The following is a 130,306-nucleotide window of genomic DNA, read 5'->3' on the forward strand; positions in this document are numbered from 1 at the left end:
TGAAGCCGCGACGTGAGGAATGCGAGGTCGCACCATCGTAAGCTAAGGTTGCAGCATTGCGACTCTGAAGTTGCAACGTCACCAACTGGACGTCCCAAAAACACTTCAAAATTTCCTACAAATTCCTTAAAATCATAGCATACATATAACATATTTAAAAACCGCCCAAAAACATGTTTCAAGTTACAATTAAAAATCACAAGATATGATCTTATTTAGCTACAAAAATAGATTAAAGATTTAAGTATAATATATACATATAAACACGAGTTTGAGAAATTTTTTGAAATGACAAGAATACTCTCTATCTATTATATTACTAAGTTGACATTGAAAATAACTTTTTTTTACCTAATATAATTTTGCATTTAACATATTATTGTAATATTATTTATTATTAATTAAAATGATATTAATTGATGTGGTAAATATAAAATATTAGGTTACATATCATGAATAATGTTTTATAAAAATAGTAATAAAGTTTCTTATTTATTTAAGCTATGTTGAATAATAACATATCAAATTTAAAAATGGTTTTATTTTTTTTAATATTAATTAATAAGTATAATTAATAATAGCTAAAGTCATATAAAATAATACAATAAATATAACAATTTTTTATTCATTTAATTGTAGAGTTGAATGATTATAGATAAGATTATATTTATTATATTTATTATTGTAATATTAAATTTGGATTAAATATAAAATTAGTACTCAAATTTGTCCACTTCTCTTAGATTAGTACTTATAATTTCTTTGTCCCAGATTGGTACTCGAACTTTTTTTCGTCAACTAAATCGGTACTCAAGTCTAACGCCATTAAATTTAGGACATATGACAAAATAAACTGTGACATATGACATAAATGACATCATGATGATGTTATAATCTAAAAAAACTTATTTTTCTTTTGACTTTTTTTTCTCCCCCAACTCTATCATTTCTCCTCCTCCTCCTCTTCTTCTTCTATCAATTTTTATTTTATTTTTAAAAAAAAGGGGGGGAAGGAAGGGAAAAAATTGAGGGAGGGTTTTAGGTTCGAAGGGATTTTAGGATGAAAGACCAATTGAATTCAGATATGTTTGACCCGAGAAATGAAATGGACTCGGATTACTCCCGTGGTTCCGCTAGTTTTGGTGGTGATTTCGATTTCTCTTTGAACGATAGTAATTTCTCCAACTGACTTCTTCAAAATGAGATTATGGGAGGGTCATTCGATTGTCTTCCTAATGGAGAAGGTTGTACCAATATCACCGATTAGGCTCGACACTGTAAACGACACCGAGAGGATATGAAGAAGGAAAATGGTTTGTTAATTCCCCCCTCGTTTGCTTATGTTTGGTTAACTGCGAAAATGAAACAATATTTTAAAGAATTAGTAATAAATCAATTGAAGCTTAATTTGTATTTAAGCCTTCTTTGTGAACCCTAATTTGAAAAAGAGAATGAAAATGAAAATTAAGGCTATACTAATTTTGGGAAATTGAAGGAAATTTTGATCAATTATATTCAAAATTGTTTATCCTTCCTATTTTTTTTATGAAAATCAACAACAACAACAAAAACAACAATAACAATTAGTTAAACCCTAAAGAAGCAAAAGATAAGAGACAGCTGCAAGATTAGTATCCTAGGAGAAACTGAAGAAACACTAATCGAATACTAAACCAAAAAGGTTGAGCTTTGAAAGTATTGAAGAAGCAAACTTCCATGGGTAACGTAGATAGCAAAAAATGGGGATTTTGGTGGTGATTGAATGGTGAGAAAGTGGGGGGAAATTTGAGGGTTTGAAGCAAGAAGAAAAAACGAAACAGATAGAAGATAGGTAGAAGACGAAGAGATAAGGTAGAGATGGTGAAAGGAAAAAATGAAAAAAAAAAAAGAAATGATAAAAAGTTGTAGCAGCCAAGAGGTAAAAGAAGACGATGGGGAAAGAAAATTTCTAAAGACAAAAAAATAAATGAAAAGGTTTTTAAAGATATAAAATGAAATGGAAAATAATTAAAAAGGGAACAGCTTTTCAAACCAAGGAGAGTGACACATGGCAGCACGCGAGTGGCCAGTGCTACCACGTCAATAAAATTGTTGGCGCCATTAGGCTCAGGTATCAAACTAGTGGACAGAAATAAAGTTTGGGTATCAATATGGGATAAAAAAATCATAAGTATCAATCTAGGAGAAGTGGACAAATTCGGGTACCAACTTTATATTTAATCTTATTAAATTTTCATTAATAAAAATTATATAAACTAATATGATAAATATAAAAAAAATAGGGGTAAACTATCAAAATAGTCAATTTTGTTTGTTTTAGATTACATTTTATTCACTTATGTTATCGTGTTGTAACATTTTAATCATTGAGCATTAATTGCCATTAACGGTGTAATGGTAAGCTTATGTAGCACGTTAAATCATCATTTCAAACGAAAATTTTAGGTTAAATTATACAATTGGTCCCTATATTTTTTTCGTTTTGAATAATTTAATTTTTTTTATGTTCTTTAAACTATCCTTTTTTTTTCTTTTTTTTCATTCTCTTCTCATTCTCCCTCCTCCTATCTTCATTTCTTTTAACGTAGTTTTTCTAAGTTTTCCATTTGTTAAAACTAGTCCCTATACTTTTTTTTGAACAATTTAATTTTTTTTCTTTTATGTTCTTTAAACTATCCTTTTTTTTCTTTTTTTTTCATTCTCTTCTCATTCTCCCTCAGTTTTCCTCCCATCTTCATTTCTTTTAACGTAGTTTTTATAAGTTTTCCATTTGTTAAAACTAGTCCCTATACTTTTTTTTTGAACAATTTAATTTTTTTTCTTTTGTATTTCTTTATTTTCTTTTTCTTCTTCCCCTTTAATTTTCTCTCCTCTCACATTCTTCAGTGCAGAAACAAAATATTTGCCCACCAAATAAACCAAGTCATTGTTTCTTTCACATGATTCCTAAATTGAAATTCACTTAAAATCGAATATCAATCATTCTTAATCAAATCTCAATTTGAATATAAGCTAATTTTGAAACTGAAATTGGAACTAACCTAATCTCGGGAAACTTTGTTGAGGGTGGACTGCCATAAGTCACGCCTGGAGAGGTCTTCGAGTGAGGCGAGCTTGTAAAATATGTCATTGAGAAATCCAAATTGGTTTGTTAAAGCGATGATAGACAATAGGGAGAGAATATGCGAAACAAATTTTATTTTGGTTTCAGCTTTTGCTTTTTAATTTTTCATAAACTTAAAAAAAGTTTTAACAAATGGAAAAAATAGAAAAATTACGTTAAAAGAGATGGAGAAGGGAGGAAAATAGAGGGAGATGCAGAAGAGAATGGAAAATAAAGAAAAAAAAAGTTAAAAGAACATAAAAGAAAAATTAAATTTCTCAAAACGAAAAAATATGGAGACTAATTGTATAATTTAACCTAAAATTTTTGTTTCAAATGATTATTTAACGTGCCACGTCAGTTTACCGTTACACCGTTAACGAAAATTAACGGCTTAGTGACTAAAATGTTACAACTCGTTAATGTAAGTGACTAAAATGTAATATTTTAAATATAAGTGACTAAAATGTAACCTTAAGTAAACAAAAGTTATTATTTTAATAGTTTACCCAAAAAATAGATTAGATTAATTATTACTTACTAATTAAATTAAGATTTATTAAGTAACATCTTATTATAAAATATTTTAATTATTTTATATTTCATAAAATAAAAAATATTATTAAATAAATAAAATTAATTGATCATTCATTTCAAATAATAAGTATTTATATTAATCAAATAAAATAATATATATAATTAATTTAAGATAAACAAACATGTTTGGGTCAAACTCAACCAAAATTTTAGGCCCGTTTGTTAGGCCAGAGCTTGATCTGAAAAATAAGCCTAAAATTTTGCCCAATCACGAATTAGATAAAACTGCTAAAACCCGGGCCCGATCGAGTCCACTCTTATTAATTTTTTTATATAATTTTTTAAAAAATATAATAAATTAAAAATACTTAAAAAAATTAAAATAAATATTTCCTAACAAATTGAAAATAAATTTAAAATATATATACTTAAATAGCACTAAGATAAATACAACTTAACAAACAAATACCTTTAAAATAGCAATAAAATTAACAATAAAATAATATTTATATAATATCTAAACAATAACAAAAAAATAGTAATATCATAATTATAAAATAATAACAAAATAATGAAAATATAACAAGAAAGTAGAACAAAATAATAAAAAAAGAAAGAAAACAGTAAAAAGAACAACAATTTTATTCAGGTCGAGCTCAAATAAAAAAAGTACTACCTACGACCCAACCCATTTTCTAAACTAACCTTAATTTTTTGTCGAAATTATCTTTCAAATTTATATTTTTACTCAAACCCTCTAAATCCAAACTAACCTTTTAAAAACAAAAAGGAGAAGAAGCGGTCTCAAAATAAGCAAAACCCAAAATGGCGATGACGAGACCGATGGCAAAGGGAGAGATCATTTAGAAAATGTACAGGGCTTTAACCTACAGTCGATCACCCTTGCTTCATCTTCACTTACACTGGTGCAAGATCCGAGGCCTGGAGCACTCTATCAGGTGGTGTGAACGCTTTGGTCGGTCTTGTAACAGCCCGATTTTAGGTTTAGTCGGAATACTGGTTTCGGGCTGAATTGATTTCGAAATCCCAAGTTCCAAATTTGGAAAATCACTAAAAATTGTAAAAAAAACAATTATGGCTTGTAATTTACATGCTTGAATTCCTCATTGAGTCTATTTTTAAGAGAAACAAACAAGAACATCATTTGAATTCTGTACAAAGAGATAAACAATTTTTAGTGAAGAGGGGTCAGAGCAGTTGAGCAGTGAAACAGGAGAGAGTTTAAAGAATAAACTGTACTAATTGGCTAAACCGAAAATTCTGAAACTTTTATGGTAAGAAGATTTGTGAGTCTAGTTTTGGGTAAAATTAACGGAACTTAATTTGGAGCTCTGTAGCTCCGGATAAAAATAATTTAGTGACTGTAACTTGACTAGGCAGCTTTAAATTTAAATATAAGTGGATAGTGAAATTATATATAATGCTATTTAAGCATGTTATATACATAAACGATGTGGAATGGGGAGGAGGAGGACAATAAAATGTATGAATGAATTGTGTATAAATGGACATATGCCCGATTATAATCAGTAAATGTTAAATTGAATAGTAAATACGTGTTGGTACTGAAGGAATTATTCCGATATTGAAAAACAATAGATCAAATGTTTAAGAAATTTAGTCATGATATATAGATGTGATAATTTTTACATATGGATGATTATGTCATTGAGGTTGCATTGATTATTTCGGTTTATGTGATGGGAACGTTAAGAATGTTTGTCCTTAATACATGATGATTATGTAATGCCATGAGAATTAGTTTATTTGTGTGATTTAAAGTGTATCTATATTTTTTTTATATAACTTGTTTTGTAATCTATTTGAGAAATGATAAAAATTAATTCGGTTGCTATGTGAGGTGAATTATGATTTGTGAAGCATATCTATATTCGGCAATAATAGATAAATTATATTTATGTCATAAGTGAATGGTTAAACACTTGGGTTAGTATAAGGTGTATATTTAGTAAGGTTTGTTGGAAATGAAATAACAAGTTTTGGTTTACATCGAAGAGAGAAAATTTGTACTATCTTTGTGGCTAATTTTGATAGTTGTATGGGAGATGAATGGATAATGTATATATGTGACAATTACCTTACGAGATATTGAGCAATTAATATTACAATGGTTAAATAGGAAAAATGTGACGATATGAGAATATGTAATGATACGGATCAATTCAGGTATTCGGGATGAATTCAACAAGTAGTGACAATTTATAAATACATACGACGAGGAAGAGAAAAATTGTAAGTATATTTAGCCACGTAAATCTTAATTAACGACTCAAGAATAACAATTTAAAGGTTTTAATTTAGATGAAATTTTACAACTTGGTTTAATACGGTTAAAAGTGTATGTGTTCTGGTAAAACCTCGTACCCTGTTCCGGCATCGAATACTGGTAAGGGGTGTTACATTTAGTGGTATCAGAGCTACGGCTTAGTCGGTTCTCGGACCGAATGTAGCATATGTAAGTTTAGCTATATATACCATGTTGGTACTCGAGATAGTGTGATGTCTCCAGATTCAAATGGAATTGTTTTGTTAAGACAGAGACGATTTTCCATCAAGCAATTTTTGATAATGCTGAAATGCTATTGAGATAAATGAAATATGCTTACGTTATGTTGGAATTTGAAAAGGTAAGAGTAGAAATTCATAATATGCATGTAATAATGATGAAAAGAGATGATCATAAGATTAAAAAAAATGAATGTGTGTTTATGTACATTTGTTTGAATAAGTGAAATCAGTACATTCATATAGTAGAATCTTATGTTAAATTGTTAAATTAGAAATAATATGATGTTTTGTTTTATGTCTTTATTATTGAACCATGAATATTATAATAGTATGAAAGTTGAATTGAAATATCAAATTGAATAGAACGCAGGAATGAGTACTTTCGTTCCATGATATGTGATGAATTGATGGAAAAGACCATGGTTTGACCATGGCAACATGTGAAAATGTGATTATGTGATTTTCGTGTAAGACCATATCTGATTTATGGCATCAATGTGATATCTGATTACGTGTAGGACCATAGTTGGACTATGGCATCGAGAAAAATGAAGTACTCAATTCCGTAAGACGTTCTTTAACTTGACAAATGTTGGTAAGTACAAATGGAAGCCAAGTATTGGAATTTAAGTAGATAATAATATTAAGCTCGAGTAAGTAAATCTATTGTGTGAAATTGTGAGTGACAGAAAATATTCGTAATAAATAAATATGTTAATTTGCCTAGAATGAACTATGTGGTTATGATGGTATTACATTGATGATGAAAGCTAAGCTATATATATATGTATGTATTTATGAGACTAAGTCAGAGGCTTTACGACCTCACTATCATCCCCTCGTCAGTATTGTTTTATGATGAAAATTATCTTGATGAGACAGATATGTTTTTCAATTGAATTAATTCTGACAATATAGTAGTAAACACTTAAATGTTTGAGTGGAAATGTATTGATTATGAGTTGAAACTCATAAAGGTATGGATTAAAGAGTTTAACATTTTGTTATTGATAAATGCTATAATTATATGAGCACATGAGTTATAATATTTGGATTATGATGCTGTATAGAAATTTCGATTGTGAATTAGTGATTTGAGTTGGCATATGAATTATGTGTTGAGAACCAAAGTGATTAAAAGAAAATGTTTATTAAATGATTTGAGAATGTGAAATTAGTAATGAATTGGCTATTTGTGATAGTATGTGTTATGCACATTTATGTGTAGGATAAATTTGAGGCTTTACTACACTCACCCCCATATCAGTAAAATGTTACAATGAAATTTGTAGAATTTTGATTGAATAAGCTTATGAGTGCAGTGCTACAGAAGTTTGTGTACGGAAGATTAATAATGTGGTCAAAAAAAAAGTGAATGAATTAGCAAATGAAGACAATATAAAAAGAGAGAGGGATATTGGATAGTTCTGAAAACTACTCAGATTATGCAAAGTTACTGTCACAAAAGAAGCTAAATCCAATTAAATGATTTATTCAGGTATGTTAATTAAAGAAAGAGTTAACCGGAAGTTTGTTTGAATCGATTTCAGTTAGTAAAAAGATAATGTGAAAATTCTGATGATAGAATTAGACAATTGAGTAGTGTTTGCATAGTATTGATAGCTGAGTACAGTGGCTATAATCGGGCAGTTACTATGATTTCTTTTGAACATTCTGTGTATACGATTATCCTCAGAAGTATATGTGACTATTTAGTTCAGAAATAATTCTTATTGTATAAGAACATTAGCTAAACATATTAATAGATGAAGGTATTATTGGTCTGTAAGGGTTATGTTCGACATTGCCATGTCTTTTATGGTATTTATTTCCTTGTGTGAATATGAAATCGACAGTAAAGTTTGTATGAGGCTAATATTTTGTTTCTACTGGCTATTGTTCTGTTGAATATACGTAAAGATTATATTGCTTCTGTTACTTTGAATTCCAGTATTTATGAGTGACATTGATCTTTCTAGATTTTTTTTAGGATATCATCGGAATTGATATCATTCTATATGATGATTGTAATTTCTGTATAATGATATGTCTGGGTTAAATGAGTTTGAAAATATCTACTGGATCTGAAATAAACTTCGAGTGTATAGATATATGTGAATTAAGGTTTAGTCTAAAAGAAAATTTTGTATTCTTGAAGACTTGATACAAAATTATATTTATCAGAACAATTCTAATTGAGAAATGTTTGGTAAATTAAAGTTAATCTGATTGTTGAAGCTTTCTTTTGCACGAAGATATTGTCAACTAAAATATCCGTTATCCGTTATGATTCAGCCTGAGTTGAATAAAGAGTTATTGATTATCAACATACGTTAATGAATTGTTTAAAGAGTGTTCTAGTGAAAGAGTGTACAGAAGTATTTTATGATTTCTTATAGTTAAAGCTGCATGAAAAGAGTTATGTGACATATTTGATGACTATAGGGGTTTAAAATGTTTAATATAAGTGAAAAAAAAATCTAAAGTTATGTCTGAATTTGAAATGTACTGTGTGTAAGAAAATCACTAATCTACTTTTGATAAGATTTTCGGGGACGAAAATCCCTAAAGGGGGGAGAGTTATAACAGCCCGATTTTAGATTTAGTCGGAATAGTGGTTTCGGGACCACAAATCTGATGAGGAAAATTTTATTTCTTATTATATTTTTATGGTCTAAAATTTCACAGAAAAATTCCATAAAAATTTCGTTCGAAAATTTTGACGTTTGAGCACTCAATTTAGTCAAAAGGACAAAATTATAAAAAGTGCAAAAGTTGAGTTCTAGAAGCTAGAGGTGTCAAATTGCTATGAAATTTTAAATTGGAGGTCCTTAAATGGTAATTGGACTATTGGTTATGTTATGGATAAAAATAGACATGGTTAGTAAGTAAGCTATTTGAGGGCATTTTGGTAAAATGCCTTAATTAATGAATAAAGACAAAATAACATGAAATAAGTTATCATCTTCTTCAATTCTTTTCTCCATGGCCGAATGTAGCAAGGGAACACCATGGCTAGGGTTTGTTCATCTTCCAAGCTTCATGGTAAGTCCGTTCTATCCCTATTTTTCTTGTTCTTTATATTTTTAGAATCCCGGTAACTTGCTTAATCTAATTCTACTATTAATTCGAGCTAGAATTTATGTTTGAAAAATTACCCATAGATGAAAAGTGTGAATTTTGATGTTTCATGACAGAATATGAAGCTTACAATTATGTTAAACGATTTTTGCTAATCGATTTTCAGCTAAAACGAGTAAAACGACATAATCGGTAAAAATACCTAATGTTTATAAGTGTTAGAGTGGAAATTTGATGTTACCTTAGAAGGGAAAAATGTTCAGTATGTCATAAAACATAAGAATAAGAGATGAAGTTTAATTTCCGAGCTTTGGGGCAAAAGTGTAAATATGTAAAAGTTTAGGGGCAAAATTGTAATTTTTCCAAAGTTTGAGTTAAGTACTGTTTTGATGGATGTGCATGTTACATAAGTCAAATGTGTTATTATAGTTCAAGAAAGAAGTGGAATCGACCTTGATCGGAGAAAAGAAAAGATTAAAGACTAAATTGCTAAATTTCTATATTGTTGCACCAAAGTAAGTATGCATGTGAATTAATGCATTATTTTAATGTTATTCAATATATTGTTGAGATTTGATTGAATATAGAATAAATATTTGATGTAGATCATAAAAATGTGGTTAAGTTTGAGAAATGTGGTAAAATGTTAAAAAACAAGGTTTCTGATTGAACACTTGGAATAGACCGGAATATATTGAATAAAAAGGGGTCGCTAAGTGCAGATTCCCCGAGGGGTTGCTAAGTGCTGATTCCCCAAATTATTGACTCTAAAGGTGGTTGTTAAGTTCAAATTCCACCATATCTTTGATTGTGAAAGGGGTTGCTACGTGCTGATTCCCCGTATCACTGAATATATAGGTGGTTGCTAAGTGTTGATTCCACCGTATCCTTGATTGTGAAAGGGGTTGCTATGTGCTGATTCCCCGTATCACTGAATTTAAAGTGGTTGCTAAGTGCTGAATCCACCGAGTAACAGATAATATTCCAAGTGTTCAACAGGGAAATTGGAAAAATGAATGTATACATATGAAATGGACAAGATTATGTGAGGAATATTGGGTTTGACACTTAATCGACCCATGTGTAAGATGGCATGAAATATCAAAACTACAAAAGAGTAAATTTAGAAATAAAACAGTTTTGATCAACAATAGTTGAGCAACTTTGAAAAATCACCATAAATTTTGGAAATTGAGTTAGAGGCTGAAAAATATATGAAATTGAAGCTTAATGAGTCTATTTTCACATGAAAGAAATAGATCAAGCAAAAGAGCTATATATTTTTAAATATTTGAATTTTAGTGAAATAGGGCTGAATTAATTTTGAAATCCCCTATTCCAACTTTGGAAAATCACTAAAAATTGCACAAAAATAATTATGGATTGTAATTTACATGCTTGAATTCCTCATTAAGTCTATTTTTAATAGAAACAAACAAAACATCATTTGAGTTCTGTACAAAGAGATAAACAATTTTTAGTGAAGAGGGGTCAGAGCAGTTGAGCAGTGAAACAGGGGAGAGTTTAAAGAATAAACTGTACTAATTGGCTAAACCGAAAATTCTAAAACTTTTATGGTAAGAATATTTGTGATGGGATATTGATGATTATTTCATTGAGGTTGCATTGATTATTTCGGTTTATGTGATGGGAACGTCAAGAACGTTTGTCCTTAATACATGATGATTATGTAATGCCATGAGAATTAGTTTATTTGTGTGATTTAAAGTGTATCTATATTTTGTTATATAACTTGTTTTGTAATCTATTTGACAAATGATAAAAATTAATTCGGTTACTATGTGAGGTAAATTATGATTTGTGAAGCATATCTATATTTGGCAATAATAGATAAAATATATTAAACACTTGGGTTAGTATAAGGTGTATATTTAGTAAGGTTTGTTGGAAATGAAATAACAAGTTTTGGTTTACATCGAAGAGAGAAAATTTGTACTATCTTTGTGGCTAATTTTGATAGTTGTATGGGAGATGAATGGATAATGTATATATGTGACAATTACCTTACGAGATATTGAGCAATTAATATTACAATGGTTAAATAGGAGAATGTGACGATATGAGAATATGTAATGATACGGATCAATTCAGGTATTCGGGATGAATTCAACAAGTAGTGAGAATTTATAGATACATACAACGAGGAAGAGAGAAATTGTAAGTATATTTAGCCACGTAAATCTTAATTAACGACTCAAGAATAAAAATTTGAAGGTTTTAATTTAGATGAAATTTTACTACTCGGTTTAATACGGTTAAAGGTGTATGTGTTCTGGTAATACCTCGTACCCTATTCCAGCATCGAATATGGGTAAGGGGTGTTACAGACCTTTCCTCCGCCGTCCCTCATGCGGCCCAATTCTCTGGTTCCACGTCGTCTCTGAAGGAGAAGGAATGGCCGCCACTCCTGTCATTAAATTTTGCTGTCAATGAAGACCTGATGTCAACATTTTGACGACAACGACGAAAGTTTCCGCATTATAAGACGTCGCCTTAAATTTCGGCTTTTTTTATAATTAGTCTGGGGTCTTTTACAAAAATATTACAAAAAATAAAAAAAAATACCAAAATAATATACAACAAAGTTTATTTAGCAAAATAATACAAAAAAACATAACAGCTGAATGGAGGGCCTACCACAAGCGGCACCAATGGTGCCTGTGGCAGAGGCGACACCAACATATTCGTATTTCAGCCCTTTGTTCGTATTTTTTTCCCAAATTTTATTACTTTAAAAAAATATACTATTTTATAATTTATTATTTTACATTATTTTAGTACATTATGCTTGAAATGTATTCATTTAGTGTGTTTTTTTATTGAAAGTAATAAAATCCGGTAAAAAAAATACGAACAACAAAGGGCTGAAATAAGGGTTTTTTTTTAATTTAAATAAAAAAACACACTAAATGAATACATTTCAAACATAATGTACTAAAATAATGTAAAATAATAAAATACGAAAATAATATATTTTTATTAAAAGTAATAAAATCCGAAAAAATACGAATAAATGGTTGAAATAAGGTTTTTTTAAATTTAAATAAAAAACACACTAAATGAATACATTTCAAACATAATGTACTAAAATAATGTAAAATAATAAAATTAGAAAATAATATATTTTTTAAAAGTAATAAAATCCGGAAAAAAAATACGAACAAAGGGCCGAAATAATGGTTTTTTTAAAATTTATTTAAAAAACACAATAAATTAATACATTTCAAATATAATGTACTAAAATAATGTAAACTAATAAAATACGAAAATAATATATTTTTATTGGAAGTAATAAAATCCGGAAAAAAATACTAACAAATGGTCGAAATAAAGGTTTTTTTTAATTTATTTAAAAAACACAGTAAATTAATATATTTCAAAAATAATGTACTAAAATAATGTAAAATAATAAAATACGAAAATAATATATTTTTATTGAAAGTAATAAAATCTGAAAAAAAATACGAATAAAGGGCCGAAATAAGGGTTTTTTTAAATTTAAATAAAAAACACACTAAATGAATACATTTCAAACATAATGTACTAAAATAATTTAAAATAATAAAATTAGAAAATAGTATATTTTTTAAAAGTAATAAAATTTGAGAAAAAATACGAATAAAGAGCCAAAATACAAACAATTGGTGCTGCCTCTGCCACAAGCACCATTCCCTCCTTTCAGGTTTATTTTTTTTAACTGTTTTTTTTTGTATTATTTTAATAAATAAAAAAATTTTATATTATTTTGATTTTTTTTTTTTGTAATATTTTTGTAAAAGACCCCTATTCTGGTTACGAGCGCTTAAGGTTATCTAGTTTAGTTTAAGAGTTTTTTAGTATATTAGGCAATAATTTATTCTAACCGCAATGACTTGTTGCACGGTAACCGTATGTAAAACAAAACCCGACAACCACAACCACGACCACAAGGCTCTTGTTATCGGGACCCACCGGCTTTTGAGTTTGAAGTAGATAAAAGCACAAATTAGCCACACGATAGCTTTGGCTTTGGTTGCAGACTGTTGACAATGGCTACTTCTTCGCTCATTTCCTCCCCATCACTTCTTCCAACTAAGCCCTTAACAATTCATCGCCAAAATCAGTATCATAACACGACAACCTTCAGAAATCGAATAATCTTCAAGGTTCTAGCTGCCAAGCTTCCTGCTGGTGTACGTTCATGGTTTTTTTCCTGGCTTCTTATTGTTTTTATCTTCTATCTATACTGGGTTTTGTTTCTGTAAAAAAAAAAAAGAATTCAGGTTGAAGTGCCAAAAGTAGAGCCAAAATTCAAAGCACCATTTCTGTCTTTATCTTTTAACTATACTGGGTTTTTGTTTACAAAAAATTTGTTTCTGTAAAAGAAAATTCAGGTTGAAGTGCCAAAAGTAGAACCAAATTTCAAAGCACCATTTCTTGGATTTACGAGGACAGCTGAAATATGGAATTCCAGGGCTTGTATGATTGGCATAATTGGTGTTTTCATTGTAGAACTGGTAAGACACCTTTTCTGTATCAGCCATTTGGCAATAGAGTTATATGGTAAAACTTTGGCAATAGAGTTAATTGTGTGGGCTTTTGCGTTTTGCAGATTATAAACAAGGGAATACTTCAGACAATTGGGGTAGATGTCGGCAAAGGTCTTGACATTCCTCTGTAAAGATTCAACCCAAGGAAACAAGCACGATAGCTCTATCTAAATGGCGCTTTATTGTGAACCAAGTAAACATATTTTTGTTGTATTAAAAATCACAACACGTTATGTATTCCATATCTTAATTCTGTAACACTTTTGACTATCATATGAAGTACTTCACGTTTGCCGTGTTCAAGCTTCAAATTCTCAGTTTTGAAAGTACAATCTAATTTTTGAAATCATAAGCTTTTGACATGTTTGTATACCCTACAAGAAAGATAAGGTCATATCGCATTAAATTTAGGTATGGCAGTTTACAGATGTTTCTCTTCTATTGCACACAATCATCATCTGACAATCTGCTGAATATTAACTTATTGCCAAGGATATTCTGACAAAACTAACCAGATGAAGAAACTATAGTGCAATCTAACATTCCTGTTCCAGCATCTCAGAAATTTCGAACACTTATTTGTCAATGCATAACCAAAGCATGATTAATTACTGCATTTGAGAAAGCACAAGATGATCTACAGCACTCGGCTGATTCGTACATCTATAACTGGCACCTTACTTGAAGGCTCTGAGATGTCCAATACATCAGTGAGTGACATTCGACGGTTACTCCATACAGCTTCTGCCCATGTTTTCATTTTCTCACCTTCTGTCTTCCTGTTCTGTTGAACACAAAGTACTTCTGCATACCCACCTGCACAAATCAACCGACTAGATTACTGCAGTGCACAAAGGAATTAAATTTAAACATAAATTTCTTGTTGGCATTGCACCATGCTCAATTTTTAAGATATGCTGCTGTTGTAATTGTGTAAAATGTTAGCCATGTCACACCAAATTTTAGGGCATATCATGCACAGACTGTTAACTCCCCGCACATAATGCAAAACAAGATGTGCAACAATAGGCCATACCTCTTGCAAGGGCTAAAATATCCCCCCTGTCCAGTTTCGTCTCTGCACCTAAGCAATGAAAAGAGAAAATAGTCAAACATTCAATTGCTTAAACACCTGGGAAGACCGAAAGAGAAATATTCTAAAATTCCAAACCTTTAGACTCCAACGGTGGAGCTTTTAGAAATTCTATTGCCCTTCTGTAAAGTCCCTGCCAGCCAGAAATTATCGAATCGATACAAAACGTAAGCTCTTAGATTTAAACGGTGGGCTACAATAAATCTGGGAAAGTACATCACTATCTTATTTTTTTCAACCCAAATTTTAATCCTAAACAATCTAGATCAGCTATAAGACCTTCCTCTACTATGTCTGGTCTATAGCCATCTTAGATACTAATATTCAAGATGGTATACATGCAAACACCAATATTCAAACATAGAACAAGGCAGCTCATGTAGATAGATCAATAATTTTTCAGTAATTGGGATGTACTACATTTACATATTATCCTCTTTAACAGTCAAACCTCTCTTATCAGAATCCATTCTAAATTTTTCTTCTTTTCTTACTGGATTACACAGCGTCCAGTCTCCCCTCTTTTGCAGTTTTCTTTTAACAAATTGAAAGAGAATGGAAACAAAAAAGGCAGCGAGGAGATCTGTGTTCTACAACTGACTATACCAAGCAAGACTTCAAAAACAGATAAATAAATATAGACTAATGAAGCAAAGCCCTTAATCAAATACACAAGGTGGAAGTTCTGACCTCTTGAATTAGAAGAAAGCTTGATCGCTCTTGTCTTGCTTTGTTCCGATACATCAGAGCTATGCAGGTTAAGACAACACCAACCTTCGGATGACTAGATCCTGCATGAAGTCAATAAATCTCAGGGAAGATAAATGATGCAATTAGCAAGCAGAACCACTCAAAGTGTAAAACACTAGATTTTATGCAGATAAATATATATACACATGTATCCAAATTTACACACCAAAGTATTCTTCTGTTTTAGTTAGTGCCTTTGTCAATATCTCCTCTGCAGCACGAAAATTCCTGAACCACAGGTTGTTGCAGACATTGATAAGAAAAAAGTGTTGCAACAGATAAAGAAACAAGGATATTAACAAGTAACCATAAAATCACCCCATGTGTGACTCAAGTTGCCCCAAGGCAAAGGTTGCAGCTAGAAAAACTTCATCTGAAGCCATATTACAAATTGCCAAGGTATTCATGTCACTAAAATCTTCATTTTTGGGCACCCCTTCAATTATGTTTTGGTATAATTCTTTGGCCAGAGAAAACTGTTGTGTAGCATGTAGAAATTCTCCATAAGATAAAACAGCAGTGCCTGAATTGCCCAACAGCAAATATCATACACGACTCTCTTCTATAGTCAATTAGCAACTAAGAAACTGAAAGACCCTCACCATTCCAAGCTTCAATATCTTGGACTCCATGAAAAAATGATTCAGCTGCAAATTGGATGCAGCTCACATTCAGTATTCACACAAATCAAGGAGACGACAAAAAAATGAACCAAAACTTGGGCCATGTCTTTACTTTACCTGACTCAAGGTTACCAGTGACAAGCTCAACTAGCCCCTTCACTGCTTTAGCACGAACAATCAAAGATTCTTTGCTCCCACCATTACTTCTTAAATCATCTTTATGCAAAAAATCTAAGCATTTATCTGCGAGCACTGATGAAGTATCATCCTATATAGGGAGAACCATCTCCATATAAATTGAAATCATATATGCTACATGTCATTAGTCTAAACTAAAAAAGTTAGTAATTGAGGGATTCACCTACCTGGCCCAACTGCAAATAAAGACCAACAAGAGCTTCCGTAGCAGCAACTATACCAAATACCAGATATAGTGAATACCCTTTTATTCCAAACAAGAAATAGAAGGAAGATGTAAATTGAAACAGTAAAATTTTACCTCTAACACCCAAGGAGGAACGCGTTAAACCCTGAACTCGATGCAGCTTTTCAATTGCTTCTTCAAAGCTTCGTCTAAAACCGATCATCATCAGTTCCCAATAAAAATAAATAAATAAATAAAATGGGAAAGAAAAAAAATAGTAAAGAAGCCGAGAAAGAATTACCTTTCATATAACAAATTAGACATTGCAAGTAACACCGTTCCAATAGAATTTTGAGCAAATTGACCTTCACTTTCACTTGACTGAGTAGAAAGACACTGCTCCAATATCAACATGCCTTGAGCATATGATTCATCTACCAAAACCAATCACTCATAATTTAAAAACAAAATATAGATTTAGACAAAGAATGAAAGACCATTAAAAATAAATAATTAAATAAAAACTGTACTCGTTATCAGTTCAGAAATGGGAACACTAGCTAAATGGATGGTAGTATAAACCTGATTTCTGGGACCTGGCATGTGAGAGAGCGTAATTGATCATCTGAACAGCGACTGGGTTGGAACTGGGACTGTTGGTTCCATCGTGGAGGAATCTCAAAGGCTGCGATGAAGTTGCAGCTACTAAGGAAGTTCGAGACAAGGAAATGACCGATTTCGATAGCTTAACTGCTGCATGAATCATCGGTGATGGTTATTTTTATTTGTTGCTAAAACCCTAAATTTTAATGATCAGAAGGGTTTTAGTTTATCCTTATTACTTACGAGTTGCTAGGACACAAAAGAAAATGAAGCTAGAGCCTTTGTCTCCCTTAATTTTCTTACATGTTAACGTGTTCTCATCTAAACGACGTCGTTTCCCTTTTTTTAATTTTATTTTGAGAGTAAACTATACATTTTTTATTCGACTTTTATAAGTTTTCATTTTGGGTATCAAAAATAAAATATTTGCATATGGGCACTACTGTCAACAACTATTTTATTTTTAGTCACTCAACTTTAATAAGTTTTCATTTGATCACTCGTCATTAATTCAATGTTATTGTACACTCACTTTAGTCACCCAATTTTAATAAGTTTTTATTTTGGTAATTCATTTTACCTTTTTAAGAATTAATTTTAATTTTTTCTAAGAAAAAGGAAAAAATAGGGTTTTATTGAGTATTAATTTTAGTTTTTTTGAAAAAAAAACAATAAAATTATTTTTTTTAAAAAGATAAAATGAGTGGTCAAAATGAAAATGTATTAAAGTTGAGTGACTGAAATGAGTGCGCAATAACATTGAATGAACAAGTGACCAAAATAAAAAAATTTTAAATTTTATAACTTATCAAAATTAGGTGACTAAGGGTCAATTTAGCATCGCTTCTTAAAAACACTTTTGGGCCAAAAAGTACTTTTGAGCAAAAACTAATTTTTTTTGCTTATGCTTTTGGCCAAAAAAGTGCTTTTGCAAAACTGTTTTTGTCCCAAAAGCACTTTTGAAAAGCTCAAAAGCATCTTGTTTGGCAATGTTTTTATTTTAAAAGTGTTTTTTGTCCCAAAAGTGCTTCTGAGAAGCAATGCTAAACTGGCCCAAAGCCTTTAAGGTGCCTTCGAAATCCAAGCAATCTTTTCCATTTGAAGACAAAAGCAAAAGGAAAATTACTGTAAAGGAGAGGCAAGAAAAGAAGTATCCCTTGCTTGATTCTAACGTTGCAAGTATGTTGAAAGAATGTCTTAAAAATAAGCTAATTTAATTGCGAAAGTGACCTGAAAAAGATAATAAAGTTGATGATCCAAACGACTGCAAATATCATCACTTGATCAACCACCCTCTTAAGAAGTTCTTCATATTGAAGGATAAATTTTTGTAACTCTATGAAGATGAAAAAATTGAGTTCGAGGAAGAAGTAGTATTGTCACACTTGACGTCAGTCAAAATGGCTCCTCAAACAAATTTGGTGATAAAGTTTGGCTTTTTGGATCCTATCATTTTGACCCTAGTTACGAGTTTGACGAGCAATTTGCAAGAGAATGGGAGCAAGCATCTTCCTAAAAAAGACAAAAATGATGATGCTTGGACACTTGTCACACGTCGAAGAAGTGGAAAGAAGTATCCCCTAAAAATCTTGAAAGTCTTGATATCAGCCAAGGCATTCTCGAAATCAACCAAGTTGTCAAATCCTAGAGTGCCCTAAAGAAAGATGAGGCTAACTAGGTGTGCGAACACAAGAAAGCCCATAACATTGAATAAATTCATGCCACCCTCATTTAGAGATTAAGATTTCATCCAAGTGACTTGTTATCATATTGGTTGTGTAACACCCATACCTGACCTACTCTCCGAGTTCGATTTTCGAACGATACAACTCCTAAATAATTGGCTAACACCTTTGGATTATGTTTTCGACTAATTAACAATACACAATAGTTTAAACTAACATATACATCTTTTTTTTCTCTCTTTTTTTTAAATCGTTGCTTTACATCTTTATTTAATATTTGACTAAAGCTCTGAGGCATAACCTTTAGGAGTGTCCTCTATACGCATGTTATGACTATCCTTTCATTTTCCTTCAGGTTAGAGAAGTCTAGCTCAACCCTCTGCACAATTTTCAAGTGAAAGCTTATTCCTGCAAATAAAGTAAATCGTTGGTAAGTTCGATAGAATTTAGTGAGTTTCTGCGTGACAACCATATAGCAAAATTTAAATTTAAAAAAATAAACACTAAAGGATATTTTTCCACTCCCTGGTCACCTTTGGCCATTAGCAGATTGTATCAATATGTCTTTATCTTCCCCTTTTTTCTTGAAGCCCACTGCTAACTGACTCCTTCTTAATTTGTAACATACATGAATTCTCTCTGAGGTAGAGGTTCACGAGGAATATAAACCTGAAAACACCTCATCCAAGTTTCTTTCTTCCCCCCATTCGCCACCTTGGATGGGAGATTCCCATGTCAGTCATTGGCTAACTAATATTGGCTTAATGGGTTTCAAACCCTTACCCTCCTTTTTTCCTAGCTGACTACCCACTCCAAACAAACCTTGGGCGGGTTCCTTTTCTTGTTAGTCCTAGCATACCAGAGAAGGGAGGTAGAAACTCACCTTGCTTCCTTGTCCTTAACAACTTAGCTTGTCCAAACGTCAAAGCATTTTTCGTCTTGACAGTTAAGCATAACAACCCTTTATCAATTTACTTGTATACAAACAACTTTAGAACCCAAAATTTATATTATACAAAATCTTAGAGGATTCTTACTCTGTAACACCCCCATACCTGACCCGATCACCGAGTCAAGGTATCAGGATGTCACATTCGTTGCCGAAGCAACTACTAAAAATTTCAGAACAATTTATCTTCTAATTTAATTAATGTAGATCATTAACAAATTTTAGTAATAATTGAATTTTTGATAGAACTAATTATGAGTTAAAGGAACTTATTAACATCCACAATTGATCAAAGGCCAAATTGTAAAGTTCATAAAAAAATTTTGAATTGTTGTCGCGACGTTGGGGTTCCACGTCGTGACATGGCGAACTTGTCATCGTGACATCGTCTCCATTTCCCACAAGTTTCACGCTTTATTTTTATTTATTTATTTTATATCATTACCTGAACCGTATTCAGGTGTCATAACCACCACTTCATTTTACATATCATCCACTTACATCTATTTTTAATCTCAAGTCCTCATAAAAACATGAATTCAATTAAATATAACAAAGTTTATAAAATTAACAAAAATATTAAAATTTTGCAAATAAGACCATTGGAGGACTTGCACTTGCAAAATTAGTTTACCCACTTTATGTATATTTCATATTTATTTCTAAATTGAGCTAATCAATTTAATTCTTCATAAAATTTTAACAAATAATTCACATCAATTAACAATTATTCACTTATTATGTTATCAATTCGTTTAAACATACTCATATGTATCAATCATTCCATCACCTACAACCATTTCAAAACATTTCAAATTCATTTACTATATATATATATATTCATATAGTTTTCCTCCTCCTCCTCTCCATTCCACATCCTTTATGTATATATTTGTTAGAATATTTAGCTTTTAGTATATAACATGCTTATATGTAATATTATATATAATTCCACTATTTACTTTTGTGTTCATATCAAAGCTGTCCACTTGAGTCATAGTCACTAAATTATTTATATCTTGAGTTACAGAATTATGAATTAAGACCCTGTTGATGTTTTTGAAACTAGACTCAAATATATTTTTACCATAAAATTTTCAGAATTTATAATTTAGCCAATAAGTACAGTAAAATCTTTAAATTTATCCATGTTCTGTTGTTTGACAGCTTCAACCTTTCTTTACTAAAAAGTAATTATCTCTTAGTATAGGGTTTGGATGATGTTTCCATTTGTTTCTCTTTAAAATAGACTCATTAAGAATTTAAAAATATAAATTTAAACCCATTATTATTTTTTTACAATTTTTTATGATTTTTCAAAGTCAGAATAGGGGAACCTAAATCAATCTGACCTTGTCTCACAAAAATTCATATATCTCATAATATGAAATTCTTTTGCTTACACAATTTCTTCTATGTAAAACTAGACTAAATAGGCTTTAATTCCATAATTTAATTAACCTCTAATTCAATTTCTACAATTTTTGGTGAATTTTCAAAGTCAAACTACTGCAGCTATCCAAAACTGTTTTAGTGTAAAATATTAATAACCAAGTTTATAACACCCTCATTTCCTTTCTCTACAATATTTCCCATCACTTTATCTTATTTCCCTTCACTAACATATCAAGAACATAAAATCTTATATAAGAAAACTCTACTTTAACATCATTTTCATGCTTTTTCAATAATATCAAACTTAAAAATATATTGAAATCTTAATGTTCTTACCTTGTCCTATTGATTTCAATCTTTAACTTGATTTTCTCTCTCCTCCAACTTCTATTTTCTTGAATCCAAGGTGACTTTCTTGTTCTCCATAGTCTGTTTATCACTTTTCTCTCTTGGTGATTATGAAAATTTCTTAAAATTTTTGGTGAAAATGGTGGATTTTTTGTGGAAGGACCAAATTGTAAATACAAAAATTTTTTCTTCTTCTCTCCCCCTCACTCACGTTGGAAAGATGGGAGGATCCTCTCTCTCTCTCTCTCTCTTTTCATCTTCCTCTCATTTTATAATAGCTATTTATAATAAAATATTAGTAAAATATCTCATTAAAATATTAATAAAGTAATATTTATCTAATTAAATAATTATAAAATATCATCAAAATATCTCCAACATCATCATTGCCTTCTAGAGTTCTCTCTCTTTCTAATTAACCATTTTGCCCTTTATAATATTTTAAAATTCCATTATTGAATCATCACTTAATTTGGTAAAACTACGATTTAGTCCCTCATAATTCTTCACTATTCAATTTGGTCCCTACATGTCAATTCCATATCATAGTAAATTGGATTATTTTCACTTTTGGTCCTTCAACTTTCTTATTTTTACACTTTGATCCCCTAAATTTTGAATATTTACACTTGAGCCAAAAACTTTTCACATATTTATGATCTAGTCCTTACTTTAAATCAACATACTAAAACCTACTTCTTAATTATTATTATTATCATTATTACTCCTCAATATTCTCTTTTATCATATTTATATCATTTTCTCATTTTATCGAGAAATCAATTATACATCATGTCATGCTTCTTGATTTAACTCTCTTTTGATATCTTGCAACTTTCATTTCCTTTGATCTTATACCTTATTTCACTAAAATTTTATCTCATATTATTTACGACCAATGGGGTTTTGAGGATGTTACATACTCTACTCATTTTCTTCAATCCATAAGTTCAAAGGAATAAGGAAACTTACCAGTCCCAATCTTTCTACTTCTAGACTCAAAATTAGAATTATGGTTGCAACACGCAAAACTCCCTTCAGCTATATCCTCTTCTTCTTTAGGGCGACTGAAGAAGATGATGCTTAAAGAGAAAGATTTTGGAAGTAAAACCAAGAGGAATTGTATATGTTCCCATACACACACATATATACTCCATTGGCATGGTCTCCACAAACCATTGTGGCCACTCAATCCTAATTATTATGTTTCCCACTATGGAGCTAGTTGGTTTCAATCTAACTATACCAAGTTTGAAATTTAATGATCCCCCAACCAGCCACTCAAGTTTTCTAAATATCTCATTGAAGCCCTCAAATTCCCTTTTTCATCAAATTGGCTCCCGGGCTTTCTTTTTTATGTTCGGATACTCAAGGGGCCAGGTGTGACAACTCTCCACCCTTAAAGAAAATTTCGTCTTCAAAATTTCCTCTCATGGCAGTTAGGAGCAGTCTTCAGGAAACCGATCCTTATTAGGGAATCCTTTTTCTCAATTCAGAGACAAACATCCCCATTCACTTGAGTAATCTAGCTTATCTTTAGGTATTTAAGGGTCTTTAAACAGCCCCAGTGCTAATGGTGGATCCGTAATTTCCACGTATGGCAGTTTCCTGCCTACAGGTGTTGGCGGAGTCTCGGGCTTACATATTGTACCAGATCGTTCCCATGGTAAAAATTAATGACCTGAGCCTATATGAGCGCGTACTAATTCTGGCGAATTTGTGATACACAATTTACTTGGGCATAGTCTTTCGTTTTTCTATTTATCGCGGGGTTGGCGATACCTTTCCCTATATCGACAAGTGTCAAAAAGGGGTTTAGGGATGTGAAACAGTTTAGTACCTTTTTCCAATCAAATCTTTTTTTTCCAGATGTTTGGTTATCTAAACCAATACTTGTAGAACCCCTTTATCCAAATCAATCTTTTTCTTTTCCACCCCAATTTCCTTCTCGTTTGAGTTTGTTCTTAATTGTTGTATTTTTAGCCCCACTTTGCATAGAAAAAATATGTTAAAAGAAATGAAGAAGGAAGAAAAATAAAGGGAGAAGCATAAGAGAATGGAAAATAAAAAAGAAAAAAAGTTAAAAAACATAAAAGAAAAAAATTTAAATTACTCAAAATAAAAAAAATACATGGATCAATTGTAAAATTTAACTTAAAATTTTCATTTAAAATGATGATTTAATATGCCACGTCAGCTTATCGTTACACTGTTAATGGCAATTAACAGCTCAGTAACTAAAATGTTACAATACGATAATGTAAGTGACTAAAATACAATATTTTAAATATAACAGCATGTTTGGTTGCCCCCATTTCGGTAGGCCACCCCCAAACATTAGTTTGGTTGGTTATAATGGTAATACAGCCTGAATCCATTCCAGCGAATAGGCATTCCCTTCCTTCAGTAGTGAATAGCCAATCCATTCCACGGGAGTAATTTTTTTTTCCATTTTCATTTTTTGCCCTCAGCTTCAGCTTCATCTTCTCCTTTCCTTTCCATCTCTGCGTTTCCTTTTTTTTCTTCTTATTTCCCCATCTGCTGCTACTGTTTTATGTTCGCCTTCTTATTGCCATTCAGAGCACGGTAGGAATGCTGAGAGATTACCTTCTTTCTTTTTCATTTTTAGCCTCATTTTTCATCATCATCCTTTCTGCAGTTTGAACTACAGCCTCTACGTTCATTACCTTCTCCATTTATAAATCCCTAAACACCATTGCCCCTCACCAATTTTTTCAATCTTTTCCTCGTAGCAATCGAGATCGTAGAAATTTCCCAATTAAGGGCAAAATCTTCAGCAAGGAAACAATCCAGACTTAATTGAAGAACACATTACATTCTGGTTTTGATTTCAAAGCGATTCAAGATAAGGTTTCCCTTCATTTAAGACCTTGGCATCGTTCATTTCAGTTCTGGGTTCGAGCAGTTGATATTTATGGGCTATAAGTTCTCTTCTTTATCTTCTCCTTCCTTTGATTCTTCTTCTTGTTGTTAATTTGATAGTTTTACATTGTTGGGTAATTGTTGAAATGATAGGTGTTTCAACTTCGAGTAAGTTTTGTGAAGGATCCACAAAAGCAATAAGCAATAAGCAATGTGGGATTTATTATTGGTGACTATTGTTGATTGAATTCAATGTCTAATTTGAAAATTTACTTATATTATTGGCACGATACTTTTTTATGCAAATAAATTTGTTATATTTTGGGATTTTCTGAGAGTTCCTATGTTTCCTGCTTGTTTGCTTTCTCTTTTCAAGTGCATGGTTCTTTGTGTTATTTTTTAATTCAGTTTCTAAATTATGACCTACTATATCTGTAACTAGAGTTTTAGTTTCTACATAATAACTTAATAGTCTAAAAATTTCACGGAACTGCCAAGATACTCGTACTGTCATGGTAAGTTTTGATTATGTGAAATTTTATGTTGTTATTGAGGAATAAATGTAAGCTTTTGCAAGTGATTGATAATTCAAGTAAATTTTTACATGAATCTTTAGGCAGAGCAATCCATCTTTCATTGGTAATTAGGTGAAGCCTGTTTAAACCTGTTTTTGTTGCTTCAAAATTGGTTACTTTTCTGAGTTGCATGTTGTTTCACCATTTAGTATCTGCCGCATTTTGTTAAATTTTGGATTTTCTGCTTAGTGTTCATATGATGTTCTTGTCTACATGCCCCAGAATTGATTATTTGCTTGATAGTTTATACCATGGTTTCATTAAGACTGAAGACACTTTCTTCCTTGTATGCAGATGATGTTGATGTTCCTCAGGTGCAACACTATCGGCTTTTTCTGAAAGAACATGTTGTTTTTAAGGAGGTATTGTATTCTTGAATGTGTCTTAATGAAATGATGGAGGTTTAGACTTGGAAGAAATTTAGATTAGGAAGAAAATCCAGGAACTTTTAGAAAGAGTTCATTTTATGATATTTGATTTTTACAGGCTATTCCAATTAAAAATCCCCTCGCCCTGTCAAAGATACACCAGACATACAGAGTTCATTTTCTTTCTATAAGTATTATCATAGGGATATAATTATTAAGGTTCCAAATGCTTTCATCCTTGTTCCTTGCTGTGGCATCTTTAAACACTATTTGTGCTAATTCTTTTACTGAAAGTTGTTTCCCCTCCTTATATCTATAGATGAGGTTTTTCCATAATTAATTTTGTAGGAATTATTTGTTGCATTTTTTTCATTATTTATTGCATGAGGTTAATGGCTTGCTTGAGTTTTTCCAAGGTTCTTGGTAGTTATATCAATTTTTTGTAATTATTTCTGGTTTGAAGCTGGTTATATATTATTGGATCATGGTGATCCTTATATGTGTGCTTTGACTAATCAAATCTTGGTGGTAATACATTCCACGCTGTGTGTAAGTAGGAATTTTTGTTCATTTCATCAAATCTAGGTGAAATTTGTAAATTATGTGCCCCAACTCTTTTGCAAGTGAGCTGTAAATTTGTCATTGATGTTCTTTTGTATCATTAAATTTCTATAATTTCAGGAATGATGGATTTCATAAGGTAAGTTTTTTATTAAATTTTTGCTTATGTGCCAAGAGTCAAGAGTGGCTCAGATGCCTTGATCAATGGCTGAGCCATAATAATGGTCTCTATACTGTGATGGTATACTGAAAGTGTGACTTCCAAGAACAAGTTCTATTTACTGCATTATTTTCAGGTACTTTGGATTATAAAAGAATTAGACAAATGTGGTTGCTCTTTCAGACCAAAGGAAAATTTACGATGAAGAATGTCTGAATATTGATAACAGTGAAAAGTATACTTTGAATAAGCAGCTATTCGAATCAATATCAAAGTCTCTCAATGAAGCTGAAACGAAGGAAGAGATTGATGGCGTGGATACAAAGTATACTTTGAATAAAGCTGTTATCTGGGTTCAACATAATCTGCACCATCTACGATTTATGTTATTTGGGGATTCATTCGATTGTAGGTGTTGAGTAGGGTATGTATGATGTATCTAGTGTAGGTCTATTCAATATTTTTGAGATTTTTATATACAAAATTCTTAAAAGATCCATGTTTAAATGTTAATAATACTATATGCTATTTGCTCAAAAAAATGAATTTGACAAAATGAAAAAAAAATGGTAGCTCCGTAGTAGAACCACTAGTCCATCTCTCTAGCATGTTATAATTTTGAGAAAGAAAATATTGGTATTGTTATTGTTTTATTTTTGTATTCACATGTACGTATTGATCCAAAGTTTTTAATATTATTCCATACTAAGATTTTTTTTAATAATCTATTTACTTTTTTTATTTTTTTAATGAATTTCTGATAATTTGGTTGAAATATAATTTTGTAAGTTTTATAATTGATTGGATTTAATATATTCCTCATATAGATATTATGCAAAGGTATTCCTTCGAATAAATTTAATTTATATCGTAATAATAAAGTCATGAAGACTTGACTGGTAAATTTGTTATAAAACCTTTTAAATTTTATGAAATCATAAATTAATATAATGATAAAATTATAATTTGATCTCTTATAAATTAATTATTCATTTTTAACCCTTAAATTATGTTTGGTTGGGTGTAATGGTGGTTGGTTGTATTATCCTAATACGGGCTTATTACGTTACTGATTCAATCCTCATTTTCTCTGCATCAACGCCGATTTCTAATCCCTTCCAAAAGCAAGGATTAGCTAATCGTATCTGTTTTACCCTTCCCAGCAGAAATCGATCTCTACCCCACCCTCTCCCTCTCCCTCCCAACATCAACAGAAGTTGCCACCGAACCAAACCTCCACTCGCTCAGATCTTTCGCCGACTTTCATCTTGGCATCTTGGCATCTTTCGCCAACATCAACAAAAGCGGCAAGTGCTTCTTCTCTTTTTTTACTTAATTTGGATTTTTAATTTTCTTCCTCTTGATTGTTTTGTCGACAAAAAAAGATTTGTGTTCTTCAACTATGGTGGGTTTTGTCTGTTGAAATTAGGGTTTTTTTGGGGATAAATTATCAATTCTCTTGCATTATCATTCTATCTTGTATCCTTCAGTTGTCTGTTGAAATAACTCTAGTTTGGAGTAGAAAGTTAAAACTGCGTGGATTAGGCTTCTATTTTTTTTTCCCTTTATTTCGCCATTCAAACTTCATGTGTGGTGAAGCCGTTATATAATGATAAAGTATGATTGAGTTTATAATGTCGTAATTACATGGTGGATTTTAATTTCTAAGCAAGAAGTTCTGTGGCTGAACTTTCTGTTTTGTCGTGGCCAAGCAGGAGTTTTAATTGTGAAATGATCTCTGAGGATACTGTCCATGCATTAAAAATGAACAGCTGATTAATAATCTTGACAACTGCGGAGAACTTCTGATCTATTGCATTCTCATTTTTTGGAGTTTCTGTTTCATTAGATCAATTCATTTTATACAACTTTTCTTGCTTTTGTTTGAATATTTGTTTTCTGCTGTTTCTCTTTTCTTGGATTTTAATTTTGATCTAAAGTCACTTGATTTTTGGATTTTAGTTTTGATCTGAAATTACTTAAAAAGTAGCATCTATAATCTTCAAGATGTTCGATTTTCAGTATTTCTGGGTCTTATTATGCCTTGTTTGTCGAGAAATTCTAATGTGTGGTTTTGGATATAGGTTTAGTTGAGGCAAAAGTACCATGTAACCATTTAGTTTAATGTTTTACATATGGAGTAGTGTATAATCTATCATATGTAACAATGTAAGGCTCTTTTACGATTCTTTGTGGATTGAAGTCTTGTTTTCGTCTGGATAATTTCTCTGATCAATTTTTGGGAGTCTTAAGTTCTAGGAGTTTTCTTTTTTAGGAAACTTGACATGAATGCATTACTTTGATATTTGGTTACAGGCCAGACACACAGACTCCAATTGAGGAGACTGTGAGGGCAATGAATTATGTGATTGATAAGGGTGGGCATTTAATTGGGGGACAAGTGAGTGGTCTGCACAACAGATTACGGAAGCATGGGGAGTAGCTGAGAGGTTGGAGTCCGCTTGCTTCTGGAGTGCTTACTGGAAAATACAACAAAGGAAATATACCACCTGACAGTCGGTTTGCTTTGGAAAATTTCAAAGTAAGAACCACTTCACATTTGATTTGTTACTTTTGATTTTGTATGCTTTATTGATCTTTTTGTCTCAATTTTAAGTGTTGAACATAACCGCTTGTAGTCTTCTAGGTTCCTTTTTCCTCGTAAGGATATATTCTTTTCAATGTGATTGATTTTAGGCTATAGTTCACTATGTTTTGTGCTTCTTACGAATCTAACATCTTGTTTATGCATATGTGCTTGTAATAAATATAATTTCTTGCACGTTTACAGTTGATAAATCTCTGGTGTCTGTATCCGAAAAAAAAAACAAAAAGATCAAAAACTCAACTGTACAGTGGACTAATCTGATAAATCTCTGGTCTCTGTTGTAGCATATGTTAATTATTTCTATGAGACTAATCTGAAAATCCTTCCCTATATGCCATGAGTAAGCAACTAAGCTATGTTGTTTTCTTGTGTAGAATCTTGCTAACCGATCACTAATTGATGATATGTTGAGGAAAGTTAATGGATTGAAACTTGGTATACCATTAGCTCAACTTGCAATTGCATGGTGTGCTGCAAATCCTAACGTATCCTCGGTTATTACTGCTGCTACAAAGGAATCTTAGGTTATTATTTTATGTATCTCTAATCTTTTTGTTTCATATTTTGTTTGGACCACTGTATGGATGCAATGAATTTGCTTGGCTATGATATGCTTCATGGAAGAAAATTTACACATTTTTTAGTAGTGCACTATTATAAAACTGGGCTATTTGCTGCATATGCATGTGCTTGAAGTGTCAATATATGTTTGATATAGGGACAAACCAGCCGATGACAATGAAATATGGGTAATTTAATTAAAGGGTTATAAATTAATCTGGGATTATAGTTGTTTGCATACTTGGCTAAAGGTGACATGATTGGCTGTTTTGGTAGTGCGGTAGTATAAAATTTAGCTGTTTTCTAATTATGCATGCGTTGAAGTGTCAATATATGTTTGATATAGGCATACTGGATGATGACAATGAAATATGGGTAATTTAATGAAAGGATTATAAATTAATTTGGGATTATAGTTGTTTGCAAGCAACAAAGGTTTCAAGTGTATAAGTTTTTTAAACTTAGCTTTTTAAGGGTTGCATTAGGATTTGAATATTTACACTGCTGCTACTCTTAATACTTAAACTAAACTGCAATTTTTTTCTGCCACTTGATGTAATCCCATTACTGACTCCAGATCATCCAACTCAAATGCTAGTTTTTTTTAGTTTACCTTCTGATGTGCGGTTGGAATGAGTTAAAAGATTTCTTGCTAACCATTAAAAATAATGGTTCTGTTGATGATATTTTTGTAACTTTTTCTGTTTGTAATATTTGAGATGGTATGTCACTACAATGTTCAAACTTTTTGATGTTGTAAAACTGTATAACATATGGATTATGATGTAGAATTTCATTTTCATCTAACCTTTTGTTAATTTATGAAAATTATGTTTATACAAAATATAATTCTCAAGTTATTTTATTACTGCTAATTTTTTTTATTGTAGAATAATTAAATTATTTGTTTTACTAATGATATTTTAGCACATTAAATATGTATTGAAGTTTAAAAATAATAAAGTAGATTATAAAAAATATTTAATAATAATTATTTTAAATTATATTTTATAGTATCGTATATTATGATTTTAGTAAATTCATATAAAAATATTTATTATTAAGAATTTTATTAAATTATATATTTTAATTAAAATATATTTAATAATAATTATTTCAAATTATATTTTATAGTATCATATATTATGATTTTAGTAAATTCATATAAGAATATTGATTATTAAGAATTTTATTAAATTATATATTTTAATTAAAATATATTTAATAATAATTATTTCAAATTATATTATATAGTATCATATATTATGATTTTAGTAAATTTATATATTTTATTAAATTATATTTAATAATAATTATGTTAAAATATGATTAAATTATTTATTATTTATATTAATAATCTTATTAAAATTTAATAACAATAACAATAATCATCTACCTAAAAAAATTTCTGCTAAGGGTATTCTAGTCATTTTAGCTTTTTTCCTTATGCTATTACACCTCTATTACATTCAACCAAACACAAGAATACCATTACGCCTCTATTTCATTCCATTCAACCAAACAAAAGAATTACCTATTACGCCTCTATTCCATTACACATCTATTCTATTACAGCGAACCAAACGTGCCCTTAAAATAATTTTTTAACTTTTCCTCTGCTTTTAGCACATTAAATTGTAATGCAGTTTAAAAATAATATATAATTAATAATATTATATATTATGATTTTTTAATTCATATAATAATTATATTAAGAATGTTATTAAATTATATTTAATAATAATTATGTTAAAATATGATTAAATTATTTATTATTATTTTAATAAAAATATATTTAACAATAATTTTATTAAAATTTAATAACAATAACAATAATTATCTACCTAAAAAGAATTCTGCTAAGGGTATTCTAGTCACTTTAGTTTTTTTTCCTTATGCTATTACAACATCATTTCATTCAACCAAACACAAGAATACTATTACAGTTCTATTCCATTCCATTCAACCAAACAATTGAATTACTATTATGCCTCTATTCCATTACAGCTCTATTCCATTACAGCGAACCAAAAATGCCATAAATGACTAAAATAAAATATGAGACAAATAAAAGTGACTATTTTAATAGTTTAAGCCTAATTGTGGAAAGTCGGATGAATATAGAATCGTTTATTTCCATTAAAAAGAAAACAGTTACAAAACTGATAACTTCCTGAATTCCCGACCAAACCCCGAGAAACAAAGGATCAACGATTCACTGTTCCAATTTTTTGCTTACCCCTTTTGATTTCTATCAAAAAGAGAATGACAGATCCCAACAACAAACCTAGAATTGTAATCTGCGTAGGAGACATCCATGTCTACCTCACCAAACTCCTCAATCTTTGGTCCAACCTCCGATCCCAAATCGACCCTGACTCCTTCAACACCGCCACCGTCATCTTCCTAGGCGATTACTGTGACCGTGGACCCGACACGCGCAAAGTGATAGATTTTTTAATCACCTTGCCCAATATTCTAAAACCTACTTCTTAATTATTATTATTATTATTATTATTATTATTACTCCTCAATATTCTCTTTTATCATATTTATATCATTTTCTCATTTTATCAAGAAATCAATTATACATCATGTCATGCTTCTTGATTTAACTCTCTTTTGATATTTTGCAACTTTCATTTCCTTTGATTTTATACCTTATTTCACTAAAATTTTATCTCATATTATTTACGACCAATGGAGTTTTGAGGATGTTACATACTCTACTCATTTTCTTCAATCCATAAGTTCAAAGGAATAAGGAAACTTACCAGTTCCCAATCTTTCTACTTCTAGACTCAAAATTAGCATTATGGTTGCAACACGCAAAACTCCCTTCAGCTATATCCTCTTCTTCTTTAGGGCAACTGAAGAAGATGATGCTTAGAGAGAAAGATTTTGGAAGTAGGACCAAGAGGAATTATGTTCCCATACATACACATATATACTCCATTGGCATGGTCTCTACAAACCATTGTGGCCACTCAATCCTAATTATTATGTTTCCCACTATGGAACTAGTTGGTTTCAATCTAACTATACCAAGTTTGAAATTTAATGATCTCCCAACCAGCCACTCAAGTTTTCTAAATATCTCATTGAAGCCCTCAAATTCCCTTTTTCATCAAATTGGCTCCGGGCTTTCTTTTTTATGTTTGGATACTTAAGGGGCCAGGTGTGACAACTCTCCACCCTTAAAGAAAATTTCGTCTTCAAAATTTCCTCTCGTGGCAGTTAGGAGCAGTCTTCAGGAAACCGATCCTTATTAGGGAATCCTTTTTCTCAATTCAGAGACAAACATCCCCATTCACTTGAGTAATCTAGCTTATCTTTAGGTATTTAAGGGTATTTAAACAGCCCCAGTGCGAATGGCGGATCCGTAATTTCCACGTATGGCAGTTTTCTGCCTACAGGTGTTGGCGGAGTCTCGGGCTTACATATTGTACCAAATCGTTCTCATGGTAAAAATTAATGACCTGAGCCAATATGAGCGCGTACTAATTCTGGCGAATTTGTGATACACAATTTACTTGGGCGGAGTCTTTCGTTTTTCTGTTTATCGAGGGGTTGGTGATACCTTTCCCTATATCGATAAGTGTCAAAAAGGGGTTTAGGGATGTGAAACAGTTTAGTACCTTTTTCCAATCAAATCTTTTTTTCGGATGTTTGGTTATCTAAACCAATACTCGCAGAACCCCTTTATCTAAATCAATCTTTTTCTTTTCCACCCCAATTTCCTTGTCATTTGAGTTTGTTCTTAATTGTTGTATTGTTAGCCCAACTTTGCATAGAAAAAATATGTTAAGAAATGAAGAAGGAAGGAAAATAAAGGGAGAAGCATAAGAGAATGAAAAATAAAAAAGAAAGGAAGTTAAAAAACATAAAAGAAAAAAAAATTAAATTACTCAAAATAAAAAAAATATATGGATCAATTGTAAAATTTAACTTAAAATTTTTGTTTAAAATGATGATGTAATATGTCAAGTCAGCTTACCATTACAAAGTTAATGATAATTAATGGTTTAATGACTAAAATATTATAATATTATAACATAAGTGATTAAAATATAATATTTTAAATATAAATAATTAAAATAAAATATAAAATAAATAAAAGTGACTATTTTAATAGTTTAAGCCTAATTGTTGAAAGTCGGATGAATATAGACTCGTTTATTTCCATTAAAAAGAAAACAGTTACAGAACTGATAACTTCCCGGATTCCCGACCAAACCCCGAGAAACAAAGGATCAACGATTCACTGTTCCAATTTTTTGCTTACCCCTTTTGATTTCTATCAGAAAGAGAATGACAGATCCCAACAACAAACCTAGAACTGTAATCTGCGTAGGGGACATTCATGGCTACCTTACCAAACTCCTCAATCTTTGGTCCAACCTCCGATCCCAAATCGACCCTGACTCCTTCAACACCGCCACCGTCATCTTCCTAGGCGATTACTGTGACCGTGGACCCGACACGCGCAAAGTGATAGATTTTTTAATCACCTTGCCCAAGCGATATTCAAATCAGAAGCATGTTTTTTTGTCGGGAAACCATGACTTCGCTTTCGGCGGGTTTGTGGGGGTGTTGGCGGGTGAGTTTGAAGCGAAGGAGACATGGATGGAGTATGCTGATAATGAGGAAAGAGAAGGGTGGTATAAGGGAGAAGGGTATGAAAAGATGCATTTGCAAGGGAGGAGATGGGGTGGTTGGATAAAGGCTAAGTTTAATGCTGCCAAGGGGATTGATTACAAAGGCTCAATTTATGATGCTGCTCCTACCTTTGAATCTTATGGAGTTGCTCATGGATCTTCTGGTAATGCATGCTTTTTCATTTATTTATTTAATTTTGGGTGTTTGGATTATTCCTTTTTCTTGTATGGATTTAATTCATTGGTTTATAGAGATTAATACTCTTAGGTGTTCATTTTTGAAGTGGTTGTTGCGTTTGGTTCTTAGTCATGCAATTTTAGTTGAGATTTTGGAAGGTATGATCCAAGTATTGGGTTGATTCCTTTTATGTTATGATACTTGGTTGTATGCTTTTGAAGGAAGGAATGATTGTATTAGATTGATGGTTTTCAGTAGTGTATGTTATGTTTGACTGGCAGAATTTTTAGTGGTTTAATCTTCAGTATGGATTTAATTCTTACAAATTTTAGCTAACAGATATTAGTTGTGTTGTTTTAGATTAAAAATATTGATCTTATTCTAACAAAAACCATGATTTATTTTTGATGTCCAAGAGTTGATGAAGGCTGTTCCAGAAGCCCACAAGAAATTTCTAGCAGATATGGTTTGGGTTCATGAAGAAGTATTCCTTCAACTCTACTTCTCATCTATTTGCTCTTCTTGGCATTTAGAATACTGTGTGGTCAGAATGGGCTAAAAATACTTTTAACATTGAATTGCAAAACAAAATTATTAGCAAATATGCAGTCTCCTGTAACAGTGTTATGCAGGTTAGCTATATTGTTATAGTCTTAACTATACAAAGTGAAAGTGGAGACTTAGTGTTTTCAGTGTGCAATTTCTCCAGGATGATGTCTGTATTGAGACACAGGAAGGAGTTAAGCATTGTAAATTAATTGCTGTACATGCTGGTTTAGAGAGAGGCAAAAATGTCCGAGAGCAGTTGGAATTTTTGAAAGCCAAGGATGCTCGTGTGCCCAAGGTCACAGATCTCAGTGGTAGAAAGGATGTTTGGGACATCCCCAAGGTAACGAATGGTTCACAGCCCATCACACAACTCATATTCATCTTTGGTATCCATGCGCTCACTTAATAAAATGATTCTCATGACATGAAGTCAGACTGATGCAAGTGTTGGTGTTGAATATCATGCAGGAGCTAACTGAAACAATTTTGGTGAGTGGTCACCATGGGAAACTTCACATAGAAGGTCTTAGATTGATCATTGACGAAGGCGGAGGATTGGAGGGTAATCCGGTGGCTGCAATTGTGCTTCCTTCAATGAAGATAGTCCGCGACACTGATAATTTTTCTTAGTTTCATGTTTTAGTCATCAATTAGCTCTGCTTTCTGAATTTAAGAAAGCATATAATCCCTTGTTTTGGGGACATAAAGTATGGTCAAGCTAATAGGAGTAAATGTGGATTTGGAGGTACTTATTTGGTAATTTTGGTTGTGATAAGTTTGTTATAACGTCCATTAACAGATTATCTGGGAACCAGTTACTGGTATTTAATTCTTACTGGGTTCTTCTGCTAGCTGTCAAGTATTTTGGGGGCAAATTTAGCGTTGCGGTAGGAAAAAGCTCTAGGTAAAAAGTTTGGGTTGGACAATATTTGCTAAAAAAGTGACTTAATTTTTTTTAAAATGTTTACGTAAACTAATGGCAATGATAATGTGGCGGTTATTAAAATTTATATTATAACAAATTTAGTTCTGTTTAATTTTATTTTTACAAATTAATTAATTCAATACATAATGTGTACTTCATAATTAAACTAGATAATCTTTGATTACATGGCTTTACTTATGCTTCAAATGGTTAAGAGCATGATAGCTCTCAATGACAATTAACTCATTTTTGTTAGCTTTAGCTTGCTGCCATTGATGAAGCAATTCAAAACATAAAAAAATTGAAGCTATTAGACTTGAAATTGGATTGTAACGAAGTGAGTACTTTTTTGTTTTCAAGGAATTGAATTAGTTATTTTTTAAAATTTGAGTCATTTGTTTCTTATTCTTGATTTTTCCATTAAGTCAAATGCAAGGACAACATTATAAAAGGACGAAGTGGCAACATTTTAATTGCTCCTATTTATCAATGAAATTCGTTATTTGATGTTGGCTCTGATGATTGATAATGCGAGTTCATTCATGGCTCAATGTGTAAATGTTGAGGGTTAAATGTTTTTAGAATTAAGACTAAATTGACCCATATATAAATATTGAAGATTAAAATTATTTAATAGTTGGTGACTAGAAAAAAAAATCGAATAGTTAAAAGTGATTGTTTTATAACTTTTTATAGTTATATGATAATAAAAAAAAACTCATAACTAGAACGGGTGTAGTTCACCCAAATGTTTATCATTACTATGAAACAATGAAAAGAATTATCAAAAGGAGTACGCTAGTATAGTGATATTAAAAAATTTATATAGGCATTTAGAAAATGATCATGTTTTTTTATTTATTAGTTTTTCTTTTTCATGTAGTTGGAAAAAAACTTTGTGAAAATTTCAGTTCTTTTAGGTAGGATTGTGAAAACTAATTTGTATAGTGTAAAATAAGATGATTTGTGAAACTTTTGATTTCAAAGGCTTAACAAGCGTAATCTTAATGGCATATGTTCTATATTCAGTGGTTCTTGTGGATTTAGGGTTAGGCATATGCCATAGTGTGTGTGTGTGTGTGTTTATATATTCACTAGTCAAAGCTACTGAACAAAATAGTGAATGGTTTTAAAGATTGTATGAAACAAACAAATAACATTTTAAGTTCATATTAAGATGTGAATTTCTATATCGTGTAATCAATGTTTATAGCAACATCAAAAAAAAAATCCATCCCTTCTGTTCCCACAAAGTGAAAATGAAAAATTAAGAATTTCACTCATTGTCCGAACTTTCAGCAGCAGCAGCAGCACCAGCAGCGGGCACAACTCCATTCCTCTTCGAATCTTTTTCATCCTCTTCATCTTCGCTGTATTCACTCTCATAATCCTCATATTCATCTTCTTCTTCCTGCTCTTCCTCCTCAATCCCCTCTTCCATACCAGCTCCCTCTTCTGACAAGGCACCAGTCCTTGTACCGGCTCGACTTCGTTTCAATATTTTTATCTTTAGGTTTGTCTTCTTATCACAACCGATCCAAGAGTCGCACAAGCAGAATGCAGTCAAGTTGTAATTTCCTTCACCAGGAGCCTGGAACTTGCCCATGACTAACCTTGACCCACTTTTTACTCTTTCAACAGCTTCTCTAACAGCTGCATTTGTCTCCTTCAGACTTGCCCCTGACACTTCCTTCAACTCCTGAATTGCTTTGGACGCTGCAGTTATGGCCACAGCCTCCTCCATGAAGCTCACCTTTTGGGAGATCCACACATCATTAGAGACAGGGTCCGCAAGCAGTAACCAAAAGTTCTCCTCCTTGAAGAAGGGGTAGTAAGGAGCATGGGGAAGAGCAGCAACTAGGCCACTCCCACGCTTGAGTGTGATCCAAACATGCATAGTGACTATGTCACCCTCTTGTATCCCCTCTTCACCTTCTGTTTCACACGTGATATCAACTGTCAAGGAAGGCATCATTTCAAGAACCATCTCCACATCTTTGGTTTCAGTAGAAGATAATCCAGCAACCTGAGTCAGCAGTTCAACCTGGTCTTCTAAGGTCATGTCACGAAGCTCTTGAAACGTTCGCACTTTCTGCAGACATAGTAAGAGAATTTTTCAAACCAAAGAATAATAGGATAGCAGGTGCAAAATGTTCGGTAATGCCATGTCCCATGATTCTTGCATGTTACCACAACATCAAGGCAAACATCTTTTATAGAGCATTTCCCAACCTGTCAACTAAACAATGAAACATTTTCGCTTCATTCTAAGACAATTTAACCATTTCCATGAATGTAAAATTTTCAATCTGAAGTCTCTGAGGCTTCAGCTACTTAACCAGTGTTTTTCTTTCTAATCCACAAATGACTTAATCCAAAAACGTCATCAAATGGTTCACATAGTGTGCCTTGATACATAGATATTAACCAAGCACCAAAGGATACAACCTGAAAAGTAGCCTAAATACAGGTGGCAACATAGAATTCCTGCAGATGCATCACAACTCTTTTAGTGCAGTACAAAACCAATAAAAGAAGTATATGACTACCTTCCGTGCTATCTTTTTAACTATGGCCTCGCTAAAATGCGGCAACTGTAGAAAGGGTGCAACACCTTCACTAGATCCCCCAGCAACCTTTCTAGCACTTAGCGGAACAGCCTGGCTCAATTAATAATTAAAAAATAAAATTATTCATCAATTTGTTGAGAGGGAGAGAGATAATAAAATAAGAAAAATGAAATTTCTAATAAACTAATAGAGAATGACTAGATATAACAGTATTAGAAACAAATCGCAGTGAAGACAACCTGTAGAATTGTTAGAAGAGAAGGTTTACAAATAGGGATTTAGTATGAAATTGAAGTAAGGAAGATATAAAAAAAAAAAAACATATTTTTGGTCAAATGCAATAGGAATAACAAAATGAAAGGATTGCCAATGGTGCCACACACACATATAGACAACTGAGACAGCAGTGTGTGACCAAAAAGTAATATTCCACTCCAATCCCTAAAAGGAAATACAGCTTGCTAAATCTAAAGAAAAAGGAAAGAAAAGAAAAGAAAAAGCCTAAATTGGGTCCATTGAGGAAATTGATCCTTCTTAAACTCACCTTAACGCCAAGCATATGCAAAGCAAACAATCTATTATGCTGCATATTAACATTTTCCTTTTGATATTTTGCAAATGAACACATATATGGAGGTAACATAATATGGCACCATAAAATCATTCACAAGGAAAGCACCAAATTTTTTTTAAAAGATTCCTCCCAAAGAGTTTATAGGCATACCTGAATGATATTCTGAGAAAGCTCAACCACGCCAATAGCAGGTCTCAACCATCCATGCCCTTGAGCAGTACGTGGTAGTAATGCCATCTGTATCCATATAACATAGTGACCATTACAGCTTCCAATGAATGCAGATAGAAAATTTTCACTTGCAAGCATCAGTTTTCCGAAAAAGTATTAAGATAGCATAGCACCTAGAAAATGCACTCACACAACACTGCCTACTATAGAACAAAATGGTTTTGTTGTCTAGGAATTTCAAAATATTAGGGCCTAATACACTAATTATATAGAATATTATGACTAGCAAGAGGGACTGCAACGGACTGTGAGACCAACTTGTTCTTTTTCACTTCTCTACCAAAGAGACTGAGATAGTAAATGCACTTGATTTCTTAGTAAATCTTTCAAAACCTTAGCTGCCACAACAATACCAAAAAGTTTCAAGAATAATATCAATCATCTTCAGAGAAACAATAAAAATCAGGAGCTAATCTTATCAATATGCTCAAATGTGAATGCATGTGCAAGAGAGGATTTTCAAAAATCAAGTGCAACAAATCCATTATTGTGCTAGAAGAACTGAGAAATTTAAATTCACCTTCACTAGTTCCTCAAGAAGGCGGGGTGAAAGCTCTAGCATACGTCTAAAATCACGCAACAAAGCTGGTGTCAGAGCTTTAGACTCACGAGTCAACTGGGCTTGGATCAACAATTCTGCCTGAAAAGTAGAAAGGTAAGTAATATAAAGCAGCAAGAAGAATGAGCCTTAACTTCGGAGTATTTGAAACAATGAGATACTAATGCCTCGTTTGGTTATTGATGTAATAACATGAGGAAAAAGCTTATTTATTACGTATGTATCACAATAGTTAGACATAAAATAAAGAATAGTTAGTACAAATTTAAACTTGAAATTAGAAAGATAAGGAAAAATTTTTGTAAAAAATAAGACCTCTTCAAAATAAACAAAAAATTTCCCTTCTCTTTTCCTAAAACAAGTTAAGTGAGTGGCTAAAAATTACCAATTGAAATTAGCTTATAGCTAACTCATATAATAAAACGTGGTGAATAAATAATACTCCTACCAAACGTAGCATAAAAGAAATAGACGAAAGCAAGGTTGCATGTCAGCCACCTTTACTAAAGCTGGATGCTGCTTCCAAAACTTGGCTTGTTCTTGGCGAATATTCTTAAGGTCCAAGTTTAGCTCACTCCTAACCAACATAAATAATTTCTGAAGGGGTTCCCCATCACTTCGCCGTACTGGAATTTCCATGAATTCTGCAGCTTTTATAAATACACCCAGGACCTTGCTGCAAAATTAGGATGATATTGAGAAACAAAATGAAAAATAAGAGCAAGCCTTGTTGAACACGGTCAATTGAAGTGTAATATATGAAAGCTTTTAGTTTGACACTCTTGACTTCAAGTCTTTATGATGCTAAGCATCAATGCAACGAGGAGTAAGGCGAGAGAAGTCTCTCTCTCATTAGCCTAGTTGAACTGCTGGCTGGTGTGAAAATTTCAAGCCATTACTGAAATTTTCTATATAATTTAGAAATACAAAGTAGTAGTTAACTTTTTATAAGCATTTTTATACAGTAAAAATTTATACCTTGGGGCTAAAGAAGGTTTCATGAAATAGTAGTAGGCAGACAATGTTTGGTGCATCACATAATTTCCAGTATATTTGGCTGATCTTGAAAGATATATAACAGCCAACACCAAAGGAAGAAGGATGCATACTCCAACTATCCCCAAAAGAAGTATTCCACCTGATGCTCCATCAATATTCAACAGGAATGGAGGTAGCGCTATACCCATTTGAAGCCCCTAAATTAAGAATCCAAGAAAATTGGAAAAAGAAAAAATCAAAATCCCTTGTTCATGAAACTAGCAGTGTCTGAAACAAAAGATGAAACAAAGAATCTGTTACCTGCCTGCCATCAGGGTGGCCATACTTTTCAAAATTCTCCCGAGAGACTGGATCTGTCAGGGCCTGATAAGCCTTTGAAATGTATTCAACAAAATAATCATGGGCCTCTGAGATGAGCCGGTCGGAGGAAACGGTAGGTATTAGGTCTTCCAAAAAATCAGTGTACTACGAAAACCAGATATGGAACAAAAAATAAAACCTATAACCTGGATCTGGATTTTTATCAGGATGATACTGTATGGAAAGTCTCCTATATGCTTTCTTTATGTCTGAATCTGAGGCTCCGTGTTCCAAACCAAGAATACTGAATGGCTCAAATACTTTAACCTGCAAACCAAGAAAAATGAAGACAAATCATGTTCTATCATGAGAAACAAGCCAAGGCACATCACACACAGAGTATAAAATGTTGAAGAAACAACCAACTGGTTGCTAGCATTAATATATTAATACATGACCAAGCTGATACTAGTATACGAACATTCAGTCCACATCCAAAAACAAAAACAAATAGGTGAGAACAGATGCCTATACTTTCTCAAACCACACATAAGATATAAATTCTTCACCTAAACCCAAAGTTCCAGCAGAGAGGATGAGGTTTAGCAGCTGACTAATAGATTAAATCATGTTGTCATCAGATATTAAGAACAAATGGATTACCTCATGACTTGTATGCTTGATATAGTATATCAGCACCGCCATGACAATCCAGAGAAGCACAAGGGTCAGATTACTACAAGTTGAGAAGTTCGAGATCTGCAAAAGCAATCCAAAATATCACAAATACTTATCAAATTCAAACAAAGTTCCAGACGATAAATGAAATGCAATCAGAAGCAAATCTACCCGTTTGAAAATTGATTTCCTATACTTCCCAGACCGAGAACACACAGAACACTGGCAATGGATAGTCATTGCCTTCTTCGAGAATGTGTTTAATATCTTAACTATAGTGTATGGCACTAATGGCAGAGCCATTATAGTGAACACAAAGATTGGGAACAAGGCACTGTTCTCCTCCGAAGCACCCATATTCACCTTCTTACTTCAAAAATAAAATTCAAGGAGATCTTTCTTCTTTATATAACTCTGTGACAACAATTTGAGAAACAATCAACCGAGGAAAATACAGATAAAATCTTAATCCGAAATATGCCTGTCCAATTCTCCTTTGGCAGAAAAACAAAATTGAATTATTATACTATAAATTAACTAATTAAAGTTTGGCACCAAAATTACATTTACATTAAAACTCATCAGAAATCAAAATAAAATCATTATTGAAATTATTTCTCAAATAATTAACCTAAAACTGGAACTTCCCGCCCCATGAATATCGAACTTGAATGAATATTCATTCCAGGAAAAAAAAGGGTAAATAAATAAACCCATATGTTAATATGCTTCAATTTATTGATTTAATAAATAAACTAACGGAGAAACAAAAACCTTACTATTAAACTACTAGAGCTGATCGAATTTCTGTCTAGAAACTAGAAAGCAAAGCATTTCAGCAGAAGAAGATTCGATTTTATTACTATTACTATTACTATTACTATTATTCTTCTTTGGTTAATAGAGATCTTACAGCAGAATTTAGCGGGGGGATGCCAGATCTCTATGGTGTGTTAGCTGCTTCACCTTCAGTTCTGGCCCAGGCTTCGGCTTGGCCTCCTTCTAAGTTCAAATTGCGATTTTAGTTCGTGGACCCAAAGCCCAACAACATTCAAAACTCCTAACTGAAAAGGGAAAGCCAGCCCCGGCCCTTTTTCCTCCCCCGTCAACTTCTGCGCGTAGCACAAACTTAGGCTTAGTTTGGATGAGCGGTCTATTTACCTCTAGTGAGATTAAAAACAGCGGTGGCGGTGAAATTAGATACTATAGCAGTGAGATTAGATACTGTAGCAGTGAGATTAGAAATAATGGTGGAGTGTATGTTTGGATTCAAACGCAGCTGTAACAGTGATGTGAAAATAAAAAAATGACTATTAAGTATATCATATTAGAATTGATATATAATAGAATTTTTTTTAAAATTTTTTTACTTTTTTAAAATTATTAAAATATGTGAATTTATTAATTTATTTATTAAATTTATAATAAAATATTTTTTTCTTTAGCAATCAACGTTTTCTATTTTTTCCATCAAAGTTTTTTTTTTACTTTTCTTTATTCAATTTATTAATAAATGAAAGAGTGTCCACGTCAGCGCGATGTCAAGGGACGTGGCAAGAAAACGCTTCCTTAAGGAAGCGCTTTGTCCACGTGGACAAAAAGCGCGCCCTCAAGGACGCGTTTTCCTGCCACGTTAGCGCTCCCTTGGGGACGCGTTTTGCTCACGCGTGAACAGTAGCAACGACTACTTTTTTTTACCGTTGGTGACCCCCCAACAGTAAAAAAAAAACTATAAAAACCCCCTTCATTTTTTTCACAACTAAATCCTTTCTCTCAATTTCTCTCTAATATTCTCTAAATTTCCTCTCAGTTTCCTCTCAATTTCCTATTTAAAATTTTTTTAATTATTTTTAAAAAATTTTAAATTTTATTTTTTTGAAAATTTTTTTAAATCGTAAAAATTTATTCGTGTTAGCAATGGCCGGAGAATTAATTCGTCTTGATGACAAGCACATATCCGTCAAACAAATGAAAATGGTAAGTGTTAAATTTAATTTTTAAATATTATTTAAGATATTTTTTATTTATGCAATTTTAAATAATTATTATTTTATTATTTGTTATAAAAGTCTGTAGATTGGATATTGCAATGATATATCTGTAATATGCATGGTTCTCAATCACCGTTGGTAGAGAATTACTTGCGGGAAGCGAGTTTTTGGCACGTGGTGACGGTAGGCCGGGGATGCAAGTTGGACCTGAAACTCATCAGTGCGTTGATTGAGAGGTGGAGATTCGAGACACGCACATTCCATCTTTCATGTGGAGAGTGTACTATCATTTTGGAAGATGTCAATTTGCATTTGGGATTGCCGGTGGACGGGTACACAGTCATTGGGTCTGTTCAATCTGGTGACTGGGGAGCGGTATGCTACAAGCTTTTGGACGCTATTCCAGAGAATATTAACGGAGGTCGGATCGAGATGGGTTGGTTACGAGACACATTTTCGGAGCCGAATGATGATTTTATCGAACTAGAAAGAATCTGATATGCTCGGGCGTACATTCTTCAGATAATTGGAGGTTATCTAATGCCGAACTTGTCACGGAACCTTGTACATCTAAGATGGCTGCTGAAACTTGTTGATTTTAGAGCAGCTGGTGAATTTAGTTGGGGGTCTGCCGTTTTGGCCACATTGTACCGGGAGATGTGTGGGGCGACGCGATCGAATAAAGCGAAAACAGAGGTTGCCTGTCACTACTGTAGTCATAGGCACGGTTTTGCTTTCCATTTTTACGTCCTCGAGTGGACCACCCATATACATTCCCACTCATAACGAGGTAAATTTTATATTAGATTTTACAATTATTACGTAGATTTAAAATATAATAATATGCTAAAAATTTATTTAATTAGGTGGAACCATTCAACAAGTTATGCTCGATTACCTACCTCTCTTGAAGATATGCGGCTTCTATTAGACCAACAGTCAGAAGCACAAGTAAGTATTAAATAAAATAGATATTTCCATCACGAGCTAGTCGATTGGTATTTAGTATTATGTATTATGTATATAACTAATATTTCCATCATATTCATATAGTTTCAATGGACACCATACGAGGATTCGGCAATTCGGGCAGTAATTCCGGATGAGTACTTCCAAAATCCAAATGCTTGACATGTGAAAGTCGTATTGGTCAACTATGCGACCGTGGAGATGCACCAGTCGGACAGAGTATTACGGCAATTTGGATTCCGACAACCGATCCCCGTGGCACTTGAGGTGTTGGATGATCATCACAAAATCGACCTACGACAATTGCATACGGATTGGCCAAGATTTTGGTCATACTACATCCAAATGTGGGAAGATCGGTATGATTATATACCTACTCGGGAACCGATCATCGTTCCAGAGTTAGCGTGTGTGCCAGAATACATGCCATGGTTTAAGATCTATGGCAAGCCGTATTTACTGTCGACAGAGGAGAGGCAGTGGTAATTGCGTGTCCAAAAGGAATGACGTGGCCCTTTAAATCCAAGAAGAAAGGACGACGACTCAGGTTTATCAACGAGGCCCAAACAATCACCCAACCCATCATCAGCACCAATACAATCATCAGACCCAGCAACAGCACCGACACAGTCACCCAACCCAGCAATTCAACCGACGATACCCACGACACAGCCTTTTCAGATGATGCCAGGTGCGTATCCTAGCCCTTTTATGTATCCTAACCCTTTTATGTTTCCTTTTTCTAGTCCTATGGTAGGTTGGAGTCCATGGACCGGTTCATCTCCATTTTTGATTACGCCGAGTGGACCGCAGATGTATAGGCCAGCGTTGTACGAGGGATCGCAAGAGGGGCTGTCGGGGAACTCTTCTTTTTACCAATCACCATCACTATATGGGTTTCAAACAGCTTCGCCGTTGGTGATGCAAACACCTCCACAGTCATTATTCTATCAAGGTGGCTCATCGTGCCAACACCGACAACTAGATCCCCTACCGGAGGAACCAGAATCCTCGCCGGAGCAACCATAACCCTCGCCAGAAGCTGGACAAAAGAGGAATCAAACGCGTAACCGTCACGGCCGCCATGTGGCACTTAATCTGGCGGGCACAGAGATTTATTTTTATTTTAATATATTTGTACAAATATTTTGAATATTTTGATATTATTTGATGTAATAAAATAGAAATTCTGATTTTTAAAAAAAATTTAATTAAATTACTCAAGTAACCCTAAACCCTAATTTAATTGATTTTTTCTTAAAAAACAATAAACACGAAACCTAATCCAATTTTGAAAAATTTATAATTAATTTAATTGACAAACCTTAAACCCTAATCCTTTATTTATTTAATTTTTTCTCTAAAACCCTAAACTTAAAAACACCAAAACCCTATCCCTAACCCTAAACCAATAACCCAAAACGCTAATCGCAGGACACACGGGCAAAACGCGTCCTTCAGGAAGCGTTTTGCCTACTTGGACATAAAACGCGCCCTTAAAGGAGCGATTTTTGTCCACATAGGCAAAACACTTCCTCAAGGACGCGTTTTCCTGCTTCGTTACCTGACAACGCGCTGACGTGGACTCGCTTTTGGGGAAATAGGGTCATTCCGGTAAATAATTATTTACCAGGCCCATTTCGGCAAATTTTTAAAAAAATGGGCTTTTATATGTAATTTTCCCTTAAAAATTAACTTCACTTTTATAATTAAATTTAAATAAATATTTTTGTAACGATCCAATTTTTAGTGATATCAAAAATACAATTTCAAGTCCGTAAACGAGTTCGTAAATATTAAATAAAGATGTTACGGGATTAGCATATTAATGAATTGAAAATTGGTTAAACGATTTAGCCGAAATTGTGAGTAATTAAGGCTTAGGGACTAAATCGTAAAAATTTAATCGCTATAGATTTTTAATTAGAATAAGACTTGGGGATTCAAATAGCAATTATCCAAATGACTAGCTAATAAACCAATTTTAAATGAATGAGTGTGGGATGTGATGTTAAGTGTCATTAAATTTAATTAATTAAGGATTCAAGTTTAATTAAGCCTGATTAAAGTAATTAATTAAATTAAAACTAAGTACATAAGTTAATTAAGTGGAAAAAAAGATGACAAAGTCACCATCTTCTTCTCCAAAGTTGTCGTCTCCATTTAGAAGAAAAGAGAAAGCTTGGTTTTTGTATTTCAACATTCGACCCTTAATTTTAAGTAAGTCCCTAGTTATTTTTCATTGATTTTTATAGATTTGAGGTCATGGAAGCTTAATTTATCTAGCTTATGTTCCAAAATTTTTTAAAGTTATCATCGTTGAGGATTAAATGAAATTAGTGTGAAATGTAATATCTCATTTTTTCAGTGGTGTCGAAAATAGTGATTTCGGAACCACAATTCTAGTATTTGGGGTTGCATTTTATTATTTAATTAATATTATAGGGTTTCATTAGAGTTATATAAAATTTTGGTGAAGAAATATCAATGTTTGGTTGTTTAATTAATGAGAAAGAACTACATTGTAAAAGTTGCAAAAATTGATTACTATTAGTTAAATGAGTTAAATGGTTTTGGAGATGTAAGTTAAATGGCTTAGGTGGTAAATACCATGCATAAAAGTAGTGGACTTTTATGTACAACGTTATATTAAATTGTATGTTAAAATAAAAAGGAGTAGAATAGTAAATTAATATTAAAACTAAAGTAAAATAATAATAATAAAACATTCTCATCTTCTACATTGAGTGCACCGAAACTTTAGAAGAAAACCACCATTGTTGAGCTTTATATTCGGCCAACATAATCTCTTTGTATGTAAGCTTATTCTAGTTTCGTTTCTTATAATTTTTATGTTTTTGTAATCTAGATCTAACTAACTTATAGCTTCGTTTTTGAAATTATTAAAGATTTTAGATGTTGTCATTATGAATACTTGTTATTTTAGATGTTAAATAATGAAATTGAAGTGTTAGTTGTTGATTTTGAGTAATTTATAAAGTGGTTTTATTAGTTTTTAAGTTAAGGATTAATTTGATAAAATAATAAATTTTACATGGAATTCATGTGAATTTTGAATAAATGTAAATTCGGCTAACTTGAGTATTTGGCAAAGTTTGTTAAATTTGGAGATTTTAAGTTTAGGGACTAAATTGTGAAAAATGTAAAAGTTTAGGGGAAAATATGTAAATAATTAAAAGTTAAGGGTCATGTGTGCTGAATTGAATGTGAAATTAATATATTGTATTTAATTATTATTTACATCAAGAACCAAACAAAAAGACAACAACCAAGGAAAAGGGAAAATTACGGAAGTGATCGTAGGTAAGTTCATGATGACTTATTATGTAAAATAAAATGCTTGTGAATTTATTATTGTTTCTAGTTAGTTGTTGAATGTATAAGAAATTCCATTAATTATTTACATGAGATTGGAATGAAATGGTAGTAGTTTGGTTTGGAGTTATATATTTATATATGAATGTATTAAAGATATAGTATACATACGAAAATGATGAAGTGCCTCTGTATGATGAGAATGTATTAAAGTGATGGTTTTATGTGTATTTCTCGGTTGAACATAGTAATCGCCTATGATACGATTGGCATGCTAATAGGGTCAGTATGCACTCTTGTACGACATTTGCACTTTGGTGCCTCAATATACACTTCGGTGTCCCTGTTTGCACTTCGGTGCCCCTATTATGCATCTATGATGTTTCTGGTGTTGTGTAGTTACCTAAGTATCCAAGTCGAGTTAATTAGTTTGTTGGGCTAAATGTTAATAGATTATACGATTGATTTATGAATCGAAATATGATACATATTCAAGATGCATAAAGATATGAAATGTTCATCAAATTTGCTTGTTGACATGATTATATACTAGTACATCTATGTTAATGAAATGTTGCTTATGGAAATGGAAAGTTAGTTGTACAAGGGATTATCATGATGTATTTATGTTATGAGATCAAAAGTTAATATGAGCAGTGGATATCTATTGGATCAACAGGAATTCTATATTATCTCTTTATATTTTGATGTCAAGTAAGGTAAGATTAAATTTGATGTTTTTAAGCTATGAACTTACTGAGCTTCTTAAGCTTACTCGTTTCAATTATGTTCTTTTTTAGTTACTATAGTTGCAGATTGACTGGACGGATCAACGAGAATCTTACACTATCCAGCCATTTAGTAGTTTTTGTATTTTGGTCTTGGGGTGTGGCATGTATATATGTTTTTGTTTTGAATATGTTAAATGTTAGGTTGATATATTATGCCTAGATGAAATTAGTTTTGGTTGTTTTTAAGTTGGCTTAAAGATTAGATCTTGGTATTAATGCTTATGTATGGCAAGCTATTTTGCATGTGTTTATTATAATCCTTGTGGTTGAATTGAAATATGTTTGGTTAATGTGGTTTATATGATCATATTGGGATAATGATTTACTATGAAATGATTAATTGAATGAATTTGATTGTGGTGCCATTGAATGGCATATTAGTTAGTTATTATAGGATAGTTGAATTGACTTGTTTTGTAGTAAAATGAATGTGTTATTTGACAGTATGTGCAATTGGTGTGTATTAAGTTTTGAACATGTGATTTCAACCATTTAAACTTAGGTATTGATACCTCATCACTTAATATCGGTACTTGGCTTTGGAAAAACTTTTCAGAGAAACAAAATGCTAAAATATTATCGATTTTTAATTAAGTATCGATACTTGTATATAAAGTATTGATACAACAAATTAATTATCAATACCAAAATTAATTATCGATACCACTATTTTTATTTTGAAAATAGTATAGCAATTTGTTATCGCTTTTCAATTAGGTATCATTTTGGTATCGATACATCTGCTAATTTTTATTATCTATTTTTCAACTTTAAAAATTGGGATTTGTTAAGTGTTTGAAGCCACAATTGCATCTTTTAAACTTGAGTTAAGGCATATAAAAGTATTTGTAGGCCATTCTTGATAAGTGTTATAGTATGAATTTGTTTTGGCAAACTTTAAATTTGATTGAAACAGGTCATTCTACTAATATCATCGAAGGTAGTAGTCATATAACAATTGAATACTCATCATTAATAATTAGAATAGTCTTGTTATGTATCCAATTTCTAGCTTTCAAGAGGGAATAAATAGTAATAGTTGTTATATTTGAATGCCAAAGTTTTGAATTATTCTGTAATACCCGTAATTCTAATCTGGCGACGGAGATGGGTATAAGGTGTTACATGGAATTTTTATAAATTAAGCTTAGTTTATGAAAAAGACTAAATTGTAAAGCTTAATTGTTAGTTTCGTACATTAGACACCAAAGTGAATAAAATGCACAATTGTTATAAAATGTTGTTAGGAATAGAAAATAAAAGATCTGTAATGAAATTTGGTGAAATCAGATTTTAATTCGAAGCCCTAATTGAAAGTTATGCTTGTCCAGATTTTAGGGACTAAATTGAATAAATTGCAAAAAAAATATATAATTTGGTATTTGATTCTGAATTGGCTGGAAATTGATAATGTGATATGTTTTGTGACTATTTGTAGCTAAGGTCGAAGCGGAACCTTTCAGAGGGAGAGGAAAAATAGGAGTTATCGATGAGTGATGTGAGATCACAATTTGTACTTTTATGATTCGAGATAGATTTAATTGTTTGCCTATATGTGTTAGTTGAATGATTGAATGTCATTGTGAGTATATGACAATATTATGAATTTCCTAGATGTGATTTTATATGAATTATCGAAATTGATGACTAAAAAGAATAAAACAGAAATTAACATGAATTGCCTTGAGATATGATATGTGTTATAGAATTTAGTAGAAACATGTTGTATGACATGAAATATATGTGATTTGATAATGAAATGGGTTCTATTTGTGAATATGATCAAGAAATGATATATGTATTGAATTGTAAATGAAAGTGAACTTTGGTACATTATTAACTTGTCAGGTTGAGTAAGATATAATTGACATGTCATAGGATTAAATTGTATATGAGTTTATGCACTTATGTGCTAGGATGCACTTCGTGTGCCAAGATGCACTTCATTCGCTAATATGCATTTTGTGCTCCAGTATGCACTTTACGTGCCATGTTACCCTACTTCAATTTATCAGATGATGTACTTCGGTGCCAGTTTGGTTTGTTGGTTGGACGATTCGTGTATTCATCCAAGTTTGAGTCAAGTTAATAGGGGTTATAATTAGTAAGTTTGACAAATGATGCCAAAATGAATGTATATGATGCCATGGAATTGAATATGTTCTTATGTGAACTTTGATAATAAAACATGTATTTTATCATGAAAATTGAATGGAAACGAGCCCTAAAGGCCAAGATGAATGTGAATGAGTCGAAAGACTCTAGAAAAGGAATAGATTGGTAAGTATAAAGGTAAGTATAATAGATTCATTATAAACTTTCATTGAATTAATGCTAATGTTATGTATGCATAGGTATTGAAATATTTATTGAGTATAAGCATTCAATGTTCATTTAAAAGGTAAGTAACAAATGAAGGAATTGGTTAAAAACGATGAATGTTTGAATAGGTTATAATGCCAATTGGTATATGTGTAACTTCATGTGAAAAGATTAGGAAAAAGTTTTGTATTATAAGTCATACATTGATAGACTAAGATTTCATATGAATTATATTATATCAATGTTGTTATGCCCTTATATCTTGAATCAGGAAAGTTCCATTGAGCCTTGTTGCTCAGCGTACAGTTTGTTTTCTTCGTGCATAGGTTTAGGTACTCCTCGAAGCCTCAGGAATTGAAGTCAACATCTAGACCACTGAATTTAACTCAACTATGTTTGTATAATTGATCGCTTCAAGACGTACCAACATCTAGAGTAGAAATCCTGCACAAAAGATGTGAAAAAGCTATATTCGCAAGTATATGGGTCAGGTTGTAATATAGTTACAATGGTGTAGGCGAGTACTCCGAGGATCGTACCCAAGGGAGGTAAGCACTAAAATAATTCAAACCTGAGCATAAATAGATCTAATTAATACTTAATCAAATCATAGTATGAAGAATTAAAATGGAGGTTTTGATGAACTTTACTAAAAATAATAATAAAGTAGACAAAAGAAAAGTGAATATATGAAAAACAAGAAATCAAATAATCAAATATATATCAAATTTGGGCATGGGTGATTAGCTCGCTTTAGTAGTCATAATCAATAGTCATCTCGGGTTTTCTTGTTCAATCAACTAGTCAATACCCTAGTAGGATCTTTCGATACGTCCACTAAAATATCGAGTCGGCAATAACTATTTATCTTCCAACCTCATAGTCTAGACCAATTCAGGGTTAAGGGTTTCACGGATAGGCAATACCAAATTTGGGTTTATTCCAACCTTGATGACTTCTTAGGGTTGTCAGGCCTAGGGTTATTCTTTCTTTCCTGAACAACTGATCCATTAAGAAATCCCTGCAGAATAGTTAATTATTCATTCCTCCACTTACTAATTACCCACAAGAGGATAAGTTCCTCATGGATCTACTAAACAATATAAACTTGAATGAAAGAATGAAAATGAATAATAATTTCAAGAATAAAGTTTAGAAGAAGTCTAATTGTGTTAAATTTAAGCGCAGAATCCTCACAGAGTTTGATAGCAATTCTAGAATCTGACTTCCTCAAAAAAGTAAATAACATGAACAAAAATCTAAAACCTAAGAAAAGAGAAAATCTAAAGACTAAATCTAAAGAGAAAATTATACAAAGTGAAAAGTGTCTTTAACATGTGTTAGCTGAGCCTATTTATAAACATAGAATGGTCATCGTCCTTAACCCTAGGTCAGCTAACGTTCCCAAGCTTAAAGTTGGATTGTGCGGACCAAAACGCCTTTGGCTCATATTAATTTCCCATATAGAGGCGATGTCACATCGAGGGCAGTATGCTGAACTTCAGGGTGTCTTCAAGGGTATGTCGTGACATTCTTAGGCTGTGTCGTGACATTAAATGAAGTCTTGGAATTTTCTTATTTTTCTCCCTATGTTGAGACATCAAATGCTCTGTGTTGCAACCTAACGTCCAGTATTAAGTTAATATGCCTTCTAATGGTCTTCTGCACACTCACAAAGTATATTACCTCACTCGTAGGCCTTATTCACCCCCTAAGGTTAATAAAAGACTCAAATTAAACATTTATTAAACTTAAGTAAACTTATTGAAATGTGATTAAAATGCAACTAAAATGTTTACGTTCAAGCTCCTAAAGTGCAAAAACTAGTGTAATCTGCTACACCAAATTACGACAGATCAAACTCCCCCACACTTAAGTTATTGCTTGCTCCCAAGCAACACAAACAAAAATAATAAATGAAAAGATGACCATTGAGAAAGTATGATAGAAGTGTTAGCTTTGGAGCGCATGAATAAGCATTTCATATTCACATGTAATCTTGGCATGAGATATAATTGACTTACCAATTTTGATATTAAACACCTAACTTTAGTATATTTCAAAGTATACAAGAATTAATGGTATCAAATGTAAGAATCAATCGATAAATTATTCAATTAATTTGATTATCCTAGTAGAATACAAATAATCGTAAATGCACTTATTCAGAATGATGTCGAATTGTGAATAAGTCTACCTAGATCACATAGGGCTTTTCGGCTTGTAACATACTGAGGCTTAAGATAGGTATGGATTTCAAGAATAGTAAGCATCAAATAGTTTCAAGCACGAAAATAGTTTGACACATCATATTGTCCCCTATTCTTCCCATTATAAACCATTTCCCGCTCACCGCCTTATGTCTCCTTCTCTCACCTTCCTTATTTCTCCATATAGGAAGTCATAGCATAATATAACAATCATGGTTAGCTCATGAGTTTTTGTGCACTAATGATTGAGCTTTTCTACATGAGTTTCTCACATTTTTTTCTTTTTCAATACATCTCACTCACAAATGATTTTACTTTTCAAGCACTTTTTCCACTCGTTCTGATTTTCTTCTTGAATTTTTCTTTTGATGCACATATTGGCTGACCTATGATTACTATATCACACCAATCCCTCCTATTTCACTCTATTTTTACAAATCCGCTATAATGTGTCTACTTAACCCTCAATACGTATGGTCAGACGTCTATAGTCGTGTAGTTTAGGACCAGCAGAAAAGGATAAATACAAATTTATATTTTGGCTCGAGTTTTGTATAAAGGTTCATGCAGAAGTGTTTTTTGGTTCAAAAATAGGTACTAAAGATAAATAACAAGGTTAGCTTTTTGGCTCTAGGTGTGTTCCAAATAATGCCTTAGGTCATCCATAGGTGTCCCAATATTGACAACTCTAATCAACCAAACAACCACAAATTGAATAATTTATTATTCATACAAGCATGATCATTTCCTTGTATTCTCTATATCATTTGGTACATTCAATTGCTTTAATTCCTATTTCTAGTTTAATATATAGAACTTACTAGTCCAATAATAAAAAATTTTAAATCACCTATACTCATGCCAAATTTATTGTAAATACAAGCAACCTATGTACATGCTTCTAACCAATCACTTGTATTTCTACAAGCTCAAGCACACAAATGACAAAAAAATCAAAGAAAAACATAAAAATATAAAAAAAATTTCTATGTCACCCCTAGAATTTAGATAACACATTGTCCTCAATGTGTAGCCTCGAAAAAGATAAGGAAAGAAGTTACCCAATTGATCGTGATAGTTTTATCGGTTATTGGTGGGTGCTTCCTCCATTGTTCATTGAAAGCTCTAATTGTTGTGCTTCCTCCATGTTGGGTTCTTACACAAAAAATTTAACACAAAACAACTATTAATATACCATTATTTCTATTCCTAATAAATTTAGAAAAGTCATCTAAAAATAGCACAAGCCCAAAATATAAAAAGAAAAAATTCAGTTTTAATCTGTATCATCCAAATGAGGCAAATGCCCACTTCCATTGGTGCTTTTCCTTTTCCTGTGGCATATCATTGATGGAAGCTTCCACCCGTTGAAGGTACGAGGTAGGTTGGGCTTCGGATGACAGGCCATTTTGGTGTATAAAATTGTGACTGAAATGTCGTCTCGTAGTCGTCCACATCTTCGGGGAGATCGTGTTCATCCCCCCCACCTTCATCCTTTGAAGTCGCCTCCTCTTTTTTGGCTCTATGTTGGGTTCATGTTGGGCCTAACATATTTGGTGGATTGTTTGGAGCTCTCAACACGTTCAGTCAGGTGAATTCTTTTAAAACTAGACCTATCTCCAGCATCCACCTGATCATTCCATTGAGTTTTTCTTCAGTGCTTACACTTACCCTTCTCCAAGTTTTTGATTGTTCTTTCCACTTGAGCGATACTGGGGCATCCATACTTTTCCTTCCCTATTTCTAATCAATAATTTGTTTTCTCTGGAGTTCAACATATTACGTGTATAACAAATCTCCAATTATACTTTTTGTTGGCTTCATGAATTGCCCATTTTCATCCATTGGAACCTCTGCACTTTTGCAAAGTGCTGTCATGAGATGGGGAAAGAAAATCCCAACCTTCTGGCCACTAACACAACGCTTCATGTTTTGATGGATCCGTTCTCCAATGCACATATGCTTTTCTATAAAATTCCATATAACAAAATAGCTCAGAATGTATTAACATTAGAAACATTAAGGGTAGGTGTAATTCTGGTGCAAATAATCTGTTTCCTTATTTTAGCTACTAGAAACATTATAGCTTGATTGAAATTTGTCAGTAGTCCGGTATCTTGTGAAATGTTCCATTCTTCTCGGTTTTCAGTTAAGTATTTTATGATGCTTTCCATATCTACGTCTTTAAATTCCATTAAATCAATATTTTCTAAATAATCAGATTTATAGTATGGAGCATCATAATTATTTGCAAATCTTTTTCAGAGAGAATGGTACATCTTTTCCTCTTAGCATTATTGTTCTCCACATTTGTTCATGAGGACGCCGAGTTTCCTCATATTTAAGAGCGAATAAAATTCTTGTACAAGTGGAATAGCAGTAGTTTCTTTGGAAGTAACACAAAATTGTTCCCATCTATGATACCGTACTAAGGACCATATTTCATTACAAATAACCATTGCTGGTTTGAATCCCCTTTCTTGGATAAAATTTTTGCCTTAAAGTTCAAGATAATACTTCTTGGCATTTCAATTTCAAAATTTTAGAGGATTCGAAACCGTTGATGGTTCTTGCACAACCATCTTTTTAAGCTTTCTAGGTGGCATATTAATTATAATCTATGCTAATACAAATGAAGTATCAAGCAATATTTCTAATGTAACAGTAAAAAGGGGAAGTTTAGAACCCTTAACCTCGATGTTGTCGCTCTCGTTGCCTCGTCTTCAATTTGTTATGGCAATCCTGCTTCCACTAGTGTTCCAAACAGCAAAAGAGGCTTTGTAGATTTAGGGATTTAATGTAAAAGGGTTTTTAGGGTTTGAAAGAGTTTTAAGAGGATTAGAGTGTTAAGAAAAGTAATGTGAATTTAAAGTGTTTTTAAGTTTTTAAAAACAATGATTCTAGGGTTAACAACTAGGTAAAATAGAGTTTAATCCGCCGAGTTGCGAAAAGCAAGTCGGGATAACCCTACAAAAAATTGCAGCAATGTCGCGACATAGGGGTTCCGTGTCGCGACACCTCTGGCAGTTCACCGTTGTTGCGACATCAGGGTTGATGTCGTGACATACTCTGGACTTTTAGTTTTTTGGGGATACTAGCTTTGGTGTCACGACACATAGGGTCCTTGTCGCAACATAGAAATTATTTTTTGCGACACGGGGTTACCGTGTTGTGACACTGGCTTTGTTTTCACCCAAAATTCCAATTTTAAGAGTGCTATAGTTTTTATACAACATAAATTTAATAAAATTTGAAGTCTAAACTAAACAGTTAGCTAAATGTACAATAATTTACATAACGTTAACAATTAATTTAAGTAATTCAAGTTTTACTACTAGATTCATTTAACAACATCATTACTTCATAAAAGGGCGATATTCTGGTTGTGTCAGTATTAGTTCATCGCCCATCATGCCATTCCACCTTTGTTCGCTTATCCCTTTCCTTAAACTTGTTTTTTCAACCTGCATGAATTAAAGGAAATACGTCCATTGGCTCGAGATTATTAGAAATAGATAATTCATTACAATGCTCCATTGAGTCCTTTTTATTTTCCCAACTCTGTTTGTGACCACATTTAAAAATCTCAGTTTCACCATTGATTTCCATAGTTAATTCATTTTTTTTCTAAATCAATAGTGGACCTTGAGGTGGCTAGAAACGGTCTACCTAATAGGATTGGTATTTCTTGATCTTCCACAAAGTCTAGAACTACAAAATCAGTTGGGATGACAAAGCTGCATATCTTAACTAACACATCCTCCAACATTCCTTTCGGATGTACTGAAGATTTGTCGGCCAACTGTAGTGTTATTTGGGCATTCTTAAGGTCCCTTAACCCAAGTTTTCCATATATTTATAAAGGCATTAGGTTGATACTAGCTCCTAAATCACATAAATTTTTATTAAAATGAATGCTCCCTATCTCTCTGGGAATAGTAAAACTTCCCGCGTCTTTCAACTTTTGAGAAACCTGTCTTGAAAAGATAGCACTATAGGAAACTCTTATATTAACTTGTTCGCACCTTAATCTTCATATTCCTAGACATAATTTTCTTTAAAATTTTGGTATAATTAGGAACTTTCTCAATTAATTCGATCAAGGGCAAGTTAACATTTAACGTTTTAAGAAAGTTCAGAAAACTTACAAATTCGTATTCATCCCATTTTTGCTTCTTTTCTAGCATTGAAGGGAATGGTATCTTTGTAATGACAAACTTTTTAGTTGTTTCTTTTTCAGGCTCAACTACCGGTACAACTGCTTCCTCTAGTTTAAGTTAATTATCAACTTCTAAGGGTCTTTCCTAAAGATCATCGGTATTCTCCATATTTATCTCCTGAGTTGAGTTTTCTAGGCTACCGAGTACTTTGCCCTATAGGAGCGCTATTGCTTTCATGTGGTCCTTCCCTTCTCTAAGAGGATTATTTTCGGTATTACTAGGAACACCTATGCCAATTTGTCTTTTTATATCACCCATCATGCTCAACAATTGGCTCATCTAATCTTTCAGTTTAGTCAATGTTCTCGTTGAATTTGTGCACTCAGACTGCACCTATTTCACATGTGTTCTCATTGGCTGCATTTCCCCCCTCTATTCTATCCAAATGTTGACCACATAAAGCATGGTCATTCGGATTGGCTCTTTCTTGAGGTTTCTACAAATAAGGAGGTTGATAGTTAGTGTTTTAAACTTGGTTTCCGCTATTACCTCCTCCTTGGTTTCCTCTCCATCTCAAGTTCGAGTGATCTCTCCATTTGGGATTGTATGTATTGGAATAGGGATTTCCACCCCAATTTTTAATGTAGTTCACATCCTCGGTAGGATTATTAATAAAATGGAAAAGTGGTTTCTGTCTTCCATAAGTAGATGGTGGACTCTTCTCAGCCTCTGTTTAGTTGATTTTGTCCACTAACTATTGATATCAATCATCTTCCTAGATAGCTTTCACTGTAGATGGTCTGTGTCCATATATATATTATTCAGTTGGCCATTGGTAAAAATTCATCGCAATACTTTCTATTAATTCATATGCATCCTCGTACATTTTGTTCATTAAGGCTCCTCCTGCTGCTCCATCTAATCCTGACCTCGAATGCACATCCAACCCATCGTAGAAACTTTGTAGTCATAACCATTCAGGCAATCCATGGTGTGGCCATTTTTGAATTAGTGTCTTAAAACGCTGGCATGCCTCATGAAAGCTTTTCCTTTCTAACTGCTTGAACATTGAAATTTACCTTCTTAGCTGGACCGTCTTGCTAATAGGAAAGAAATTTTGTAGGAATTTCCCTACAAGTTCATCCCACGTCGTGATTGAGCCTAGTGCCTACGGATCTAGCTAAGTAAATTCATTATCGATTAATGAAATGGGGAACAATTAAAGGTGAATAGTGTCATCAGTGACTCGGTTGTATTTGAAGGTATCATAAAGTTAGAGAAACCGTTTTAAATGCTGACTCGGATCCTCTGTCATTTTTCCCCAAAATTGCAAATTATTCTGAATCATTTAGATCTTAGCTGGTTTAATCTCAAAATTATTGGTCATGATGCTCCCTTGAACCATATCGAGATTTGGTAGCTTATACTCTCTCAGAGTCCTCTCGTTACGCACCATGTTTAGATCTACAAGTAGCTGTGGTGGTGGTGGTGGTAGTAGATCTTCTAGATTGTTATTGTTAGCCTCGTCGAACAACGAATTCTCACGTGGTATATTGCCTATAGTAGGTGGTGGATTTTGCATATGCTATTCATGTTGTTGCTATTGAAGATTTCTGCATATTATTCTTTCTAGATCTGTGATTGGCTTTATAGGTGTTCCCCTACTATGAGTCATACACTAAACCCAAAAAGATAAAATTATTATAAAAGAAAATTTAATTCGTAACTATAGCCTAAAAGTTTCCTAATTATTCTATTAGTATGCAAACATTAAGACTAATATACTGAAATTGCTTCCCGGACAACGATGCTAACAACTTGATCACCTTCAGACGTACCAACGTCTAAAGTAGAAATCTTGCACAAAAATTATGAAAAAGTTGTATCTGCAAGTATACGAGTCAGGTTTTAATATATTTACAACAGAGTGAGCAAGTACTCCGAGGATGGTACCTAAGGGAGGCGAGCACTAAATTAATTCTAACATGAACATAAATAGATCTAATTAATACTTTATCAAATTATAGTACGAAGAATTAAAAGGAGGTTTTGATGAACTATACAAAATATAATAATAAAGTAGATAAAGAAAAGTGAATAAATGAAAAGTAAGAAATCAAATAATCAAATATATATCAAATATGGGCATGGGTGATCAACTCACTTTGGTAGTCATAATCAACTGTCATCTCAGGCTTTCTTGTTCAATCAACTAGCCAATACCCTAGTAGGATGTTCCGATACGTCCACTAAAATATCGATTCGATAATAACTATTTATCATTCGACCTAACAGTTTAGACCGATTCAGGGGTAAGGTGTTCACGGATAAGTATTACCAAATATGAGTTAATTCCCACATTGATGACTTCCTAGGGTTGTTAGGCCTATAGTTTAGATTCTTCTTTTCTTGAACAACTAATCCATTAAGAAATCCATACAAAACAAGTTAATTATTCTTGCCTCCACTCGTTAATCCCCTACAGGAGGATTAGTTTCTCATGGATCTACTAAACAATATAAAATTGAATGAAGGAATGAACATGAAGAACAATTTCAGGAATAAAGTTTAGAAGAAGTCTGATTGTGTTGAATTTAAGCGCAGAATCCTCATAGAGTTTGACAGTAATTTTAGAATCTGACTTTCTCACAAAAGTAAATGACAAGAACATAAATCTAAAACCTAAGAAAAGAGAAACTATAAGGACTAAATCTAAAGAGAAAATTATACAAAGTGAAAAGTGTATTTAACATGTGTTAGTTGAGCCTATTTATGGACTTAGAACGGTCGCCATCCTTAACCCTTAGGTCAGCTAACGTTCCCAAGCTTAAAGTTGGATTGTGCAGACCAAAACACCTCGGGCTCGTATTAATTTCCCATAAAGAGGCAATGTCACGACGCATCAAGTCCTGTGTCGCTATATTGAGGGTAGTATGCGCACCTTCAAGGTGTCTTCTAGGGTATGTCACGACATTCTCAGGCTGTGTCGCGACATTAAAGGCAGCCCTGGACTTTTCTTATTCTGCTCATTATGTTGTGACATCACATTCTCCATGCTGCAACCTAGCGGCCAGTATTGAGTTAATACGCCTTCTAATGGTTTCTGCACACTCACAAAGTATATTAGCTCACCCGTAGGCCTTATTCGGCCCCTAAGGTCAAGAAAAGACTCAAATTACATATTCTATTAAACTTAACTAAACTTACTGAAATGTGATTAAAACACAACTAGAATGCTTACGTTTAAGCTTCTTAAGTGCAAAAACTAGTTTAATCTGCTACGTCGAATTACGACAAATCAATAACTCATTTCATTTTGGTCAAATGGCATGTACCTAAGCTTTATTTTGTTCAAATGATGCAAATGGTCAATTTTGAGAATTGGTAGTATAAATTGATGAACTGGTTATTAGTTATGCTTGAAAATGGTGTTGATAATTTGGAAATTGGTTGTTAAACAAATTGAATACATGTTAATTGATCAATTTAGACATTGAAGACATCTATATGTGATATATTCTTGTTAAGCAATGTATAAAATTGATCTTTGTGCAAAATAAGGGTCACTTTGCAATGTTGGATCCTTAACATCACGATAAGACCAAGTCAGTATGTGGCGCTGCGACGAGGAACCCTCGACATCGTGATGTGATCCTAATATTTTGTGAACTTTACGATTTGGTCCTAATTCGACCTCAGGTTAGTAAGAAAAGTTTTTGTAAGCTTGTCTGAGACCCGAAAATGATTCTATAACATATTATTCACACATATCACAATAAATTCAAAATTATATAGGGTTTTTCTATATATTATTACCACATTTTTACTTAATAAATATGTTTATCTTGAGTAATTTTTATTAAAATAAGTGAATTTTACTTAATTAGTAATATTGAGCATGACTTTATAGAGTATGTGAAATTGTGCTTAATTACATGATTTTTGTACTTATTTTATATTATCTCATGTTAATTTATTAATATGTGATTTTTTACTATGTAGGAGGACCATTGAAGATGTGATTAATGTGAATGAAACATGGACATGCACAAATAAATTCATGTGGACGATAAGACCATGCAATTTGGGTCATGTCTGCTAAGTTATTGTACTGAGAAACCATCCAACAAGGGGGAACTGAAGCCCAATTCTGACACAAGTCGATGGCAACCCAAAAGCAAGCTTTGCAGTATTTAATTGAAGGTCTTTACAGTTGGAAAATAATCAAAAATCAGCCCAACTACTTTGTTGTTGAAACCGTCCACCCTATGGCTATTAATAGCCTTGGTTTGAATTCACATTGAGGAGACTAAGTCATCGCCTTCTCCTTGAAATATAGCTGGCCATGCATGGTAGAAAAAGAAGGAATTTTGAATATATTTTTAGCTAACTCTACACCTTACCTTCACCTATAAATACCATGCACCAATCCCTTAATCCATAATTTCTCTTCTCTCATTAGCATTTTCTCCACATTTTATTTCCTTTTCCTTCCCGTACATAGCCGTCTATCTCCTTTCCATTATTTAGCCACAAAAGCTGTGTCAAAAGCATTCGTTGGCCGACCACCTTAGGAACTCCTTAGCAAAAGAAGTATTGAACAGAACGGAGGAGCACATCAGTCAGAATAGATCTGAAAGGCTGCTAAACTGAATAGAGTTACTTTTTCCTCTTGTTATTCATTTTAAGTATGTTTGCTTTGAGTTTATTGTTTTTGACATCAACAAAGATATTTTAAATCCTATTTGCTAGGATGATTATGTTAAGTTCAATAAGATCTATTTTATTCGTGTTTAACATGTTTAGGCCTTAATTAATCATATTTTCAATTAATATCAAGATGCAATTCATTCATACATGATTGGGTGCTCTCAGATTAGCAGAGTGATCCTAACCAGACGACGGCTAGTAGACACATAATTGAAAAGTGCAATACTCAATTTACATTCTTAAATTCGACTAAGTTCAGGTTCGCAATATCTTTAGTTAGCTTTATTGGCTTGCAAATTTTTTAGGTTTATGTATTTAAACTATTGCAAACGTAAATGTCCATGTGACCTTACATAATGCTAAGAAACACTTAGTTAATATGATCAGTGAAATGCATATTTAACTAAGTAAAAGACTCCCAAAGGACTTAATTGGGTTTCAGAACTCATGAAAGATCGAGTTCCGTAGAAGTATTTCCGAACATTGTTAAGTATGATAAAGTAAATTGATTTTATTAATATAACTATCCTAGCCCATTTAATGTTCGTTTTTTTTGCTAAAGCCATTCATTCATATATTTAGGTGAATTACATCTAGATTAGAATTGCATAGGGATCAATCTTTGCATCTAGTTAATTTTACTTAGTTTAATCATCACCATCCAAATTATTGAGTTTTTACATCAAATTGTTAATTATAATTTTTGTAATTAATCGGTTAAGCTTCTACAGTCCCTGTGGAGATGATAAGTCATTTTACTTACTTATTACTTGAACGACTGTGTACACTTGCGCATATTTCTCGTTACAAGTTTTTGGCACCATTGCCGGTGACTGTTGCCTTAATCATTTTTGTGAAATTATTCTTTGCAATTTGGTTTTCATTTTTTTATTTCTAACTTTACTAATTAATTCTTTAATTTTTTCTTTTTCTTTTATTATTAATATTTTATTCTTTAATCTTTATTTTTTTATGATTTTTTAGGTCGTCATGAGCATAAATTGAATCATCGATTTACACCATATAGACCTTAAAATCGAGTGGGAATTTAGACAAACATGATGAGAAAAATTAGCCAAGAGACAAGACAGAGAAATAAACCTTGAGAATCAAAATGATGATCAAGTGAATAGAGCTGCTAATGCTCAAGATCCAATCAGGAATTAGGAGATTGGAGATCGAGGCACCACAGTTTGAATTGAAGGTTGTGATGTTTCAGATGCATCAAACAATAGGCCAATTTAATGGAATACCCATAGAAGATCCACATATTCACCTTTGATTGTTTATGGAGGTGAGCAATTCCTTCAAGATAGCCGATGTAATTGAAAATCACCGAGGTTGAAGCTATTTCCATACTCGTTGTGAGATCAAGCACGAGTATGGCTTAATTCATTGCCATCCAACTCAATTTCTCTACTTGGCAAGAATTAGCTGAATGCTTTTTAGTATAGTATTTCCTACCTAGCAAAAATGCTAAGTTGCGAAATGAGATCACCACTTTTCAACAATTGGATGACTAGTTCTTATACGAGGCATGGGAAAGATTCAAGGAGTTAATACGTAGATGCCCTCATCACTAAATTCCATATTGTATCCAGTTGGAGACATCCTATAATGGTCTCAACACACACACAAGGTTGGTGGTATATGCTTCTGTGAATGATGCTCTCTTGTTGAAGTCTTATAATGAGGCTTATGAAATCATTGAGAGAATAGCAAGTAATAATTACCAGTGGCCAACAAATCAAGTAGCTCCAGGAAGATGAGTGGCTGGAGTTCATGAAATAGACGCGCTTACTTCACTCTCAGCTCAGGTATCATCTATCTCTTCAATGTTGAAATAGTTTACTACTAACGATTTAAATCATGTTGTAGCTCAGCCACCAATCCACTACCAAGGAGGTGGACCGAACAACACTTACATGTAGCATAGATCAAATCAACCTATTGGTTTCAATCAACAAGTTCAAAACCCACTGCAAGTTGAACTTTCAAATAATTTAGAGAATTTGTTGAAGGCATACATTGCTAAAACTGATACCTTGATTCAAGGCCAAGCAACAACATTGGAGAATCTGGAAAATCAAGTGGGACAATTAGCTGATGAGTTTAGAAACGAACCCTAAGGTGCTGTACCAAACAACATAGAAAATCCTCTGTTAGTCGAGTCTTCCAATCTTAAGAACTTATTAAGAGCGTACATGGCGAAGAATGATGAAACTTTGAGAAATTTGGAGAACTAGATGGGGCAGCTAGCCAACGAACTTCGAAATAGATCACAATGAGCTTTGCCAGTGAGATGGAGAACTTAAGAAAACTGAGAAAGGAGAATTGTAAAGTGGTCAATTTACGAAGTGAAAGGACTTTTGAACCCAATAAGGTTGAGATTCAAGATGAACCTCCCCACAAAGAGGAAAATCAACCCACAATTGAAATTAATGCACTAGAGAAGCCAAATTCTGCAAATTCTGAAAAGGTAAAATTTAAACTAGTGAATCCTGATAAGCTAACATCAATAATGATATTTTAAACCCTATTTGCTAGGATGATTATTTTAATTCAATAAGATCTATTTTATTCATGTTTAACATGTTTAGGCCTCAGTCAATCATGTTTTCAATTAATATCAAGATGCATTTTATTCATACGTGATTGGGTGCACTCAGATTAGCTGAGCGATCCTAACTAGACAACGGCTAGTAGACACGTAATGAAAAAGTGTAATACTCAATTTAGATCCTTAAACTCAATTAAGTTGAGGTTCGTAATATATTTTGTTAGCTCTATTGCATTGCATTATTTTTAGATTTATATAATTAAACTGTTGCAAATGTAAATGTCCATGTGACCTTCCATAAATGCTAAGAAACTCCTAGTTAATATGATTAGTAAAATGCACATTTAACTAAGTAAAAGACTCTGAAATAACTTATTTTGGTTTCCAAACTCATGAAAGATCGAGTTGTCGTGGAAGTATTTTCGAACAATGTTAAGCATGATAAAGTAAATTGAATTGATTAATATAATTATCCTAGCCTATTTAATGTTGATTGTTTTTTTTGCTAAAGCTATTCATTCATACATTTAAGTAAATTGCATCGAGATTAGAATTGCATAAGGATCAATCTTTGCATCTAGTTAATTTTACTTAGTTTAATCATTACCATCCAAATTATTGAGTTTTTACATCAAATTGTTAATTATAATTTTGTAATTAATCGGTTAAGCTTATACAATCCTTGTGGAAACGATAACTTATTTTACTTACTTATTAATTGAATGACTGTGTACACTTGTGCATATTCCTCGTTACAGTCACTCGTACTTAAATTTTTATTAGTTTAAATTGAATATTATTGGTCATAGTTGCTCCATCAACGAATGTGGCAATTTGTAATTCAGACTCGTCGATAAGGTCAGGTATGAGATGTTACATTTAATGGTATCAGAGCTATAGGTTTAGCCAATTCTTGGGCTAAATTGAGCTCAAAATCAAGTTTATAGGTACATGCCAAGGTCAAGTCGAGTCCGAGTTGAGAATTGGGCGCTGATTATGAATTTATCTATTACATAACTGATAATGTCAGTTAAATTGAGAAATGTTGCTATTGAAGAAACCACAAGGGCAGTTGCTTGAAAAAGGTTGACCCTTGTTTTTCAATATATGCCCCAAGAACATTGTCTTGTGAGTGTCCGAGAAATGTTAAGGATATTCCTATAGCTACTTAGAAATCTACTCCTTCAGATAGAATCCAAAGAAATAGTCATAGGGGATTGATAGCGAGGAACAGTTAAATAAGGGAAGCTGGCTCTACGGTCAAACAATCTGAAGATAGAGCTCTTGTATGATTCTATATGGTCCAAACCAGGGAAGGGTATGATGATATCGATGTTATAGCAAGAAAATTGAAATTAGAGTTGTTAAGTATAACAAAATTTGTTCTAAGTCCTTTGAAATGAATTGTACTCGTTGATCAATTGTAACACCCTCTACCGAACTTGATCGCCAAGTCTAAGTATCAGATGCTACACAAAAGAGAATGAATTAACCAATTTGTTTTTTCAATTTGAGTACGTACTTAAATGACTTGAATTTGAAAACCTAACTGGAATTACAACTTGCATTAACTGGTAATAAATCTCTAAGACATTAATTCTAACAGACATTTATAGACTTTAGATATATGTTAAATAATATAAATATATAGACAACTTAACCCTGAGGCGAAACCTCTACAAATGCCCTTCTATACACATGCACAGTTGTCGCATTTCACCCAACACCTAACAGAGCCTAGCTTGGCCCCTCTCGATTTTCTAAATCTTTAATTAATCTGAATTGAGTAGAAAACTTATAAGTTCGAGCAAACTTAATGCAATTCACATATAGAATTTAAGAGAAGTGTGAGGTGTTCAGTTCCAATTTTTAACTCCCTGATAATCGCATTTAATATTTCTAGCAGTTAACGCTTACTGACTGCTAAGAGATTTCTACCTCCGCGATTTTTCTTAAAACTCAATTTCCTCACTACCTCAGAGAACCAGGGCTTGTTGGAAATACTCAGTCCCTTGCTTTTGCTAAAATATCCCCAAAGAATACTTCTTAACATATGTTGTTCCTGCCTTGGGAGTCTCCATGGAATCATTTCCCTTCTCCCAGGCTAAATCAAACATCTATTTTCCTCTATCTTTCTACGGACTATGCTGGCCATCCTGCATTGGCATACAGTCCATCTCAATTAGACCTGATTCAACCTATTAAATCATTCGGCTAATCTTTTCCATCATTTTATTATATATATAGGACCTTTTTCTAATGCAAACTTAACTATGCTTGTTTACCTTATATGGAATTTGCAGCTTCCATGGCAGATTAAAAGCCTCTCTTCCTTTCCACTCTATCTAGGGTTGGAACATAACCTTAGTGTTCTTCATGAACCTTGAGCTTTCCAATTACGATTCCCATGTCTTTACATTATGGCAGGATTTCCCATATTACAGTCCCAGCTGCCTACCCCGTGATTAGTGTCTCGATGGACTATCTATGATGCCATAGCATCTTTCAGCTATGGTCTTACATAATGTAACCTTGTGTTTACTATCCCGACGGACTATCAAAAGATTCCACAGTGTCTTTTAGACATGGTGTTAATCTTATTTAGCTAATTTGGTGTACTTTCACATGATTCCATAGCGTCTTTCAGCTATGATCTTACTCATTTCTACCATAATGCCATAGCGTCTTTCAGCTATGGTCGTACTCAGTTTTAGCGTATAGCCTCCGATTGAATCAATGGCCTAGCCATGATCTTTTATTTACTTTCTCCATATCCTTCCATCCATTCCTCTATTCGCCAGCCTAACCTTGATCTTCGAACATCGCAGTGTCCCCTCCACAAGGCCCGAAGCTTCGCACATCGTGGGTGCACACAACAACGCTGTATGGTTGTATCTAACGGAATTCCCCTTTTTCCTATTCCTAACTCTGTTTATCCCCTTGTTAGTTTCCCTTTCATAACATACATACAATACAACATACCATTATGCAATGCATTACACCAAATGTCTATTCAACAATCATCTACTACTATGATCAATAGTTAGCATGGTAACTTCACACTATAACATTCAACAACCAGAAGGTAGAGTGCAAATACTCACCTTATTTCCTTATTCTTGATAGCTTAACTAGTCCAAATGCCAGAGCCATCCTCATCCTGTCAGCTAAGCACGAAAACCATGTTTTGGTTAAACCGAAGGTGGTAAATTATTAGAAACCCAGAACCTTAAATTAAAAAGAAGTTTTGAGAATCTTATTCTACTTCTTTATTTAGTTCTTAAACATAGAGGAAGGTGAAGAAACTTATCAGTTCCTCTATTCTCCATTACTAGTCTTAATCTCACTCATCTGTTGCAACATGTAAAGCTTCCTTTATTCGCACCCCCTTTCTTCTACAGAACGATCGAAATATATGGTGTGATGAATAGGGGAAAAGTGATAATCAGAATTCAAAAAATTATATCTCCATTAACACCTTATATATACACCTCCGGCACAGTCATTATCGACCCTTCTACCATCCATTCTTAATCATTTTGTCTCCCACTTTGAAACCAGCCAGTTTTATCATAATCGAACCATTATTGGAATCCAAAAAATTAAAATTTGGCCACTTAAATTTCTAAATTACCCAGTGAGGTCTTAGAATTCGCTAATCCTCTCCATTTAGTCCTAGCTTTTTAAATTTAGAGTTAATAATGATATTCGAGTGTTACAATTCTCCTACCTTAAAAGAAAATTTCGTCCTTAAAATTTCCTTTCTTACCAAATCCTCTTGAGGCAATGTCTATTTTAATTTCCTTGTCTTAAAAAATTCTCTACACATCCAATGACCATCACTTCCACCGTTCTTAAGGATAGGTTACTGCCTTAGCACACCTTGAGTCTCATCTAGATCTTATCCAGCTCATTGGTGGCTCCACCCTGATTCTTTATAGCGGAACTAGCAGCACGGGGCCACTTTGTTCTTATTCGGTTGGATGTTCACTTACACCATAAGCCAATCATGTCTCAACACAGCACCAACAGACATTTTCAGGGTTAACATGGGTCATGTAGAGGATACTTGATAAACGTTCAGCTTTGGCGGACTCTTTTACATTTTTAGTTATCGAGGGGTTTAAGAAAAACCCCCTTCGATTTGACAAGTATCATTTATAGATTCGGGAATTTGAACCATTTTCTTCTCTCCCAACTCCACTTAGACGTTTCGCTACTTAAATCAAGATGTTGGGGAAAAGATGTTATTTGCCTGAAATAACTCCTCAACTCCTTACTGACTAAGCCTCTTTATAAATCCATATTTTTTTATCCTAGTCCTCTTTATTTTCCCATTTGAGTTCCTCCTTTTTCTCATATCACTTCTCAGCATTTTCCCAAGAAATTTTTTAAACCCTTTATGTTTCTTTCGTCTTTTCCCAAAATAGTCAAATTTAAGCAAAGCCATCATAAGGGACCCTTTATGTTTCTAGTACCATCATAGGGTTGGTAGCAAGAAGAATCGTAGTGGTAACAGGGAAGGCGACGTGGTTGGACCTAATGGCTGTGGGGTAAGTACCCTAGTAGAGTCCCCTATTTTTTACTGCACCACATCCCAAGGGGAAATGGTCTGCTTCTTGGGTGTTAGAGGGATTCAACTTCTTAAATTCCCGACGATTTCAGCCTCGTCCAAGGCGAGTGCTAAGTAAGCTACCTTTCCGACAGTTTCATCCTCCCTCTCTATCTGTTCGAAGTTGGATTCCATTTAACCTTACATCCCTTCTTTTTCTCTGTCTTTTATGAGTATGAAATCGTGCTTGGGCAACTCATCAGTTTATCTTGGTAGACTTTAATGGCCTAGTTTATCGATTGTGGCCTAAGGGGCAAGCCACCCATCCTTTGCGTTTTCCAAAATATTTTCCAATTAAAGATGACTTCTCATGGGTTTCCTACTAGATTGGACCATTTCAGTACTCGCTAGGGATGTGAGCCTATTATTAGGAATTGGGCCTCCAACATTCACTTTGACAAAAAAAAATTCATCTGAGTGAGGTGTAATCTAATGGGTGGATCTGGGTTTCCAACCCAATGATCTATTGCTCCTAGTTCTATCTGTACCCGCAGACAATGGCTAAATAATGAAGTTGCGGAGGATCAGTTCAATCGCTTGCAGTTGAGCCACTCTCTCGCATTGGAAAGCCTTATTACCGTTACAAATGTCTTTCATTTCTGTCTAGAGAACCATAGCTCGAATGGTTACAGGCCCTCGAATTCTAATATTGAGGTTATCTCTTAATTCACACGCATTTCAAATATGATGTGACCCTACAATACTATTGATGGCATAACCACTATTTTGGTTGAGAGGAAAGAGGAACCTCCAAGCTTCTTTTATTCTTATTGGAAGTAATGCGTGCGCCGTTGGTCCACTCTACCGGTAGTGGTTGCTAGTAAGTCTCTTACACAGATTTTATTCCTTGTATAGTTGAGCCCTAACCTCTCTTTTGCAGGTTCTATTCAATCATCCACTTCTTTTGGTGGAGTCTTTTTTCTACCAGTCAGCCTCCCTTCTTCTTGACTAAAATTAGCCAAATTTGGGAGAGGGACCTGCCCCAATAATTGAAGGAATATACTCTTTTCTCTTCCTCTAAAGCTCGAGAACTAACTCTCTTAGATTTTTTGGACTCTTAACAAATCGCGATGGAGGAATCTGGTTTATTTGGCTAGGCCTTCCATGATCTATATCATGAAAGTGAAGCAAAATAGGCTAAATTAGATGTGGCCTTAACCTCTTGAAATCAAAAACTAATTCAAATTCGCTAGGCGCAGGAGGTCACAGCTCGTTAGGCTCAGAAATTCGTAAATCTGCTTCCATTTGGGAGTCTAAGCACAACTCCTTAAAAATGAGCTTAACAGTAGGGTCCGTCAATTGGAAGAACAAATCAAGGCACATGAGGAGCACCACTTGGCGAACTTGGAGAGGATCCAGAAGGAAAACAGTGAAACCCTAGAGCAGTACAAAGCAGAGGTTGTGGCGGGGATTACGGGTTATCTTCCCAAGCTGAAGTCTAATTAAATCCTTCATGCCCATGTTATCGTGGGCCTCTTTGATGTGCACTAAATGGACTTTAGCTGTCTATGCTAGTTTATCAAAGAAAGTTCGAGCTTTAATGAGATGAACCCTTTTGGTGCTGAGTGGGAAGAATTTTAGAAGAAATGGAAAGATTCTGATGGTTTCTTCTTCCCACCTAATCCTGAGCCTTCTACTCCTACTCCAATCGAGGAGACTATTGCTAAGGGGGAGGACAACGTAAGAGAAAATATTGCTCCGCTAGTTGGGGATGGTGCCTAATTACCCTTTTGTATTTGTACTGGGTTCCCATAGCAATGAAAATTCCCATTCTTTTTTTTCCTGCATCATATTTTCCATTATTCTGTCTTTAATTCGCCAATCCTGTACTTATCCTTGTCATACTTACCATCTCCTATCCACCCTAGAGGAAATAAGCCAACTTACTGTAACACATGTATAGGGGCTACTTCTTAACTTTCTATGTTTAGAGGATCGACTAAATTGAAGCTTTGATACCATTTAATTTGTAACACCCTTCGTTTGATTCGATTTCCAAGGTTGGGTATTGAATGCCACATAAATCAGAATAAATTAACCAATTTGTTGTTTCCATTACAATACTTACTTAAACTACTTAAAATTGAAAACCTAGTTGAAATTAAAACTCGCATTAAGTGGTTATAAATCTCTAAGACATTGATTCTGACGGACATTTGCAAACTGGTAATAAATCTTTAAGACATTTATTTTGATGGAAATTTACAAACTTTATATAGAGGTTCAATAATATAAATATATAGACAGCTTAACCATGAGGTTAAGCCTCTACAAATGTCCCTCTATAAACATGCGTAGCTGTCGCGTTTCCCCCAACACCTAGTAGAGTCTGGCTTGGCCCCTCTCGATTTTTTGAGTCTTTACCTAACCTATATTAAGCAGAAAACTTATAAGTTCGGGTGAACTTAGTGAGATCCACATGTAGAATTTAAGATAAGTGTGAGGTGTTCAGCTCTGATTTTTAACTCTATGATAACTGCATTTAATATTTCTGGTGGTCGACGTTTGGTGACTACCCAAGGGATTTCTACCTCCGTGGTCTTTATTAGAACTCAATTTCCTCACTACCTCGAAGAACCAGGTCTCGCTGGAAATATCGAGACCCTTGCTCTTGCTAAAATATCGCCAAAGAAGGCTTCTTAACATAAGCAGTTCCTACCTTGTGAGTCTCTACGAAATCATTTCCCTTATTCGTGGCTAAATCTAACCTCTGCTTTCCCCTATCTTTTGACAAACTTTGTTGGCCATCCTACCTTGGCATACACTCCTTCTCAATTAGACCCGGTTTAGCCTAGCAATCCTTTGGTTGATTTTTTTCGTCATTTTAATATATATACATGATTGCATTCGAATGCAGAATTAAATATGCATGTTTACCTTGTATGGAATCCACAGCTTCCATGGTGGACTGGTGTATATGTATACTACGAATACCTCTTTATTTTAAAAGCCTATATTATTTTCCACCCTTTCTAAGGTTGGAACATAACCTTGGCATTCTTCATAAACCTAATGCTTTCAAATTACAATTCCCATGTCCTTACACCATGACGGGATTTCCCATATTATAGTCCCAGTCGCCTACCCCATGATTAGTGTCCCGGTGGGCTATCCTGTGATTAGTCTCCCAACGGACTATCCCGCGATTAGTGTCTTGGCATACTATACTGTGGTTAGTGTCTAGGTGACCTATCTATGATGCCATAGCATCTTTCAGTTATGGTATTACACAATGTAACCTCGTCTTTACTATCCCGGTTGATTATCATAGGATGCCATAGCGTCTTTCAGCCATGCTCTTAGTCTTATTTAGCCACTATAGCGTGTTTCACATGATGCCATAATGTCTTTTGGCTATGGTCTTACTTATTTCTACCATGATGCCATAGCGTCTGTTGGCTATGGTCTTACTCATTTTTTTCATGATGCCATAACATCTTTCAACTATGGTTCTTACTCATTTTTTTCATGATGCCATAACATCTTTCAACTATGGTCTTACTCATTTTTGCAGTGACACTATAACATCTTTCAGCTATGGTATTTGTAAGAGCCTGATTTTCAGTGGTTTTGAGGTCACAAATCCAATGAGTGAGTCTGTAAGTATTATTATTTAATATTTACGAGTCAAATATAATATATTGAATTTTGATTTGATAATTTTTGGCAAGTGAATGAAAATTTAAGTACAAGTGGTTTGTCCCTAAAGTCAAGTGATTTTGGAAAATAAGGTTTTGGGACCTCGTTTCTATAAACTGAGCCCATAAATATTTTTATTAAATATTTAAGAAGTTACTTTATAGGCATATTGAAGTTCAGTCCAGAAATTTTAGTGATTCGATAGTTAATTAAAGGAAAAGGACTAAATAGTAAAAGTCGTAAAACTTAACTGCTATTGAATTTTTATTAATTAAAAGGCATATATAGTCAAAGTGGGGGGATTAACATGGTAATTTGACCATGATTTAGCATGATAGACGGTTTATGAATTGATATTAATTAAATTACATGTTATTTTTTATTAAAATGTTAAAATAATAATATTAAAAGTAAAACATAATTTAAGGTTGTCTTTCCCATATTTGAAGCTCCCCACCGAAACTCCATGGATTCAAGTTCTTCAAGTTTTTTATTCATGCATATCAAGAAACAGATCAATTGGCTGATAATCACGGGAAAGAAAAAGTCGTAGAGTAGTCGTCGTTGAAGTGTTCGTAGTTATTGTGGTTAGGTAAGTTCGTAACTTGGTTAAATTCATTAGTTATTGTTTTTGTGATATAATATCTATTTATACATGTTGTGATTGAGTTCATTTACTTGATAAATGGTAAATGATGAAATCAACTAAGTTGTAACGCTAATTAAATTAAATGTTATGTTTGAAAATGGGAAACTAAATGGATGAATTCTTGTGATGACATAATGTATATAGGACTAAATGATAAAGATATGAAATAGGCCTCTACAAACTTCATGAATGCTTAAGATACAAATGGCATGTCATTAGGGTTATTACAGTTTTGGGTGCTTGTATTGGATGTCCTACTGATGACTGAGGTCCAAAATTTGTTGCGGATTCTTCACAGCTCGTGTGAGCAGCATCATGTAGCCTAACATCCCGACCCATAGCTCGTGTGAGCATTTACAGTTACAATTACAGTTATAGTCACATTTTGTGTGTGTATTGTTCCTGCATATTAGATGTTATTTCATTTGGTTCATCGGGTGTTAAATGTATAAAATGAAATGGGTATATAACACAGTTACATGGAATGAGACATTGAATGGAGAAATTTATATGAATTATTGAAAACAAATGTGATTTACAATATGATTATGTGTTAAATGTGTAATATGAAATGGTTATATGAGATGGTTATTTGAAATGGTTATATAAATGAATAAATAAAATGATTATATGAATTGGTTATATAGAAATAATTATATTAAGTGTTTATACGAAATGTTTATATAGATAAATATGTAAAAAGGGACATCTGAAATGGAAACGTGAAATGTTAAATGAATATGTAACACCCCTAACCTGTATCCGACGTCGAAACAGGGTTACAGAGCATTACCAAAATTATAGATCAAACAATCATACATTTCATTTTCATTTATCATTCAAATAATAAACCATTCAAATTCATTCATATAGTCCCTAATATGAGCCATCGAGGCCCAAAATAGACATTAAAAGTGGTTCGGGACTAAACCGAGTACTTAAGAAATTTTTAGGAAAACATTGAAATTTTTCAAAATGCAGGGGACACACGCCCGTGTGGCCAGTCTATGCGTCTCACACGGCCAAGAGACACACCTGTGTCTCAAGCCGTATAGGCATTTGAAATGGGGACACACAGCCGTGTCCCAGCTCGTGTCCGTACCCGTGTAACTCATTGACTTAGGTCACATGGCCAAACCACACACCCAGGTGCCAGGCCGTGTAGCCTTTGAAATGGCCTCAAATGCCCATGCGCCAGGCTGTGAGCTAGGCCTTGTGAAAACTGGAGGGAATACTGACTTGTGCCACAAAGTCAAGCCACACGCCCGTGTGCTAGGCCGTGTGAAGCTACAGCTTGCTTTCTATAGAAGTTACAAGGGGCACACGGCCGTGTCACCTGGCCGTGTGTCACACACGACTGAGACACACGCCCGTGTCTATGCTCGTCTAGACAAAAATAAGTCATTTTCCAAGCCATATTTCTAACTCAATTTGGTTCTAACCTAAGCTCAACAATTTACATACAACCATGGCATAATTAGACATTCAAAACCAACCAACATCAAGCTTAAAACATGTAATATCAACACATGCAAGTATGATACTAATAGACATCTCAATTAGCCACTTTAAAACTTGCCAATTATGCCTCCAAAATCTACCTAAATGGTCAAACACATATATGCATCATTGTGCCTAAAACTTATCATGCATGCCACTTATCAATCTCAACCATTTGGTACCCAAAATACCAATTCACAAACAAGGCATTTACATGACAACCATACATCATATACAATAAAGCCATTTACATATTTACATAACAAAATATACCAAATTGAAGCCAAATTGAATGGCTAAATACAAAACAAAACATATAGGCTACCATTAGGCAAAATGACCTATACATGCCATTTAACCCAAAATATAAATTCAAAAGTACCAAAATAACGTTTGATTGTGTGATGAGATCCCTGACGACTTCCAATCCAAACAAGCTTCCGAATCACTAAAAATACGAAAAATAAACAGAATAAGCAATTAAGCTTAGTAAGTTCGTATAACACAGAATTAAACTTACCATTTAACCACAATTTAGGTAAGTAACTCAAAACATAAAACAATTCAATTTGGCCAAAGCCAATCACATAATCAATAACCAAGTTAGTCATGTATTCATATAAAAACCGAGAATCATGTATGAATTCAACAATTATTAAATTCCATGTACATGTAACATCTATACTGTGTATCTGTATATCATATATAAACCATTTCCATGTAAATACCTGTACTAGTTCGTATCGAACTTGTATAATCTCGTAATAACACTATGCCCGTTGAACCACTTAGAACATCGTTAGATACGCAGGTAGTACACATAAGGTGTAGTGAACTGTAATCCGTCAATTCTTGTACATGTTTGCTCATACGAGCGATAAACGGTAAGCTCCTCCGAGCTGAATAATGGTCAGCTCATACGAGCTGAGTATCAGTAAGCTCATAAGAGCTGGAATCGGTAACCTTATTGACATGTCATTTGTATCTTTCGAATTCCTAAGGTTCAAATGGGGCTCGGTATTTTTTTGTACTTCGTCAGTTATGCGCTCGATAATTATACATAATAATTAAACCATTCACATACATATATTTCAATTAAAGCATTTAAATATGCAATTTAATTACACGAACTTACCTCGAACTCGTACGACGAAAAAATGATCATTCAATCCAATACTTTATCTTTCCCCCGATCTAATTCCGTATGTTACTTTTCTTAATCTATATAATCAAATTTAAATACTTGAATCTTTATTCAATTCAAATCCAAAATTCAAGTTTTGGAAAAATTATTATTTTGCCCATACACCTTTAACTTCTTTATAATTTAGTCCCTAGGCTCGTAAAAATGAAATTCATGCAATTTCACCACACCCAAGCCTAAACAAATATCTTATAAGCCTATAGCAGCTCATACATTTCACAATTTATCACATTTAACACAAAATTTTCATATTTCTCGATTTAATCCCTATTTGACAATTTTATTAAAAATCACTTAACAAAAGTTGTTTAATTAATAGCAGGGATTCATTTTCTTCCATTAAAATTCAAGAGCAACTAAAATTCTCTCATGAAAAAGCCCTATAATTTAAACCATATTGCAAATTAGTCCCCTACTTAGCAAGATTAAGCTACATAGATCTCGAAAACACAAAAATTAACAAAAACGGGACAAAGGATCACTTACATGCAAGGGATTTTCTTCGAAAAAATTTCAAGCTCTCAAATGGCCATTATTTCCTATAAATTTCGGTGCATAAAAGTATGAAAGAGATGGCCATTTGTGTTTTATTTAATTTTATTCATTTATTACCTAATTACAGTTTTAACCTTACCTAACTTTAAAAATAAAAAAAATTGCCAAGCCATGCTCATCCACTATCATCTTTAATGGTCTAATTATCACATAAGGATCTCCACTTTAAAGTTCTATAGCTATTTAACAGCTTTAGCTAATAGAACACAACTTTCACACTTTACGCGATTTAGTCATTTTCATCAAATTGAACATGTAAACGTTAAAATTTCTTAACGAAATTTTTATACTATAATTCTATCATGCTTTAGATATTAAAATAATATTAAAATAAATTTTTTGACCTCAGATTTGTGGTCCTAAAACCACTATTTTGATTTCATTGAAAACGAGCTATTCCAGAATAGATGTTGAATGAATGATATATCTAATGTGTTTACCTGTATATGTTTTATAAAATGATAAGGTTATAAGTTTCGTATATGTGAACTCACTAAACTTGTGAGACTTGTGATATGTATAGTTTAATAATGAACTCATGACCTTGCTTATAAATTTAATTGCAAATTGTTTAAGTTGCAACATTTACGGTAAGTTAAAGTTTAAGTTTAATATAAACTTACTAAGAAAAGATTTGCTTACATCCATTGTGTTTGATTTCTTTTATATCTTTGAAAGTTTATGTCGGTTAGAAGTTCAAGTCGGAGCTCACACTATCCGTTCAACGAGTTGGTATAAATTGTGATTATTTTGATTTAAGTTATAAGTAGAATGTACTAGGAGTTTAAGGTCACTTGTTATTAGACATGTTGGTTCATGCTTTGTTATGTGATGTTATGGTTGTGTTTATTTGGCTCTTTTGGTATTTTTTGACCATACATATATAAGTGGTATGATTCATGCCTTTGCAAGTTTGGTTTTGATTGTGGTTTAAGGTTATGAAATGCTTGATAAATACATGTTTTTTGATTTAGGAAATGATTTATGTGAATTGGATTTTAAATTTTTGAATTGTGGTACCAATGGGGGTACTTTAGTTAGGCAGTTAGGTTGAATGTGAATTGGCGTAATTTTGGCATGTTTTGATGTGTTTTGAATAAGTATAATTGAATGGAAATAGTATGGTTTGGAACCTAAGATATGGATATTGAAATAGATTAGTTTTGAAGTCATTTTATGTATACACAACCTAAGACACGATTTGTCACATAGTCGTGTGTCACACACGTCCTTCCCACGTCTTTATGGGCCCAAATTTCTACACATCTTTTTTGGTTTTGGGAATTACGACCATCTTGATTTTGTTTAGCCCCTCATCATGCCACTTTGAAAACTGGCAATAAAGTAATGGAAGTGATGGCAGTGGTTTCACCAGCCGTTGTTCCTGTCTATTGCTTATTAAGCAGAGCCCACTTGACTAAGGCAACGGTTAACGGTTCCAATCTCATGAAAACATCTAATGAGTTAGATGATAAATAATAAGGAATAATAGGTAGGTCCCACAGTCCAAATCACCCATTCCCATGCAATTCTCCACGGCACACGTAGCACTCCCCATTCATTTAATTTAATTTCCTCAATTTTGATTTTAGATTTTTCATTCATATTTCACGCTTTTCTCAGTGTAACTCATTGCCGATATTTGCTCTTCATTCTCTCTCTCCCACGGATCTGTATTTTATTTTTAAAGAAAAAAAACACTTTTCCGCTCCTTTTCTAGCTTCCGAATCAGAAAAAGTAAAAAAAAGAAACCGTGAAGAAATAATGCTTTTTTGTGTATCTGGTTTACGGTTTCCTCGTGTGTCTCCAGTCTACAGGTTCGGTGCGTCAAGCTTCAATGGCGCTTCTTGGAGTTGCAGTTTGTCGCTTTTGTTGAAGAAGCATCACTTTTCTCGTATTTAACTTCCCTTCTCTTCTCTATTTTCTCTATATATTTTGTTTTGTTCAGCTCCAACTTTAATAACTTCTTCTATTTTTCTATAACTGATCTAATCTTGTTTTCATTTTCCTATTAACAAAAAAAAAAAAAGATTATGGAACAGCAATCGGTTAGCTTTAGCAAGTTTTATTACTCAAAACTATAATGCTTGATTTATTTAAAAAAAAAAAGTTGGAAACAATGGCGAAAAGGAGTTCCGAGTTGTAGATGATCCAAACGAAGAAACGAAAAGAATTCAAATATTGTGTCCTTTAATGAAATTTATATTTAAAGTATGAATATTTAAATATTCTTTGATGCACGCTATGGCTATCGCGATCGCCAACAGGTGATTTGTTAATATTGGAAGAAACATGGATTGTTGAACAACTGATCAGCATGTTCAAAATGTTACCGCTGAACTTGTTGCAATAAAAAAAATTGCAACGAAGTTTCTGGTTTATGAATTGAAAAAGTAATAATTGCATATGGAAGGAACTGTAAAAAAGGACGATACTTTAATTTCGCAGTTAGGGAACCTTAAGCAGAAAATAAAATCATAACCGTTAAAAGTGTTATAGGCGTATAATTTGTTGCATCATCAGCCTATTGTCAAAAGTCATGGTTGGATCATATCCTTTATTTTCTGAGTTTCCCGTTATGGCTGTTGATTCTGATTTCTCTTCTTCTGTAATGAAGACGGATCTGAATTTGTTAGTATAATTTTAGTACTGGAAAAAGAGTTCTCTATGGATGGTGACTGCTTTTATAGACATTGGCTACACAATATGTGGAGAATTGATTTGATGCTTGCTTGTAGGGAGGATCTTTATAGAAAAGTCTTCTTCTTATTCAGCCTTCTCATCCTTAACCGTTGCTGCATCCAAGAAAGTGCTTGATCCCGGTGGTCAGGGTGATGCTTCTTCACCCATGACAGATCAACTGGAAAGTCCTAGCACTATTTCAGATGATCCTCAGGTTTGCAATTTTCTGAGAATAATGCGTACTGTATTTTGAATTTACAGAAATATTACTGTTTTCTTTTAGATTGAGTGCAGTTGAATTTTCATGAGTTTATACTTGGGAGTAAATTTGGAAAATGAAATTCTGGGATGGTGTTTATGCCATTCAAGCCGGTTGATTCGTGTGGTTCTATGTCTGAACTCCAAATCTTTTGGAAGTAAAATTATAATAAACAACATATAAGGATAAGTTTGGGAACGGTATATTCTTGGTTTTTATATCTTTGATGAAGTCATTCAAGCTTGTTGGTTCTCTAAAACAGTTTTTAACCTCTCTGTTTTTTTTTTTTGAAAACTTGTGACTCTGATTCTGAACAATTACTGTTTTGGAAGAAAAATTATAGTAAACGGACATAAAAGTTGAGCCGCTGAGGACTAAGGTTGAGGAATGGCATGTTCTTGGTTTTACTTTTATCTTTGAAGTTCTACATTTTAGGTAACTAAATCAAATGCAAAGAGTAAAAGTCCTTGTCTCTTTATGATTCTACTATAGGCAATTCATAATGTAGATAGTGAAGGAATGGAAGATGATAAAATGATTGCAGTTGAAGAACAAGAATCTTTTCCGTCTGTGTTTGCAAATAATGATGAAGAAGCTCATGCTGAGGAGCCATCTGTCCCTTTACACAGGAAAGCAAGTACAGAGAAAAGTGAAGCAAAATCAAGGTCCATTCCCCCTCCTGGTGAAGGGCAGAAAATATATGAAATAGATTCACTATTGTTGGGTTTCCGTAACCATATCGATTACCGGTAATATAATCTTCTTTTATTTACTCGTATGCGTCTCATCTGATAATTTGAATTCAAGTGTTTACTCTTCTCCGGGCTTTAGAAGGAAGCTGTAGGTTTTAGTTCTTTAGTTTCTTGGATTTTTTTTGCCGTATTGGTTATAGTTGCCTGTGTACTGTGATTGCCTATCTTCACTACAGCAGACTTGCACGTGGTACTTGGAGGTCCTTGCTGGTATTTGGATAGGAACTCAGTGAATAAATCTGTATTTTCATGTCTCCTATTAGCTGTTAATATTTATTCTATGCTTTGACTTTTGAGAAGCAATACTTGGAAAAGCACTCAGAATTCATTACATTTTTGCGTTTGCTTTATTATTTTAGGGCTTTTTGGGGGTTGTCTATTTCTATTATTTTGTTTTTTAACTAGATTTGATCTGATTGAACAAGCAAGCAAGTCGCTCTGCTTTCTTTCTCGTTTGCTAGAATCTGTAACGGAATCAAATATAATTGATTTTTGAATTATGTTACTATTCTTGACTGGCTTAAATTGTTAAAGCAATAAGCTACTTATTGATCTTATCATTGTACTTGTGTTCAAACACAAGTGGATATTGCTGGTTACGGTCTTATGATTATATGTCCCCTTGAACTGCAGTGGGGGGAGTTACAGTTCCTTATTGGAAAATATTCTGAAAATGTAAAAAAGATGTATCTGATTAGGTTGCTTGTTTTAGGTGTGATTTGACTTGCCAGCTTTAGTTTTTACTGTCAGTAATATGTTTTGTTTTCACTGCACAGCTCTCCGGTATTATATTAGCTTGTAATATCTGTTTTTTCCTCTTTTCTTATTTAATCTGTGCTATACCTCATTTTTCTGCACTGTTTCATATCCGGAATACAATTAATAACTTTGTCAAGATTTGATTACTTTGTATATTTTATCCATTATAGGTATGCACAATATAAAAAAATACGCAAGGAAATTGACAAGTATGAAGGTGGCTTGGAAGTGTTTTCTCGTGGGTATGAGAAGCTTGGTTTCACGCGCAGGTTACTTTCCTTCCAATACCTAGTGTGGCATATTGGTTGTAGCCCTCATGGTTTCATGTCATTGCTTTTTATGATAAGTGCAATTTATTTTGATTTATTCAAACAAACAATTTTCATTAAATGAATTAGTGTTGGAATATTCTTGTAACTTTTTTGTGTTGGAAAAGTGTCCATGATCTTCCTCATCTTTTACTTTTTTATGTTTAAAATTCAGGCCGATTAATCTAAGAAAGAAATCAAGTTCCTTGATGCTCAAAGTATGGAGCAAGTATTTGTTTCTTTGGTGCAAGTTAAAATTGAAGAATTTTATTACAGCCCTTAGGTTTAGTCCTTTCCTCAATGTGTCACTTTTATATGTTTTATTTGTTTATGAAGTTCTGAATGTTTTCTCCATGTTTCCTTGACAATTTTTTGTATTACATGGGTAATAGCTATCTTGTTAGCTTCAATTTTTAGAAAAATGCTGACTCCATGTTTTATGTCTTAGAAGTTGTTTTATGATAACTTGATGTTGCTCTTCTAATATAATCTCATCCGGCTTTCAGTGAGACAGGGATAACTTACAGGGAGTGGGCCCCAGGAGCTAAGGTTTGTTATGCATCATTACAACACTTTGAGACTTTAACAATTAGTCGTCTTATCTTCTATCCAATAAAAAATCTTATTAACTTTTAGAATTCTGTTTTACTTCAATGTTGTGATTGTTCTACTGCATTTTATGCTTCAGTCAGCAGCACTGATTGGAGATTTTAACAATTGGAACCCTAGTGCAGACACAATGAGCCAGGTATGTTATGCTTTCTTCTGCAAGAACAATTGCTACACCTGTGCATTACTTATTAATTGAATTTATATTACCTATGTCTGTAAGAAATGTTCTGCTGTAGATGGAGGATTACTTGAATGAAGTGAAGTGCAGTACATACTAGCAGAATAATGTTTTATTAGTTGTACCTAGCTGGTGTAAATGGGATACCTGTGCTTGCAAGCTATTTAAATTCGGCTCAGAAAAAATTAAAATTCAGCTTGGTCATTGTGGAGTTGATCTTGAGTTGCTCAAGTAATCGAGCAAGTCAAGTTCGAGCATCTTAATGCCCTACTCGAGTAACAGATGAGCCTGATCTAGCTTTCTTAAATATCTATTTGATTTTTTTTAATTGCTGAAGAAGAAAATATTTTCAAGTTTAAACTCAAGCTCTAGCATAATATTGAGTTTGAAGTCGAGCATAGGAATCAAATTAATTTTTGACTAGGTAAATGAACCTGACTGTGCGAGCTCCAATGATTCGAATTTTATCTCTAATTGAGCTCAAGCTTTAAAAATGAAACTTGATCAAGTTGATGTTGAGCTCAAGCTTCTTGTTGTTAGGGTTCAGCTTGATTGAAGTCCTATATTTACTAAAAGCATTTTCTTTTATTGCTATGTGAACTTTCTCCTCTATGCATGTCTTAAATTATGCAGCCATAAGATTTAGCTGGTTATGCTGACATCTCAAAATATCAGCAACTCAGCACTATATTTTTGAGGCGGTCTTCTTGCTATGTTATATCTGTTGCTGAACTCCACATCATTTGTGTTGCTTTTATTGAGCTACTGCTCTGCTGCTTTTCTTACGGTCTCTGATTAGTCTGCTTTTAAGATTAATGCTTTTGGGAACTGAATATTTGCATTGTTGGCTGTTCATAAGTTGATGCTTATATCTTCTCTCAATGCATGTGCTGAAAGAAGTTTAAAGAGATTTAAGCTTGGTTTTCAAAAACTTGGCTTAACGCTAATGTAAACATGGATCTTTTTGTATGTATTTGAGCACAAATAAGCATCTCAATGGACCAAAGATTAGGTGCATAGTCTGGTGCAGTTGGTATGCTTCCAAGCTCCCAATGGAAAAGTTAAGAAGATAAACACTATCAAAGTTTTTATAATGAGGTGTCACCTTGCCATGCAGATTCATGTATTTAAAACTTAATGCCATGCAGCCCCAAGTCCCCCAAGCACAAAAGGGAACATGACTATGTGCTAAGTTCTTAGAAAGCCATGTTAAATTAAATTGGTAGTGATGTGTTGCTTTTATAAATATTCCGTCTTTTATTTTCCATCTATTGCTTAATTCTATAATCATCAATTATAATTTAACAGAATGAGTTTGGTGTCTGGGAGATCTTTTTGCCTAATACTGCTGATGGTTCACCAGCAATTCCCCATGGTTCTAGAGTGAAGGTAAGTTATCAGTAAATAAATATAAATTTGGCTCATGAATGTTGTTGTGTGTACATTCAAATGCTATTTAAAAAAAATAAAAAAATCTTTTCCCCCTTTTTGTGAACTCAGAGCAAAATGGAACTATAAAATTTTGCAACTCTTCCTTGTGAATAAATAATTTATTTAACCTTTTGGTCATGAGCTGTGAACCAGGAACTGATCCTGTTGCTCATCTAATTGGCAGAAATATCTATTGAATAAAAGCTCTCAGTATAAAAATTTGAACCTTGGGTTGTACTACAACGTTTACAATAATTAATTTAACTAGAGTTCAGTACACAAAAGTGTGCTACTAAAAGTTTGAAAAAGTGAGATAATTTTCTTCTGTTGTTATTGAAATAAAGAATAGTAATTGTGGGAATAATTTGTAATGTAATGAGAAAAATAACAGGTGTGAGAACTGAGAAGGCTAGTTGCTGAGTTTGGTGGACATGAGTTGAACATTTTAAAAGTAACACCAAGTGTACATGACTTGTGTTAAGCATCCAACCTAAAACCAATTGGCTATAAGTGGAAGGGCCTGATTTGAAAACAAGACAAACAGTAAAACCAAGACTTAACAGATGAGAGATAATACCACTTAACACTCCCCCTTACATGTAGCCCCACAGGGTCATAGATATGTACAACCTCTCAAGGGCTAGTAAAACTTCACATGGGGGGTAGGAGGATCAGGAAAAACCTGGGCTTTGATATCATATTAAGATATTAAAGAATCTTAAAATATATATGTTACTCTTTTCACTAATTGAGATTATAAGTTATATTGTTTAAGCTCTTCCTGTTGTAGAACTTGCTTCTAAGATCATTTATGCAAATTTAAAATCTTTTGAAACTTCTTCAGAAAAAAATGGAATGGAGCAAAATACCTTTATAATCTGTCTGTGTAAAGCTTTGTATCTGTTGGCATTAATGTATTTAATGGGTGCTCGAAGTCAAACAAAATTATTTAAGGTAGCTGAGATCCAACCAACTCCAGCCTTAAAAAACAGAAAGAAAAAAGAACAGAAGAGATTTTTTGACCCTGTTCTGGTTAGCTGTTATGATAATGTCAATTACCATTTATTAAAGTTCCTTTTCCATTTGTGCATTTTAACTTTTTGACCATATGATTGTAGATCCGCATGGAAACTCGATCTGGGGTTAAGGATTCTATTCCTGCTTGGATCAAGTTCTCTGTTCAAGCACCTGGTGAAATCCCATACAGTGGAATATACTATGATCCACCAGAAGAGGTATATTTAGTGTGGTTTGCTTGGAAATATTAAATGACTTAATTCTTTTCAAACTATGAGCTGCTGAAATAATTGGAGCCTGGGTAAAATCAGAAGTACTAACTAATGTTTGTAATACTTCTAAAATGAATGCATGAGTGTGAAGATGCACCAGCATGCATGAAAAAACGAGTTTAAAGAGAAATAATTTCTTATACTTATTTGAATAATTATGCAAGGAGGTTGTTTTTTATGAACGTAGTGTTGGTGTTAAGAATCAACTCCCTTAAAAAAGTTTATAACTAACCGATTTTGGTTTGTTCACTTTCGTATGTGAAATCAGTTTTTAAGTTATGTTATTGCATGTGCATGTTTAATCACTGCCAGATTCAGGCAGTTATATGTATCTAATCTCAAATTTTTGTTACTCTCTTGTGTGATTAACGGAATTTATATTGTGACAGGAAAAGTACGTATTCAAACACCCCCATCCAAAAAGACCAAAATCACTTAGAATTTATGAATCACATGTTGGAATGAGTAGCATGGTATGCATCTCTCTTTTGCCTTGCATGAATTGATTCCAGTCTTCTGTCACATTGCTTAACGGTTCTAATTTGTTGTTAATTGCTATCATGCCATATTTTTTGTACTGTTTCTTCCTATATTTTATATGACATGTTCCTCCAAGACTTTGAGAATGAAAAGAAAAGCAGGAGTTTTTTATACTGAAAAATCATCTTGGTATTATATTTAAAAACATGCACTGGGAAGTGCATCAAACTGTATAGCTGTCTCAAGAAACCTTTTAATTTTAAAATGAGTCTGAATCTCGATGACAGAGTGACCTCTCCTAAAGAGAAAAGGATGGATTAAGCTTTCCAAAACCCTTGTAGGTGTATGTGGCCTACTTCCCTTGTTCTTTGATTAAAGGAAATTAGACTGTCTTCCATTTGGATTGCATTAAATATTGAGTATTACTTCTGTAAATGATATTGCTAATGCCAAATAACTAGTCACTTGGATCTCTGTTAACTGCTTTGTGTATTGAAATATCTCACTTAGCAGTTAGAAATCAACAAAATGAAAGTTGGATTAATTGCATTTCATTAGGATTCTTCACCCATTTCTGAAACCTATTAAGAAGCCTGGATTTGCAATTAAACCAAAATCTGGAACTATTTTTCATCTTCTTGTCCGTATGATGGTTATTAACTAAGGTGTCTATCTGGGTCCACAAGGTCCTGTGACATGGTATTACAAATATATAGTTTTAAGGGCTTTTGGAGGTTCTTGCGTCTTAATAAGCTAAGTTGTATGCAGCTTACAGACAATTAATATTCTTAAATGTAGAAGACAACCATTCCATTCTTTTCATTTTTGCTACATGTTACTAAATATGCTAAAACCGAACTCAAGTTACTGTTTTAGCACTCACAAACTGTTATTGTATCAGTGTGACCATTCCTTTTGTCTTTTTCTTGGTACTCATTAGTTTTCTCTCTGGGAATTTTAGTTTCAGGCCTAATTTGTGTTTAGGTAGATTTTTTAATTATTTTTGTTCTAGAAGTATCTTCAGATTTCTCCACAACATGTTTTTAATATGAATGTGTTTTGTGTTTTTCTTTTCTCTTTAAAAATTGAATTCGTGTAGTTCAGTGCACTAACTATGAGTTTAACCTTTTATATAATTTGATTATGAAGAAGGAAAATAACCCAACTATTTGAGTAAAGGAACACATTTATCATTGAACCAAATGCTTGGACAGTTTTATGATTTTGTTCTACTGTAGGGGAAAAAAAGATACTAAATGCAATCTTTTGCAAATACCACTTCAAAATTGCATTGCATAGAGAACAATGTCCAAGAGAATTTAAAAAAAAAAAATTTAGCATCATTTTTATTACAAAACCCTTTTTCAAAACCTTAATATACACAAATTTTCTATCCTTCTCAATATCTCAATCTCTTTATTCAAGATTTTTATGGCATCCCTGGTATTCACATGTTATTCTTCTTTATTTTTTGGGATAAGTAAATTCAGTTTAATTATTTATGACTAATAAAATTGAATTTGTTGTCACGGATCATATTCTGTGTAGGCATAACTTTAGAAAGCTAAGTTGCATAACTGTTCCTGAGGTAAAGAATCCTCAGGTAAAGAACATTTACAAAGAAAATCGTCGTATTGCAAATACGGTAAAATGTTAATTTAGTTTTGAAGAGATTTTATCAGTTGTATATTGAACTTATGGATTTCCTTTAAATTACATAAATATAGGCATTAATTGGAAGTATTTTGTAGGTAAAAAGAACTTGGTTTTTGCAGTTTGAATAACTTTATTAAGTTATATCTCACCTTGTATTTTATTAAGTCATTCCTAGACTATAAAAAGATACATGTTACTGATATGTATTACCTTTAAAGAATTTAATTTAGTGAAATAAAATTTCTAGACATGCATAAACTATGTTTAAGTCATCTAAAAATAAAAAAAACCTATAGAAAATTTTATTCATTCCAAATTACTTTAGATTTTCTGTTAATGAATTACCTGTAGATGCTGAAAGCCAGTATGCCTCTGTGGCATACATGCATGTGAAGAAGTCTATGAAGGGAGAGGGGATCCAAACCTTAGACCTCAACCCTATTTAGTGAGGCGTAACAACCACTAGGCAAAACCTTTGTTGTTACAAAGAAAGCCATAAATAACAGTGTAGTGCGTTTTAAGATGTTTGCTTTTAAGAAAGAAGATTCTGTCAACTAATCTTTAGCCTTTCTTTAGTCTGCTCTTTCTTTTCTTGGTAGTTGACATTGATTCTGCATTAATCAAACTTAGTCTTATATGTTGCCTCAAAATGCGGTGGTGGTGGTATGTGCATATAATATAAGTCTAACATGCTTTGTGGTTTTTGGTCCCTTACCGATCATTGTGTAAATTTTACTCATTTTTTAAGTAGCTGAATTTTATTGCATAATGTTGTTCAAAGAACATTTTTATCATAAACATCTCCAGCCTTTATTTTCCATGCTACCTTATGGTATGGTTATTCCATTTCCTAGTTTTCTTAATATTATCAACTTTGAGATGCAGGAGCCATTAATTAACACCTATGCCAACTTTAGAGATAATGTGCTTCCCCGCATTAAAAGACTTGGATATAATGCAGTTCAGATCATGGCTATTCAAGAGCACTCATATTACGCAAGCTTTGGGTATTATCTCAATCATAATATTAGCTTAAATCTATTTCTTGCTGTTTATGTTTTGTTAACTTATACTAAACTCTGCTATGTTGTGACGTAAAAATAAAATGTCTTTACAATTTAGTTTCCATTATGGAAACTAAACTCTTCTACTTTACCAATATTCATTTAATGTTGCAGGTATCATGTGACAAATTTCTTTGCACCAAGCAGCCGCTTTGGAACCCCGGATGATCTTAAGTCTTTGATAGACAGGGCTCATGAGTTGGGTCTACTTGTTCTTATGGATATTGTGCACAGGTAAACAAATTAGGTTTTTGGGAGATATATTTTATAGAAATATGCTCCTTAGTTGTAAATTCTTATCCAAATGGTTTTTGTCCCATATTTTTTCGACAAAAAGTGAATAGGCTTTATGCTTCTCTCCCGTAGGCTTTATGCAAATAGAAGCTTTAAGCTATGAAGAATTCATGTAGAATTCTAAGACGAATTAGTATGAAGAAATAAAAGTTCTCTATATTTACAGCCTGAATAAAATTAAGCTATATAATAAGAAAGAAAATCTCTCCTAAAGAATCAATCAGCTATACACAATCTATAATTTTGTCTATCAAATCCCTTCAATTTAGCAACAAGTATTTTATCCCCAAAAGGCTAACAGTAGCCAATATAGTTACCCAACAATAGGCCAAAAAATAAAAAAAATCTGACCAGCACCAAATGGAGTCAAAACAGAGGGCTAGGCTGGAAATACTGCCCAAGATCGATGGCGGTGGGAGAGAAGAAACTCTGGCAGGGTGAGCTACATGCGTTGGTCATGAGGAAGCAACTAGAATCTGATGGAGGTGCATGGGACTTATGCGAAGGTCTGTTGGCCACCGGAATCAAGGGTTTTGTTGGCAATGGGGTTCTGACCTCTCTAGTGTGGGCAGTGAAAAGAGAAAATGGACCTAAAGGGGTAAGTACCAAATTTTTAGTTCTAGGGTTTTGAGAGATTTCAAAAAAATTGAAAAATTTCTTCCTAAATCTGGAAATTTGGCTTTGATGCCATGTTAAAACCAGAGGGGGCAGCAAAAATGAAGAATAGGAGAAGATTTCTTTGTATTTGTGTTTCAATGAGTAGGTTACATAGCTATTTATATATGCAAAGTAGGAAAATAAAAGGAAATTAGTAATGACTAAAATTCCTAAACACAAGCTGATTGAATCTAATTAGTCCTTAGAAATAAGTTATACAAACTGTCAATTATAAACTGTCAGCTGTCAATTAGTCAAGTGTAATAGTTATAACGCTTCTCATGAGGTGAGTACCCTAGAAATATACATTTGATGGACTTCAAATCAAATTTACTTCATTGATGAGAGGGGGACATGGAGATAGGCTAAACATCCAAAGATTCTTGGTGAAATATCTGTCATGACTGTTTTGTTGAACAGACTCACATAGGACTTGACACGGGGTACCAAATTTAAAGGTCTGTGATGACGTTTTATTGATCAAATTTAAAGGTCCCCAAATATCACCATGGATGATTGATAAAGGTTGAGATGGTTTGTATTCTTGAAGCAGATAGGTGTTACAAGACAACAATGTTTTTACAAATGAAAACCTCATATTGGAAGGATTTTGGATTTTTATTGATGAATAATGATGGAACCAACTTGAGCAAGTACATGAAATTTGGGTGTCCTGGACAAAAGTGCCATAGCATTATTGTACCATCTTTATTGGAATGAGAAAATGATGAACCTGAAACATTGATCATGCAGGAGTCAACATGATGAGTTTGAGCCTTCTGAGGATCCTTGGCCTTAATTTGGTAAATACCAACTTTTTTTAGCATTGCCAATTGTCTTCCCAAGAATCCAAATCTGAAACATGGAATGAGAAGACGAAAACTTTGGAAGTCACTTTGAATCTCTAGTAAGTTTACTATTTAACACAGCAAGTTGCATGTTAACTTTGGAAGCAAAAGGATAGATTGAAGTATTAATGTGTCAGATATACTAGGAAAGTGACCTATCGGCAATGTTGACTTCATAATTATTGTGGCATGGACTGCAATCTTGTAATAAAGATGCATCATTTGTCATGTGGTCTGAGATCCAGAATTGATAATCCGGCCTGCTGTGTCATCTGCATTAACATGGTGATCAGCGAAAAAATTACCATTTTGGGCAGTGGATCTAGTAGAGACAATTGTGGTAGAGTTTGAGTTTAAGCCAAACATTTATTGTAGCCATTCAACCTACTACATGTTGACCAAGGTAGTTTAACTGTCAGATTTATCCTTATTCTTTGAAGCAGCTGCAAAACCATGGGGTTCTTTGTCCCTATTTAGCTTCCAGTCTGTCAGCTTACCATGAATTTTCCAGCATGTGTCTCAAGTATGTCTTGGTTTGCGGCAATGATCACACCAAGACCTGTTTTTCTTTTGCTTTGCAGCATAGACTGAATTGGTTCCCTGGGTAGCAAGAGCTGAACTTTTTTAGGCATTGTTGATGTTATTGTCCCTAGCATGAGAAAACCATATTATTTTCTGATTTCCAAATTCTGAAACATGGATCATCCTGTCTTGGGGGAATGGCAGCACTAGTGAGGTAATCATTCTGATATGCGGCAAGTGATGAGCATAACAGAGTCCTCTGATCTGCCACTGCTCAAAACTTCCTGAACGGACATGCTTCCTGATATGGCCTGATTCTGAGGCCATGAGGGTTTGAATCAGGCTACTGCTTTAGATTGAATAATAGAGGCATAACATGGATGAAGTCTGAACCAAAGAAAGCCAAATGGCGCTGGTACCATGTAGAAATTTTCAGAAGATTATGAAGAATTCATGTAGAATTCTAAAGAGGAATTAGGATGAAAAAATAGAAGTTTTCTCTATATTCTAAATTTTACAGCCTGAAAAACCAACCTTATACACAAAAAATAAGCTACAGTAAGGAAGAAAATCTCCTCTAAAGAATCAATTACCCATACACAATCTCCTGTAATTTAGTCTGTCTTCAATTTAGCCTATCAAATCCCGAGATTCTTGGAAAAGAATCCCAGATTTCCGCAAATATGCTTTTTGTTTCTTGTATTTTGGTATTCTCCATTTCCATTTTATGGTCTGTGTTCAGGATTCGCGATTGTCCCTCCCAACAATTTTGTCTCCAAGGTTCAACCTTGTGTCTTCTTTTTGAGCTTTTGATTTTTAAAAGGCTGCTGGAAAGTGGGAAGGGAGAAAGCAAAGTCATAATTGATTGAAAATATATGACTAAAATGTAACGAAATTTCTAGTATAACTGTTCTATTAAAAGAAAATCAAATTATTTTATTCTAAAATAAATGATATATATAAATACTTTTAATTATTTTATTTCCTTTCCTATCCAAATGTACTTTTTGCTTGTGGAAGCAAAAAACTGGCAGCAAAAACAGTAACCAAATGACAAATGGTATTCTCCATGTATTTTTGCTTTTTGTTTCTTGTATTTTGGTATTCTCCATGTCCATTTTATGGTCTGTGTTCAGGATTCGCGATTGTCCCTCCCAACAATTTTGTCTCCAAGGTTCAACCTTGTGTCTTCTTTTTGAGCTTTTGATTTTTTAAAAGGCTGCTGGAAAGTGGGAAGGGAGAAAGCAAAGTCATAATTGTTTGAAAATATATGACTAAAATGTAACGAAATGTCTAGTATAACTGTTCTATTAAAAGAAAAATCAAATTATTTTGTTCTAAAATAAATGATATATATAAATACTTTTAATTATTTTATTTTCTTTCCTATCCAAATGTACTTTTTGCTTGTGGAAGCAAAAAACTGGCGGCAAAAACAGTAACCAAATGACGAATGGTACCTTAGCATATTGTTTTACAGAGAAAGTTTTATCTTTAGAGTCATTAATTAAGTTACTAATAAAATTTTACTTAAGTTACAAATAAAAAATTTTCGTCCATCTTTTTATCTGACTGATCTTTTATGAATACAGCCATGCATCTAATAATGTTTTGGATGGGTTGAACATGTTTGATGGAACTGATGCTCATTACTTCCATTCGGGGTCAAAGGGTCATCACTGGATGTGGGATTCTCGCCTTTTTAATTATGGAAGCTGGGAAGTATGTACTTCTGTTGAAAGTTCTCTTGTATAATAGTTTGTCATACATTGTTGAAGGAATTTGGGTTCCTTCCATCCTATTGTATCTAATTTTTTACATGTTGCTTTAGGTACTAAGGTTTCTACTTTCAAATGCAAGATGGTGGCTGGAAGAATACAAGTTTGATGGGTTCAGATTTGATGGCGTGACTTCAATGATGTACACCCATCATGGGTTGCAGGTATTACCCTAGTGAGTTTGGATAATTCTATTTTTGCTTGGTGTCATAAAATAAATTACTTGGCATGTCCAGATATTAATTGTCAAAATTTTATGTCATATAGAGAAGTGGAACTGATGTAATTTTTGGTTCCTGCAAGGGTGAAATACGCAAAACCCAATATATAATATGATGGTCACAAAGCTGCCATCTTGTTTTAGAATGTTACTTTCCCCTTTGACTGTTTACATTATTAGTTAATATGTCAGTTTAATCATACCCAGGGCTATGTTACCCAAATATAAGCATGGCCTTGCATTGCCTTAAGGAGAGTAAGACTTTGGATTATATGAGTGGGTTTTGAACCATGATGCAACTAGACCTGTTCATGGGCCGGGCTACCCGCCCAGGCCTGAAGACCCGCTTGAAATTTGGGAGGTTTTGGGCAAAAAAATAAGCCAGTTTAAAATATGGGCCAGGCTTGGGCTTTAACATTCAAGGCTTGAGTCCGGCCTGACCCAGTTTTAAGTTAATAATACTTTATTTTTTTTATATATTATGTAATTTAGAACTCATTAAAAAAATAAACCTATAATACTCTTAATGTAAACATTAAAATAATGTTAAGATATATAAAAAATGTCTAAAATTATTAAATATTAAAATAATATAATATAATTTAAAAAAAAATAAAAATAAAAAATAATATGGACAGGCCTAAAATGGACTTGGGTTAGTCTTTTACAAATATGTGCGGGTTTAGGTAAAATTTTAGGTCCATATTTAGACAGGGCGGGCTTGGACAAGCATAAAGTATGTTAATATCATACTTAGGCTTTGCTTGAACCCAGCCCGATCCGGCCCATGAGCACCTCTAGATGCAACACAGTTATGCCATACGAATGGATCTAAGCTCTTTTCTGATATCCTTATTTTTCTGTTTCAATCCTAGAAGAAATTATATTTTCAATTTCTTTTTCAAATCTGTGAAGGGTATGGGTTTTGGGTTTTCATAGAATAGAAAATGTTCATAGTTAATTTTTTTTTTTGTTTTTCACTCCAAAACGTTTTTTTATTTCTTTTATTATGAGAAAATTTTAGGTATTTAGATTGAGTTTTTAATTCTTAATTGATAAGATAAATTAAAATTAAAGTGAAAAAGAAGAGTATAACCTATAAATGAAATAAAACTTCGCTAAAAAATAAGCAATGTCGACCCAGAATTAAGGTATGGATTCTCACCAATTTTTTAACATCCTTAATAGTCAAGGAGGATAAAGTGACATTTTAAAACATGGGAGGATATTTGCTCATTCACCATTCTTTCTAATGATGAAGCAACATTTCTCTATGTTTGTTAACTAAATCTTGCTTTTCCTTATTTCTCTATGTTTGTTAACTAAATCTTGCTTTTCCTTTTCTCACATGGCTTTCTTCATTCATGGTTTGATATTATGGAGGACTGAAGGATGTCAGTGGCACTGCATCTTTACAATGTATTATCCCATCTTAACATTTGCTTTCCTGAACTTTCTGTAGGTAGCATTTACTGGAAATTACAATGAGTACTTTGGATATGCAACTGATGTAGATGCTGTTGTTTATCTGATGCTGGTTAATGACATGATTCATGGACTCTATCCTGAGGCTGTCACCATTGGTGAAGATGTATGTTCTATAACTCCTTTTGAGTCATGTTGAGTATCCTTCGACTTGTAATCATTTGTCTATTCCTGAACTAGTCATTTTAAGTCCTCTTGTCTCTTCTAAAGCAACATTTTCTGTCCAAAACATTTTGCATGCATGTGGATGTTAAGGGTACAAATAGCCTACCAAACTTTTGCGTATAGTGCATGTTTTACTAATTCTCTTCTGCATTATCACCTCTCTTCATTGTTCAATTGTGCTTGTATGCCACTATATGAATAAGTAGGTTTACCCTGCTAGTAATTAAGTGAATTTGACCATTGTAGAATGAAATGAAGAATTCTTAAAACACCTGTTGCAAATTAAACTAAATTTTATTTTAGACCAAGAGTTATGGAAACATAGCAACTAAAGATGCCAAAAACAAAAGGAGGGAAGTAACAAGAATCTCTAGAAACCTTAAAATATTCTTGCTGTTTCACAAATTTCATCCTTTGTGCGAAGAATACCTAAAGGGCTACTAGCAAAAGAAAATGTAAGAGACATTAGCATTGTTTTGTACAGAACATTTAGTTAACGAAATGCTATTTTGGAGTGACCCTTTTATATAAATAAATAGATTAGTGGAGTGATTTTGCTGCATACTTTCATATATTATTTGCAGAATAACATTCTGAAAGTTCTGTGAACATTCAGGCAAGATGGTTGGATAAGAAACAAAAGTTGAAAGTAGATTTCCACCTTCTTAAATTGTCATCTGTCATAAATAAAACAATTGCATAATGACAAAAACCAGTAAAATAATAACACTAAGAGGAATGTTACAAAGATCGGAAATTCTCTGGACAATGTCAGTAGTCGTTGTTTTCCTTTTGGTAATTATTCAATTATATATTATACAGGTGAGTGGAATGCCTACATTTTGCCTTCCTGTGCAAGATGGTGGTGTGGGATTTGATTACCGATTGCACATGGCTGTTGCTGATAAATGGATTGAGCTTCTCAAGTGCTTAACTTTCCAACTCAAAACTTTTTACCATGTTATGACTTCAGATGCACGATCTTGTTAAATGTATTTTGTTTTAAACTAATGTGTACTTTTTTTGCCTTGTTTTTTCATATAGGAAGAGGGATGAAGACTGGAAAATGGGTGACATTGTTTACACACTCGTCAACAGGAGGTGGTTGGAAAAGTGTGTTGTTTATGCTGAAAGTCATGACCAAGCTCTAGTTGGTGATAAAACAATAGCATTCTGGCTGATGGATAAGGTTAAATATGTTCTACTTGTATTCATGCTGATGAGTATTATGCACTTAGAAAGCTAACGGGCTAAAAGAAATGCTTTTACTTGATCATCTTTTCTTTCTCTAGCTATTAAAATTTTGCAATTATATTGCTTCCTTGCAAAGTTAAATACAACTGTAAAAAGTTATGCTTTTCATTAAATAGAGAAAATGTATATTATCAGTCTGATTCAGCATTATAATTTTTTTAGTTTCAATTCCTTTTTGCAGGATATGTATGATTTTATGTCTCTGGATAGACCAAGTTCTCCAATTATAGATCGTGGAATAGCATTACATAAAATGATTAGGCTTATTACCATGGGACTAGGTGGAGAAGGATATTTGAATTTCATGGGAAATGAATTTGGACATCCTGGTAAGATCAACTGGTTGCAACTCTTCCTGACATCTATTATTCTTTAATTTCAATGCTGTAATATAATTTCTTAGCTATTCTTTTCCTCAGAGTGGATTGATTTTCCAAGGGGAGAGCAACATCTTCCTAGTGGCAAAGTAATCCCTGGGAATAATTTCAGTTATGATAAATGTCGGCGTAGATTCGATCTTGTAAGTTTTCTCTTGAATTCACTTTTTGCTTGTGCTACAATTCATTAAAAGTTTGAAGGTAAACATGATTTTACTTTTATCTGGCAACTTGCAGCTAGAGTTGTTAATGGGCCAGGCATGACATTAACATACTTTATGCTTGCCTAAGCCCAGCCCGGCCTGAAATATGGGCTTAAAATTGTCTAAATTTGCCCATATTTGTAAATGACTAACCCAAGCCCATTAGGCCCGCCCATTTTATTTTTTAATTTTAAAAAAAATATTTATATTATATTATTTTAATATTTAATAAATTTATACATTTTTAATTTATTGAAATTTTTTATATAGTCATAACTTTATTTTAATGTTTACATTAGATTAGTATTATATATTAGTATAGTTTTATTTTTTAATGTGTTCTAAATTACATACTATATAAAAATAACATAATATAAAGTATCATAAACTTTAAAACCGGCCGGGCCTGAGCGGGTAACCCGGCCCATGAACAGGTCTACTGGCAACATTATATGTATGTGTTTTACAATCAACAATTAAAAATTTGGTTATATGCACATAGGGGGATGCAGATTATCTGAGGTATAAGGGGATGCAACAATTTGATCAGGCAATGCAGCATGTTGAAGCTAAGTATGGCGTAAGTATGATGATGCTTACTGGTTTTTTGTTTTATACTTTCTGATGAATTATGAGATAGTGGAACGATACATTTTTTTCTTATTTAATAATTGTTCTGTACTAGTGATTAATGACACAAAAATTACATGTGAAATTTTAAAATAAAGGAATGATAAAATTGAAAATGAGTGGAGATTATAGAAGAGAGGAAACGATATTCAGAAATGTTGATTATATTCTTTACTCACAAATAGATTTTTTTTTTTGGTTAAGTTAATATTCTTCTTAAAGTCGAGTCATTCCTTAAAGCTTTTTGAAAAAAAAATATCGTTAAATGATTTCAATTTAAAACTGTTTCATGGTCATTGATATATAAACCTTCCAAAGTTTGCCATTATATATGCCTGTGTGGGCATGGCTCTGATTCTATTAGATACTGTCTTCTACATAAAGACAAAAGGAAACAATTGAGATTTCAGAATTTTTTTTTGGATTATTCTATTACCGTTATTTCATACTTCTTGGAATACAATGTTAGACCTGTGATTTACTATTAAGTTTCTTTTCATGGTCTTCTACAATTAACACCTGTTTCATGCAAAGTGATTTGCCCGAACGGTGCTGTCTGGGTAGCCAAAAAGCTTTACCTGTTTAAAATATAAAATTGATGTTCTGTTGTTTATTCAGTTCATGACTTCTGAGCACCAATATATATCACGAAAGGATGAAGGTGAAAGAGTAATTGTATTTGAAAGAGGCAACCTGGTTTTTGTGTTCAACTTTCACTGGCATGAAAGCTATGGCGGTTACCGGGTCGGTTGCTCAAAGCCAGGAAAGTACAAGGTATAGGATTTTGTGGTTTATAGCCTTTTGTTTTCTCATCTAATCCATCCTGATTATTCATATCTATTAATGATTTATCTTACATCTTGTTATTGACTCTTGGAATATAGTGACAGAAAAATGTTTACCCTGTTCTTCATTAAATCATAATTTAACTCTTTTTTTTTTGTTGCTCTTCCAGATTGTATTGGATTCAGATGATCTATTATTTGGAGGGTTCAACAGGCTTAACCATGACGTTGAGTTTTTCAGCACTGTAAGTAAATTCGCTGAAGAACATTGATTGCTTAATTCTGCATACTCTTCCTACATACCATTGTCTTCAATTCACCCAAGGGTTCTCCAACTTAGAAAAACCTAATGGTGGCTTTTCCAGGAAGGATGGTATGATAACCGCCCTCGTTCCTTATTGGTGTATGCACCAAATAGAACAGCGGTGGTTTATGCGCTAGTTGAAGATGAACCAAAAGCAACTGGCAATTTACAACTTACTGAAAACGTTAAAAACTGTTGAAGAAGCCAAAGCTGTGAAGGCATCGACACCTGTGGAAGAATCAGAACCTTCGGACCGCTAAACTTTTTCTATTACAGAATCTCTTATTGAGGAGCTACCCTAACTCAGCCTGCTGTTTTAGGGCCTACAAATTACACAAAATGTAGAAGTCCATGACCTTGGAGCTTCGGTATCCAGGAGATGAAATGATCGCCACTCAAAAGGGCTTTTCCTTTCACGTGCAGTACAGTTGATTATCCATCTGATAATTAGTCAAATTTCAGTTGGTCACTTGCAAATGTTTATCGGTTTGTTATCTGAATTACGCTCAGAGTCCTGTTTAGCATGTCTTGAAACAACTTATGTGCTTATTTTTCTCGCAAACTTAATTTTCAAGGAACCATTATTGTAGTCAGTTTGGTTCAATAAAAGTAAAAAACAGAGTTCAAGCAATTTACTTTTAAGTCCTGAAGTGTCTAAAAAGATTCAAGTGGTAACAATGCTAGTTTGAGATGCAGAGCCTTTAAGGTTGTGAATTGGACATGGATGATCTTAAAGCCTCGGCAAGGGGCCCTCCCATCGAAGCCACCTGGTTTGAGGCCCACCCAGCAGCCCAATTCAATTGGTCTCCCTTGCCAGTTGACAGCTTCAACGACACATCTGATGAAGAATTTCCTGGCATTGAAATGGAGAGGCAAGTTGCAGAACTCATCGGGCTTTCAGCAGGGTTGTCAGGTTGTTGTAAGGATCTAGGCCTATCATCAAAAAACTGTCTCAACATTTGACCATAATTTTGGGCTTCGAAAAGGCCCTTATGAACATTTTTGGAATCTGAGGAACTGCCAGACATAAAAGAAACACGAACATTGTAGGGCAAACAAAAATAAGCAAAATAAAGAAAATATATTGTACCGGAGCATAAAGAAAGCACGTTACAAAGACTAAAGAAATGGTTGGGGTCAGCTTGTACAGAATCTAAACCCCCTGCCCAGATTTTGAGATACATCCACTGGTCAGATATTGATTAGGGTCCTACCAAGGAGTAATCATCATCGCTACTTTAAAACAATTCTACAAAATAGATAGCAAATATTAGCAAACTTTAAAAATGTGAAGAGATTGTATCAACTATGATTTTATGTAATTTTTATTTTTTTTGACAAATTAAAATTTTCCTCCTAATTTTCAGGTTTTTTTCTCCTAAAAAAATTTAAATCTAATTAAAAATACCTTGTAATTAAGGTGATTAAGGAGATACTTAAAAGAAGTTACCTATAATTAAGGCGAAGAAGATCAACGGGAGGGGAATGCCCTGAAAGGAGTAAACTGTTGGCTCTATCACCAGCCAATTCTAAGGGTGAATTGGGAATCAGAGAAGTGGGTTTAAGGCCACCACATCCAACATCAACAACACCATCAGCAGCACCAACAAGAGTACTGTTGTTGATGATGGTGGTGCAGGCGCCACTAGATTTTAGCATTTCCACAGGCTTTCTTGAACGGTTGCGGCCACGGTGCACGTGGCGCTCGCAATACTTCTGGCCAGCCACCACGTCTCTCGAGCATCTCCACTTCTTCCCGTCAGTCCTCCGGCACCGGCCTGGCTCTGGATCCATTGCTGCTCTTCCCCAATACCCTGATTGCAACACTGATCCGACATCCTCATACTCGTCATATCTTTCAAGTACATACTATTTGGACAGATTCATTAAGTTCACTTAGGTAGACCGTGTAGATATATATATATAATACTATAAAATCATTTATGCATCAATCTCTTTTACCATGTACTTATTTTCTTTATAAATTTGATGAGAGAGTGCTAAAGTACGCATTTCATAAAAATATAAGAGCAAGGACACACATTTCATAAATATAATCACTCACAAGGTGGCTGGTAATGGGAGACGTGTCGAATAGGGTGGTGGAGGAAATATGAAGGAGAGTGAAGAATAGTAGAATTCTCGATTGATTGAAGGAGTTGGGGAGGAACAGCTGCGCCTGCTAACATGTATCTAAAGATCAAAGCTTGTAACTCCAGTTCCTGCCATTGAGACAAGCTGAAGAAACTTCCCATCCCTAAAGAGAGAAGTAAAAAGGTAACTTAGAAGGCAAAAATCAAGTAAGCAAGATAGCCAGAAACTTCCCAAACTTAGGAGTCGAAAACTTTTCTGAGAATCCTGCCAAGAAAACAAAAAAAGGTGCAAAGAAAAAGGAAGAAAATCTCACTGCTAGGAAACGTGGAGGATGAATGAGGAAGTGGTGGCAGGTTGTTGCTGCTGGATTTGCAGTGGTGATGAGGTACAAGCAAAGGAAGAGGAGATGGGTGTTGGTGATGATGATGATGAAAGTGAAGTTTTGGTATATTTGCAGAAGGTGGTGGTTGTTGATGGTCTGACTCATGCAGGTTTCTACATTGCTTCAGATGCAAGTCCATGGAAAGAGAAATGTACTTTCGGGGTTTTGGTTCGTTGGTTGGGGGGGGGGCTATTTTGACAGAGAGATTTTTATTTGGGTTTTGGGGTCTGTTTTGTTGATGTGTTAAAAAGAGAAAGTTTGGAAAAAGCTTTTGCAGGAACTTCTCTCTTTCTCTCTCTTATGGCTTCGGCAGATAGCAATACTTTAAGACTTCAAAGAGAGGAAGAGGAACTATTCTGACACCAGGAGGCAGACATTTTTAAATGTAAACAAATAAATCACTAAACGACAAAGTTATTTTTATAGATAATTGTTTTTATTTTATATGTGTAAAAATATTATCTTCACATGGTCCTAAGAATTTCGAGTAAAACAAGCACTCAAGGATATTTCGAGGCTGAAATGAGTGGCTAGAGCTTAAAAAGCAATAGCACTGGGAAAGGATGTAACGGCGCGAGATTTAGCTAAGTGACACGACGCCCTTGATTGACAAGCTGTCTGTGTGCCACGGCTTTCGGCCAAGCTCTACAGTGGTCTGCCCTAAACATATATTTTCCTGTTTTTGTTATTTTGACATACCTAAAGCCATTTGGGCAGCTAGAAATTAGGGTTAAAGGATATTTTTAAATTTTTAATGATTATTATATGTTAATTAAACTTAGACCTAGCCTTTAAGGAATGGTTTGGATGGGTATTTGGGTGCGGTGTGGTGCGGTGCGTTTAGCTTATTTTTTGTCTCACGTTACAGTATTGCTACAGTATCTAATCTCACCGCCACTATTATTTTTATACTAATCACAGGTAAACGCACGGCCCATCTAAACCCACCCTAAGTTTGTATATATATAGTTATTATACTCAACTTATATCACTTTAGTCTTGTTTTAATCTTCTTTCGAGTTCAAGAGAAAAGAGAAGATTCAACAAGAGATCGAGGACGCAACTTTGAAAAATTCGGTGAGATCATTTTAACTTATTCTTCGTTTATTATTATTTCCATTAAATTTTTGTTATTGTGGAACTTATTTGTTGAAACATGCAGAGTAACATCTTAATCATTGAACCTCCTCCTAAAAATAGAGCTCATGCTAGGCATGTTTTTATTAATAATAAATTTCATGGTTCTTATAGTAGTTGATAGATTCATGAATGTCACGCCTAAAAAGGAACTGCAACTTAAATATGGATAGATTTTCTATGATAGACTATGTTAAGGTAGTTTTTGAGTAGTGCCAATGAGTAATGTTTACTGGCGTCTGACATTGCTCACCTAAAAAACTTGTAATATTTTGTTTTGTCAAATTCTGGTAACAAAATCATTGGGCTTTGATCTTTACTGACTTTATGGACGTATGCAAGTCCATCTATGATATCAAAATAATTTATAGCAACATATCCTGAAGATTGGTTTGGATCATATCAAGGAAACCAATTTCCTTACTTTGAAGTGATTGGTTCGGATTGGCTAAACTTGGAAGTATACCCTGAAGATTAAAGACTTATCCTAGACTTAATGAAAATATTCTAAGAGTTGGTTACCCTACAATTTTATTGGGAAGATTGATTGTAATTGATATAATATGTTAGCAAGTATCAATTCCTTATAAATTGAAAAGACTTGTATATGTGATGTACTAATTAGAAAACACTTAGTTTTGTTCATTGAGGAATATTTCTGTAGAGTGTATTGAGCGTAAAATCAAGTGTGCTACTTGGTTTTTTATCCTAAGTTTCCAAGGGGGAAACCTTAGAGGAGAGTGATTTAGCTCTTAGGTGCAAACGTTAGGATTTTAATCTAGTAATTATTAGAGGTTGTAGTGACTTGTTGTATGAGTTACTAAGATAGAAGATTATCTTTCTGGGCAAGGCCCTGCAAGCGTAGGGAAAGCGAATGGCGCTACCATATTGTGTGTTCATTACTTTTCTACCTTGTTCTTCACTAATGCCAAAACTAGTTGGTACATACTTAATTTACTTGCAATTATCATTTTTGTTCTTTCAATTATTAGAGCCTCCCACTTAACGTAGCTAGTTGTGTTTACTAGTACCAATATTTGCTTGTAATGGAAGGTTCTTCAGTTTCATATCTCCCTATGTTCGATGGATTAAATTATGCCTATTGGAAGACATGTATGAGAGCCTTTATAAAGTCAATTGATGAGAAGGCTTAGAAGGTTGTTTTATTAAGTTTGGAGCCACTTATGAAAGAAATAGATGGAGCTTGAGTTATCAAACCTAAAACTACTTGGACCACAAATGATGACAAAAATCCAATTTTAACTTGGAGACCTTATATGCTATCTTCAACAATGTAGATCCTCAAGAATTAAAGTGCATTTCTAAGTATATTTTTGCTTATATGGCATGGAACATTCTTGAAATAACCCATTAAAGACCCAACACTGTAAAAACAATCAAAGTTGTAAATGTTCACCACCAAATTTGTGATACTTAAAATACATGAAAGTGAGACTCTTGATGAGTTTTATTTCAAGCTATATGATCTACCAAATCAGGCTTTCGCTCTTGGTGATGAGTTTTGTAATGACTCGATTTTAGTCGGTGTCAGAAAATGCGGTTTCAAAACCCAAATTCCATAAATCGAGTCCATGAGATTATAATAGAAGGATTTACAGAGTTAGTACGGAAATATATTAAATATCGTTAAGAAATTTAATCAAGAAAAATCGTTAATTAAAGTTCAGGGACTAAATTGTAAAAGTCTAATCACTATTAAATTTTATAATAGAAAATGCTTGAAGACCTAATTGGTAATTAACCAAAGGACTTAAATGGTTATTAAACCATTATTTCTATAGAATATTGGATGATAATGACGATAGTCATTTATCTTTGTGATTATAATTATAATATATATGCCTTAAATAAACAAACCTAAACATGATTAAGTTTATTAATTAAGTAATTAATCTAAGTATAAATATATCAAATAGTGGAGAGAGGATGAATTCATTATATTTCTCTCAAAGCTTTCCATCCATGGTTGAAGGGAAGAAGAGGTGTTTCCTTTTTTCAATTTGATCCAAATTACCAAGGTAATTTAGCAATTTTCTTTAAGATTTTTATAGATCTACGATCCATTAAGCTTAATCGAGCTAACCCAATGATTATATTTTGAGATCGTTAAGTTTATACCAACTTGTTATTTTGAGGTTTGTGAGATTAAAGCTTGAAATTAATAGATATGTAATTGTTAAGTTTTGTATTTAGTTGAAATTGTATTAGAATATATGAGATTAGTTTAGAATTGAAAGTTTAGTTATTTTTGACATTAGGGACTAAATTGAATAAATTAAGAGTTATTAAGAAATTATGATAGAGGTTAAAAGTATAAGGTCCCTAATAGAAGGATATGAAATTAAAATTAGATCCGATGTTAAATAACGAAATATATAAGTATTTTGGATATAGGGACTAAAATGAATAAAATAAAAATATGTATAATTATATGTTTTTTATGTAATTGAGTGGAAACTAATACCATTTTTGTAATTGAATTATTGAACGTGGATAAAAAAGACGTCGGGTTGTCCCGAGAGAAAGGAAAGACGAGAGTCATAGACGAGTAACAATTACAGTTTGTACTTTCATGATTTGAATTATAAATATATGATGTAACAACTTGCCTGGTGAAGTCTTTGTATCTGATTACTGTTTGGCGTATAGTTGGTAAAATAAGGACAGATATGAGTAAGTAAAATGTTTGTTTTGGCTAAATATAGAATTATGTGTATTGTGCCATTTGGTGTACTTTTAGTTTAGATGAGTTCTGTGGTTTGGTGGACTCTTCTGTTAAGTATCCGCCCAACCCAGATGCTTTGGGCGAACTTGTTAAGACCACGACTGTTTAGATTTGTTTATTATTTAAGTATGGTAATTTAGTTAGTTAAGTTGAGATTTAGTTAGAACCGAACTAGACTACTATAGACTATAAGACTTAAATTATGTTAAGTGCACTTAATCACGGGAATCAATATTGGAATTATTTGATTTTTCTAGTAATCCTTGTGTCCGAGCTTAAGTATATAAGAATAACGGTGGTCTTTCTGAAAACTTTTACGTTTTCTTTTTCTTCATTGATTTCCTCTGAAAACTCTTTAAAAACCTAAGTTCAAAAAACCTCTTCAAAGTAAGGTTCACAGTATTCAGCTAACTTCTACGTTAGTACCAACTCACTGGGAATTACTGATGAAACCTAGGTTACCCGCTAAGTCATTTACGTGTTTCTCGTTCTGCATGCATAGATGTTAGAATAGTATGTGAGGAAGGAAACTTCCTGATTTTGGATTAAGTGTTGTTGATTCTTGTATGCATGATCAGATTTGATCGATTGTGTTGGAACATTTTCAGATATTTATAGTATTCTAATAACTATAAATGAATGGGTGTAATTAATCAAAAGATAAATCTTTTGATCATTAGTCAAAAGTTATATCATTTGATTTTTGAAAAAGAATTATAGCTATTCAAACAATATTACTTGAATAGTTATAAAATTAAATGAATAATTATTATTATTTTATTTATTCATCAAGACACCTATTGAAAGATGTCTCTATGAAGAGACATGAAAATTCTTATAAATAAGAATGAGATTTCATTTGAAAATCACACCAACAAGTTCTCAATGTTCTTTCTATCCTTCATTTTCTAATATTATTAGATTGTTCTATAAAGATTTACTATAGAAATTCTTTGTAGAAATTGAGTTTCTTGTTATATATTACTCAGTGCTTAGTGGACTATTCTCGTTAGTGCAAAACGTAAATAGTCATTTGCTTCATTGTATCATCGAGGTTAATTTGCTTGAAACTCGTTTGCACACCGAAGATAGGTGGGAGCAAATATAAACTTAAAGATAGTGGTTTGATACACGCCTTGGAGCCTTATCATATTTCTTCTTTTTCTATTCGAGTTCCGTTTGTCTGTTCGAGATTTTCCTTACTGGAGATTTGTAATAAGAATTTTAAGGTTATATTTCATGATGGCTACCACAACACATGAAAGTGGAACACTAAGGGAGTTTGGCTTCCAACTTTGTCAAACTTGATTGGTTTGATGGTGGCAATTTCCGACGATAGCAAAAAAAAGATGCATTTCTTATTATCAACTTTGAAGATTACCTATGTTTTGGATACTCCAAACCTGAAGAGAATGAAAACAAATCTGTTGCTGCAACAAGAGAAACGAAAAAATGGGACAATGCTGATTATATGTGCATGGGCCATATATTGAATGGTTTATCTGATGGTTTATTCGACACCTACCAAAACAAGGTCACTGCTAACAATTATGGGACAAATTGGAGACAAGATACATGACCGAAGATGCTACAAGTAAGAAATTTCTTATCAGTCGTTTCAACAATTATCAAATGGTTGATGGTCATTCTGTTATGAAACAATTCTTTAATATTGAAAAGATGTTGAATCAATTTAAGCAATATATATGAAAATGGATGAAATGATTGTTGTATCCTCCATAATAGACTAACTTCCTCCATCTTGGAAAGACTTTAAAAGAAGTCTAAAACATAAGAAAGAGAAAATATCTCTTGAGGCTTTGGCAAATCATCTTCGTATTGAAGAAGAATATCGAAAGCAAGACTAGAACCTAAATTTTGAAAATGCCAAAGTGTATGTTATGGAGGAAGTACAAACTACTAAACCATTCAAGAGAAAGTTTTCAAATAGACTGATAGAGCACCTAAGTTCAAAAAGAAACAAATGGGCTCATGCTATCATTGTGGTAAGTCGGGACATTTCAAGAATGAATGTCGATTTTTAAAGAAGAAATCATCTTCTAAGGCTGATAATAACGAAAAGTTCGTTGCAATGATATCTAAAATTAATATGGCACAAGATGATAATGCATGATAGATTGATACCGGAGCAACCAAACATGTGTGCAAAGACAAAAGCATGTTCACAAAGTTCACAGAATGTGAAAATGACAATGTCTTGTACATGGGAAATTCTTCCACCGCAACAATCAAAGGCAAATGATCTGTTAAACTACAATTCACTTCTAGAAAGGTTTTAACCTTGAATGATGTACTTTATATACCAGAAGTTAGGAAGAATTTAGTGTCTGAAAGTCTCTTGAATAAGTTTGGTTTCAAACTTATTTTTGAGGCAGATAAGTTTATTTTGTCTGAGGAAGGAATTTTTGTAGGGAAATGATATATGTATCAGAGCATGTTCAAACTCAATATTATTAATAAGAACAAAAATATTTTTTCTACTTATATGGTTGAATCTTCTTATTTATGGCATTATAGATTAGGTTTTTTGAATTATAGAAAATTGAATGACATGAATAGGTTAGATTTAATTCCTATTTTAATAACAATATTGCAAAATACAATAAATGTATGTTGACTAAAATTACAAGAAACCTTTTCTCTAAGGGTAAAAGGAAAACAAAATTGTTTGATTTGATACATAGTGATTTATGTGATATGCATAATACTCCTACATTAGGTGGAAAGAAATATTTTGTTACTTTTATTGATGATTGTTCTAAATATTGCTATGTATATTTATTGCATTCAAAAGATGAAGCGCTTGGTAAATTTAAAGTTTATAAATCTGAAGTTGAACTTCAGCGTGAATCATTTATCAAGTGCTTAAGACCGGATAGAGGTGGATAATACTATAATCCAAGTTATTTTGAATCCACTGGAATTGTCCATCAAGTTTTAGCCCCTTATACACAACAACAAAATAGTGTAGCTGAAAGGAAAAATAGAGTCTTGGCTTAAATGGTAAATTCAATGTTATCATATTCAATTCTTGGACAATGTTTTTAAGGAGAAGCTGTTCTAACAGCTTGCCATATATTGAATAGAGTTATTAATAAGGAAACTAAAATAACCCCTTATGAACAATGGAAGAAAATAAAAGAAAACCTTAACTATTTGAAGGTTTGGGGTTGTAGAGCTATTGTTAAAGTTCCAACACCTAAATGTAAAAAGTTAGGTGAAAGAGGAATTGAATTCATATTTATAGGATATGCACATAATAGCAAGGTATATAGGTTCATAGTAATTGAACCAAATGATTCAATTTCAATTAATACTGTTATTGAATCAAGAGATGTTATTTTTTATGAAAATAGATTAAATTCTATTTCAAAACAATTACAACCACAACAATTGATTCATTCTTCAAATGAACATGAGATTCCATTGGAACAAATTGATAATAATGAAGAATCTTGTCAAGAATTAAGAAGAAGTAAGAGGATTAAAAAGGTCAAAATTTTTGGACCAGATTTCATTATGTTTCTTGTAGAAGGAAAAGGTGAAAGTATATGCCATAAGATACATTATTATTATAATACGGAATCTGATCCTATTACATTTGAAGGGGCGGTGAAATCTCAAGACTTTGAATTTTGGAAAGAAGCAATAAATAGTGAGATGGATTTAATAATGGGAAATCAAACTTGGATCTTAGTTGATCTTCCATCGGGTTCCAAACCAATAGGTTGCAAATGGATCTTCAAAAAGAAAATGAAGGTAAGTGGAACCATTAATAAATTTAAAGCAAGGTTGGTAGCCAAAGGTTTTACACAAAAACAATGTATTGATTACTTTGATACCTATGCTCCAATAGCAAGAATTACTACAATTAGACTCTTAATATCACTTACCTCTATATATAATTTGGTTGTTCACCAAATGGATGTTAAAATTGCATTTTTAAATGGTGAATTGGAAGAGGAAGTGTACATGGAACAACCAGAAAGACTTGTTGTTCTAGGACATGAGCATAAGGTATGTAAGCTTGTTAAATCTTTATATGGACTTAAACAAGCACCAAAACAATGGCACCAAAAGTTTGACGAGGCTGTTTTGGCTAATGGATATAAAATAAATGAATCTAATAAGTGCATATATAGTAAATTTGAAAATGAAAAAGGTGTCATAATTTGCTTATATGTAGATGACATGCTCATTTTTGGCATGAATTTGAAACAAATAGAAAACAAAAACAAATTCTTCTCAAACAACTTTGCTATAAAGGATATAGGTGTAACAAATGTTATTCTTGAGATTAAAAAAAACCCGAGATGAAAGCACTATAGCTTTATCACAATCACATTACATTGAAAAGGTACTTAAAAAGTTTGATCTTTTCAACTGTATACCAGCACCTACATCCATGGATCTTCAAATAAAATTAGTATCTAATGCTGGTAGGAAAATTGATCAATTGAAATATGCAAGTCTAATTGGTTGTCTTATGTACATATTGACTTGTACAAGACCAGATATTGCAGATGCTGTTGGGAAATTGAGTAGGTACACAAGTAATCCAAGTGGTTTGCATTGGTAAGCTTTGAATAGAGTACTTAGGTACTTAAAGAAAACTATTAACTATGGATTGTGTTATAATGGATATCCTCCAGTTTTAGAAGGGTATTCAGATGCTAGTTGGATTACAAGTTTGGAAGATCATGCATCTACTAGTGGATGGATCTTCATTCTTGGTGGAGGAGCCATTTCTTGGGATTCTAAGAAACAAACATTTATTACTGGTTTCACCATGGTAATAGAATTTATTGCATTAGCCGCTGCATCTAAAGAAACAAAATGGTTAAGAAATTTGCTTTATGATGTACCTTTATGGCCTAAGCCAATTTCACCTATTTCTATCCATTGTGATAGTGAGGCTACTCTAATAAAGGCATATGGCCAACTATATAATGAAAAGTCTAGACACATTGGATTAAGACATAGCTATGTTTGATAATTAATCTCTGATGGAGTGATCACTATTAATTATGTGAGGTCAAATGAAAATTTGGCAGATCCTTTGACAACAAGTCTTGCTAGAGATGTAGTAAAAAGGACTTCAAAAGGGATGGGACTTAAGCCCATTAATTAGAGTCACCCATGATGGAAACTCGACTCAACGCTTAGTATAACATCAAGTCTTGAGTTTAATGAGACAAAGTACATCATTAGTATGTGACTGTTATCACTATAAATAAATTTATCCTAAGATTAAAGTGCTAGGTACCCGTAATGATAATGGAAGGATGAGTAATGTACTCTTAATGGACCTATAATATAAATATGTTAGAGTATTATAATTATGGGAACACTCTTGATGGGATCTACCTATGTGAGTGGAAGTGTGGTTGCTTCTAGGAGCTCAAGGGCTTGGCTCTAATAGCACTCATGAAAAAAAGGACATAGACACATGTCCATAATAATGTCCGTAGATACTATGCATTGAATGATGTTAAAATTATTGTTTGAGATGTGTTCGGTTAATCAAATGGAATAGTTGGTTCAAAGCTTAGTCTACCATGCAATTTTGATTAACTTGAACATATTTTCACTAAGTGAAGGTTCAATCGTAAGATACCTTCATTTATGCAAATTGGTTTCCAAGAATAGAAAAATCTAAAATATTTTGAAAATAGGGGGAGATTGTTGGAACATTTTTAGATATTTATAGTATTCCAATAACTATAATTGAATGGGTGTAATTAATCAAAAGATAAATCTTTTGATCATTGGTCAAAAGTTATATCATTTGATTTTCGAAAAATAATTATAACTATTCAAACAATGTTACTTGAGTAGTTATAAAATTAAATGAATAATTATTATTATTTATTTATTCATAAAGACACCTATTGAAAGATGCCTCTATGAAGAGACATGAAAATTCCTATAAATAGGAATGAGATTTCATTTGAAAATCATACCAACAAGTTCTAAATTTTCTTTCTATCCTTTATCATTTTCTAATATTATTAGATTGTTCTATAAAGATTTACTGCATAAATTCTTTTAGAAATTGAGTTACTTGTTATATATTACTCAGTGCTTAGTGGACTATTCTCGTTAGTGCAAAACGTAAATAGTCATTGGCTTCATTGTATCCTCGAGGTTAGTTTGCTTGAAACTTGTTTATACACTAAAGATAGGTGGGGGCAAATATAACCTTAATGATAGTGGCTTCATACAAAACTTGGAGCCTTATCCTATTTCTTCTTTTTCTGTTCAAGTTCCATTTGTGCGTTCGAGATTTTCCTCATCGGAGATTTGTACTAATAGATTAACGATTTGATATGTTTAATTATCTTTATTTTAGCTCAAGAAGTTAATGAAAGTCCAAGTGATAAAGACAAATGAACTGCTTTATAGACTTGACTTAGAGTTTCTGGTGAGTTCCTTCTTACTTTCATGTGTTGTAATTTTCTTTATTTTATAATCGTGTAAGGTAAGTAATCCTCCCCTATAATGGATGAAAGATGTTGTGTGGGTAATAGTTATCCAAAGTCTTCAGTCTGAGTGCAGTCTATCTGTGATATAAAATAAGCCCCATTCTTCATGCTTAAGCCACTACCATATGCTTTTGATATGTATGATATGATATGAAATGATATGAGGTGATGGAGATAAGGAGATATGTTTGTGTGGCCTCTGGTAGGGCATATATATTGCAAACTGGATTAACAGATCACGATAAAAAAATACCATTCTAAATGGAAATGATATGAAGAGCTAAGGGAGAGAATGAATACGAATAAGATTGAATGTTATGCTTCTGATTTTGAATTTTGGGTATGTGGTTGGCATGAGAATGGATTTGTCTGAGTTGTGTTAAGCTGGCGTATAGTATACGCCCAAGTGATAAGTAAGTTGGTGTACAAAGTCTTTCTGTGTTATGTATACGTCATTAGGCATACTATGTGAGTTGTAAATCTTTCAGAAAGGTACAAATGTACTATCAATAATGTTATGTATGATTTCTCTTTGTAACTCAATAAGTTTGTATGAACTTACTTTGTTACCTTTTCCTTCTCAGGCTTGCTAACCGAAGGAAGGTTTTGTTAGAAAGACTACGCTGTAGTGCTTCTACTATTGTGAGCTGACTGATTTATTTCGTATTGTGCATGACTCATGGGGGTGGCACATAAGTGTATTTGGAAATGATTTGTACAAAGAACTTCTATTTTGATAAGACTCTATTTTTATGAGATTGCCATCAAGTATTAATACTTGGTTTTAAATTAATACATTTTGTTTAATGAATTTATTATATTTGAACTTATACGCTATATGGTTTGTACATTATTTTTAAACTGCTGATTTTTTCATTCAAACCATTGTAAAATAATAACCAATATATGTTTTATATATAACTTTGTAAGAAATATATAAAGCTTTCGCCAAAATGTTTAAAAGCTAGTTTGATTTTAAGTTGACACACCATACTAGGATCCTATTATAGGGTCGAGTTTGGTGTGTTAAAAGTTTGGTATTAGAGCCAAGGTTAAGACAATTCTTGGAAAACCAAAGGCTGAGTCATGCTCCGTTATGCATGATATGCTTCTGACTTAGTCCTTGAGTGTGTTAAACTAACCTGAATTTTCTTGTAGCATTGAAAAAGATATTTAATGGATCTAGAGAAGAGACCGAAGAAGAAATTGAAATTCATGTGCCTCTTGTTCCAAAACAAGCACCCACAGTTGGCTTGGGAGTAGCTGGAAATGCTTTTAGGAATGTTTTCTTTATGGTGATGACACATATGTTTGACCAGTTTATGGGGAATACTCAAGCGCCCCAGCCTCAACAGCCTTAGCAACTACGACCATAAGTGGTTCGCCCAGCAAAAACCTACACCACCAGTACCTATTGTGACTCCACCAAAAGGAGACCTTTTGAAAGAAATTTGTAAGAGGGGTGCTAAAGAATTTATGGGTAATAAAGGTGATGATCCCACTGTGGCTGAGAAATGGTTGTCTCGAGTTTGTAGGGTGATAAAGGTACTGAAATGTATAATAGAAGACAATCTCTTGTGTGCTATATCATATTTGGAAGGAGAAGCCTACCAGTGGTGGAAAACATTGATTAGTGATGGAAAACAAGAATGTTCTTTCTAGGGATTTAGAAGGTATGTGAACTAGATGAAGAAAGAATTTCTGTATTTTAGGCAAGGAAGGATGTCTGTGATGGAATATGAATAGGAATTTGTTAGACTCAGTAGATATGCTAAAAGCATGTTCTAGCCAAAGAAGGAAATGTGTGATAAGTTTGAGTGGGGATTAAGAGATGCAATTCGTGCTCTGGTAGCAACTTCTTATTGTAAGATTTTAGTAGCTATGACGACCAAAACTCATAAGATGGAAACAATTATTAGAGACAAGAGTAGAAACTTTGAAAGAGAAAGGATAAAAAGAAGAATGTCTTGGAGTAGAAACTTTGAAAGAGAAAGGATAAAAAGAAGAATGTCTAGCCCTCCACCTCCATCAAGTTTTAATAAGCCCAGAGATCAAACCTTTTCAACTTCAAAAAGTGATTCATAGTCTACAAGTTTTAAGCATGAAGGAATTAGTAGATCAACTATTTCTATGGAAAGCTCTGGAGGGTCTAGAGTAATGAGAAATATTCACTGTGAACATTGTGGTAGAAGCCATGGAGGAGAATGTTGGATACATTCTGGGGCATGTTTTGGATATGGATCCAAGGAACATTTGGTTAAGGATTGTCCCTCTAAGATAGAATCAAGCACAGAGTAGTCTGTTCATGGGCCTTAGGATTTTCAGCAATAGACCAAATTTGGAGTGGCAGCAAAGTCTAGCTCAGTGCATAGAGAACCAAAGAAAAATTTTAGTAAGCCAAGTTCTAGAGTGTCCATCAGAGCGTATGTTATGAAAGCAAAGGAAGATGTTGATCCACCAGAAGTTATAACAGGTAAATTTTCTTCCCCCAGAAATAATATTTATGCATTGATAGATCCAGGATCCACTCCTACTTATATTTGTACTAAGGTTGTAAAGGGTTTATGGCTTGAATTTTTATATTTTGAAATGAATGTGTTAGTAAGTAATCCATTGGGTCAAAGTACTGTGGTTAATAAGATAGTAAAGAATTGCCCGTTGGTGTTTTGTGAATATGCTTTCTTGGCAGAGTTGTTGTTACTACATTTCCATGAGTTTGATGCTATCTTGGGATTGGATTGACTCACTAGACATAATGCTATTATAGACTGTCATGCTAGAGGTGTGCATTTATTGACTACAGAGGGTAAGGAAGTATTAATGCCCAACGTACAAACTGGTTTGGTGAACAAAATAATTTTTATTGTATGCACTAGAAAATTGATAGTTAAAGGCGTAGGTGCTTATTTGGCGTACATTATGGATTCATTTGAGTCAAGAAAGGACATTAGTCAAGTTCTAGTGGTAAGGGAATTTCCAGATGTGTTTCCAAGAGAACTTCCAAGGATGCCACCTGAGAGAGGAGTTTTGAATTGAAGTTGAACCTGGTTCAACACCTATCTCCTATACTTTCTTCAGGATAACACCTTAGAACTGAAATAGTTTAAAGCACAGTTGCAAGATCTATTGGTTAGGGGATTTGTAAGACTGAGTGTGTCACCAAGAGGTGTACCAGTTCTGTTTGTATAGAAGAAAGATGGAACATTACACCTATGTATAGATTATCATCAGTTGAATAAGGTGACTATAAATAATAAGTATCCTTTGCCCAGAATTGAAGATTTTTTTGATCAGTTGTGCGGGGCTACAATTTTCTCTAAGATTGATTTGAGATATGGATGTTATCAAGTGAAGATCAGAGGTGATGATGTGCCTTTGACTGCCTTTCGAGGAAGGTATGACCATTATGAATTTTTAGTAATGCCGTTTGGTTTAACTAACGCGCCTATACTATTCACAGACTTGATGAATAGAGTGTTTCAACAATATTTGGATTAGTTTGTGGTGGTTCTTATTTATAATATTTTGGTTTACTCTAAGAATGAAGCTAATCATGGGGAACATTTGAGAATTGTGTTGAGAACATTATGTGAAAATCATTTATATGCCAAGTTCAGTAAATTTGAATTCTAGCTAAGAGAAATACATTTTTTGGGCCATGTGATCTCTGCTGAAGGTATTAAAGTAGATCCTGATAAGGTGAAAGTAGTACTTGAATGGAATTCGCCCAAAAATGTTACTGAAGTTTGCAAGTTTTTGGGGCTAGCAGGCTATTACAGAAGGTTTGTGAAAGACTTTTCAATGTTGGAAACTCCTCTCGCTAGACTGTTGAAAAAGAAAGAAAGGTTTGAATGGACTAATAAGTGTCATCAAAGTTTTGAGAAGTTGAAAGCAATATTGATTGAAGCTCTAGTTTTAGCTCAACTAGAGTCTGGTATGGAGTATACTGTTTATAATGATGCATATCTGAATGGGCTTGTATGTGTGCTTATGCAGAAGGGTAAGATTATAGGTTATGCATCGCGCCAACTGAAACCTCATGAGAAGAACTATCCAACCCATGATTTGGAATTTGTAGCAATAGTATTGACGTTGAAGATTCGGAGACACTATCTATAAGGAGAAAAGTGTTGTGTATTCTTTGATCACAAGAGTTTGAAGTATTTGTTAGCACAAAAAGATTTGGATCTATGCCAAAGACATTGGACAGAATTGCTAAAAGATTATGATTTCGTTGTAGAGTATTACACTGGAAAAGAAAATGTTGTGGCTGATGCTTTGAGTAGAAAAATAGTGACAACATTAACATCACTATGACAAAAAATGAGTATGGCTAATGATGGATCATTATTGGTAGAGTTAACTATTAAGGCAACTTTTCTCTCTCAAGTCTGGAAGAGTAGATGAAGGATGCTGCACAGTGTGATATGTATAAGCAATGTATGATGTTTGGTAATGTAGCAAATTTTAGTCTAGGTGAAATGGTGAACTACGATTCATGGGAAGAATGTATGTACCAATTGAGAATGGCTTAAGAAAAAAACTACTGAGGGAAGCTCATGAGGGACACTTTTCACTCCATCCAAGGAGTATCAAGATGTATAGAGATTTGAAAATCTTATACTGGTGGCCTGGAATAAAAAGGGAAATCACAGAATATGTTTCAACCTGTTTGACTTGCTAAAGACTTAAAGCAAAACATGAAGTTCACTCGGATAAGTTGTATCCTTTGGAGATACCATAACTAGAGGCGATTCTAGAGGGGCTGGCATGGGTCCCGGCCCCCTGTAAAATGAAAATTTTCCATTTAGGCCTTCTAATTTTTTAAATAAATTTTAAATTAGTAAAGGTAAAATTACACTTTGTCCCCCCTAAAATTATAAAAATTTGATTTAATCCTTTAAACATTATAATGATATATAGTATAAAAAATTAAAATTTCATTCGCACCCCTTAAAAAATTATTCTGGCTTTGCCCTTGACCATAACAGAAATGGGATAGAATTACCATGAATTTTGTGTTAGGGCTACTGCTTAGTTCTTCAAAGAAGAATTTAGTTTGGGTGATAGTAGATCAACTTACTAAGTTAGCTTATTTTCTACTAGTGCACACTACTTATTCTCTGTAAAGGTTAATTGAGCTCTATGTTTCAGAGATAGTGCACCTGCATGGAATCCCATCTTCCATAGTTTCAGACAAAGACCCAAGGTTTACGTTAAGATTTTGGAAGAAATTATAGGGATCATTGGGAAATAAGTTGCAATTCAGCACTGTAACATCTCGAGATAAAGCTTGGAAGTTTTGGCCTTGGAAGTGAGGGTTCGCCAATGTTTTGGTGAATTGGGGGTTTGCCAAAAAAATATCAGTTAGGAGTTTTCCAGAAATACAATGAAGCAGTGTAAGCCAAAATATATGGTAAGGGGGTGCACCAAATTTATTGCAAGTTGTGTTCGCTAGTTGGTTTGGCAAGCTAGGGTTCGCCTCAATTTACCAGTCTAAGTTGATTCAGACTTTAATTAGGAAATTAAGATATTGTGTATTTAGGATACTTATTGTGCACATAACCTTTTTCTAAACTGTCTAAGGTTTCCTAAGTCAAGTAGGGTATCCTAAGAATACTAAGGCACTTAGTGCCTATAAATACAACCTGTATTCCATGAAAATTCTCTCATCGATTATTCTGTTGTCAAGTCATTGTTCAAAATCAAGTTTGTAGCAACCAGGGTTAGTTGTCTAGAAAGCTAGGTGTGATTGCATGTATGAATTCTGTAAGTTTTGTTTGTTTAAGTAATTTGTGCGTGTTTGTGTATGCTATGAACTAGGTGGACCATCTACCGGCAAAGGTAAAGGTAGAGTGAAACTTGTTTAAAATGTTAGCTTATTAGTGAGTGTTATGGAATCACCACACGTATGTGTAAACCACTATGTTTTCAGAAAATTAAGGTTTTAAAAGAGTGTTCAAGGTTCGTTACTGTATGCGAATTGCAATATTTTCCAAGAACTTTGGGTTTTTAAACTAAGTCCTAAAAGTAAGCTTTTCTATAAAACTTTGTTTTCAAGTTCTGAGACTATGTTTTGAATTTATGTTTTTAAAGTTATGTTTTATGCATGCTCCTATGTGAGCCTATGATTTAAGATATAGTTTTAAAGTACAACTTGATAAACTATGTTTACGAGATTTTGTGCGAGCTCAATATGGACAAGTGCTTTTATGCGAGCTCTTTATGTGAGCCTTATGTTAGATATATTGGTATACCAAAGGATTGTCAGTACTCACCTATAAGTTCTATGATTTGGGCGTTAAGACCCTGGGACAAGTGGAGAGATAAAGGAATGTCGAGCTATGCTCCATTTACTGGGACATGTTGGCATACTGGAAAGTGTTTAGCTTTATGCTACACTTCTGAGACATGTTAAGGACTCATCGGGTCATTCTGAGACATTATAAGGAGATCCACATATCCAACATATAAGATAAGACAAATTGTGATGAATGTTAAAGAACATGTTTCATGATTCTTCAACTAGTCTGATACGACAAGTATAAGAGCATGTTCCATGCTATACAAGATATATATAAGAACAAGTGCAAGCAAGGATAGGACAAGTTCGTGTTTATGTTTTCTATTTTCTAAATAATAACAATCCATGTTTTTAAGTATGATTTTCAACAAGCACATCTAATTCTTTTTTTTTTACAAACTTAAATATTTTTTGACAAGTAGGTTCTACAAACTGGGTCTCACACCCTAACGACGAACCCAACACACGAAATAATTTTCAGACTAAGTTCCCCTCTTTTTAAACTCTGTACTTTAGGCATACTATGATGTTTTCTCAATGAACTCACCCACTCCTCTCTTATTTGGCAGGAAAGTAGGTTGTGGATGGTAATGGCGAGGTGGATGACCTTAACGAGGCTAATTCCTAAATAGATATCTACGAACCTGGGAAAAAGGCAATGGGATTATTTGTGTGGGTTTAGTTTTATAGCTTCTACTGTTATTAAAACAATTTCCTTAAATTTTAATTTTATTTTTGCGAAATCTTGAATTAAACCCTTGTTGTTAAACTCTTTTTCTTGATATGAATAAAGTTTAATGTTCATTATTTCTCTTTGCATGCGTGCCATGTCGTATTCTTTTAATTTTGCTAGAATATGTCTTAATACTAAATGTGAGTCAGTTGGATTGCGAAGGACCATTTCATGCAACCCTTGTATGTTGCAACCCCCAATATGCATGTGAACCATCAGAAGTGATAAAATACCATTTAGCGAATCCTATAAAAGAGTGAGAACCATTGTATGATTGACTGCTTTTGTTGTGAAGCTTGTATTGTATGTAAATCCAGATCTGCATATTTATGTGCGAACTTAAGATGTATGCAAACTCATGCTTTTTGTATGCAAACGTCGTAAGATGTATGTGAACCTTAATAATAATTTCTATGTACTTGTATTTATGTTTGAGTATGCGTACCCTAAAATACCCTGATATTTCTTTCATGTGAATGACATACGAACCCTAGCTATATTTGTTTTTAAGCTTGCATGTCTTACATATTACGTATGATTTTCTTTCGCTACTGTGTTATAACTTCGCACATTATATGTTGTTTTTACATGGTATGTTGGAGGTTAGGTTGGGAGTTAATAGAGATTCACTTCGGTGGCTAATGTAGATCGTTAGATTTAGGTCAAACTAATTCGACTGGGTTTAGGGTGTTACAAGTACTACATTCCACCCTCAGACAAATGGTCAGTCTGAAAGAGTCATTCAAGTTTTGGAGGATATGTTAAGAAGTTGTGTAATTGACTTTGGGCTGAATTGGAAAAAGTATCTTTGGTTGAATTTGTGTATAATAATAGTTATCATGCCTGTTTGAAAATGTTTCCATTTGAAGCCCTGAATAGTAGAAAGTATAGAACTTCCATTTGTTGGATGAAGCTTAGTGAAAGAAAATTAATAGGTCCTGAGTTAGTGTGTGAAATAGAAGAAAAAGTCTCTATCATTCGTAGTCATATAAAAGTTGCACAAGATTGTCAGAAAACCTATGCTGATCTGAAGAGGAAAGAGATTTCTTTTGAAGTTTGTCATAAAGTGTTCTTTAAACTCTCTTTGGAAGAAGATTATAAGATTTGGTCAGAAAGGTAAGTTGAGTCCATGATTAGTAGGGTGATATGAAGTCTTAAAGCAAGTTGGACCAGTGGCTTATAGATTGGCTTTACCTCTAGAGTTGTCAAATATTCACAATGTGCTTCATGTGTTTAAGCTGAGAAGATATAGATCAAATCCAAACCAAATCTATCTTATGAGAAGAGGCCATTCGCTTCTTGGCAAGAGAGGTAAAAGAGCTAAAAAATAAGAGGATTCCTTTGGTGAAAGTATTATGGAGAAATCATAATATAAAAGAGGCTACTCAGGAAAGATAAAGTTTAATCAAAGACTAATATCCTCAGCCATTCACATGTATGAATTTCAAGGATAAAATTTTCTAAGTGGGGGAGAATTGTAACAGCTCGCCCAACGAAGTCTCTGTATCTGGTTACTATTTAGTGTATAGATGGTAAAAGAAGGATAGATATGAGCACATTTTATTATTATAAATTAATTATGGAAAACAACACAAGTTCTTAATTATTGCGATAAATCTTTGAAAATGACAAGTTGAATGGCTTGAACTTCCTTGACTGGTTTCGTAACTTGAGGATTGTCCTCAGACAAGAACATAAAATATTTGTCATTGAAGAACTTATTCCTAATGAACCAGAAACTAATGCTTCTAGAGCAGACAAGGATGGTTACAAGAAGCATCTTGGTGACATGTTAGACATAGGATGTCTAATGCTTGCCACCATAACTCCTGAGCTTCAAAAGTAACATGAGGATATGGTTGCCTATGATATGATTCAATACCTCAAGGAATTATATTAGAGGCGAGCACATCAAGAGAGGTACGAGACCTCTAAAGCTCTATTTCGATGCAAAATGGAGGAGGGAACTCCTATGGGAACTCACTTCTCAAGATGATAGGCTATACTGAAAGCCTTGAAAAACTAGGATTCCCTCTAAATATGGAGTTGGCCATCGATGTCATCTTACAACCGTTGCCAGATAGTTTTAGAAAATTTGTCCTTAATTTCAACATGAATGAGATTAATAAGACTTTGCCATAGTTGCTCAGCATGTTATGAACTATTGAAAGTAACATGAAAAATGTTGGACCTAAGGCCATTTTGATGGTCCGCAAGGACAAGGGTAAAGGAAAGGCTAACGCTAAGGCAAAGCTTAAGGAAAATGGTAAGGTGAAGCCCAATAAAGGAAAAGCTCCATTGAAACCTAAAGGTGCTAAGGAAGGAAAATTTTTCCGTTGTGGTAAGAGCGAACACAGGAAGATGAGCTGCCCTACCTATCTTGAAGAGGTTAAAAAGGCAAAGGAAAACAGAGTGTCCCCTTTAGGTATTTATTTTATTGATATTAATTTATCAACATCTACTTCTTGGGTATTAGATACTGTATGTGGTTCTCATATTTGTACCTCTGTACAGGGACTGTAAAGGAGTAGGAATCTGGATAAAGGAGATGTAAACTTGTGAGTTGGGAATGGAGCAAAAGTTGTTACATTAGCTGTAGAAACATATGTTTTATCATTTCCTAGTGGACTTAATTTAATTTTGGAGGATTATTATTTTGTGCCCAGTTTGACTAGAAACATTATTTCGACTTCTTATTTAGACAAAATTTGTTTTGAGATAATTATTAAGAATAACCGATGTTCATTTTATCTCAATAATGTTTTCTATGGTTTGGGACAATTAGTAAATAACCTCTACATTTTAGATCAAGATAGACCTAATTTATAACATAAATACTAAAAGATCAAAAATAAATGACTCTAATCAAACTTATCTTTGGCATTGTCATTTGGGCAATATAAGTGAGAAGAGCATATCAAAGCTACATAAAGATGGAATTTTGGATTCTTTCATTTTCGAACAATTGGTATATGTGAGTCTTGGTTGTTGGGTAAAATGACTAAAATTCCTTTTAATAGTAAAAGTGAGCGAGCTAGTGATTTATTAGGCTTAATACATAGTGATGCATGTAGACCAATGAAGACACAAGTTAGAGGAGGTTTTCAATACTTCATTAATTTCATTGATGACTTCAGTAGATATGGGTGTATTTATCTTATGTGCCATAAATCTAAAGCCTTTGAAAAGTTCAAGGAATTTAAAAAAGAAGTACAAAACCAACTAGCTAAAAGTATTAAGACACTTCAATCAGATCGAGGAGGAGAATACTTAAGCTTAGAGTTTGATGAGCTTTTGAAGGAATGTGGATTGTCTCACAACTTACATATCCTGGTACTCCATAATGGAATGGGGTTTTTGAGAGGAGAAATAGAACATTGTTAGACATGGTTCGCTCAATGATGAGTCATGTTGATCTTCCTGCTTCTTTTTAGGGACATGCACTTGAGAGAGCTACTTTCACACTAAATCATGTTCCATCTAAATCGGTTCAAAGGACACCATATGAGATACGGATTGAGAGGTGTCCTAGTATGTCATTTATGAAGATTTACGGTTGTGAAGCTTATGTTAAACATCGAATGTATACAGAGCTCGAACCCAAATCTCAAAAGTGCATATTTGTGAGATATCCTAAGGAAACTAAATGATATTAATTTTAAGAGAACGCCATGTACCTGGGAGATATGGATTTCTCATTGCAACATATGGTGATATTCTACTTATGGATCAAGATGAGCTTATGACCAGATTTTGAGAAATGGCTTGAGGACATGAGGTCCAAGATGGATTCCATGTCAAAAAACTAGGTATGGATCTTGGTAGACCCACTTGAAGGGGTTAAACCCATAGGGTTCAAGTGGGTTTTCAAAATAAAATTGATATGGATGGTAATGTAAAAACATATAAAGGGCGAGTAGTCGGTAAAGGTTTTCAACAAGTTCATGGTGTAGACTATGACAAAACCTTTTCTCCTATTGCTATGTTTAAATCCATCTGGATCTTACTTGCAATAGATGTATTTCACGATTATGAAATCTGGTAGATGGGCGTTAAAATAACTTTCTTTAATGGGAATCTGGAAGAGGATGTGTACATGACGCAACCTGAAGGTTTTGTTGATCCAAAAGATGCTGGTAAGATATGCAAGCTAGAAAAGTGTATTTATGGATTAAAGTAAGCTTCTCGAAGTTGGAATGTTTGTTTTAATAATGAGATTAAAGAGTTTGGTTTTATAAAAAATGAAGATGATTAGTGGAAGCACTATTGTTTTCTTGGTACTGTATGTAAATGACATACTTATCATAGGAAATGACATACCTACTGTAAACTCAAAATTATATATGATTTTTCTATATATTTTTACCACCTTTTGACTTAATAATTATATTAATTTTGAGTAATTGTTAGTAAATTAAGTGGATTTTGCTTAAATGATAATATTGGACATGAATTTATGAAGTATGCAAAATTATACTTTATTACATGATTTTTATGCATAATTTATATTATTTTCATGTTAATTATTAATATGTTAATTTTCACTATGCAATGGGACCATGGAAGATGAGATTAATAGAAATGTTGCACGGACATGTACACATGCAATCTGTTTGGACGGCAAGACCATACAAAACTGGGTTATAAGGATGTTAATTTGACCCAGTAAAAGTATTGCTACATGATGGTCATGTCTGATTAATTATTGGGCTAAGTAACCGTCCAAAAATGAGGAGTCAATCCCAATTTTGGCACAAGCATATGGCTGCCCAAAAGTCAGCTTTGGGATATTGTTTTAGAGTTCATTGCAATTGGAAAAATATTAGAAATCAACACATCAACTTTATCTTCCAAACCGTCCACTTCATGGCTAATAATAGCAAAGATTTGAATTCAAAATGAGCAACCAAACCACCTCTTTCTCCACAAATTGAAGCTAGCCAAGCATGAGAGAAAAGGAAGGATTTTCAAACTCTAATTTTAGTAAAATTTACCCTTACTTTCACCTATAAATACCAGACACCTTTCACCATTCAAAGCATCCTTTCATTCATAACACATCCCTCATCCCTCATCCATCATTCTCCTTTTTCCATTCTCTCATTTCTCTTTTCCCTTGCATAGCCATTCCATCTCCCTTTCCATTCTTTAGTCAACAAAAGCCTTGTCAAGACCATCTCTTTCCTTCTTGTTATTTACTTTAATTATGTTTGTTATGTGTTTATTGTTCTTGACATCAACAATGTTAGCTTAATTCTATTTTCTAGGATGATTATGTTAATTCAACATTATTTGTTTGATTCATGTTTAACATGTTTGTGCCTCAGTCGATCATGTTTTCAATTAAAATCAAGATGTATTTCATTCATACCTGATTGGATGTATTCAGATTTGCTAAGAGATCCTAACCAGACGGTGGCTAGTAGACACATAATTGAAAAGTGCAATGCTCAATTTTATATCATTAAACCTGACTAAATTAGAAGTTCATAATATCTATAGTTAGCTCTATTATCTTGTATAGTTTTTAGGTTTATGTGATTAAACTATTTCAAATGTAAATGTCCCTGTTACCTCACATAAATGCTAAGAAACCCTTAGTTTAATATGATCAGTAAAATGCATATTTCACTAAGTAAAAGATTCAAGAGGACTTAATTTGGTTTCCAAACTCATGAACGATCGAGTTGCCATGGAATATTTCTGAACATTGTTAAGCATGATGAAAATGAATTGAGTTGATTAATATAATTATCCTCGCCTATTTTATGTTGATTTTTTTTGTTAAAGTCCATCCATTCATACATTTAGATCATTTGCATTTAGATTTAATTACATTAAGGATCAATTTTGCATCTAGATAATTTAATCATCACCATTCAATTTATTGTGTTTTTTACATCAAATTGTTAACTATAATGATGCAAATAATTGGTTAACATACACAATCTTTGTGGAGACGATAACTCATTTTACTTACTCATTACTTGAATCACTGTGTACACTTGCACAAAAATCTCGTTACACCTACCCTACAGTCTATTAAGACTTGGTTAGAAAGTTGTTTTTCTGTGAAGGACTTAGGCGAGGCTACATACATATTAGGAGTCAAAATATATAGAGATAAATCAAGTCAAAGAATCATGTGACGAGCTGAATCCCTTAGTAAAAAAAAGAAAAAAGACATAATAAATGGGAATGTATGTATTTGAGTATGTATAAGGCCAAATGAAAAGAAAGAAGGAAAATTGAGTTAGTGAAAAGATGAACTAAGTAAATTAGGAGATACTTGTTATAGTGAAAGTTGCATGAATACTTAGGATTTCTCTTTCTTTTAGGGTAATATTTTCTGCACTGCCTTTGCTAAATAAGCTTATGACACTTGATCAAATTTTTAGACATAGACGATTGCTAAGAACTGAAGTATGAAATGCTCTTTCAATGATCTAACGGTGTAAAGGTGATTATGTTGCTATGGCAATTCTTACGTTTATGCATATCTTGCTTGAGAAAAAGTAATAAATCAAGTTTGGGGGTGTGATAACTCTTCAAAAGAATTACAATTCATGCCTTTGGACTGGGTGAATTTTCTGTACTTAAGTGAACTTAGTTGCATTTGAGGATATAACATTTTTAGAACATTGCATAAGAAGCTTGGACGGTGCTTAAATGTTATTATTTGTTACTTTTAATTGCAAGTGGAAGGGCTGTATTTGGTGGTTTGGTAGGTGCAAGATGTGAAGGATGAAATAAAATAATGAAGGTTTGTCGTGGAAAAAGGTTGGACAGTTTGCCCACACCAATGTTCTGGTAATTCCAGGAAGACCGAGTCAACACTCAACGCATACCAATTTTAGCCCAACTGCACTTGTACCAAAACAATATACATAAAAAAGGAGAAGATAATCCTGGGATGTTGGTTTTTATCCTAGAAAAAAATTTAAAAAAGGAGAAGATAATCTTGCGTTGTTGAAAATGAATTTAAAAATAGGAGAAGATAAACATGGGTTGTTGGAAAAAAGCTATAAAAAGTTAAATAAGGAAACCCTAAAGGGATGAACAAGAGGGAGAGATCCTTAGGCAAGAATAGAGGGTAGAGGCTGAGTAGTGACGAGAAAAGAAAGACGAAAGCAATTCCTCTCAGCCACTACAGGACACTGCGTCACTGGAGTGTGAATTGGACATGCGAAAGCTGTCTTCCCGATGTCTTTCGTATTTCTCACTTTGTTCTTTCGTTAATTGAATAATGAAAATGGTGTTGGCTGTTAATTTGGTTTTGAATTTTATATGCCAACCCATGAGTTAAATCGCATCGAGTTGGGATTACATGATGACACTTTTATTTGGTTTAATGGTTGAAGCATATATTTGATTCAATTTATTGTTTCTTTCTATTATCTTTAACTGCTAAATTGTATGCATGCAATCTCTAGACATAGATGACTGTTCAACATACCTATAAACTAAATCTAATTCTGAAAATATTGGATTAGTTAGATCGAAATTGAATGATATGAGCAAACACTCGACCGATACTTATAGTAGACTCTAGTCATAGAGCAGTGTTCATACAGAAGGAAAACAATACAAGGTACCGTATTAAGGCCTATACACGCAGGCAAGGTAACTTGAGGTTTTTGCTCTCGAAAGAAGCATACTGTTTAGACTCTTCTGAGCAGTAAACTGAGTATGATTTTGCCGAAGCATTATTGATAGTAAGGGTAGATTCTTAGTAATCCTGACCTTCCAAATCAACATCATATATCCTTTATTCTTTGCCGCCGTATCTTTACCATATCATTCTTAGTTATTTATTTTTTTCATTTACATAATATTTCCATAGTAATTCTCATAATTTCCATTTCATTTCTACTCTTGTTTTGCTATAGCATTTCCAAGTATTCATTAATTTAATATATTGCATAGATCACTATTTCTTTAATTTCCACTGCATACTTATCATTTTTTGCCATAGCATTAGCAACACTTTAGTATAATAAATTGACCACTTTTGTGCCTAAATTCAATCCTCACGGGAATAATACTCATTCATCACTTTATTACTTGATCCGACATGTATACTTGCACAATTCGTATATCATATTCACACACAACATTTTCCGTTGTACCTTTTGCATTAAAAGATCTCTTAGTCATTTGACTTCCAAGCAAGATTCACATTGTGGAAGACTAACTTCCTTGAGCATACTTAAGGAACCATCTTTCACGAGTCTAGTGATTTTTTCTTGGTTAATATGACGAAGTCATAAATGCCATTGGTACCCCTCATTAGAGTGAAAAGTTTTAAGCTTTTTATTCACTATTTTAGTTTGAATCACCGAGTAGTTATTTGGTTTAATAAAGTATAGATTTTTTTCCATCCATCCATTACATATTAAAGAACAACTTCTATGAATAGCAACCACTTTTTGAATGTCATGGTATAACCTTCATAAAATAAATATTCTACAGAAATTAAATTCCTTTTAAAATGAGGTGCATAAAACACATTCGTTAAAACAATCTTTCTAAAATTATCAAAGTGTAAAATAACTTCTCCCACTGCTTCATCTAAAACATAGCTCCCATCTCTGGTCCGTAACGAGAGGCTCTTGTCACGCATACTTCTTGTTTCACTAAACCCATATAATGAAACACACACATGGTTAGTGGCTCCAGAATCAATAACCAATTATCAATTGATTCTTCCACTAAGCGAGCTTCAACCACAAAGAGTTCTATACCTTTTCCTTTTTCGACTAGGTAACCCAAATACTTCTTGCAATTTGATTTGAAATGTCATTTTTTGTTGTAGAAGAAACATTTGATATTTTTAAGATTTTTTAACTTTTTACCCTTCTTCCTATCAACATAAGGTGAAATCGAATACATAGTCGGTTTCATATTTCCCTTAGCTTTCTATTTCCCCTTAGAGGATGAGGGGCCCACAACTAAGTTTGCCTCAGGCTTCTCCTGAACTGGCTTACCACTATTCAACATCAACTCATAGGATTGTAATTCATTCATAAGCTGAGTCAAGGTAAGTGTCTTTGTACCCCAAGTTGTAAACGACCCTAAAACCAGCAAACTTATTTGTTAAGGATTTGAACACTATTTCAATTTCAGTGTTCATGTCTAGTTCAACCCCATTTTCCTCTGCTTCCGCAAAGACTCCCATAAGCTTAAGCTGTTTGACAGCAGTACCGGGTTTCTATTGAGAATTCATCAAATTTGTAATAGCAGATTGTCGAGCCAATATGACTTGATCTTTGAGAAAGTCCTCCAAATTTGTCATGATCTCTTTGGCAATACATAAATTCTCGTGTTGCTTTTGCAACACACTACTCATGCTCACTAACATATAACATTAAGAAATCGAGTTAGAATCTCTCCACTGATTTCTCGCTTTGGGCTGAGCTTTAGGAAGACATGTTTTGTCGAGAACAAAATGTTGTTTCTCATAGTTGAGAACTATCAACAAGTTTCGTTTTCATTCTAGAAAGTTATCCCCATTTAATTTGAACTGGAAAAATAAAGATTTCACTAATTACTATATTTTTATTAAGCAAAATTTTCTTTTCAACAACATTTAAAGAATGCAGTATGATACATGCGTGTTGTATTAAAACCTTGAAAAACTATTCTTTTTCATTTCTACGATCATTCTTTCACCCATCACCCATGTCGCATTGGGGTCCTATGATTAATTAGCAAGAACATGAGTTACATCCAATCAGTTCGTGACTCTTAATTCTCAAGACTCCACACAAACTAGCGATCATTTAACGTTTGACCATCATCTTTAGCATAAATATTATTTATTGGGAAACTATTTAATAAAAGATGATCTTGAGTGTGTAACCATTGACTCAACACCCATCATGAACATACTTTCATTTGTGAGTCATCTTGGGACAATCTCTCTAAAGTCATGCATGACTAGTTGTCCTTAAAAGGAAATCTCATCTAGTGAACCCATATGATAGTTTTTCTTGGGGTGCGGCTAGGGTAGGAACTATCTCTAAGCTTTATCATGTTATCACTTAAGGTACATCAATGGTGGCCATAGGTTTTCTTCAAGGACCTTCTCCAACTCAATATTTTAAAAACATGCAAGGTGTTTTATCCCAAATTTCAAGAATGATCATACAATAGTCCTAGTGGCATTCTTACCTAATCTAAATGACATGCTTCTAATATATGAATGACATGCTATGACAATAACATCCATTCACTAGAATCAATCAATCTTAAAACAAACAATTTTTATTCTCCATAGTTTTTCTTTTAAGGGCAAAATCAAATAAGTGAATGCGAACCGTGCACCAAGTAGGGTCCCAAGAAAGGGAGGTGAGTCAAATTTGACTGCTTCAAAAGAAAGCATCTCCTAGCTAGAGCCACTCCTAGACATGCACCTTCTCATTACCACACTTCTCACAATTATCGAATAACCTAAAAAAGTGAATAGAACTATACAGCACACGTATTTTCTCATTACCACACTTCTTATTTTTAATCAATCAACTGTGGATCATCTCATATATATATCAAAATTATAACATTAAAAAATATAAATATTGTAAAAAAAATTACAAAACAGATATATAATGAGATAGGTAATTAAAATAAAATTGTTAACCATGGTTTCCATGGTTTTATTTCTAGAAAATAAATGGAAAAATAAAATTATATAAATTTTCACCACAAGGAATTCCTTGGGTCTTCAGTTGCCATCACATCTTTTCCTCGTCATGGAAACCTTTTGGAAAAATGACATTTAAGTCCTATATTCGTTTTCGGCTCACAAAAATTCTATGAATTAAAAAAAAACTCTACGTGGAAATGATAGTCCACGGTCTATTTTCTAAGAACCACAACCTCAGCAAAAAACAATTATATAACAAATATATATTATCGCATCCATTCTCATATATAACTTAAAACATGCATAATATCTAAAGAATACCAGTTTTTATGTAATCAAATTCTTCAAGAAAAAGATAAATTTATTTTGATTTTCTGTTTATACTTATAGATAAAACACAACCTGGCTCTAATACCAGTTTTTGGAAAAATAGGTTTTCAAAATGCAGCGAAAAATAAATTTAGGGAAAAACTAGAGTTTTAAAAAAATTTTCAAAACAAGATCTTGGGATATCTAAAGTAATAAACACTTAATCAAAATTGTACCTTTTTGATTCATCTCGGATGAGCGCTTTGACCGATTAGTCTTCTCTACTATCTTCAAGTTCATGTCTACTGAGTGTGGGCTCATTTTGAATAAAAAAATTCAAAAACATTACCAGTGGGGTAATTTTATAATTTCTCTAAACTTTTGGGTCAAGTTGTAAATTAGAAAAATATCTCTAGGAATTTTCAGGAATAAACTCTTCAGAGAATTTTTTCTCTACAACTTTCTCTTAAATTCAAGTGTGTATAAGTAATGACCCAAGGCTCTCTTTATATAGGGAGAGTTTAGAGAGTTCAACTATGATTAAACTTAATCACTTTAATCTTAAATCAATATATTATTTATTAAGATAAATATCAGACTAAATTTAATATTAAATCTTATTATAAATAATAGAATGGTTTTTTACAAGATAAACAGTAAATTAAATTGAATATTAAATTATTAGGGCACGTTTGGTTCGCTGTAATTGAATAGAGCTGTAATGGAATAGAACTGTAATAGTAATTCAATTGTTTGGTTGAATGGAATGGAATAGAACTGGAATAGTATTCTTGTGTTTGGTTGAATGGAATGATGTTGTAATAGCATAAGGAAAAAACTAAAATGACTAGAATACCCTTAGTAGAATTTTTTTTAGGTAGATGATTATTTTTATTGTTATTAAATTTTAATAATATTATTAATATAAATAATAAATAATTTAATTATATTTTAACATAATTATTATTAAATATAATTTAATAAAAAATATATAATTTAATAAAATTCTTAATATAATTATTCTTATATGAATTTACTAAAATCATAATATATAATACTATAAAAATAATATATAATCTATTTTATTATTTTAAAACCGCAATACATATTTAATATGCTAAAATATCGTTAGTGAAACAAATAATTTAATTATTCTACAATAAACAACAAAAATATTAGAAGTAATAAATAACTTGAGAATTTATATTTTACATCCAAACATAATATTCATATATTAACAAAAAGTTACATAATTTCATTAGTTTATATGTCATAATATCCAAACATAATATTCATATATTAACAAACATAATATTCATATATCAATAAAAAGACTAATTTACTTTTTGATTTAATGTATACGGAGTAATTTACTCATATTTCCAGTGGAGAGGGCAAAATACAATGCAACTCTTAATATAATGGCTTCTATAGTACTTTTACCGTTTTGTTTGTTTTTCAAGTATTCTGAAGGAATTGTATTACTTTTAGCATGGAGCAGAGACCCATTACTGTTCAACTTATCAAATGGAGAATTGGAAGGTTGTTTTTTGGTAACTTTGATGTGCAACATTTGGATTATAATTTCTTTTGCAGAAATGATCATATTATATATTGGGATGCTTTCACATAGATCGGCAAAGTGCTAAGAAAAGCCAAGTAAACTGCAAGGAGAGTTAAAC

The 130,306-nt window shown here is 33.1% G+C and overlaps 6 protein-coding genes, 1 long non-coding RNA gene and 2 other non-coding genes across 18 annotated transcripts; 5 read left to right on the top strand and 4 right to left on the bottom strand.

Annotated features, from left to right (window-relative positions):
- Nucleotides 1-13,173: 13,173 nt before the first annotated feature.
- On the top strand, nt 13,174-14,124 carry LOC107948459 (light-harvesting complex-like protein OHP1, chloroplastic). Of its 2 annotated transcripts, none has more exons than XM_016883012.2 (3): nt 13,174-13,464; nt 13,666-13,788; nt 13,884-14,124. In XM_016883012.2, exons 1-3 carry the CDS (start codon nt 13,321-13,323, stop codon nt 13,950-13,952), a joined length of 336 nt encoding a protein of 111 aa, XP_016738501.1. In that variant the 5' UTR covers nt 13,174-13,320; the 3' UTR covers nt 13,953-14,124. The 2 variants fall into 2 exon arrangements, with proteins under 2 accessions (XP_016738501.1, XP_016738500.1); XM_016883011.2 differs by having other exon boundaries at nt 13,240-13,464; nt 13,657-13,788.
- A 78-nt stretch (nt 14,125-14,202) lies between these two features.
- LOC107948458 (uncharacterized) lies at nt 14,203-17,537 on the bottom strand. Of its 5 annotated transcripts, none has more exons than XM_016883008.2 (12): nt 17,234-17,537; nt 16,953-17,085; nt 16,787-16,860; nt 16,653-16,699; nt 16,405-16,555; nt 16,267-16,311; nt 15,983-16,187; nt 15,831-15,892; nt 15,605-15,705; nt 14,993-15,047; nt 14,858-14,905; nt 14,203-14,637 (listed from the first exon to the last, which is right to left on the bottom strand). In XM_016883008.2, the coding sequence occupies exons 1-12, from the start codon at nt 17,415-17,417 to the stop codon at nt 14,459-14,461; spliced, it is 1,284 nt and encodes a 427-aa protein (XP_016738497.1). In that variant the 5' UTR covers nt 17,418-17,537; the 3' UTR covers nt 14,203-14,458. The 5 variants fall into 5 exon arrangements, with proteins under 5 accessions (XP_016738497.1, XP_016738498.1, XP_040947441.1 ...); XM_016883009.2 differs by having other exon boundaries at nt 14,858-14,899; nt 17,234-17,524; XM_041091507.1 differs by having other exon boundaries at nt 16,405-16,530; nt 16,649-16,699; nt 17,234-17,524.
- A 10,961-nt stretch (nt 17,538-28,498) lies between these two features.
- On the top strand, nt 28,499-30,147 carry LOC107949296 (uncharacterized). Its single transcript, XR_005912212.1, has 2 exons — nt 28,499-28,720; nt 29,161-30,147. It is a non-coding gene; the product is annotated as an uncharacterized lncRNA (long non-coding RNA).
- A 3,338-nt stretch (nt 30,148-33,485) lies between these two features.
- On the top strand, nt 33,486-35,583 carry LOC107948456 (tyrosine-protein phosphatase RLPH2). Its single transcript, XM_016883007.2, has 4 exons — nt 33,486-34,169; nt 34,600-34,667; nt 34,893-35,072; nt 35,201-35,583. The coding sequence occupies exons 1-4, from the start codon at nt 33,659-33,661 to the stop codon at nt 35,360-35,362; spliced, it is 921 nt and encodes a 306-aa protein (XP_016738496.1). The 5' UTR covers nt 33,486-33,658; the 3' UTR covers nt 35,363-35,583.
- Nucleotides 35,584-36,798: 1,215 nt separating this feature from the next.
- Nucleotides 36,799-42,601, bottom strand: LOC107948455 (dnaJ protein ERDJ2). Of its 5 annotated transcripts, none has more exons than XM_016883005.2 (11): nt 42,482-42,601; nt 41,740-41,982; nt 41,554-41,649; nt 41,097-41,217; nt 40,891-40,997; nt 40,570-40,787; nt 40,090-40,267; nt 39,553-39,672; nt 38,952-39,038; nt 38,207-38,317; nt 36,799-37,749 (listed from the first exon to the last, which is right to left on the bottom strand). In XM_016883005.2, exons 2-11 carry the CDS (start codon nt 41,923-41,925, stop codon nt 36,934-36,936), a joined length of 2,040 nt encoding a protein of 679 aa, XP_016738494.1. In that variant the 5' UTR covers nt 41,926-41,982; nt 42,482-42,601; the 3' UTR covers nt 36,799-36,933. The 5 variants fall into 5 exon arrangements, with proteins under 5 accessions (XP_016738494.1, XP_016738493.1, XP_040947443.1 ...); XM_016883004.2 differs by having other exon boundaries at nt 42,348-42,494; XM_041091509.1 differs by lacking the exon at nt 42,482-42,601 and adding an exon at nt 42,343-42,478.
- Nucleotides 42,602-58,330: 15,729 nt separating this feature from the next.
- On the top strand, nt 58,331-58,436 carry LOC121216617 (small nucleolar RNA R71). Its single transcript, XR_005912798.1, has one exon. It is a non-coding gene; the product is annotated as a small nucleolar RNA R71 (small nucleolar RNA).
- A 5,099-nt stretch (nt 58,437-63,535) lies between these two features.
- On the bottom strand, nt 63,536-63,642 carry LOC121216680 (small nucleolar RNA R71). Its single transcript, XR_005912860.1, has one exon. It is a non-coding gene; the product is annotated as a small nucleolar RNA R71 (small nucleolar RNA).
- A 14,730-nt stretch (nt 63,643-78,372) lies between these two features.
- Nucleotides 78,373-98,399, top strand: LOC107948452 (1,4-alpha-glucan-branching enzyme 2-2, chloroplastic/amyloplastic). The gene is made up of 22 exons (XM_016883001.2): nt 78,373-78,670; nt 79,515-79,672; nt 80,210-80,466; nt 81,399-81,497; nt 82,043-82,085; nt 82,225-82,284; nt 83,635-83,715; nt 84,876-84,992; nt 85,436-85,519; nt 88,068-88,189; nt 88,361-88,480; nt 92,160-92,289; nt 92,399-92,509; nt 94,028-94,156; nt 95,038-95,141; nt 95,260-95,404; nt 95,651-95,798; nt 95,889-95,989; nt 96,552-96,629; nt 97,298-97,453; nt 97,635-97,709; nt 97,830-98,399. The coding sequence occupies exons 1-22, from the start codon at nt 78,541-78,543 to the stop codon at nt 97,965-97,967; spliced, it is 2,586 nt and encodes an 861-aa protein (XP_016738490.1). The 5' UTR covers nt 78,373-78,540; the 3' UTR covers nt 97,968-98,399.
- Nucleotides 98,373-100,631, bottom strand: LOC107948453 (growth-regulating factor 3). The gene is made up of 4 exons (XM_041091412.1): nt 100,176-100,631; nt 99,834-100,025; nt 99,219-99,594; nt 98,373-98,968 (listed from the first exon to the last, which is right to left on the bottom strand). The coding sequence occupies exons 1-4, from the start codon at nt 100,381-100,383 to the stop codon at nt 98,470-98,472; spliced, it is 1,275 nt and encodes a 424-aa protein (XP_040947346.1). The 5' UTR covers nt 100,384-100,631; the 3' UTR covers nt 98,373-98,469.
- Nucleotides 100,632-130,306: the final 29,675 nt, after the last annotated feature.

This window comes from Gossypium hirsutum, chromosome D04 (genome assembly GCF_007990345.1).
Source record: "Gossypium hirsutum isolate 1008001.06 chromosome D04, Gossypium_hirsutum_v2.1, whole genome shotgun sequence".
Lineage (NCBI taxonomy): Eukaryota > Viridiplantae > Streptophyta > Magnoliopsida > Malvales > Malvaceae > Gossypium > Gossypium hirsutum.

Bases quoted from the DNA above. Each gene is read 5' to 3' on its own strand.
- LOC107948458 (XM_016883008.2), bottom strand. From the start codon at position 17,417: ATGATTCATGCAGCAGTTAAGCTATCGAAATCGGTCATTTCCTTGTCT. The intron at 16,861-16,952 runs GTAATTCTTTCT...GATCGGTTTTAG, and splicing joins TCTAATTTGTTATATGAAAG to ACGAAGCTTTGAAGAAGCAA. The intron at 14,906-14,992 runs GTTTGGAATTTT...TTCATTGCTTAG, and splicing joins TCCACCGTTGGAGTCTAAAG to GTGCAGAGACGAAACTGGAC.
- LOC107948452 (XM_016883001.2), top strand. From the start codon at position 78,541: ATGCTTTTTTGTGTATCTGGTTTACGGTTTCCTCGTGTGTCTCCAGTC. The intron at 81,498-82,042 runs GTTACTTTCCTT...TCCGGCTTTCAG, and splicing joins AAGCTTGGTTTCACGCGCAG to TGAGACAGGGATAACTTACA. The intron at 88,190-88,360 runs GTATTATCTCAA...TTAATGTTGCAG, and splicing joins TCATATTACGCAAGCTTTGG to GTATCATGTGACAAATTTCT.
- LOC107948459 (XM_016883011.2), top strand. From the start codon at position 13,321: ATGGCTACTTCTTCGCTCATTTCCTCCCCATCACTTCTTCCAACTAAG. The intron at 13,465-13,656 runs GTACGTTCATGG...TTTCTGTAAAAG, and splicing joins CTGCCAAGCTTCCTGCTGGT to AAAATTCAGGTTGAAGTGCC. The intron at 13,789-13,883 runs GTAAGACACCTT...TGCGTTTTGCAG, and splicing joins GTGTTTTCATTGTAGAACTG to ATTATAAACAAGGGAATACT.
- LOC107948453 (XM_041091412.1), bottom strand. From the start codon at position 100,383: ATGGACTTGCATCTGAAGCAATGTAGAAACCTGCATGAGTCAGACCAT. The intron at 100,026-100,175 runs GTGAGATTTTCT...TTCTCTCTTTAG, and splicing joins ATCCTCCACGTTTCCTAGCA to GGATGGGAAGTTTCTTCAGC. The intron at 99,595-99,833 runs GTGAGTGATTAT...ATGTCGGATCAG, and splicing joins CTCCCATTACCAGCCACCTT to TGTTGCAATCAGGGTATTGG.
- LOC107948456 (XM_016883007.2), top strand. From the start codon at position 33,659: ATGACAGATCCCAACAACAAACCTAGAACTGTAATCTGCGTAGGGGAC. The intron at 34,170-34,599 runs GTAATGCATGCT...TTGATGTCCAAG, and splicing joins AGTTGCTCATGGATCTTCTG to AGTTGATGAAGGCTGTTCCA. The intron at 34,668-34,892 runs GTATTCCTTCAA...CAATTTCTCCAG, and splicing joins TGGTTTGGGTTCATGAAGAA to GATGATGTCTGTATTGAGAC.
- LOC107948455 (XM_016883005.2), bottom strand. From the start codon at position 41,925: ATGGGTGCTTCGGAGGAGAACAGTGCCTTGTTCCCAATCTTTGTGTTC. The intron at 41,650-41,739 runs GTAGATTTGCTT...TTGCTTTTGCAG, and splicing joins GGAAATCAATTTTCAAACGG to ATCTCGAACTTCTCAACTTG. The intron at 40,268-40,569 runs GTATAAATTTTT...CTAATTTTGCAG, and splicing joins AAACCTTCTTTAGCCCCAAG to CAAGGTCCTGGGTGTATTTA.